The sequence below is a fragment of the Oncorhynchus masou genome, chromosome 32 (genome assembly GCF_036934945.1).
Source record: "Oncorhynchus masou masou isolate Uvic2021 chromosome 32, UVic_Omas_1.1, whole genome shotgun sequence".
Lineage (NCBI taxonomy): Eukaryota > Metazoa > Chordata > Actinopteri > Salmoniformes > Salmonidae > Oncorhynchus > Oncorhynchus masou.
The window spans coordinates 27,487,027-27,631,205 of NC_088243.1; the positions used below are offsets into that span (position 1 = coordinate 27,487,027).

Consider the following 144,179-nt stretch of genomic DNA (forward strand, 5'->3'; position numbering starts at 1 on the left):
TTAGGCGGGGCTTTACCTAGCAAAGACTTATAGATGACCTGGAGCCAGTGGGTTTGGCGACGAATATGAAGCGAGGGCCAGCCAACGAGAGCATACAGGTCACAGTGGTGGGTAGTATATGGGGCTTTGGTGACAAAACGGATGGCACTGTGATAGACTGCATCCAATTTGCTGAGTAGAGTGTTGGAGGCTATTTTGTAAATGACATCGCCGAAGTCAAAGATCGGAAGGATAGTCAGTTTTACGAGGGTATGTTTGGCAGCATGAGTGAAGGGTGCTTTGTTGTGAAATAGGAAGCCAATTCTAGATTTAATTTTGGATTGGATATGCTTAATGTAAGTCTGGAAGGAGAGTTTACAGTCTAACCAGACACCTAGGTATTTGTAGTTGTCCACATATTTTGAGTCAGAACCGTCCAGAGTAGTGATGCTGGACGTGTGGGTGTGGGCAGCGATCGGTTGAAGAGCATGCATTTAGTTTTACTTGCATTTAAGAGCAGTTGGAGGCCACGGAAGGAGAGTTGTATGGCATTGAAGCTCATCTGGAGGTTAGTTAACACAGGGTCCAAAGAAGGACCAGAAGTATACAGAATGGTGTCGTCTGCGTAGAGGTGGATCAGAGAATCGCCAGCAGCAAGAGAGACATCATTGATATATACAGAGAAAAGAGTCAGCCCGAGAATTGAACCCTGTGGCACCCCCACAGGTGTGCGAAGCGGAGAAGGTCGGTGGGATTCGAAATGGTCAGTAATCTGTTTGTTAACTTGGCTTTCAGAGACCTTAGAAAGGGCAGGGTAGGATAGATATAGGTCTATAGCAGTTTTAGTCTAGAGTGTCTCCCCCTTTGAAGAGGGGGATGACCGCAGTGGCTTTCCAATCTTTGGGGATCTCAGACGATACGAAAGAGAGGTCGCAAAGGCTAGTAATAGGGGTTGCATCAATATCAGCGGATCATTTTTGAAAGAAAGGGTCCAGATTATCTAGCCCGGCTGATTTGTAGGGGTCCAGATTTTGCAGCTCTTTCAGAACATCAACTATCTGGATTTGGGTGAAGGAGAAATGGTGAGGCTTGGGCAAGTTGCTGTGGGGAGTGGAGGGCTGTTGATCAGGGTAGGGGTAGGAAGGTGGAAAGCATGGCCAGCCGTAGAAAAATGCTTATTGAAATTCTCAATTATCATGGATTTATCGTGGTGACAGTGTTTCCTAGCCTCAATGCAGTGGGCAGCTGGGAGGAGGTGCCCTTATTCTCCATGGACTTTACAGTGTCCCAGAACCTTTTGTAGTTTGTGCTACAGGATGTAAATTTCTGTTTGAATAGCCTTTGCTTTCCTAACTGCCTGTGTATATTGGTTCCTAGCTTCCCTGAAAAGTTGCATATTGCGGGGGCTATTTGATGCTAATGCTAATGCCACAAGATGTTGTTGTGCTGGTCAAGGGCAGTCAGGTCTGGAGTGAACCAAGGGCTATATTCATTCCTGGTTCTACATTTATTGAACGGGGCATGCTTATTTAAAATGGTGAGGAAAGCACATTTAAAGAATAACCAGGCACCCTCTACTGACGGAATGAGGTCAATATTCTTCCAGGATACCCGGGCCAGGTCGATTAGAAAGGGTTGCTCGCCGAAGTGTTTTAGGGAGCGTTTGACAGTGATGAGGGGTGGTTGTTTTACCGCAGACCCATTACGAATGCAGAAAATGAGGCAGTGATCGCTGAGATCCTGGTTGAAGACAGCAGAGGTATATTTGGAGGGCATATTGGTTAGGATGATATCTATGAAGGTGGCCGTGTTAACGGATTTGGGGTTGTACCTGGTAGGTTCATTGATAATTTGCGTGAGATTGAGGGCATCAAGCTTAGATTGTAGGATGGCTGGGGTGTTAAGCATGTCCCAGTTTAGGTCACCTAACAGCACAAGCTCAGAAGATAGATGGGGGGGCAATCAATTCACATATGGCGTCCAGGACACAGCTGGGGGCAGAAGGTGGTCTATAGCAAGCAGCAATGGTGAGAGACTTGTTTCTGGAAAGGTGGATTTTTAAAAGTAGAAGCTCAAATTGTTTGGGCACAGACCTGGATAGTAAGACACAGCTCTGCAGTCTATCTCTGCAGTAGATTGCAACTCCGCCCCCCTTGGCAGTTCTATCTTGTAGGAAAATGTTATAGTTAGGGATGTAAATGTCAGGGTTTTTGGTGGTCTTCCTAAACCAGGATTCAGACATGGCTAGGACATCTGGGTTGGCAGAGTGCGCCAAAGCAGTGAATAAAACAAACTTAGGGAGGAGGCATCTAATGTTAATTCAAAACAACAGAAATCTCATAATTAAAATTCCTCAAACATACAAGTATTTTACAACATTTTAAAGATAAACTGGTTGTTAATCCCACCACAGTGTCTGACATCAAAAAGGCTTTACAATAAAAGCACACCAAACGATTATGTTGGGTCTGCACCTTGTCACAGAAAAACACAACCATTTTTCCAGCCAAAGAGAGGAGTCACAAAAAGCAGAAATAGAGATGAAATTCATCACTAACCTTTGATGATCTTCATCAGATGACACTCATAGGACTTCATGTTACACAATACATGTATGTTTTGTTCGATAAATTTCATATACAAAACCTCAGTTTACATTGTCGCATTGAGTAGTTACAAAACATCTGGTGATTTTGCAGAGAGCCACATCAATTTACAGAAATACTCATAATAAACATTGATAAAAGATAGAACAATTATGCATGGAATTATAGATTATACACTTCTCCCTAATGCAACCACTGTGTCAGATTTCAAAAAAGCTTTACTGAAAAAGCACACCATGCAATAATCTGAGTACAGCGCTCAGACAACAAATAAAGCCATACAGATATCCATCATGTTGTGGAGTCAACAGAAGTCAGAAATAACATTATAAATATTCACTTACCTTTCATGACCTTCATCAGAATGCACTCTCAGGAATCCCAGTTCCACAATAAATGTTTGATTTGTTCGATAAAGTCCATAATTTATGTTCGCGTGTTTAGCCCAGTAATCCAAATTTATGACGCGCAGGCCAGACAAAAAGTCAAAAAGTTTCGTTACAGTTCGTAGAAACATGTCAAACGAAGTATAGAAACAATCTTTAGGATGTTTTAAACATAAATCTTCAATAATGTTCCAACCGGAGAATTCCTTTGTCTCTCTTAAATGCAATGGAACACAAGCTAACTCTCACGTCAACGCACGTGACCAGCTCATGCCACTCTGACAGACCACTGACTCATTCAGCTGCCATTCCCCCCTCCTTCACAGTAGAAGCATCAAACAAGGTTTCTAAAGACTGTTGACATCTAGTGGAAGCCTTAGGAAGTGCAATTTGACCCCATAGACACTGTATATTCGATAGGCAAAGAGTTGAACAACTACAAACCTCAGATTTCCCACTTCCTGGTTGGATTTTTTCTCAGGTTTTTGCCTGCCATGAGTTATGTTATACCCACAGACATCATTCAAACAGTTTTAGAAAATACAGAGTGTTGTCTATCCAAATCTACTAATAATATGCATATATTTGCAACTGTGCCTGAGTAGCAGGCAGTGTACTCTGGGGACCTTATTCATCCAAACTACTCAATACTACCCCCAGCTTAACATGCATGAAACCAAGGCTTTTACGGTTACAGAAGTCAACAAATGAGAGCGCCTGGGGAATGGGAGTGGAGCTGGGCACTGCAGGGTGCCTGGATGAACCTCTACATCACCAGAGAAACAGAGGAGGAGTAGGATAAGGGTACGGCTAAAGGCTATAAGAACTGGTCGTCTAGAACGTTCGGAACAGAGAGTAAAAGTAACAGATTTTGCTGTGCAGTAACAGAGAGAACAGTCTATAACTTTTCAGCTTCCTGAGGGGGAAGAGGTGTTGTCATGACTTCTTCGTGACTGTGTTGGTGTGTGTGGACCATGATAATTCCTTAGTGATGTGGACACCGAGGAACTTGAAGCTCTCAACCCGCTCCACTACAGCACCAATAAAATGTGCATATGGGTGTGCTCGGCCCTCCGACTCCTGTAGTCCACGATCAGCTCCTTTGTCTTGCTGATGTTGAGGGATAGTTTGTTGTCACTGACCTCCTCCCTTATAAGTTGTCTCATCGTCGTTGATGATCAGGCCAACCACCGTCATGTCTTCATGCTTAGTCCCCTCACCATTGCTGCTTGCGGCAATGCAGTTGTGGTTGAACAGGGAGTACAGGAGGGGACTAAGCATGCACCCCTGAGGGGCCCCTGTGTTGAGGTTCAACATGGCAGATGTGTTATTGCCTGCCCTCACCACCTGGGGTAACCTGTACATGATATAAAGGAAACATAAACTAAAAAGACAAACGGTTTCAGTAGTTTCTGGGTTTGCTCTTAAGTAATTATAACAGATTCAAAGTAACTCCAGTTGCAGAGGGAGGTGTTCAATCCCAGGGTCCTGAGTTTAGTGATGAGCTTGGAGGGCACTATGATGTTGAACGCTGAGCTATAGTCAATGAACAGCATTCTCACATAGGTATTCGTCTTGTCCAGGTGGGAGAGGGCAGTGTGGATTACAAAAGAGATTGCATCATCTGTGGATCTGTTGGGGCAATATGCAAATTGGAGTGGGTCCAGGGTGTCTGAGATGATGGGTTTGATGTGAGCCTGAAGAAAGCACAGCGATGCCGAAACTTTGGTGATTAATCCAATAAATTCCTGGGAGTTTATATATAGTATGTGACTCTATTTTTATAGTTGATGTGAGCCATGACCAACCTTTCAAAGCATTTCATGGCTACAGATGCGAATGCTACAGGGCGAGTCATTAAGACAACATTTCATGTAAATTGTAATTCGTAACATACCATACGTCCTACAATTCCTATCATATTGTACGACTGCTATTACATTGGTAGACCAATGTAATGTAACCTAATGTAACATATATTAACTGGAGTTGCACTGATTTTAGTAACATACATTGTATAACACGTTTTGTTCTGAGACCAGGTTGGCCAATTGCCAATTTAGAGAGGAAAGTTGCGTAACAGTTTGGATGTGCATGCAGTCTTCTGTAAATAACAGAACACCGTTATCCACTGAGTCTAGTCCATGTTTACAGTGTCTCTCTCACGACCTCAGTGGACAAGCCAATGTTGTACTCTCCTTACCTGCTTGTCTCCATATAATTCTCCTCCTCTTTGCATATCTCCATGATCAGCACAGAGTGGAAATGGTTGATGCATACTAAAGGTCAATTACTTCTTCTAATTAGACAAATCTACTCTAAACACTCTGGAGGGGAAAACACTGGCTAGCCTGATGTCAATTAAATCTTTAATGTGATGTCTAGTCTACTTTCCTCACATCATTATCCATTCCTGTGGTAACTAAACATGATGGGGGAAAAATACTATGTATGGAGGGTAATAAATGAATGTTGATTTTAATTTATGGACCATGAATGAAGGTATGACTATTTACACAGCACATCAAACTCTATTGACTTTTCTATTGCAGTGGCAAAGGGGATATATTTTTGATGTGGTATTTAATTAATATTTCTAACACCCAATTTCAGACTCAATATTTCCTTCTTTGTATATATATAATCAAGTCAAAGTACCGCTGTTATATGCCTATATGACAAGCAATCTGCTCATTATAAGGTGGAGGCCAGAGGGGAGGGTTGGCATTTAAGGATCTACTGACTAGTGCAATATGAATTACAGAGCTCGCAGCCTCTCTGTCATGAGATAAGTTGGACAAGACCTGGCATTTAAGAACACTGTTGGCACCAAATCCAATTATTCAAGTTATTTTTGATGAAGAACAATTCAGTCAACAAGTATACTGCAGCAACGCAATGCATTCCGTCTTGTATGAAACAAAGATTTGCTGCTATCAAATGTGCACATCCAGAGAGGATTGCATTAAAGCTGATTACACATTGATGAGTACTGGCACGGCAGTAAAAATACCTTTTGAGATTCTGAAGTCTTAAGTGTTGGCATACATGTCTTCTCTAGATGGTTTGAGTTCTCCTGAGGGAGCTGTTTAGTGGTTTTGCTCCTCTATCCTCCACTCGTCTACCCCTGCATCGATTAACAGACAAGAAAGAAGCTCTACATCATCCACTTCCTGCCCTGCTTACTCAATTTGATTTCAGCAACCACAAAACACCTGCCAGTGCCACAACACCATCCTTCACATCCACACGCTCCATAGAGACAAACATCACACAGAATTCAGGTTAAGACTCTCTTGCTGTCTTTTGCTAATCAAGATAGATTGGTTGTTTACCTTATTACAGCATCATACAGTGTAGTCCACAGTGCAGACTATAGAAGGAAGTACTCATACCCACTAAAGACCTGTCATCTTGTGACCAGTCCTTCTTGTGACATACATGTTTAACCCCAATGGGGTAAAGGAAACATAAACTAAAAACACAAACGGTTTCAGGAGTTTCCGGGTTTGCTCTTAAGTAATTATAACAATTTCAAAGTAACTACTGATATTAAATATTGTTCAAAAGCATCAAAAACATGGTCCCTCGGTGTAATTATCTTAAACAAAGCTTTATACAGCACTGACTTGCTTGTCCTCATTTACTGCATTCTAGACTGTAGAGGTGTATTGCCATCTAGTGGCAGAGTTGATCATGTAAGAATAATCTGATTTACCCAAATACTGTATATTTATACTTGTGCATCAACACATGACAATTAGGGGGTTAAGTGGTTAGAGAATAAAATACTAAAAACACTATAATATGATGCAATATGTGTGAGGATATGATATTAACATAAATAACAAATTAATATAATGTTGATACTGAAGTAATTACAGCATTACTACATGTACAAGTGTCAAAATGTAAAGTGTTTATTAGTGATGCTGGAGTGTGGAAGTATGCAGGCTGGAGTGTGTTAAGTGGATGTGCCGTATGATAATGAGGGTGCTGGTGTAACACCCAGAGAGCAGGGCTGTCTGGGGGTCAGAGGGCAAGGGGGAGTCTTGTGCTGTCAACTCAGTGACCGATTGGCAACCAAGAAACAGGGAGGTTGTTGTGGTTACTACGCTGATTGTGGTGTGTGTGTGATTACAATCTGATCTGTCTAATAACAGCAACACAAAGTTACAAGAGTACCGGAAATAAGTGTTATTACACAAGGATAAGAGCAACAGTGTTATACAGTGATTGACTTTGAATTGATTAGTACTTCCTTTCCAGTCATATTTCTGATGAGGTTCAGCACTTCATTATTCTATAATCTACCCTGGGTCCCATACCACATCACATACAATCTGAAATGGCTTACAAACCTCTCTTCCATCCATCTTACTCAAACTGGCATGAGGACAGGGACACATAGTGGGATTTATTGTTTATTGGTGCCACTATACTTTCTCTCTCTCAGTCACTTCAAAAGCACAGGAGTAGGGCGACAGGGCAGGGAGGGGTGCACAATTGTTAATTGGCCCTTTGAGAGGAACAGAGAGGTGAATGAAGAAGAGATGGGGACAGTAGGGTCCTGTTGCTTCTCCAAGGGCCAACAGCCTGAGCAGTAGATGAGAGATCACCCCATCATACCAGGCACTGGACTAGTCAAGATACATTATGGAGGTTATACATCCTGAGAAGTCAGAAAATATGAATATGAAATGTTCTGCAGTCAGGGCTGATGGCAGCAGAGCGGTATTGTGGTTATGGTCATGCGGAAACGGTTGCCTCACATCTCATGCCACGCTGATGCAAGAGGTGGTTGTTCAATGGAACGATAGGTACTCTTTTTTTCTTCAATAAGGGGATGGACCTAAATTAGCATTTCACAGGTCCCCTTTTCCTCCTCTATTGCAACCTTGCTTTCCCCGGGGATTGTCCTGTTTTTGGCACTTGTTGCCGTTGGCAGGGTGACAGTATTCGAGTGTGCAAACTTGTGCTATTGTCCACGGGCCAGAAGGAGCCATGGAGACCCACTAATATGACACAGGAAAATGTTTACTGATGGCAATTCTATGGGCTTTGTCTAACTCTTTCTCCTTCATGACGACTCGATTTAAGTCTCTAAATGTTTGACTACAAATGCAGGAGTGCTATCCAGCTCCTTTCCTTTTGTCCCGCGAGGTTTGAATGAGTAATTCAGCTTTTGTGTCGCTCGATTGAGGGGGCAAATAGAAAGACAAGATTCTTGAGCGCTCAACCCCCCTTTCCATGGATATGTGCTCTTTAGATCCCCCTCCCCACTCCCACCAAATCCTACATCTGACAGCACTCTGGAGGGGGGAGGGCTAGATCACAACAGTTGAAATTGTCTCGCAGTGATGAAGCATACCCATACCATTAACAGCCTATGTCAGACTAATCATGCACGGTAGTTCTTGGGGCATATTTAGAAGTTTGGATAAACTATTGTAAGGGTGTTCCATGAGCGCGCGGAAGACCGGGCAGAAATATTGCATCTATTAGCCGCTTTTCTTGGAGGATCTCCGTGACAACAATTTGCGATGGCAAAGAATTCAATACCGGGGGCTCGGAGGCTGATTGGGGTGCATTGTGAGGGGACTGAGGTCGCTGATTGGTTCAAGGAAAGCACCAACACTACACGCAGTTTATATTCATTCAACTTGTTGAAGCACTCAGACTACTTCTGGGAGAGAGACAGAAATGAGAATCCTCAACAGGGGACATGGTAAGTTTTATTTGTGGTTATGAATGGATAACTTGCAACCTACGTGTTGTTAGGCTATGCGTAATTCCTGTTTTATTAGGCCCCGTGCGTAATTGTGTGATTATTGTGGTATTCCTTATGAACTACAAATAATGCGAGTATAAAGTTCTAAATATTTTTCTTAAATATTGATATCTTATGATGCTATTCATTTTTTTCAGATTTTAAAGATGAAGAAGAATATAATTTGCATGGACTTTTTTGGTGGTAGGCCTATGGATTAAAATATTTACACTGTAAAATGGCAAGTACAGACAGTGAGGTGAAAACGTTACTGAACTTTGTAAACTTGGCATCCAGTGACATCAAGGCGGCTCTGGACAAATCAGCCCCTTGCAGGCGCTCTGTGGACCACAGGAAATACCTGCAGAAACAGCTCAAGCGTTTTTCTCAGAAATACGCTCGGATGCCCAGATGCCACACACACAGGTCCACGGAGTCTAGCATCGCCAAAGATGTGGTGAACAAGTCCAGCGAGTATTCATTGGAAACAATTCACCCGAGCACGACGCGCATCAATGAAACAGGGGGTTCGGATGCGCGAGACGTAGAGAACGCAAGGATGGCTCAAACCCCAACTGTAGACAGTGATAACAGTAAGCAAGAACAGGTACCCATGAGGAAACGTCAACTCCCTGCATCGTTTTGGGAGGAGCCCCGATTAGCCCAAACCAACACAGACTATTTGCAGTATGGATGGAAAAAGAGCCAAGGTGTGATAGGAATCAACGATGTTGAAAAAATAAAAAAAGCTCACGAGGAACTAACACGGAGCTTGCTTCTCTCCAATAGACGTGGCTCTGTTGAGAAAGAACCGCTCAAACTGGACGTGGCCTCTCATAACGTCAATGTGTGCGGTTTCTGTCCGTTTCAGTACCACGGACACCACGTCTTTCAGAGTCACGTAGTTGTTCCACAATCGGCTGTGGGACTCTGGGGGAAAGCCACAGTGGCTGAAACGGAAACACCCGACATAACACACGGACATAAGAACTACACGCATGTCGTGGTCAAACCCATACCGACTAAACCCACGGTCCCGCCATCCATTTTCAACGTGTTTGGGTTCATTTAAACACAATTACAGACGTATAATCATATTTAATAATTGACTAAGCAATAATGAATATGTAAATATTAATTTGTTTAGTTCGATATGCCGTTTCTTTTTTATTTCAAACTTTGCATTTCTCTTTTTTTTAAGAGTAGTCATAAATAAGCACTTAAGTAGTCTTAAATTTCATACCAAACATTTCTGCTTGGAACACCTGCACCTTTACCACTTGGGTTCCATAACGTCTAAGGAATTTATTATAAAATCATAGCACCGTCTCAAACTGAAAAATGTAGACTACTTCATCTTTCTAATTTTTAAAATGGAAGGGAATTTATGTTGATATAGGAATGGAGTGACATTTGACGTTGTCCATTTTTTGATTCGTCGTGATAATCTATGCTAAAGGGGAGGTATACGGGTGTGTTGATTACCTCATGGTGTATATATCTCTTAAATACACTGGTTTAAAAATGAATTGATCAAAATTACTTGTAGTTCACTTGTGTTTGTCAACAAAAAGTAAAACACAGACTGACAGATAGTTCCCCACATTATTTCTTGATATTTTTTGTTTGTAAACAATACTTGTGAAATGGAGAAATTACATTTATTTTTTAAATAAACAGTAGATCTTTAGATTTCTTTCTTTGGTTCGAACACCTTTTTCAATAGCCTTTTAGCACTGACATTTACAATATGTTACAACAACAACTCAACTATAATATACACTCATTACACTAGGTTTGTTGAAAACACACTTTCAAAACATATTACAAAATCAGTGCTGAATATCAACAAGTAAATTCCATCCAAGCAAGCACACTTCATAAAGCCTTACATTGATTGTCTCCCTTTGTTCAACTCGGCCTAAACATCTGAAAGACAGGTATTTTAAAAGCTTACCTTGAGTTAATTTTAGCTCAGTTATGCTGCACTTCTTCAGGAGACTATCAACTGCTGTGCCTTTATCTATCATCATTCGTCAGCCCGTCCACACAGACCTGCAGCTCACATCCACTGTATGTGCACACGACACACATATTCCACGTGCACACGACACACATTCTCCATTACACACATTTTGCACAATCATCACTACCCCATAAATACAGTTTTAAAAATCCTGTAAACTGGTAACTTAATATACTATAAGGCACAACACACAGGAACACTGACAAGCCTTATTTGCCATCAGGGCAGAAGTCATCAAAGCTGTGTCTGGTCAGGCTGAGCTACTGCAGCAGTCTCTGGGAGGGGTAGGCTGTCCAGAGACCCGAGTCTGGACACAACCATCTGCTCATGGATCCTTAGCCTGCACAGGTGCATCAGTGGATGGGCTGCCACTGAGGAAACACTGTATTAGATTGTCCCAGCTGTTTGAGTGTGTGTGTGTCTGTGTTCATTGATGTACTCACAAGACTTGGTCTTGATGCTGGGCCATTCGTGCCATCCATCCAGGAGCTCGGTGAGTCTGGCACACAGTTGAACATCACCAACGTAGTCCTTCAGTAATTCTACGATGGGCCCTGCCCAGTTACACACAGTTGATGAGATCAACTCACAAAACTAAGGGATATAAGAATGAACAGAAAGAAAAGATAATGAGCATCGTGCCCCCCTCTCCCAAAAAGGCTATTTATCAAGTTCCCAGAATAACTATGATCACAATAGGAGCCTACTTTGCCTTACCTGTACTTTGCTGGCAACAAGTCATGTGCAGGTTAAAAGAGACATATCATTGGTAGGCAGTACATTGTTGATGTTGATGACTATGCTGTCCTGGCCTGGGTGTGGGCTGCAACCATATGTACATCTGAAGTAGGCCCAGATATCACAGCCATTGACCAAAAGCCACTTGAGAAGAGGTAGGTTATTCATACAGAGTATGATAGCACCAGGGAAGGCGGTAGGACCGAATGGAATGCTGGTGTTATCAGCCCCATGCTCCAGCAGTAAGGAGACAGTCCTGGCACAACCCCGTCTTACAGCTGCTAGTAGAATGGCAGCAATAGTGCTTCCATTGGAAATGAAAAGGAGAGTGCTGTGATGCAGTGATCCGAATACTGCAGGGAGCGATTGTGGGATAGTGTGGCGTTGATATCGGCACCTGTCTTGAGCAATATGGCTGTGGCCATCTCTCGGTTGTGCTCTGTAGCCAGGTGGAGGGGGCTGATCATGTCGTGGCGAACTCTGTCCCGACTGGTGACTGGGACAAGCATGTACACAATACTGGAACAAGGGGACATTAGTACTGTACATAAGAGTAATACAAGAGACACGACAGGAGAAACACAGTGCACTCGTACATACTCATGGTGTCCATATGGAGCAGCAACATAGAGGTAGGAGTCCTGTCTTGGTGGGTTTGTTGGCGTCTGTGTTGGGAGAGAATTGCAGCTCCACTATCTCCTTGTGGCAATTTTTACTGGCCTCATACGGTGCTGTAGCACCGTCACGTCTGCATGTTGATGTCAGCACCTGAGGAAAGAGTGACTTGAGAAAACTGAATGAGTCTAATAAGAATGAATGTATCACCTGTCTGTGTGACTACAGTAAAAAGCCATATGTACTATAAGGCCAACCATGTAATCTGTTACAGCATTACACACACTGTAACCTACCTTCTCTAATGAGTTATCGCATGGCCTCTACACGTCCTTGCTGGGCTGCTACAATGAGTGCTGTAGGTATTGGGAGGATTAATGATGGCTCCTGCCCTAACCAGCTATTTTTTTGTGTGTCCATGTATGCTGATGTTTCAACCATATACAGTGCCTTGCAAAAGTATTCATCCCCTTTGGCGTTTTTCCTATTTTGTTGCATTACAACCTGTAATTTAAATGGATTTTTATTTGGATTTCATGTAATGAACCTACTTAAAATAGTCCAAATTGGTGAACAAAAATTTATAAAAAACAAAAATAAAAAAAATAAATGCAAGTGGTGCATGCATATGTATTCACCCCCTTTGCTATGAAGCCCCTAAATAAGATCTGGTGCAACCAATTACCTTCAGAAGTCACATAATTAGCTAAATAAAGTCCACCTGTGTGCAATCTAAGTGTCACATGATCTAAGTATATATACACCTGTTCTGAAAGGCCCCAGAGTCTGTGACACCACCAAGCAAGCTGCACCATGAAGACCAATGAGCTCTCCAAACAGGTCAGGGACAAAGTTGTGGAGAAGTACAGATCAGGGTTGGGTTATAAATATTTAAAAAACTTTGAACATCCCATGGAGCACCATTAAACCCACCAAAACTCACACACCAGGCAAGGAAGGCATTAATCAGAGAGGCAACAAAGAGACCAAAATAAACCTGAAGGAGCTGCAAAGCTCCACAGCAGAGATTGGAGTATCTGTCCATAGGACCACTTTAAGCTGTACACTCCACAGAGCTTGGCTTTACGGAAGAGTGGCCAGAAAAAGCCATTGCTTATTGAAAGAAAGAAGCAAACAAGTTTGGTGTTCGCCAAACGGCGTGTGGGAAACTCCCCAAACATATGGAAGAAGGTACTCTGGTCAGATGAGACTAAAATTAATTTTTTTGGCCATCAAGGAAAATGCCATGTCTGGCGCAAACCTAACAAATCTCATCACCCCGAGAACCCTATCCCCACAGTGAAGCATGGTGGGGGCAGCATCATCATGCTGTGGGGATGTTTTTCATCAGCAGGGGCTGGGAAACTGGTCAGAATTGAAGGAATGATGGATGGCGCTAAATACAGGGATATTCTTGAGGGAAGCCTGTTTCAGTCTTCCAGAGATTTGAGACTGGGACGGAGGTTCACATTCCAGCAGGACAATGACCCTAAGCATACTGCTAAAGCAACACTCAAGTGGTTTATGGGAAAACATTAAAATGTATTGGAATGACCTAGTCAAAGCCCAGACCTCAATCCAATTGAGGATCTGTGGTATGACTAAAAGATTGCTGTACACCAGTGGAACCCATCCAACTTGAAGGAGCTGGAGCAGTTTTGTCTTGATGAATGGGCAAAAATCTCAGTGGCTAGATGTGCCAAGCTTACAGAGACATACCCCAAGAGACTTGCAGCTGTAATTGCTGCAAAAGGTGGCTCTACAAAGTATTGTCTTTGGGGAGGTGAATAGTTATGCACGCTCAAGTTTTCCATTAAAAAAAAAACGTATTTCTTGTTTGTTTCACAATAAAAAATATTTTGCATCTTCAAAGTGGTAGGCATGTTGTGTAAATCAAATGATACAAACCCCTAAAAATATATTTTAATTCCAGGTTGTAAGAAAACAAAGTAGGAAGGGGGTGAATACTTTCACAAGGCACTGTACACATCAGCAACCACAGCTAATGAAGTAACTGAAACACTTAAAGACTAGCAGTCTGTTTTGAAATGGGTTGACAGTAATATACTGATCCTGAACATCTCTAAAACTAAGAGCATTGTATTTGGTACAAATCATTCCTTAAGTTCTGGACCTCAGCTGAATCTGGTAATGAATGGTGTGTCTATTGAACAAGCTTAGAGGTTCAATTACTTGGCATTATCTTTGTAACCTGTCATGGTCAAAACATATAGATTAAATGGTTGTAAAGATGGGGAGATGTCTGTCCGTAATAAAGACTTGCTTTGCTTTTTTGACACCACACTCCAAACTACAAGTTCTCCAGGCTCTAATTTTGATTATTGTCCGGTCATGGTCCAGTGCTGCAAGGAAATACCTTGTTAGCTGCTGCTGGCCCAGAACAGAGTGTCACGTTTTGCTCTTCATTGTAATCAGAGGGCTGATATAAATACTATGCATGCCAGTCTCTCTTGGCTAAGAGTTGAGGAGAGAATGACTGCATCACTTCTTTTTATAAGAAACATTAATGTGTTGGAAATCCCAAATTGTTTGCAAAGTCAACTTACACACAGCTCTGACACACACACTTATCCCACCATACATGCCACCATGGGTATTTTCACAGTCCCCAAATCCAGAACAAATTCAAGAAAGCATACAGTATTATATAGAGCCCTTATTGCGTGGAACTTCCTTCCATCTCATATTGTTCAAATAAACAGCAAACCTGGTTTAAAAAAAGAAGATAAAGCAACACCTCACGGCACAACGCCTCTCCCCTATTTGAACTAGATAGTTTGTGCGTATGCATTGATATGTGGGCCTCCGTATGCATTTAAAACAAATGTATGTAGCTCTGTCCTTGAGCTGTTCTTGTCTATTGATGTTCTGTATTATGTCATGTTTTGTGTGGACCCCAGGAAGAGTAGCCGCTGCTTTTGCAACAGCTAATGGGGATCCTAATAAAATACCTAAAATACCAAATCTCTATGTTGTCCCTGCACACTGCCTCCAGGTTCCAGAGATCTGTCCAGCCCCGGTTACACTTCTGGTTCACTGTGGCACCGAATGACAGGGTGAGGCTCACCATTTTGGGCTCCTGAGTGGCGCAGTGGTCTAAGGCACTACATCTCAGTGCAAGAGGCGACACTACAGTCCCTGGTTTGAATCCAGGCTGAATCACATCTCACCGTGATTGGAAGTCCCATAGGGCGTAGCACAATTGGCCCAGCGTCGTCCTGGTGTTGCCGGGGTATGCCTGTGATTGTTAAGGTTAAATAAAGGTAAAATAAAAATACATTTAAAAAAATGTCCACGTTCTCCCACTCACACGCTAGAAGGCATCAGAGAACATTGGGTTAGACAGACTGGCAGAAGACACCATGCTTCAGTACTACATATTCCTCAAAGCCATTATCGTACATGCTATAGCCACGTAGGGTGCTGTACCTTTGTATCTCTTTGTTCTTGCTGCTGATGTCAGGATCTGGCCCTGCCTGTAGGAGGCATTGCACACATGACAGTTGTTGCACGGAAAATGACAGGAGGAGAGCAGCCTGTACTTAGAGGGTGCGCTTGTCAACTAATCCTGGTTGGGCTGTAGGGGAAATAATATACACATAAACAAAATGCTTTAACATCCAGTCTATAATTCAACCCCAATTTAATTGAGCCCCATTAACAAAGGCAAGGATTTGCATTTAAAGACTATAAAAATTAAGCTTTCAATGTGTACCTTTCAGCAGTGCCTTTATATATTCAGCTTGGCCACAATATGCAGCCTCATGCAAAGGTATTAATCCTTCTTTGTTCTCTTTCGTCAGGCTGAGTGGTGCAGTCACTGACAGCTCTTTCACAGCTGGAGCATCTCCTCTCTGGATGGCAAACACTGTTGGATCTACATCTCTACAATGAAGAGGGAAGGGAAATGACTTGGAGACAATGCAGAATGTAGGTTAATTGATGCAGGTTTGTGATACCGAGTTCTCTCATAAATCTAGTTGTTCATGTTTTTAAATAAAGAGTAAGCAAGTCCGTGATTTTATTTTCTAGTGTTTAGATATAATGGCAATAATGTAGGGTCCTTGTAAATCAATAAATATTATAATTAATGATATAAAATATACATGTTTAATAGACTGAAAAAGACCCCACTAATTCAGTCCACGGGGATTGCCCTGCGCTTCACAATTAACAAAATACTCACTCAGCTGACTCTGACATAAAGTCTTTCTGCCGTTGCCGATCAACGCATATTTATATTTAACCTTTATTTACCTAGGAAAGTCAGTTAACAACAAATTATTATTTACAATGACTGCCAACCGACCAAACCCTAGCCCGGACGACGTTGAGGCAATTGTGCGCAGCCCTATGGGACTCCAAATTACGGCCGGTTGTATTACGGCCGGTTGTAATTACAACCTGGAATCGAACCAGGGTCTAGTGACAAAATAGCACTGAGTGCATTGCCTTAAACCGCTGCGCCACTCGGGAACAACATTGTTGTATACTTTACCTAAAGACGGGTTGCTCTTGTTCCCATCATAAAAAAATTGCGATAGATACTCAGAATAAAAAAATCTCATCATTATTTTAGCGCATCCACACGCGTTGTAGAGGACACGCGGCAGAGCAGCGGTCGAGCAATGACAGCAGCGGGGGGAGGATAGCCAGGGCTCAGCGGTGCATTCTGAGATTATTTTAGGATCGTATTGACATGTGAAGGCACTCCAGCATCCTCCGCCCAAAAATAAAAGCAAATTGCATCAGGATACTTTGGGCATCTGTTCTCTATTACCCCGTTAGTTTTTATTATGACATTTGCAAACAGGCAGGTGTTTTTATATTTTGGTACATTAAAAATAGGTGTTATATTAATTTGACTGGAATTTTGAAATGTAAAAAATGGTCCTTGTTATTTGAACAAAATGATTAACCCAACTCCATTCGGAAAAAAGTCAAATTATTGCTTCTTTACCATATAGCATCTGTGCAAAAATGCTGAACAGCATGGAAATCATAACAATATGAGCATAAGTGCCTATTGCCTGTTACCACATGATGCTCTTCAGAGTTTGATGCCAATGGCTGCTGTATATCCCACCATATAGTGAGTGATAGGGGTTCAGGTATTTATTTATATTATCTTGGTTGAAACTATATTAAATAAAATTAAGTTAAACTAACTTGATCCTGCAGAATGTTGGAGATAGTAGAATAGACTCAATTAGACAAGAGAGGGAATAAGAATACATACAGGACATATCTTCTTTGTAAGGACTCACCTTAACATCTTGATGGATGAGGGGATTGTAGGCAGAGTCTGATGGTTAGATATGTCTGCGTTATCTTCAATATTTAGTCTCTGGCATAGTGTTATGGACAGGCTGTCTGGGAAGGTCACATTGGTGGTCACTATATTGCCCTAAACAACTAGGTTATTCAGCCCTTCCCTGTTGTCCTCATAGCCCAGTGTTGTTCCTGGAGTTGCAACACATGGACCTGGAAGGAAGTTGAAAGCATGAATGAATTCATCATAAAACAAAATATACCTCTCAGTCAAACATAGAATTAAGAATTTCCCTTTAAAATCCTGCAGTCATGAAATAAGAAGGGCGAAATGAGAGCACACAACAAAATTGAGCTGCATCACCTTGATTCATGAAAGAGGTGGCATGCAAAATCAAAGGCAGAAAATGTTAAATCCTGAAACAAATAATGTACACAGTCATAGGTTTTCCACATGTGGAGTAACCTAAGAGCCAGGCACTCCTGTTGGGAGAGAGAACAGCTATCTGTGCTGCCAGACTAGGAAGCAAGTAGCCCCAGCAGTGGTGATGCATGTTTAGCTTTGTTTGGTTCCACAAAAAGGCAATGTTAAAATGTATTGGGGAAGAAAAAAGCCTGCTCCAGTATATAAAACAATTTTTCAGACAAAGTCTAAAACATATTTGTAGATAAACATACGTATTATGATGTTAATGCTGCATTTCTCCATCTTTGAATTCCCAAAGCTCTCTCTGACAGTCTCAGAATAACATTCCTACTTCAGAGCACCCCAAATCATGTCTCCAATATCTGTTATTAGACAATAATACTGGTTAAGGCTGTGGGTTCATTGGTACTGATTGCTATTTCCTGTCTAACTGTCAAGTCTTCACAGTCTAGTAAATGTGTCTTGGTCTGGTCAAGATTCAATTTCATACCATTACATCTTAAAACATGACACCACCACTGTAACCAGCATAATGGTTACTTCTAATGAGTGAGGAAATCCTGGCTTTAAGTTCTAAATGTAATAATTACTGCCTTTCTGATGTATCAACAAATCTCCTTAAAACAGGTTTAGCAACTTGCTCAATTATATTTTCTGAAAATTGCAGAGCATCAGTTGTTGACAGACACTGTTGGAAATGGTTGCGGTGTAGATTATAAACTACCCCATTGCAAACAAAGGTGGTATTCAGTTGATACTTTGTTAAATTGAAACTGTAGCCTACTGACTTGGCTGTAAAAAAAAAATCATTTTTGGTGTCAAATTAACTCAGCCTGGTCTCACAGACTAGACTTAACACATTAAACATGAATCCCAAAACATACCTTTGGTATGGTTACATAAGACAGATAGTTACTTAAAGCAAAAATGAAAGAAGGGTGGTTGGTCGGGATGGATGGGTGTATAATGCGAATGTCCAGCAACCCAAAAGGTTGACAGTTTGAATCTCATCACGGACAACTTTAGCACTTTAGGTAATTAGCAACTTTTTGGGTTAGATGGGTGGGTATATAATGATAATGTCTAGCAACACAAAGGTTGCAAGTTTGAATCTCATCACTTACAACTTAGCATTTTAGGTAATTAGCAACTTTAACTACTTACTACTTTTTAGCTATTTTGCAACTACTTAGCATGTTAGCTAATCTAACCTTAACCCTTTTAGCTAACCCTTCCCCGAATCCTAACCTTAACCCCTAGCATAGCTAACGTTAGCCAGCTAGCTAACATTAGCCACCTAGCTAGAACTCGTAACATATTATACGTTTATCAAATTCGTAACATCTTGTACATAGAGTGTTGGACTAAAACCAAAAGGTTGCTGTATCAAATCCCAGAGCTGACAAGGTAAAAATCTGTCATTCTGCCCCTGAACAAGGCAGTTAACCCACTGTTCCTAGGCCATCATTGAAAATAAGAATTTGTTCTTAACTGACTTAAAGGTAAATTTAAATAAATATATATATATATATATAAATATATATACACACATACATATATATACACTGCTCAAAAAACACAACACAATGTAACTCCAAGTAAATCACACTTCTGTGAAATCAAACTGTCCACTTAGGAAGCATCACTGATTGACAATAAATTTCACATGCTGTTGTGCAAATGGAGTAGACAACAGGTGGAAATTATAGGCAATTAGCAAGACACTGCCAGAGCCCTGCAAAATGACCTCCAGCAGGCCACAAATGTGCATGTGTCTGCTCAAACGGTCAGAAACAGACTCCTTGAGGGTGGTATGAGGGCCCGACGTCCACAGGTGGGGGTTGTGCTTACAGCCCAACACCGTGCAGGACGTTTGGCATTTGCCAGAGAACATTAAGATTGGCAAATTCGTCACTGGCACCCTGTGTTCTTCACAGATGAAAGCAGGTTCACACTGAGCACGTGACAGACGTGACAGTCTGGAGACGCCGTGGAGAACGTTCTGCTGCCTGCAACATCCTCCAGCATGACCGGTTTGGCGGTGGGTCAGTCATGGTGTGGTGTGGCATTTCTTTTGGGGGCCGCACAGCCCTCCATGTGCTCGCCAGAGGTAGTCTGACTGCCATTAGGTACCGAGATGAGATCCTCAGACCCCTTGTGAGACCATATGCTGGTGCGGTTGGCCCTGGGTTCCTCCTAATGCAAGACAATGCTAGAACTCATGTGGCTGGAGTGTGTCAGCAGTTCCTGCAAGAGGAAGGCATTGATGCTATGGACTGGCCCGCCCGTTCCCCAGACCTGAATCCAATTGAGCACATCTGGAACATCATGTCTCACTCCATCCACCATGCCACGTTGCACCACAGACTGTCCAGGAGATGGCGGATGCTTTAGTCCAGGTCTGGGAGGAGATCCCTCAGGAGACCGCCACCTCATCAGGAGCATGCCCAGGCGTTGTAGGGAGGTCATACAGGCACGTGGAGGCCACACACACTACTGAGCCTCATTTTGACTTGTTTTAAGGACATTACATCAGTTGGATCAGTCTGTAGTGTGGTTTTCCACTTTAATTTTGAGTGTGACTCCAAATACAGACCTCCATGGGTTGATAAATTTGATTTCCATTGATAATTTGTGTGTGATTTTGTTGTCAGCGCATTCAACTATGTAAAGAAAATAGTATTTAATAATAATATTTCATTCATTCAGATCTAGGATGTGTTATTTTAGTGTTCCCAATATTTTTTTGAGCAGTGTATATATATATATAGAGCCATCACTAGCACATTAGAGGCTGCTGCCCTATATACATATACTGGAAATCACTGGCCACTTTAATAATGTTTACATAATTTGCATTACTCATCTCATATGTATATACTGTATTCTATACTATTCTACTGTATCTTAGTCTATGCCACTCTGACATTGCTCATCCAAAAATGTACATGTTCTTAATTCTATTATTTTACCTTAGATTATGTGTATTGTTACATATTCCTGCACTCTTGGACCTAGAAACACGCGCATTTCATTACACCCGCAATAACATCTGCTAAACATGTGTATGTAACAAATAACATTTGATTTGGCACATTTGTAACATATTGTACGTTTTGCAAATTCGTAACATATAATACGAAATGGGTAATGGACATCCACAAATTAATACATACCATACAAAATGTAACATATCATACTAAATGGAGTGTCTCGGATTTACATACAGAATAATATGAAGTGCTCTGAGGCTAGGTTGATGAACTAGATCCTGGTCTACTCATCTGGAAAACTATCTGAAGTCAATATAGAATCAAGAAAAATGCTGGCACCGATCAAATAGGCTGGATACCGTACAGTTATTGACCATGCATGCAGATATCTATATATAGTACCAGTCAAAAGTTTGGACACACCTACTAATTCCAGGGTTTTTCTTTATTTTTACTATTTTCTACACTGTAGAATAGTGAAGACATTAAAACGATGAAATAACACATATGGAATCATGTAGTAACCAGAAAGGTGTTACAAAAACCAAAATATATTTTATATTTGAGATTCTTTAAAGTAGCCACCCATTGCCTTGATGACAGCGAGCACACTCTTGGCATTATCTCAGCCAGCTTCATGAGGTAGTCACCTGGAATGCATTTCAATTAACAGGTGTGCCTTGTTAAAAGTTAATTTGTGGAATTTCTTTCCTTCTTAATGCGTTTGAGCCAATCAGTTGTGTTGTGACAAGGTAGCGGTGGTATACAGAAGATAGCCCTATTTGGTAAAACACCAAGTTCATATTATGGCAAGAACAAGCAAAGAGAAAAGACAGTCCAAGACAGTTTAAGACATGAAGGTCAGTCAATGCGGAAATGTCAAGAACTTTGAACGTTTCTTCAAGTGCAGTCACAAAAACCATCAAGCCCTATGATGAAATTGGCTCTCACGAGGACCGCTACAGGAAAGGAAGACCCAGAATTACCTCTGCTGCAGAGGATAAGTTCATTAGAGTGAACTGCACCTCACAGCGTTCAAGTAACAGACATATCCACTGTTCAGAGGAGACTGCATGAATCAGTCCTTCATGGTCAAATTGCTGCAAAGAAACCACTACTAAAGGACACCAATAAGAAGAAGAGACTTGCTTGGGCCATGAAACATGAGCAATGGACATTAGACCGTTGGAAATCTGTCCTTTGGTCTGATGAGTCCAACCGTCGTGTCTTTGTGAGACGCAGAGTAAGTAAACAGATTTCTGCATGTGTGGTTCCCACCTTGAAGCATGGAGGAGATTTTCTGGTGACACTGTCTGTGATTTATTTAGAATTCAAGACACATTTAACCAGCATGGCTATCACAGCATACTGCAGTGATATGCCATCCCATCTGGTTTTGGTTTGCACTTTAGTGGGACTATAAATGTTTTTTCAACAGGACAATGACCCAAAACAGACCTCGAGGATGTGTAAGGGCTATTTGACCAAGAAGGAGAGTGATGGAGTGCTGCATCAGATGACCTGGCCTCCACAATCACCCGACCCCAACCCAATTGAGATGGTTTGGGATGAGTTGGACCGCAGAGTGAAGGAAAAGCAGCCAACAAGTGCTCAGCACATGTGGGAACTCCTTCAAGACCGCTGGAAAAGCATTCCAGGTGAAGCTGGTTGAGGGAATGCCAAAAGTGTGCAAAGCTGTCATTAAGGCAAAGGGTGGCTGCTTTGAAGAATCTAAACTATGTTTTGATTTGTTCAACACTTTTTGGGTTACTACATATGTGTTATTTCATAGTTTTGATGTCTTCACTATTATTCTACAATGTAGAAAATAGTAAGAATAAAGAGAAACTGTTTAATGAGTAGGTCAATCAATCAAATCAATCACATTTATTTAAAGCCCTTCTTACATCAGCTAATGTCACAAAGTGCTGTACAGAAACCCAGCCTAAAACCCCAAAACAGAAAGCAATGCAGGTGTAGAAACACGATGGCCAGGAAAAACTCCATAGAAAGGCCTAGAGTAGGTGCATCCAAACTTTTGACAGGTACTGAATTTAAAATCTCATGTATAAGAATTATTCTATTTAGATTGAGACAAAGTTTATGATGTGTTCGCAATGTCAGGCTTAACAATTTATAAAGGCGACTGTCTTTTGTGGAGTACCTTTCAGTTGCTTTCCATCCGTGAATTAGAACGCCTCCCGGGCAGTTGCTATGTCAACCGGGAAACGATCCTCTCGCATTCCCTCTCCCCTCCCCCTGGTTCCTCGGCAACATGTAACACAAATTCAGGAGGACACCCAATCCGGTAGACTTTTGTTGCTCTCTTGTTCGTGTGCACGGAACAATTCTTTCAGGAACACAACAAATGCTGCGTTTTATAATCTTATTGGAGTTCTGTTCACTCTCAAGGATCACTTATTTTCTAAAATAAAAGTTGCAACGCCTAAAAATATGGAGACCCTTCCTTGTATAAATAAAGGTGATCCTCGTCTAAAGCTGAAAGTGGAGAATAGAATGAAAAACATTTTTGTAACGCAATTTGAGGAAACTAGGTATGTTACAATCAACTTTTATAATCGTATGTATTATGCACGATAATTATAGCCCACGTGTTCACCTTCAGTTTTGCTAATCCTTCTGGCCACAATTATTATGCCTTGATGAACTTGAATTGAATAATCATATTTTAGGTGCATGACAATTGGATGCATCATGATTTGCATTTTAATTATATTGCACAATTATGCAGCTCAAGTTTAGTTGTAATGGACGACCAATTTCAGCACTACATTGCCATTAAAAGTTTGGATTATATATTTCCCCTGACATAGACAAGAAGATGAAAATGTCAATCACATACCTGTTATAACAGAGGTAAGTAGTCCTAATTAGATTAGATTTGAACACAAAACATAGGCCAGTGTCTTGGTGTAGATATATTTGATGTTAAGTATTCTTGTGACTAGTGATTTCCCATGTAGACTGCTAGCAGAGTCCTGGAGACAGGAGTGAACACATTACAGAGAACCCTTGTCCTGAAGAAGCAGGTGGAGGTGGATGAAGTGGATAGGCAGCTGGCACAGAAACGACAGGAATTCAAAGGCCGCATGCAGGCCCTTACACAGAGGAAGGCAGAGCTAGAGCTGAAACAGCAGGCAGTGAGTTACATTTAAGGAATATGTCCCAAGAGGGTGTGGTATATGGCCAATATACCACGGCTAAGGGCTGTTCTTCTGCACGACAACGCAGAGTGCTAGGACACAGCCCATAGCTGTGATATATTGGCCATATATTACACTTCCCAGACAAACCTTATTGCTATTATTAACTGGTTACCAATGTACCAACGTAAGAGCAGTAAAAATAAAATGTTATCATACCTGTGGTATACCACGGCTTTCAGCCAATCAGCATTTAGGGCTCGAACCACCTAGTTTATAATACACAATTCATGATGAGCTAAGCCATTTCAAATCCATGGACAGGTGAAATGATACAGATACTGTATAGGCTTAACATAGAACCAAGATATACAGTATTGACCTGCTTATGTGTACGTCATCTCTTGACTCTTTCCTTTGGGTTTATGATTTCACCCAGACTAAAGACAGAGCTAAGAAATTTGAGAAGTTTGTTGAGGACAATGAGGTAAAGCGCCGTCGGGCCCTGAAGAAGTACCAGGCAGCAAGGAAGCAGAACGATCTGAAGCAGAACGAGAAAGAGGAGTTCACTGAACAGCTGGAAAAACTGCAGGCCAGGTGAATGGGAGCTGGTTTTTGGATTGGGAAATTTCTTGCACAAATACTTGTTGGTCCCTCTTCATCTGATATCTTTTTTCCCAATCCCTACAGGCAGCAGTATTTAAAGGACAGGGTGACCAAGTATAAAATGTACGAAGACTACATGATGAAAATGTTAGATTTTCTCCCGGAGAGTAAGTTCATGTTTTTTGTAGTTGAATATACTGTATTTTCTTAGTTGATTATTTTAGTTGAATCAATACCTAGATCTAAAAAAACTATTGGATTGGATTGTTGCCTCCAACAAATAAACATAAAATGACAGTGTTGGTTGTGAGGTACAATACAATAAGTATGTTTGTTTCTTAACCTGCCTGTGAATGCAGATTATCTGGAGTATGGGGCAGATTCCCTGGTGATGCCCATCATTCGGCGCCATGATACCCTGTCCCTCACTCATCAGGACCTGGTGGAGCGCCTGGGCCAGCTGGTGGAAGAGCTGGAGCAGGGCCAGCGCAGCCTGGACAGCCTGAAGCAGGAGCATAACACCAACAAGCTGGTCAGACATTCACGTACAGTACCAATCAAAAGTTTGGACACACCTTTTCATTCCAGGTTTTTATTTTATTTTATATATTTTTTTTGCATTTTCCAATTAAGAACATTCAAAACAAAAGTGAAAAGATATTAGACAACGATAGGACAAAGTGACAGTAACAGACGAGCATAACAACAACAAAAATAATAATAATAATTATATATACAAACATACAATAAGAAAAAAATAATAACGAGACATTGGATCACCAGCCGTAGGCTACATATTATACATTACGTGTGAAACATTATGTGAGGATTATATATAGATTCAATCAATGAGATGTAGGGGGAGATTCTCCATATAGTCAAAAGGTTGCCAAATTCTGTAAAATGTCTTTAACTTATTCCTCAAGCAGTAAGTGATTTTCTCCAAAGGGATACAACTATTAACTTCCGATAGCCACATTGCAACTGGCAGGGAGGAATCCAATTTCCATTTCAAGGCAATACATTTCTTGGCAATCGCTAGCAATATTTCTGTTAGCTTTATAGTATGGCTTTGCCTAAGATTGGTGTTAGTAAAGTTACCCAGTAGACAGACCTCCGGGTCTAAAGGGAATGCAACCCCATGAATTGAGGATATGGTATCGCATACCCCCTGCCAGAAACCGTGTAGTTTTGAACACTGCCAAGTGGAATGGAGGAATGTTCCTTCATCTGAGCCACATCTAAAACATAGGGAGGAGTTATCTGGGTTGAACTTGTGCAGTCTAGATGGGGTGATATAGAGCTGATGGAGGAAATTAAACTGAATCAGTCTGTATCTGGAGTTCAATGTGGATGTAACACCATCCCTGCATAGGTCACTCCATAGATCCTCATCAAGATCAATACCCAGATCTTTTTCCCATCTAAGTCTGGGTTTATCTAGCTCAGGCAGTGTTAGTCCTGACATAAGAGCATCGTATACATGGGAAATGGTCTTGAACAGTGGTTGGTCTGCGTGGCAGAGTTGTTCAATAGGTGACATCTTAGGTAGGTTCCATTGTCCCTTGAGAGTCACCCTAATAAGGTTTCATAGTTGTAGGTAGCTAAAGAAGTCCCTGTTAGGCAAGTGGTATTTCTGTTTCAGCTGATCAAAAGACATAAGAACTCCCTCCTCATAACAATGTTGTCCAGAAGAGTGATCCCCTTATCAGACCATGGTCTAAAGTTACTATTCTGGAAAAACATGGGGATCAATCTATTGTTCCATAAAGGGGCCAGGGATTTTCTTTATACTGTTTTCTACATTATAGACTAATAGTGAAGACATCAAAACTATGAAATAACATATATGGAATCATGTAGTCACCAAAAAAAGTGTTAAACAAATCCAAATATATTATATACTCCAGGCTGTGTAAGAGCTATTTGACCAAGAAGGAGACTGATGGAGGGCGGAATCAGGTGACCTGGCCTCCACAATCACCTGACCTCAACCAAATGGAGATGGTTTGGGATGAGTTGGACTACAGAGTGAAGGAAAAGCAGCCAACAAGTGCTCAGCATATGTGGGAACAAGACTGTTGGAAAATTCCTCATGAAGCTGGTTGAGAGAATGCCAAGAGTGTGCAAAGCTATCATCAAGGCAAAGGGTGGCTACTTTGAAGAATCTAAAATCTAAAATATAATTTGAATTGTTTAACACTTTTTGGGTTACTACATGTGTTACTTCATAGTTTATGTCTTCACTGATATTCTACAATGTAGAAAATAGTAAAAAATCTAATCCCTTGAATGAGTAGGTGTGTCCAAACTTGACTAGTACTGTACATGCTTACATGCTGACCAGACTGCTCGCATCAAATCAAATCAAAGTTTATTTGTCACGTGCGCAGAATACAATGAAATTAAATGCTTACTTACAGGCTCTAACCAATAGTGCAAAAAAGGTGTTAGGTGAACAATAGGTAAGTAAAGAAATAAAACAACAGTAAAAAGACAGGCTGTATACAGTAGCGAGGCTATACAAGTAGCGAGGCTACGTACAGACACCGGTTAATCAGGCTGATTGGGGTAGTATGTACATGTAGATATGGTTAAAGTGACATATGCATATATGATGAACAGAGAGTAGCAGTAGCGTAAAAGACTGTTGAGAAGCCTTTTTGTCCTAGACTTGGCACTCCGGTACCGCTTGCCATGCGGTAGTAGAGAGAACAGTCTATGACTGGGTTGGCTGGGGTCTTTGACAATTGTTGGGCCTTCCTCTGACACCGCCTGGTGTAGAGGTCCTGGATGGCAGGCAGCTTAGCCCTAGTGATGTACTGGGCCGTATGCACCACCCTCTGAAATGCCTTGCGGCCAGAGACCGAGCAATTGCCGTACCAGGCAGTGATGCAACCATGCTCTCGATGTTGCAGTTGTAGAACGTTTTGAGGATCTCAGGACCCATGCCAAATCTTTTTAGTTTCCTGAGGGGGAATAGGCTTTGTCATGCCCTCTTCATGACTGTTTTGGTGTGTTTGGACCATTCTAGTTAGTTGTTGATGTGGACACCAAGGCACTTGAAGCTCTCAACCTGCTCCACTACAGCCCTGTCGGTGAGAATGGGGGCGTGCTCGGCCCTCCTTTTCCTGTACTGCACAATCATCTCCTTAGTGTTGGTTACTTTGAGGGATAGGTTGTTATTCTGGCACCACCCAGCCAGGTTTCTGACCTCCTCCCTATAGGCTGTCTCTTCATTGTCGGTGATCAGGCCGGTTGTGTTGTATGCAAACTTAGTGATGGTGTTGGAGTCGTGCTTGGCCATGCAGTCGTGGGGGAACAGGGAGTACAGGAGGGGACTGAGCACGCACCCCAGTGTTGAGGATCAGTGTGGAAGATGTGTTGCTACTTACCCTCACCACCTGGGGTTCGGCTCGTCAGGAAGTCCAGGATCCAGTTGCAGAGGGAGGTGTTTAGTCCCAGGATTCTTTGCTTAGTGATGAGCTTTGAGGGTACTATGGTGTTGAACACTGAGCTGTAGTCAATGAATAGAATTCTCACATAAGTGTTCCTTTTGTCCAGGTGGGAAAGGGCAGTTTGGAGTGCAATAAAGATTGCATCACCTGTGGATCTGTTTGGGCGGTATGCAAATTGGAGTGAGTCTAGGGTTTCTGGGATAATGGTGTTGATGTGAGCCATTACCATCCTTTCAAGCACTTCATGGCTGCGGACATGAGTGCTATGGGTCTGTAGTCATTTTGGCAGGTTGCCTTTGTGTTCTTGGGCACAGGGACTATGGTGGTCTGCTTGAAACATGTTGGTATTACACTCAATCAGGGACATGTTGAAAATCAGTGAAGACACCTGCCAGTTGGTCAGCACATGCCCGGAGCACACATCCTGGTAATCCGTCTGGCCCCGCTGCCTTGTGTATGTTGACCCGTTTAAAGGTCTTACTCACATCGGCTACAGAGAGCGTGATCACACAGTCACCCGGAACAGCTGTTGCTCTCATGCATGCCTCAGTGTTGTGTGCCTCGAAGCGAGCACATAAGTGATTTAGCTTGTCTGGTAGGCTCTTGTCACTGGGCAGCTTGCAGCTGTGCTTCTCTTTATAGTCTGTAATAGTTTGCAAGCCCTGCCACATAAGACGAGCGTCGGAGCCAGTGTAGTATGATTCAATCTTAGCCCTGTATTGACACTTTGCCTGTTTGATGGTTCGTCGCAGGGGGTAGCAGGATTTATAGTAAGCTTCCGGGTTAGAGTCCCGCACCTTGAAAGCGGCTGCTCTACCCTTTAGCTCAGTGCGAATGTTGCCTGTAATCCATGGCTTCTGGTTGGGGTATGTACAGTGCCTTGCGAAAGTATTCGGCCCCCTTGAACTTTGCGACCTTTTGCCACATTTCAGGCTTCAAACATAAAGATATAAAACTGTATTTTTTGTGTGAAGAATCAACAACAAGTGGGACACAATCATGAAGTGGAACGTCATTTATTGGATATTTCAAACTTTTTTAACAAATCAAAAACTGAAAAATTGGGCGTGCAAAATTATTCAGCCCCCTTAGGTTAATACTTTGTAGCGCCACCTTTTGCTGCGATTACAGCTGTAAGTCGCTTGGGGTATGTCTCTATCAGTTTTGCACATCGAGAGACTGAATTTTTTCCCATTCCTCCTTGCAAAACAGCTCGAGCTCAGTAAGGTTGGATGGAGAGCATTTGTGAACAGCAGTTTTCAGTTCTTTCCACAGATTCTCGATTGGATTCAGGTCTGGACTTTGACTTGGCCATTCGAACACCTGGATATGTTTATTTTTGAACCATTCCATTGTAGATTTTGCTTTATGTTTTGGATCATTGTCTTGTTGGAAAACAAATCTCCGTCCCAGTCTCAGGTCTTTTGCAGACTCCATCAGGTTTTCTTCCAGAATGGTCCTGTATTTGGCTCCATCCATCTTCCCATCATGGTGCTTGCTTACGGAGCTGTGAGGGGAACGGCACCGCAGTACCTCCAGGCTCTGATCAGGCCCTACACCCAAACAAGGGCACTGCGTTCATCCACCTCTGGCCTGCTCGCCTCCCTACCACTGAGGAAGTACAGTTCCCGCTCAGCCCAGTCCAAACTGTTCGCTGCTCTGGCCCCCCAATGGTGGAACAAACTCCCTCACGACGCCAGGACAGCGGAGTCAATCACCACCTTCCGGAGACACCTGAAACCCCACCTCTTCAAGGAATACCTAGGATAGGACAAAGTAATCCTTCTCACCCCCCCCTTAAATGATTTAGATGCACTATTGTAAAGTGGCTGTTCCACTGGATGTCAGAAGGTGAATTCACCAATTTGTAAGTCGCTCTGGATAAGAGTGTCTGCTAAATGACTTAAATGTAATGTAAATGTAATTTTCCCATCAATCTTCCCTGTCCCTGCTGAAGAAAAGCAGGCCCAAACCATGATGCTGCCACCACCATGTTTGACAGTGGGGATGATGTGGTCAGGGTGATGAGCTGTGTTGCTTTTACGCCTAACATAACGTTTTGCATTGTTGCCAAAAAGTTCAATTTTAGTTTCATCTGACCAGAGCACCTTCTTCCACATGTTTGGTGTGTCTCCCAGGTGGCTTGTGGCAAACTTTAAACAACACTTTTTATGGATATCTTTAAGAAATGGCTTTCTTCTTGCCACCAGATTTGTTCAATATACGACTGATTGTTGTCCTATGGACAGAATCTTCCACCTATCGCTTGCACAGTGCTCCTTGGGATGTTTAAAGCTTGGGAAATCTTTTTGTATCCAAATCCGGCTTTAAACTTCTTCACAACAGTATCTTCGACCTGCCTGGTGTGTTCCTTGTTCTTCATGATGCTCTCTGCGCTTTTAACGGACCTCTGAGACTATCACAGTGCAGGTGCATTTATACGGAGACTTGATTACACACAGGTGGATTGTATTTATCATCATTAGTCATTTAGGTCAACATTGGATCATTCAGAGATCCTCACTGAACTTCTGGAGAGAGTTTGCTGCACTGAAAGTAAATGGGCTGAATAATTTTGCACGCCCAATTTTTCAGTTTTTGATTTGTTAAAAAAGTTTGAAATATCCAATAAATATCGTTCCACTTCATGATTGTGTCCCACTTGTTGTTGATTCTTCACAAAAAAATACAGTTTTATATCTTTATGTTTGAAGCCTGAAATGTGGCAAAAGGTCGCAAAGTTCAAGGGGGCCGAATACTTTCGCAAGGCTCTGTATATACTTATAAAAAAACAATGAGGAGATGGGAGAGGTGGGACTTGCTGCGCATCAAGCGTCACAAATAGAAATTAGTTCTATTTTAGCGCCTGACTACGCAGACACTCTTTGACACACGCGAGCAGTGTGGGTGCAATGATTGAATAACATGTAGGTGTACATTTATTTTGCAACTCTCGTGCACGCGATGTGAGTGGTGTGGTCAGCATGTTAGAAATACATGCACAGAGCCTTCAGAAAGTATTCATACCCCTTGACTATTTCCACATTTTGTTGTGTTACAAGCTCCCGAGTGGCGCAGCGGTCTAAGGCCCTGCATCTCAGTGCTAGAAGCGTCACTACAGACCCTGGTTCAATTCCAGGTTGTATCACAACCGGCCGTGATTGGGAGTCTCATAGGGCGGCGCACAATTGGCCCAGCGTCATCTGGGTTAGGGTTTGGCGGGAGTAGACCCTCAATTTAAATAAGAGTTGGTTCTTAACTGACTTGCCTCGTAAATAAATGGATTAAATTCAGATTGTGTCACACAATACCCAATATTGTCAAAGTTCAAATTAATTAGAAATGAAAAGCTGAAATGTCTTGAGTCAATAAGTACTCAACCTCTTTGTTATGGCAAGCGTAAATAAATTCAGGAGTAAACATTTGCTTAACAAATCAAATATTAAGTTGCATGGACTATAGTGTTTAACTAGTTAAATAAAGGTTAAATACAGAATAAAAATATTCCTAAAAGTGTATCCTGTTTGCAATAAGGCACTAAGTAAAACTGCAAAAATAAATGCACTTTATGTCCTGCATACAAAGAGTTATGTTTGCATCAAATCGCAGAGATTGAACAGTCGCTGAGATTATATACTGGAAATCAATACAAAATAGGCTACTTTGATGAATAACCTATATAGCCTATAGATCAGATCAAGGACCCAAGCGACCAAAAGTATGTGGACACTCGTTCGTTGAACATCTCATTACAAAATCATGGGAATTAATATGGAGTTGGTCCTCCCTTTGCTGCTATAACAGCCTCCACTCTTCTGGGAAGGCTTTCTAATAGATGTTGGAACATTGTTGCGGGGCTGTGCTTCCATCCACAAGAGCTTTAGTGAAGTTGGGCACTGATGTTGGGCGATTAGGCCTAGCTCGCAGGCAGCGTTCCAATTCATCCCAAAGGTGTTTGATGGGGTTGAGGTCATGGCTCTGTGCAGGCCTGTCAAGTTCTTCCACACCGATCTCGATAAACTGTTTCTGTATGGAACTCGCTTTGTGCAGTGGGGCGTTGTCAAGCTGAAACAGGAAAGGGCCTTCCCCAAACTGTTACCACAAAGTTGGAAGCACATAATCATCTAGAATGTCATTGTATGCTGTAGAGTTAAGATTTCCCTTCACTGGAACTAAGGAGCCTAGCCCAAACCATGAAAAACAGCCCCAGACCATTATTCATCCCCCACCAAACTTTACAGTTGGCAATATGCATTGGGGCAGGTAGCGATCTCATGGCATCTGACAAACCCAGATTCGTCTGTTGGACTACCAGATGGTGAAGCTTGATTCATCACTTCAGAGAAGGCATTTCCACTGATCCAAAGTCCAATGGCGGCAAGCTTTACTCCAGGCCTGCCGACGCATGGTGATCTTAGGCTTGTATGTGGCTGCTCGGCAATAGAAACACATTTCTTGAAGCTCCCGACTAATTGTTTGTGCTGACGTTGCTTCGTGAGGAAGTTTGGAACTCGGTAGTGAGTGGTGCAACTGCGCTTCAGCACTTGGTGGTTCCATTCTGTGAGCTTGTGTGGCCTACCACTTCGCAGCTGAGCCGTTGCTTCTCCTAGACGTTTCCACTTCACAATAACAGCACTTACTGGGGCAGCTCTAGCAGGGCATAAATTTGACGAACTGACTGGTGGCATCCTATGACAGTGCCACGTTGGAAGTCACTGAGCTCTTCAGTAAGGCCATTCTACTGCCAATGTTTGGCTATGGAGATTGCATGGCTGTGTGCTCGATTTTATACACCTGTCAGCAACTGGTGTGGCTGAAATAGCCGAATCCACTAATTTGAAGTGATGTCCTCAAACTTTTGTATATGTAGTATATGTTGAAAACACAAATGCAGATTTTTGAAGACTACGCTCTTATTTATTTTTCAAAGAGAGCTTGCTTTTTTTCTAAAATGAATAAATCACATTTTTTTCTCACCCATCGACACACAATACCCTATAATGACAAAGTAAAAACATGTTTTTTGAAATTTTAGCAAATTAATTGATGTCATTTATACAAGTATTCACACCCAAGTCAAGACTTTTTAGAAGCACCTTTGGCAGCGATTACAGCTGTGCGACTTGTTGCAGATTATGTGAGTAAAGCACATCTTTACTTCTGAATATATTTAGGCTTGCCATTACAAAGGGGTTGAATACTTGACTTAAGAAATTTCAGCTTTTCATTTTTTATTAATTTAAATTCAAAAGGCACTCACACACCTGAGCAATCTAATTTGCAGGTGCATGGCAACAATTGAACAAGATGAAGGAAAAAGGAAACCGTACACTGCTCTAGATAGTATCACTGATATTTAATAAGCTTACGTATCGACCTCACGGCTCTGACGAAGCCCGTGAGGTCGATACATAAGCTTATTAAATATCATTAATTTAAATTCTAAATTGTGTCAAAAAAAATCTAAATTAAATCCATTTTAAATTCAGCCTGTAACACACCAAAATGTAGAAAAAGTCAAGGGGTGTGAATACTTTTGGAAGGCACTAATTTACTATACACTGAGTATACCAGTGTATTGGAATGCCTTTCTAATATTGAGTTAGAACAGCCTCAATTTATCAGGGCATGGACTCTACATGGTGTTGAAAGCGTTCTACAGTTATGCTGGCCCATGTTGACTCTAATGCTTCCCACAGTTGTGTCAAGTTGACTGGATGTTCTTTGGGTGGTGGACCATTCTTGATACACACGGGAAACTGTTGAGCATGAAAAACCAAGCACTGTTGCAGTTGACACAAACCGCCTGGCGCCTACTACCATATCCGTTCAAAGGCACTTCAATCTTTTCTCTTGCCCATTCACCCTCTGAATGGCACACATACAGTACACCAATCCATGTCTCAATTGTCTCAAGGCTTAAAATCCTTCTTTAACCAGTCTCCTCTTCATATACACTGATTGAAGTGAATTTAACAAGTGGCATCAATAAGGGATCATAGCTTTCACCTGGATTTACCTGGTCAGTCTGTCATGGAAAGAGCAGGTGTTCTGAATGTTTTGTATAAGGCCTCTGGCATTGTTTAATGTATGCATTTAAAAAAACCTGTGTGCTTGGTTATTCACTTTTCTAAATACGCATTTCAAATGTATAATCCAACTTCCGTATATGTTTGTAAAATGTAAAAAGTACAAAAAAATACAATAATATTGTGTCTGCGTAGAGCTTGTAGTAAGCTTTAGACTGTGTGCTCTTCCCTCGTCGGAGGCAGATGATGAACAGGGATCTATCTGAACTGCAGACCCAATGGGACAGAGCCAAGGAGAAGAACAACCAGACTGAGATAAAACTGATGATGCACCAAGGCCAGTCCAGAGACCAGGTCTGAGCACCACCACCATTTTACACTAATAACCAATAATAATACCATAATAAACTCCACTCCACCTCTCTTGTCAGGTTGAGGAAGTGGGTTGCCTGCTGATAGCTGTGAAGAACCTTGCAGAGCAGTGCTACTTACAGCACTATGGGCCTCTGGAAGAGATAGACATCCTGACGATGATGGATATGGTAAAGGTAATGTCTAATTGCATTGTTATTAGTATTTACCTTGACATTAGTCCCCATTTGTTCTTACACTTAGTTTATATAGAATTTTTTATATATTTTTTCTTCTGAATTACAGATTTTGTATACTGTATTCATATCTTGTCTCCCCAATCAAGATTGCAACTACCAATTTATTATATTACTTACCATATTTCCAGGAATACATTCTGGAGAGGGCAGACATCGAGATGAGAGCAACACGACTGATAGACTCAGGCACCGTATTGACGAGTGCCACAGAGCACAGAAGATCATTGAAAAACATTAACAGTAAAACACAACTGAAGAGCACCAGCAAGACCAGTGGGAGGAGTGGACTGTCTAGTTGATCAATGCCGAATAGACATTTTGCAGGTTTGTGGAGAAGCACACAAATACAATCATGTAAGTGCACGCACGCACCTGCATACGGACACAGTAAAGGATGCGAGTGCAATAGAAGTTACTTTCAACTTGTTGTTGTAGTAGTGTTATAATTGTATAGTTCTTTGTGGTGATAAGTTAAAGTTGCTGATGAAGGAAATTGCTGTGGTTGTAGTCCCAAAGAAGTTGTACATGCATTTCTCATATAGTCTAATATAAGATTGATGATTGAAATTTGTTAGGATGAATTCAAATATTAATTTGTTTGCTTGATTTATTTCAGAATATTACAAGTTCTCTTTGATATTATGAATATAAACAGTTGAAGATGGGTTGTGGCTGTTGTTTTTTTGTGGAGTTAAATTGCAAAACATTTACCAAGTTGAGGGAAGTTCCTATGGTGGTTGTAATCCACCGAAGTTTGAAAATACTACAATAGTAGGCTGACAGACAAATCTAGGCCCATTTATGGACATTTCGGGGAGGTTCCTCAAACAAAAATAATCAATGTCCCAAAGATACTGGTAACGAATGTTAACCCTTTTGTCTGTCAATGTACTGTCCCTTTAAACACAAAGCACGTGGCAGTTCTAAATATCCGGTTGTTGTGGTTGGTACTGTTGCTCGAACATTTCATCTGTCTTTCGATGTTACATTTCATTCCACTTATTATTGCGTACAACAGTTGTATTTTGCCACGCGCTTAGCCTTGTGAGACAGAATGACAACTTGTGGAAATATGTGTTTCTACTTAGTTAGCCATGTTTATCTTAGTAGCATGCTAACCTGGTCTTTATGAAGGTGGACAGACAAAATTAAAAATCAAATCAAGTTTTATTGTTCACATACACATGGTTAGCAGATGTTAATGCGAGTGTAGCAATGCTTGTGCTTCTAGTTCCGACCATGCAGTAATAACTAACAAGTAAATCGAACAATTTCACAAGAACTACCTTATACACGCAAGTCTAAAGGAATTAATAAGAATATGTAGTTATGTAGCATACCACCCTGCATACCACTGCTGGCTTGCTTCTGAAGCTAAGCAGGGTTGGTCCTGGTCAGTCCCTGGATGGGAGACCAGATGCTGCTGGAAGTGGTGTTGGAGGGCCAGTAAGGAGGCACTATTTCCTCTGGTCTAAAAAAAAAATCCCAATGCCCCAGGACACTGCCATGTGTAGGATGCCTTCTTTTGGATGGGACGTTAAAGGGTGTCCTGACTTTCTGAGGTCATTAAAGAGCCTATGGCACGTATCGTAGGGGGGTTAACCCTGGTGTCCTGGCTAAATTACCAATCTGGCCCTCAAACCGTCACCTAATAATCCCCAGTTTACAATTGGCTCATTCATCTCCCCTGTGACTACTCCCCAGGTCGTTGCTGAGAATGTGTTCTCAGTCAACTTACCTGGTAAAATAACAGAAATGTAAACAAATATATACAGTGGGGGGAACAAGTATGATAACCTACAAAATCAGCAGTGTTTCCTACTTACAACGCATGTAGATGTCTGTAATTTTTATCATAGGTACACTTCAACTGTGAGAGACGGAATCTAAAACCAAAAATCACATTGTATGATTTAAGTAATTTGCATTTTATTGCATGACATAAGTTCTGCTTTTCTGATGTATCAAATACTTAATACACATTGCTCCAGCTCTAATGAGCAAACTGCCTTTGACAGTATGGCGCAATACCTACTTCTTCAGTCACTTTGTGGAGGCACCCAGTCTCAAGGTTTACTGCACTCAGGTAAGTATGAGTTGCGCTCAATACCATATTGCTATCGTCTCCTGTTTCGTTAATATGCTATGGAAGTATGCCTGGTGCTGCTGATTTTCTCCGTAGATAATTCTACCTTGTCCCAAGGAGTTTCTCGCCACTCAAAACTAGTTTCTGAAAGTGTTTTGCTGCTCTCTAGTGTTGGTGCAATAAATGAAAGTAAATGGGGTATTTAAGTAGGCAAGTCAGTTAAGAACAAATGCTTATTTACAATGACGGCCTACCCCAGCCAAACTCTAACTCGGACGATGCTGGGCCAATTGTGCGCCACCCTATGAGACTCCCAATCACAGTCGGTTGTGATACAGCCTGGAATCAAACCAGGGTCTGTAGTGACGCCTCTAGCACAGATGCAGTGCCTTAGACCGCTGTGCCACTCTGGAGCCAGGGACCACTCACTGACATTACTTTTTTGCTAACTGTAATTTGTGATCAAACCCATCATCATTTGTATTGACCATACATCATGTTTCTGCATGGATAGATACTTACATAATGTCCATTATTGACTTATCCAGGAAGTGGAAACCATGGCAATGGAGTGTGACCACATAGATATCCTGGCTCTGTCAGAGGCCTTAGCATCCACATTGCTTCCATTGAGGGGGAGACGGACAGCGTCTGGCCCACCACACCATTCCAGAGGGAACCCAGCCCTCCCTACACCTCCTCTATAAAACAGCCCACTACGACATTCTCTACCCACATCATTGCCATTGAGGGGCCTGATAAAGGACTCCACATATCTCAGGTTTACATGAAGTTTAGTGTTAATAATTTATTAAGAGTTTAAAAAAATATTTGTAAAAGTTTGTAGCATTGTTCTGTAATATCGTGCATTCGGAAAGTATTCAGACCCCTTGACTTTTTCCACTTTGTTACATTGCTTATTCTACAATTGATTCAATAATTTATCTACATACAGTACCCCATAATGACACAGTGAAACAGGTTGACATTTTTGCAAATATATAAAAATAAAATTACCTTATGTAAATAAGTATTCAGACACTTTGCAACGAAACTAATTTAAACTCAGGTGCATCCTGTTTCAATTGATCATCCTTGAGATGTTTCTACAACTTGGAGTTCACCGGTCATAAATTCAATTGATTGGACATGATTTGGAAAGGCACACACCTGTCTATAGAAGGTCCCACATTTGACAGTGCATGGCAGAGAACAAAACCAAGCCACGAGGTCATAGAAATTGTGCGTAGAGCGTCAAAACAGGATTGTGTCGAGGCACAGATCTGGGGAAGGGTACCAAAAAAAATGTCTGCAGCATTGAAGGTCCCCAAGAACACAGTGGCCTCCATCATTCTTAAATAGAAGACGTTTGGAACCACCAAGACTTCCTAGAGCTGGCCGCCCAGCCAAACTGAGCAATCGGGGGAAAAGGGTCTTGGTCAAGGAGGTGACCAGGAACCCGATGGTCACTTTGACAGAGCTCCTGAGTTCCTCTGTGGATGGAGAGAATGGGAGAACCTTCCAGAAGGACAACCATCTCGGCAACCAAATCAAGCCTTTATGGTAGTGGCCAAACAGGTGCCACTGCTCAGTAAAAGGCACGACAGCCCGCTTGGAGTTTGCCGAAAGGCACCTAAAGGACTGACCATGAGAAACAAGATTCTCTGGTCTGATGAAACCAAGATTGAACTCTTTGGCCTGAAAGCCAAGCATCACGTCTGGTGGAAACCTGGCATCATCCCTACCGTGAAGCATGGTGGTGGCAGCAACATGCTGTGGGGATGTTTTTCAGCGGCAGAGACTGGGAGACCAGTCAGGGTTGAGGGAAAGATTAATAGAGCAAAGTACAGAAATCTTTGATGAAAACCTGCTCCAGAGCGCTCAGGGCCTGACCTGGGAGAAGGACAACTACCCTCAGCACACAGCCAAGACAATGCAGGAGTGGCTTCAGGACAAGTGTCTGAATGTCCTTGAGTGGCCCAGACAAAGACCGGACTTTAACACCATCAAATATCTCTGGAGACCTGAAAATAGCTGTGCAGCAACGCTCCTTATCCAAACTGACAGAGCTTGAGGGGATCTGCAGAAAAGAATGCAAGAAACTCCTCAAATACAGGTGTGCCAAGCTTGTAGCATCATACCCCAAAAGACTAGATTCTGTAATCGGTGACAAAGGTGCTTCAACAAAGTACAGAGTAAAGGGTCTGAATACTAATGTTAATGGGATACGTTTTTTTAATACATTTGCAAACATTTCTAAAAACCTGTTTCTGCTTTATCACTGAGGCATTGTCTGTAGATTGACAGGGAAAAAAACCAATTTGATTAATTTTAGAATAAGGCTGTAACGTAACAAAATGTGGAGAAAGTCAAGGGGTCTGAATACGGTTGCGGTTACAAATGCGGTTAACTCCTCTCCACTTTCTTGAATGTTGCAAAAAAATAAAAACAAGACTGATATCTCTTAAAATCATTTTATGTGAAAATGTTACAATAATTGCACTGTATTTCCATTTATGAAAAGACATTCTAATTGAGACTACACATTAACTCGACTGCTGCTTTTTCTTTTGTTTCTGTCTTTTCTTCTGATTGGAGACACTGGTCAAGGCCGTTTCCAAACCATGTAGGGGCATGTTGGGCAGGGAGAGCTTACCCATCTGTGTGGGGTACTTGGTCTTCATCACATTCTTAAATACAGGCTGAGAAATCAGGTGTTTCAGGTGCTTCTTCATGCCCTTCACCATCTTCTGTTGCTGCCTGTCGTCCTCCTCGTCCTTCCTCCCCCCTGAAAAAATAAAAACTCACTTATCTATTGATGGAATGTCTGGATTTCTCATGAGCCAACCTCCCACTCCTAGATAATTAAATGAGTTATGTTCCTAGATAATTAAATGAGTTATGTAGTCTTACCAAGCAAAACATCATCATCAAGATCCACCTCCAGAGCTTCTGCTGCTTGCTTAAACCAAGAGTTGTGCTGCTTCTCTCTGCTGTTGTGGAACTCAATCTTCTCTATCTTCCTGGCCATGTTGACTCGCTCCTGTCAAGGCAGACAAAACATTGTACCATGTCATATTATGAAAGAGAAGTAAATATGTGCAGCTCCTAGCTCAGATTGATCATGTGATATATAGGTGCCTGGTTAGGTGTCTACCTTGATGGCAGCCATGCACTTGCTCTGTATGGGAAACATGGGAACCTCCTCATCCTTTCCCAGAGCTCTGTAAATTTTCTTGAAGTTCATCATGTCATCTGGCCCAACCAAGAGCAAACTGAGCCCCTCTTTGGTGGCTCGTGCTGTCCTACCACTGCGGTGGACATAAGTCTCTGATGTCCTTGGAACCTGAGGCACACACAATAATGTTCTTAATTTAAGGAATAACTGTCAGAGACAAAGCATGACAGGAAGCCACCAAAGGTGTCAAAATGCATACCTGGTAATGAATGACATGTTGAACATTTGGAATGTCCAGCCCTCTTGCAGCCACATCAGTTGTCAGGAGCACACAGCTGTAAACATCAATTTGTACTATAGTCAAAATAGTTTTTGGTAGAGACAAATTTGCTGACCCACTCAAGGCTAATCCAATCCATAACTAAACCGATATGGATAATAACTAGCCTGCAGCATATACATGTAATTTTCCTATGCCTTACCTCTCCCTCTCAGCGAACCTCTCAAGGTTCTTTAGGCGCTGCTTCTGGTGCATGTTGGCATGCAGTGGCAGTGGAGTACGGTCCAGGATGACCAGCAGAGAGTTAAGCCGCTTGATGCAGTCAATACTGTTGGCAAACACCATAGTCCGGCCTGGATACTGGAGCAGGAAGTAGTAAAGGAAGAAATCCTTCTCTTCCTTTTCACAGTGTATCCGTGTCTCAGTCAGGGTCTCGACTGTAGCCTCCTTCCGGGTCAGATCAATGACTTTAGGCTTGGACCTGATCCCAACTTTCTCCATAAGGACCTCCAGCTTGCTTCGCTGGTCCACCTTCTTGCCCTTCTTCTGCAGGACACGGGTGGGCAAGCTGTGGGCCATGGTCAGGGTGGCGGAGAACACAAATGTCTGCCTCTTTGGGTTGAACTGGACAGTGTTCAGCATCTCCAGCAGACTTTCCAGCTCAGCAAAATGGCCTCTTTCCACCATGCGGTCTGCTTCGTCAATGACTAGACACCTATGAAAAAATAAATTAAAATCATGACTGGTGTGAGGAAAAGAAATGTACTTTCCAGGCCAGATATGGACAAACATCTGCATTGAATATGCATTATACCAACTATTTAAACACACTACTGATTACATTGATGCTACCAAAACAAACTGCTTCATCCTGACCTCTTACTGTTTACTTGTATGTGCTGTGTAGGCAATTCACCCTTTAGTTGCCAAGTACGGACTACATGTAATGTCGTAAAACTACACATTTTGTATTTTATATACCTTAGCTGCCTTAGGTTGACCAGATGTGGATGCCTCTCTTTGATCATCTCCCACAGGCGTCCTGGAGTAGCAATGATGATCTCAGGTCTCCGTTTCAGCATCCTGATCTGTTTCTGCTGAGCCATTCCGCCGACCACAATCGCTGTTTTTATATCTGCACACAGGAACACATCAGTTGAATCTATTCATTTAAATAGCTTTGTGAAATCTCATACAAATCAGATTCTTGAAAGCCCACACCTACTTCATGAATAGGGTTATCACATTTTTTATGAATCAGTGGTTTCTCACTGCCTTTCGCACTCACCAGTAAACTTGGCCACAGCATCAATGTGATGTTTCACCTGTACAGCCAGCTCCCTGGTAGGGCACAGAACCAACCCTAACAATGGCTGTTTCTCACTGACTTTCAGAGTATCATCTTCTTCTGCTGTGTTGTCAAAGTCAAACTCCATATTCTCAATGACTTTGACGCACCCCATCTTTTCAGAGTCACTCTCATCCTCGTCCTCCTGATATATTTCTTCATCATCCTCCTCCTCCTCAATTGTTTTTTCGTCACCCTCCTCAATGATTTCTTTGTCATCAGCAGCATTGTCTTCCTCTGCTACATCTTCACTCCCCTGCTCTTGTGGATCTTCCTGCTCTGTGGTTTCCTCAGTGCAGGCCTCTTTAGACACAGCCCTGGTCTTTGGAGCTGGCTCAGTGACCTCGTTGCTGGTGTCCATGGAAATACTTGTCTCTACAGATTCTTCCACAGTCGGCAGGTACAAGCTTTCCACCTGTGTTCCTGGCTCAGTCTGGCCATCAGTCACCCCCTCACATTCATCTACTCCCTTCTTCCACTCCAGGATATGATGGATCATGGGGATGCCGAAAGACAGCGTCTTCCCACTTCCCGTCTCGGCGGCCCCAACAATGTCCATATGGTCTCTGATAGCAGGTGGCAATGCCAGAGCTTGAATGGCCGTGGGTGATCCGAACCCTAGACTGCTCAGTGCCTTCAACACTTGGTCAGGGACAAACAGATCCTTCCACGCTGTCACATCTGAGTTTTGGTCAGAACCAGAGCGCGCCGCATTGGTCCAATTCTTTGCTTTCTTTTTGGAGAGTTTAGACATTTTGCCTTGAGGGGGTAAGTCTGTCTGTGACTCCTGCGCTAGCTGTGACTCTGGGACTGTGTGCTTTTCTACCTTTCTTTTCTTTTTCCTCTTTTTCTTATTTTTGCCATCAGTCATTGTATTGTTTGATTGTGGCTGAGCATCCTCAGGACACGTAACAGCATCTTGGGAGACAGTTTCTTCAGGGCCTTTTTCCTTTTCCTCCTTGACCACAACGTTCTCTGAACCATTTTCAAGGTTTTGGACTTCGTCCCTCACCTCCTCACTTTTCACTTTACTGTCCACAGAAGTGTCATCCTGTGTGGTTGGATCATTTTGTTGGGCTGTTTTCTTTTTATTCTTCTTCCTAGCTGGTTTTTCAGACGTTTCATTTTTGTCACTACCTCCCTCACATACCTCCTCCTGTTTCCCTCCATCCTTATCTCCCTCACTAGCCTTTCTTTTCTTAGCTTTTTTCTTTTCTTTTCTTTCTTCTCTCTTCTTTTTATCTTTTTCTGCTTTAGCTTCTGCTTTAGCTTCTTCCTTGGCAGAGTCTATCAGGCGGTAGTCTGTCAGCTCCTCAAAACAGACTAGTCCCCCCATGCCCTCTTCTGAGAAGAGACTGGGGTCCAGTTCTACTGCTTTCCAGCTGCCCTTCACATGGATCCCCCGTTTGGCTGACTTCGGCCGAGAGAAAGGGCGCATATTTTTCATCTGGCTCCTGTTGGGCTTCATTTTCTATGAATAGATAACAGTTAAAAAGTTAATGATTAAGACTACATTCATGATCAACAGTAAAATGAACAATTCCGTTTATTCCAATTAGATATTTTGATCTTAGTACAGTACAAAGTGCCGGCTAGATTGTTACAAAAAGTGTCCTTATACCAAAGCGTGTAGCTGAAGTAGCTAGCCATTAGCAAACTAGCTAGCTACGATGACAACAAACGCATCAGTTGTAACTAGCAGCTACTGGTAGATAAAACCCCTTCAATTGCTGTATTCTAACTGGTACGTGCTATAGCTGGTGAAAACAAATATAATAAAGGGAAGTATTCACTATATAAGTAACTGAAAGGTGTAACCTAGCTAGCCAGTCTGACAGATAGAACATCAGCATGGTAGCTAGCTATTTTATAGCTGTCCACATGAAACACTCTGCACCACAAATTAATTAATATTCAATACAGTTTCACGAAATGTAGCTGCATAAACAGATTAAAAAATAAATAAACAACCTTTGACTGTTCACAGGAATTTCCTCCGATAAGGATAAATCACACAACTTGATTGGACTCACATATGACACGAGGACGCAGCCATGGCATTTGTAATCACGTGGTTTGAAAAACTTTATTAGTAACCTTTCAGCTTGAGCAGAGAGCAGTGTTGCTGGAATGTGTGTCTGAAGTGTGATGGAGAAGACATCATTGACAATGCAGATCAGACATACTACATATGAAAAGGTTTTCTATAATATAACATTAATTGGACTAACGTTGGTCATATTTGCTTAATTTTTTAGATATGTGATACCGGCCTTTAATTTAAGGACTCAGGCAGGGTTGAAATGTTCAGGTTACGGTCTTTATATTAGGAAGATCACCAAACCAGTTGAATATCTGTTCACCTTTTAATACATACAAACTGAACATATTACATGTACAACACCTCTCCAGACACCAAATACATAGTACTCTTTACAATCAGTTTTTGGTGGGGTCAATCACTCGGCCCATGAACAACAAGCTGTTAGTGGCCTCATGGTAAATAAAAAAGAAGAATGGTCGGTTGACGATGAAGGAAGAGGGTAAGGCATATCCAGTGATGGTGCCTTCTGTGGCAGCGGCTGCAGTGGTGCCTTTCTCATCCACCTCAATCACTGCCTTGTGCAACACCTGCAACCAAATTATCATTGCAATAATATGCTATTTGTTATTTATACACAGTGTGTAATTTAATTATATATTTCTCAATTGATATAGATGGAAATTGGTTAAGGCCTGTTAATTCAACTGACCTCTGACACCTTCAGGCCTGGGTCTTTGCTCAACCTAGTGAGGTTAGCGGTGTCATGGAAGATACTGGATATGCCCAAATCTGGAAGGATGCTGTGCATGGCATAAGATTGCTCCATCTTGAACTTGGGCAGTTGAACTTCCAGTTTCCTGTGAAATAACAGACAACTTTCATAAAACACAAAACACCGCTTACAAAACCAATGGAATTTTGCAATGTTTCATCACAAAATACACTTGACTTTTCTATTTACATTTTTTTCAGGTTTTTGATCCAGCTGAGGAATCTCTTAGTTGTGATCTCGTCATCGATTGTGGTATAATCCAGGCCTTTGTTGGGTAGCAGAATAAGCATTGAAACGCCCTCCCGGTAAGGTAGCTTCAGCACCTTGGCTTTCAGGGGAATGTCATCCATTGTGTAGAACTTATCCTCCATTCTAAACATCATGGGCACCTGGACAATGTTGTAGTTGTCAATAAAGAAGCGTCCATTTTCTGTGTGATTGGGGTTGAAGGGCATTTGCCATTCACCTAAATTCCAAATATGACAAAGCATATTTATTGGGAAGAAAATGTGTTATTGTGGTATTTTAGGGAATGCAATTCAACTTTGAAAATTAAATGTATTAAAACATGGTTCTACCATAATTGTATCCCATCAGTATATCTTTAAATAAGATATACTGATGGGATACAATTATGGTCGACCCAAGTCTAAACTAAACATACTAACCAGTAAAATGTTATGTTTTTTAAATGATATGGTGGAACTGCTTAAATCATTGAATGCATGACATAGCTGCTCACCCTGAAAGAAAATGGTGTTGATGAGCATGAGTTGGGTGAGTGGATCCAAGTTAGAGACCACCTCCTTGACTTTGTTACCAGTCTTTCTCGTTATGTAGTCATTGATCAGGGCAACGCTAGCTTTTCTATCTGCAAAGTCAACATTGGTGATGTCAGCGTTGAAGAATTTCTTGACCTGGTCACTGTAGTCTCTCTCTACCTCAAAAGTTAGGCGGACGAAGAGGGCGGTGCTCTGGTCAAATTTCAATGATCCATCTTGTGTGATGTTCCCTTGGAGGTGTTGGAAGAGTTCTGGAATTATGTCTGGCTGGTTCTCCCGATCTAGGTGGGCCAGGTTGAGCCCCTTCACTATCTGGTCTCGTGTGGGACCCTGCGCTGCCATGGAGAGGGTGGCAAAAGCTGTGGATATGCTCAGGGGTGAGAAAAATATGTTTTTATCATGGTAACCTGCAATCTTTCTGTAGAGATTCATGGCAAAGTCCATGTTCTTGTAGGTCAGGTCTGTAATGTTGGGGCTCCGCTCTTGAGTTTGGTAGACAGGGGTGAAGGTGCAGACATAGGTCAGGAGGAAAAGGAGTCCCACCTTCATCATCATAGTTCTTTGGTGACTTATTTGATCCAACCTGCAATAGTACTATGGGCAAATTGCAAGAGATAGGTTTGGAGTCAATAACTAATGCATTGTATCAGGATTCATACACAAAGAAAACTGAGACAGAAAAAAGTTCAAAGGAGTCATTTCAAAATAAATTTGTTTGCTAATTAGGGGTTTCAAAATCACAACCCCCAAATAAGAGTATCATTTCAACAATTAAAGCAACAATGTATATCTTATCTAATATACTTACATATACTATTACAAATAGTTATATACTGCTCAATAACAGACCTACCTTTCAGCTTGGGCATCAGCAAGATATGTCAAAACCCTCCATTTACTATTTGGGGAGACAAAGTGCAAGTGTGCCTTTAGGGTTATCTATTAACTATGGGCTAGGGTTACTCAAACTGGTCAAGTCTGTTATTTCGGTTTATTTAACAACTAAAGTATCCACTTTCAAAAGTGGAAATGATTAAACAATTTGCCATGGTTATAGATCAATGAAGCAAGATTCCATAGACTTCAGTAGGAGCAAATATAATTGTATTCCTGGAATGAAAAGTTTCAGATAGAGCAAAGGAATGAGCATGATGTAATAACATGGTGTTGTGGAGTATAACAAACATTTGATTGTTTAGTGCCTATTGAAGAATGTCAAGAAGTGAAAATTATGCAATCATAAAAAACATCACAACTGTAGTAAAAATGTTGTTCTCTAATAAATACGAGAACAATTCCAATAATAGATTGATATCAAGGAATTAGCAGAGAAGTCAACTTTGAGCACATCTCAAACTTTACATGGGATATTACTGTACTTCTATTTTAATGGGGGGGGGGGGTCATGTGTAATACATGCTTTGAACTGGCACATCCGAACTGGACAATTCCATGTAAACACAATAATTGTTAGCGAGATTGATCATTTTACTAAAAGTGTTTATCTACACTACTTCAAAAAAACAAATCAGTTTGTGAACCATGGGGTGGCCTGGGTGCTTAATAAAATAGCTGTGGCAAATCAGGTCAGCCCTTTAAAATAACCCACACTACATAATGCTGTTTATATAACATGTTTCTTTTCATGATGCACTAATACAGCTAATAATGAATTCACCTCACTACTGGGTACCAATCATTTATTTGTTTTTGTTAGGGAAATGGTGACCTCTTACAAGACCCAAGTGAAAGAAGACAAGAGACTGATGGTCTTTATCAAACCAATGGTGCCGTGTTGCACTCCCATACTGAAGGCTAGAGGATCATCTTAGGTAATTCCTGGTTTCCTGTCTGTAACACACCTCACCATTGTGCCCATCTACCACACACACCTCGGCACAGTAGGCTCCATTAAGACCCCTCCCAGAGGAAGATAACATGTGTAGGAATAAACCCCCCCCCCCACACAAATTAGACAAAGAAGGCGCTGTGGTAGAAAGGCCATCACTGGCTTCAAATAACTGCATCGTCCCTCTTCTCGGCCTCAGCGTCACTTGTGTTAGATGAGACTAGTGCTTTTTAATTTTTTTTTTTTTTTCTTCTCTACAACCTGTCAGCAAACTAGCCAAGAGAGCCGTGTCAACCTTCTGGCTGGCCATAATGTTCGCTCATGGGAAGAGTTTGAGGGGATGAGGTTTCAACGTGATGAGGGTATCAGCCAAGGCAGGTAGTAGTCAACGTAGCCTTCTGCTGGACCTCCCTCCACCTTACTGTCTGCATTTGGCTTGTGCATCCTCCTCTGTGTCACTCTTCCCGGATTCTGTAAAAGATGAGGGAAGGTAGCATTTGCTCTTTGAGTTTGAGTCTCAACCTATTAGCGCAATTCATAAGGAAGTACTCCAAATATTACTGTATGTACTCATTTCCCCCTTACCTGTGCTTTCTGTAAATTGTTTAGGTGAAGTGGGCTGAGCCAGCTGTTGGGACTGTCTACATGGTAAACAGAGTGGATTTACAGGTTAGTGTAACATAGTCTAGGTCTTTTTTATAACCACACACAGCCATGCACACAGACACAAACAGAATAATATTCCAAAGGTTACAGCACTCACCTGTCAAAGTAGGCTTGTCTCCTCCTTCGCAGTTCCTCGGCTGAGAGTTTCTCACTCTGAGGTGCTCCCCCTGCAATACTCCCTGGTGCCTGGTCTGACGATGTTGTCTAGGCAACAAGCCCCCTTTTCAACATTGACTTATCGCTCATTACTGGCCCGAGGCAGACAAAGACAAAATGACAGATATTAGTGTGGAGATACTTTTTTTAAATCACATTGTCATACATGATGCAAATTGCATAATGACTGTGTTAGCAGTCTGTTCATATATACAGGTCTAAATCAGGAAATGTATCATGAATCTATTTTGTGTGTGATATTCTGGGTGATTTTGTAACTGTTGCTTACCCAATATAGCCTTACCCTGCATGCTGAGCTGTATGGCCCTGCGTAGGTCAGCCTCTTCATCCTCCACCTCCATGTCTTGTGTACTCAGGGCCAGGGCCTTTCTCAGCTCCTCCTCATTCTCTTCCACCACCCCCTCTTCCACGCCAGGGCCTGTCTCCAGCACACTACCCTGCCCTGATGACCTGCTACTCAGAGTGAAAAGAATTGTGGGGGTTAATTCTCTCCCCTTAGCAAATACAAATTACTTGAGATGTTTTAGTTTGAGATGTTACAAAATCTGACAGTATGGGGGAATGGTGGTCATTTGTGATCTGGAGCATACTCTTTCTCTGTAGGCCTACTCTTTCTCTCTTACCCCATGCCACTAGTCGACTGAGCCTCATTCTCTCCAATCAGCTTTGGTCTCTCTTGCTGCTGCACCTTCATGATCCCCAGTATCTGCTCTGCGTCACACCCTGGGAGACTTCCACGGATCACAAATATGGAATACCCTCCAAGAAGACAGGCCTTCTTTGACCAACTAGCAAATCTGAGAAATCAATAGCACAAGAATATAAACAAGGAAAATCACATGTCAGGTTGTTTTACCTTCTTGCTGTAACTGTGCAAGGAAGAGGGCTAGGTATGAGTCTGATATCAGCTCTGCTCCAGTCAATAACGAATTCAGATTAAACCACTGCCATGACAGTTAAATCAGGAGGCTATATCATCTGTCCCAGATGTCTGAAGTGAAATCAATTATAAATGATAAAAGTGTATTTATTTTCATTTTTATCACAACTTATACCTATTGCCCAAGTTTTCATATTGTAAACCAGTGCTCCTTATAGTTGCATATAAATGCCTTTTCATTTCTGAAACATGAGGACATTAATTCAATTGATGTGCCAAGAGGATATAAACCAACCAATAAATTCATAAAATTTCAAGGTAGGAATTTGAAGATTTGTATCACATCCAGTGTGTTTTTACATTGGGTTTATCATAAGCCTCTGGTACTCTCGACTGTTGAAGAGAGTCAGCTCCAAACCGAACACTGATAACACATTGCTGATAACCTGATGGAGAAATCACAGAATAGTGTTATCATGAGATAATCTTGATATGCTGATTTTGAATAATTCCACTTTTTCATCCCTCAATCCCAAATATTATGATTGTGTGTTCATTGGTTGCACTAATTCCATTGTTTGGGGTGTGTTTAGTTCGGCTCAGTGTTTTCTATGTTGAGTGACAGTTTCTACTGAACTACACGTTTCCCCAAAACACAGTTCTTCAAAATCCTTGTGGTACATTTGCTCCAATTTGATGGGTGTGGCTTGATCAATATATATATATTTTATAAATTTGACCATATTTTACGAGGCAAGTCAGTTAAGAACAAATTGTTATTTACAATGATGGCCAAACCCGAACGATTTTTGAGCCAATTGTGTGCCGCAATATGGGCCTCCCAATCACAGCCAGATCAGATGTGATTCAGACTGGATTAGAACCAGGGACTGCAGTGTCACCTCAGGCACTGAGATGCAGTGCCTTAGACTGCTGCACCACTTGGGAGCCCAATATGGGTGTGAGATCCTTTTAAATTACAAAACCTGTGCAGAACACCATGCACAATCTTCCTCTGGGCCACCATAATCACACCTTTCTTCAACTGGTCATTCAGTACAGTACCGTTTCCGTTGAATTAAACGTTGAACACCACCCCCCTGGTTCAAGCATTCATCATGTAACCCCGGAGGCACTGCATGCAGAATTTTAAAATTTAACTAGGCAAGCCAGTTAAGAACAAATTCATATTTACAATGACGGCCTACCCTGGCCAAACCCGGACGACGCTGGGTCAATTGTGCGCTACCCTATGGGACTCCCAATCACAGCCGGATGTGATACAGCCTGGATATGATACAGCCTGGAAACGTTTGTGACTTTCTTTTTATATAATGTTACCATGAGGATCAGGATACATTCATTATCAGATAAATTGTTCATATATTTCAACTTATAATGCATCATAGTTGGCTTTGTTACTTACTTGTATAGAAAAGAAACCACTGTGATCCATGTTACCAGATGGTTGCTGCAAACACATACAAATAAAGAGCATTAGCTCACATTCTAAAAGCCACTAATAAACTGCTGTATGTATCATAAGTCCAAGAACCCTCCTTCACCTGTAAAAATGTTATGTACTCCTCACTACCTATACCACCCTCGGCCATCCTTATCCTTTCCTCCTCATCCAGTTGATGGACAATGGACGATAGGTCAACGGGGGTAAAATACTCGCCTTGCAGAAGGATGTTAAGGCAATGCTGAGCACACAGGGAGCCCTCTTGCTGTAAATAGGAATGAATGCATAAACCAAACCTGTACCAGGAACTGCAAGGAAATTAGTCAACAGCAGCTACTTAGCTGGCTAGTTAACGTACAACGTACAAATAATTCGCACATTATTACCAGTTCAAAGTAGATAACGTTATATAGATAGGTTACACGATCTTCACATTTGACGAAATATGTTAACTAGCTAGCCAGGTCTAGGAAAAGTTGAGACAAGTTGGAAACTGGGACAAAGATAACTTATCAGCTAGCTAGGTTAGCTATCAATAGCAAGCTGGGTGACGTTAGTAATATGGCAAATCCCTCCAGCTACTTCAGATGTACATTTGTGCAATTTAGCTAGCAAGCTACTTTAAAACGAGCGGAATGCACAGTGTGAACTTAAAAATAGGAAGAAAACAAACAAGCTTACTTTTTTATGAAAGATGGACTCCATGTTTAAATTTACTGCGAAACACCATACTCTGACCTTCGAGCATGCTGGGTTTAGGACGGAACAGCCAATCAGCTCGCAGTATTCGTTACACACGCTAGATCGATTTTTGTGATATATTTTTGTGAATATATAACAAGACACGTCTTAGTGTAAAATCAGATGAATTCATAACACCTGTGTATTATATATAGTTAGCATTTATTTTAATACAACAGTTTGAGGCGAGGTCAGAGATATTGGAGAAAGGCAATGACTGTTAAAACATAAGGCCCCATTCAGCAGACTGTCTTTCAATCGCGTTCACTTTGTCATGCTGCGTCACGAAATCCCGTCTCAAAGTCAGGCTATTAGTCAATAAACCTGCCGATTTTCTTCGAAATTATTTCATGTCACGATTCTAATGCTTTACGATATTACAGCGAACACGTTAATTATCTCGGGAAATATTTGTAATGTTGTACTTCTTGTTCATTAAATGAATGTTAAGGTTCGGTTTTTGAGCGAGCACCCAATTTATTTCCATTTACTCCTTGGAGGAGAGATCTCCTTGTCCCAGAATCGCCCAAAATGGACAACGCGACCCACTGACGGCGTATGGGCATTTCATATCTCCTCAAAAGTATTTATGTCTTGGTCGAGAACCGTCGCAAAAAGAACGCCAGAACGTCCCACCGGCAACAACAGTTTTACCGAATATGTCAGTAGGCGAACAAATAAAATAAAACTCAGTAAGGTATGGTATAGTTATGTGCTAAATGTAATTTGTATAGATTACACGCGTATTTAATTGACTCGTTCAATTTTATAATTTACCGAAGATATGGTTTCACTTGATATTTCAAATGTGTTTTACTTGGTGGACGCTCTACGCACCCCTCGCTAGCTAACTGCTGCAACATTTGCTAGTTAATAACTAACGTAAACTCGTACATCGCCTTGGTCCTTACAATTGCCCTTATTTTAGTGCCCCAAAAACGTAATACTTCCAGATCAACTGTAATGTCAATACCATGGTAAAGCACAATTTCTCCCCTTTCCAACAGAATCAATTACATGACCTAAACGCTGCCCATTTCGGCATAATTCATGCAGGCAATGAGCCCCGTTGGGTCTTTAAAAAAATGGCAGGTGGGGAAGCGAAACTAATGCGTGATAGTGAGAAGGAGAGATTTTGTTAGGGAAAATTGCTTTTTTTCACTCAATCAGTCCAACTTATCACCTTATCGCCTCTAAAATGTAAATAAAACACTATAAATAGGTTATATAATGTGTCATTACATACCTATTTGAATCGGGTTTTTAGGGCGGTGCTAAAGTGATCTTAGAAGTAAACGGCGGCTTACGGCCTTACGCCCGTCACTGTCCATTTCTTGTTATTAAAGGACGATAGAAGTGCTACACCTGGTGGAGAGAGATTGTAAGACAGATATAGTTGCTGTATGCGTGCTGTACATTACGACATTCAACTTTTCTCCAATACTATAGAGCCATTACCATGTCGATCAACTCTAGAATATAAACCGAGTTCACACCCCTGATTTTGACGACAACACAGTCACTACAGTCCCATTAGTTTTCTTTGTAGCCTCGTTTGAATGTTGCGGTTGAGCACATTTGTAGGGAATGAGGTGAGTTTATGTTAATGTTGCAAGAAAGCTATTTTGGTGGGCATCACATTAGCTAGGTAGTTAAGATACACTACATGATCAAAAGTATGTGGACACCGGCTTGTTGAACATCTCATTCCAAAATCATGGGCATTAATATAGATTTGGTCCCCCTTTTGCTGCTATAACAGCCTCCACTCTTTTGGGAAGGCTTTCCACTAGATGTTGGAACATTGCTGCGGGGATGTGCTTCCATTCAGCCACAAGAGCTATAGTGAAGTTGGGCACTGCGTTCCAATTCATCCCAAAGGTGTTAGGTTGAGGTCATGCTTCTGTGCAGGACAGTCAAGTTCTTCCACACCAATCTCAACAAACCATTTCTGTATGTACCTTGCTTTGTGCATGGGGACATTATCATGCTGAATCAGGAAAGGCCTTTCCCAAACTGTTGCCAAAAAGTTGGAAGCACAGAATGATCTAGAATTTCTTTGAATGCGGTAACATTAAGATTTCCCTTCACTGGAACTAAGGGGCCTAACCCCAACCATGAAAAACAGCCCCAGACCATTATTCATTCTCCATCAAACTTTACATTTTACACTATGCATTCGGGCAGGTAGTGTTCTCCTGGCATCCTCCAAACCCAGATTCGTCCATCAGCCAGATGGTGAAGCGTGATTCGTCACTCCAGAGAATGCATTTCCACTGCTCCAGAGTCCAATGGCTGCGAGCTTTACACCAGTCCAGCCGACGCTTAGCATTGCGCATGGTAATCTTAGGCTTGTGTGCGGTTTCTCAGCCATGGAAATCCATTTCAGGAAGCTTCTGATGAACAGTTCTTGTACTGACATTGCTTCCAGAGAGGGTTTGGAACTCGGTAGTGAGTGTTGCAACCGAGGACAAATTATTTTTATGTGCTTCAGCACTTGGCAGTCCCGTTCTGTGGGCTTGTGTGGCCTATCAATTTGCGGCTGAGCCGTTGTTGCTCCAAGATGTTCCCACTTCAAAATAGCAGCACTTAGAGTTGACCGGGGCCACTCTAGCAAGGTCGAAACATGACGAACTGACTTGTTGGAAAGGTGGCTTCCTATGACGGTGCCATGCTGAAAGTAAGGCCATTCTACTGCCAATGTTTGTCTATGGAGATTGCATGGCCACGTGCTCAATTTTATACACCTGTCAGCAACTGGTTTGGCTGAAATAGCCAAATCCACAAATTTGAAGGGGTTTCCACATACTTTTGTATGTATAGTTGTATGTCTGGTAATTGAATTGTGTTCACACAGCTAGCTAGTGAAGATGTTCTTGTTGCTAGTTATCTACGTTGTCACACAGCAATTGAGAATCTTGAGTGTTGTTTTGTGGGTGCATGTTGAGGTTTGCTTCTGCACCAATGTAACTTAGCTGGTGTGAGTCTCCCGGGGTGTGTTTGTGTGTGCCTGGTGAGCGTGAAATACATTGATTCCTTATTGATATCACTTGCTAAATCCACTTCAGTTAGTATAAATGAGGAGAGGGTTTAAATAAGGATTTTTAAGCCTTGAGACAACTGAGACACGGATTGTGTGTGTGTGTGCCATTCAGAGGGTGATTTTAAGTACCTTTGAACAGGGTATGGAAATAGGTGCCAAGCGCACTGGTTTGTGTCAAGAACTGCAACGCTGCTGGGTTTTTCAAGATCAACAGTTTCCTATGTGTATCAAGAATGGTCCACCACCCAAAGGACATCCAACCAACTTGACACGACTGGAGTCAACATGCATTTGGGAAGCATTTGGAGTCAACATGGGCCAGCGTCCCTTTGGAACGCTTTCGACACCTTGCCCCGATGAATTGAGGCACTTCAATATTAGGATGGTGTCCTTAATGTTTTGTACACTGTGTGTAAAATATATATTTTATGCTGCCTTAGGTGAAAATAGTCAGTATTGTGTGGTGTACCTACAGTTGAAGTCAGAAGTTTACATACACCTTAGCCAAATACATTTAAACTCAGTTTTTCACAATTCCTGACATTTAATCCTAGTAAAATTCCCTGTCTTAGGTCAGTTAGAATCACCACTTTATTTTAAGAATGTGGAATGTCAGAATAATAGGAGAGAATGATTTATTTCAGCTTATATTTATTTCATCACATTCCCAGTGGGTCAGAAGTTTACATACACTCAATAAGTATTTGGTAGTGTTCCCTTTAAATTGTTTAACTTGGGTAAAATGTTTCGGCTAGCCTTCCACAAGGTTCCCACAATAAGTTGGGTGAATTTTGGCCCATTCCTCCTGTCAGAGCTGGTGTAACTGAGTCAGGTTTGTAGGCATCCTTGCTCGCACATGCTATTTCAGTTCTGCCCACAAATTTTCTATAGGAATGTGGTCAGGGCTTTGTGATGGCCACTCCAATAACTTGAATTTGTTGTCCTTAAGCCATTTTGCCACAACTTTGGAAGTATGCTTGGGGTCATTGTCCATTTATGAAGAGCCATTTGCGACCAAGCTTTTAACTTCCTGACTGATGTCTTGAGATGTTGCTGCAATATATCCACATAATTTCCCCTCATGATGCCATCTATTTTGTGAATTGCACCACCCCCACAACATAATGCATGTTGTGCTTCACGGTTGGGATGTGGTTCATCGGCTTGCAAGCCTCCCCCTTTTTCCCCCAAACATAACGATGGTCATTATGGTCAAACAGTTCTCTTTTTGTTTCATCAGACCAGAGGACATTTCTTTGTCCCCATGTGCAGTTGTAAACCGCAGCCTGGCTTTTTAAGGCAGTTTTGGAGCAGTGGCTTCTTCCTTGCTGAGTGGCCTTTCAGGTTATGTCGATATAGGACTTGTTTTACTGTGGATATAGATACTTTTGTACCTGTTTCCTCCTGCATCTTCACAAGGTCCTTTGCTGTTCTGGGATTGATTTGCACTTTTTGCACCAAAGTACATTCATCTCTAGGAGACAGAACGCGTCTCCATCCTGAGCAGTATGACGGCTGCGTGGTCCCATGGTGTTTATACTGACGTACTATTGTTTGTACTGATGAACGTGGTACCTTCAGGCGTTTGGAAATTGCTCCCAAGGATGAACCAGATTTGCGGAGGTCTACAATGGTTTTCTTCGGAGGTCTTGGTTGATTTCTTTTGATTTTACCCTGATGTCAAGCAAAGAGGCATTGAGTTTGAAGGTAGGCCTTGAAATACATCCACAGGTACACCCCCAATTGACTCAAATGATGTCAAATAGCCTATCAGAAGCTTCTAAAGCCATGACATAATTTTCTGGAATTTTCCAAGCTGTTTGAAGGCAGTCAACTTAGTGTATGTAAACTTCTGACCCACTGGAATTGTGATATAGTGAATTATAAGTGAAATAATCTGTCTGTAAACAATTGTTGAAAAAAATTACTTGTGTCATGCACAAAGTAGATGTCCTAACTGACTTGCCAAAACTATAGTTTGTTAACTAGAAAATTGTGGAGTGTGTTGAAAAATGAGTTTTAATGACTCCAACCTAAGTGTATGTAAACTTCAGACTTCAACTGTATATGCTTAATTTAGAGGTATTAAGGTAACTTTAGTTCTACAAACGTTGGGCTATATGTTTAGATTTTCAATGCATTGTAAGGCTGCACGATGAGACTCTAATGATTTGAAAAAGTTTCTTGAAAGGCATGAGCTCTGCTTTGTTTTTTTCCACAGGGGTCGACCGATTAATCGGAATGGCCGATTTAATTTGGGCCGATTTTCAAGTTTTCATAAGAATCGGTAATCGTCATTTTTTTATCCTCAATTATGGTCGATTACATTGCACTCCACGAGGAGACTGCGTGGCAGGCTGACTACCTGTTACGCGAGTGCTGCAAGGAGCCAACGTAAGTTGCTAGCTAGCATTAAACTTATCTTATAAAAACCAATCAATCTTAACATAATCACTAGTTAACTACACATGGTTGATGATATTACTAGTTTATCTAGCTTGTCCTGTGTTGCATATAATCAACGTGTGTCTGTTACCAAATGGGTGATGATTTAACAAGCACATTCGTGAAAAAAGCTCTGTCCTTGCACCAATGTGTACCATAAACATCAATGCCTTACTTAAAATCAATAATCAAGTATATATTTTTAAACCTGCATATTTAGTTAATATTGCCTGTTAACATGAATTTCTTCAAACTAGGGAAATTGACAACACCATTCTGTACACATCTGGCCCTTCTTTGGACACTGTTAACAAACCACCAAACGAGCTTCAATGCCATACAACACTCCTTAAACTAAATGCATGATCTTCAACCGATCGCTGACCACACCCACCTGCCCGACAAGCATCACTACTCTGGACGGTTCTGACTTAGAATATGTGGACAACTAAAAATACCTCTGTGTCTGGCTAGACTGTAAACTCTCCTTCCAGACTCATATTATATTAAGCATCTCCAATCCAAAATTAAATCTAGAATCGGCTTCCTATTTCGCAACAAAGCCTCCTTCACTCACGCTGCCAAGTATACCCTCGTAAAACTGACCATCCTACCGATCCTCGACTTCGGCGGTGTCATTTACAAAATAGCCTTTTTGTTTGCTATCACAGTGCCATCCGCTTTGTCACCAAAACCCCATATATTACCCACCGCTGCGACCTGTATGCTCTCGTCGGTTGGCCCTCGCTACATATTCGTCGCCAGACCCACTGGCTCCAGGTAATCTATAAGTCTTTGCTAGGTAATGCTCCACCTTATCTCAGCTCACTGGTCACCCTAACACCCACCCGTAGCACGTGCTCCCAGCAAATATATCTCACTGGTCATCCCAAAAGCGAACACCACCTTTGGCCGCCTTTCCGTCCAGTTCACCTTCACATCTATTACTCTAGTGTTAATTTGCTAAATTGTAATTACTTCGCTACTATGGCCTATTTATTGCCTTACCTCCTTACTCCATTTGTACAAACTCTAGATTAGAGTAGATTTTTCTATTGTTATTGACTGTACTTTTGTTTATTCCATGTGTAACGCTGTTGTTTTTTTGTCGCACTGCTTTGCTTTATCTTGGCCAGGTCGCAGTTGTAAATGAGAACTTGTTCTCAACTGGCCTACCTGATATTAAATATAGGTGAAATTAAAAATAAATCATCAAACCCACAAATGCTGATGCTCCAGATACTAAACTAGTCTATAGAAGGCCCGTTTTATTGCTTCTTTAATCAGAAAAACAGTTTTCAGCTGTGCTAACATAATTGCAAAAGGGTTTTCTAATGATCAATTTGCCTTTTAAAATTATGAACTTGGATTAGCTAACACAACATGCCATTGGAACACAGGAGTGATGGTTGCTGATAATAGGCCTCTACACCTATGTAGATATTCCATTTAAAAAAATCAGCCGTTTCCAGCTACAATTGTTAATGTTGTAAATGACTATGTCTACACTGTATTTCTGATCAATTTGATCTTCTTTTAATGGACAAAAAATGTGCTTTCTTTCAAAAACAAGGACATTTCTAAGTGACCACAAACTTTTGAACAGAGTGTATGTATTAGCTGGTTGGTTTAAAGTGAATAAGTGTGTTGTCATGTTTCTTCCCCCTGTCCTGTAGCTGTGCCATGGAGCTAGGAGAGTTGTGTGTGGTAGGGGGGCCTCAAACAGGGCTCCACCCCGGCTGAGAGGGAGGTGCTGTCCTCCATCCTATGTCAGGAGGAGCAGGAGATCCAGACCTGCTCCCCAGCCATGGTGCAGACTGCCTGTGTTCAGAGGTCCACTGTGCTCACACATTCCCGGAGGAAGACTGGCCAACAAGGGTCAGTGTTTCTTTTCAGTCTCCTCTATTTGAGTGACACACAGTACTCTCTGACAACACTACTATCATCTCTGTTTTCATTACTGTTGAAAATAACACCCATAGTAACTTTTCAATATTATTTAAAGGCCCAGGGGCAGTCAAAAAATAGATTTTCCTTTGTTTATATGCATTTTCACTAAGGTTGGAATAATACTGTGAAGTTGTAAAAATGCTAATGCCCTTTTAATATAAGAGTTGTTTGAAACCGGCCGCGACCGGGAGGTCCACAATTGGCCTAGCGTCGTCCGGGTTAGGGAGGGCTTGGTCGGTAGGGATGTCCTTGTCTCATCGCGCACAAGCGACTCCTGTGACATCAACAGGTGGTATATTAGCTTATGGACCAATAAGAAAGAGAGTTCCAAAACACTGCCAATAACAGCTAGTTTTCAGTATTTCCCTCCCCACAGACTAATCCCAGACAGTCCTAATACAATTAATGCCTGAGAAACTGCTCTTTGCAAAGAAGCTATTTTTGTTTCTTTTTGACCATTTCAATTGGAAACAATCCCAGAAAGGTACTTCCATTGTTACACAAAAATTATTCTATAATGAGATGACGTCTGCATTGGACCTTGATAGGACCTGAGGTGTTAAAATATGTCCAGTTCGTATTCTTGTGTGTGACAGAGGCCTCATACCCCCTCTTCATGTTAGTCACCATCATCCTGGTTCAATTATATGAAAAGATAATGTATGTATAGATATACAAGCAATGTCTATACTGGTCAAATGCAAAAGTATATCATGAGAAGTTTCACTTTTTTACTGTGGTGCTTGTAATCGGAGTACTTTTGAACATTTGCCCTTGGTGCGCATAATACTTTTATTTTGGCTGAAATTCCCTATTTTGTCAACCTGATACAGTCATTAGATGCTGTCTGTACACATAACTAATCTAACAAGTAAATAAGAGGACATCACTACTACTACTACATTAGTGTGTTTAAGACAAGGATGTACATTTAATGGGAGGGTACATGAAAAAGACTCATCGCTATAATAATACAGTTGATATTTGTACATCAAACTTTTCAGGAAAATGACATTTTGTGCATATATTGTATGGTTTTATTTTTCCTAATTTGCGTTGCTTGACATTGTATGATAACAAGGCTGTCTGAATAAAGACGCTATTGTCTAGATGATGAGTTATTGTGCACTCTGTGTCTGACTGGGTATAAGACCAGAAATGCTGTGATTGTTCATCAGTTTATGCTTACTCTTCAGTGTCTGAAAGGAGAGTCAATCACAAAAAAAAAGATAATTACTTTCAATTTATATCTTATCAACACCATCACGTCGTATGTCAGGTCATTGACTTGCACAATGACATCAACTCCCATTTTCCTATTATGCAGTGCCCTTAACTCACGTTTCCTGCAAGAATGACCTACATGTATAATACCCACTTTACTACTAAGCTCTAATAACTACTCTTCCTGGCAGCACTTGACTGTTGTAAGTATTTATGCAGCAGCTATAATACTGTTGATTGTTGCTCAGCACCTGTGCTGTCTAATAAATCAGACTTGCTAATATGACTTTCCTCTCACTGTTTCATTCCACAGTGAGGGACCTGGCACAGAACCTATATAGTTCTGCTTAAAGACTGAAATAAGGTAGCCTCTTTCATACCTCATCCAAGATCGCATATTGTGTTGATTGGTAGTGTCGTATCTGTCATCTCTCAGTAGTTGAAACTGAGCCTTAAGTAGTCTGGTGTGGCTCTGGCTCTGTGCCCGTAATAGACTGTGTGTGTCCGCTGATTGATTGGAGGTGAGAGGTAAATGTGAAATCCCATTCAGACACAGATTAGGGGTAATCAGAGGCAGTGGGGGTCCTTAGCTCAATTCTGCTATTGCTTAGAAATCTCAATCTTGGTTGTCACTACTATGCATACAGACTTGCTGCGCAGGTTCATCACATGTCATGGAAAGAAAATATAGACATGGTGTTTTATTTTTTGAGTACAGTAGGAAAATGGCACCAGTGATATTTATTTTAAGTGCCAACACTTGTGTGCTTGGTCTTCACATTTCTCCTACAGAAGGTGTCTTTCCAGTCATTGTTTATTTTGTACTGAACAAAACCAACTAGCAACTATCAGCAAAATCTTGATAATTGTATATGTTCCAAAATGATTTTGTATTTATAAGCTTATTTACTCTTTCCCTTTTAGGATTTCCATCTGTAGGCAATGTCTATTCCACAAACCCCTCTAACTCGCATGCATCCTTCCCCTGTTGACATATTTGTAACATTTCTTGAAGGCTTGGTTATAATGAGTAAGACATGCTGAGTTGCATTGGTCTATAGCTGTAGAAAACTAGAGTGAATATTTGTAAAAGCCTAAATGGGTATTTTATCAAGACTCGGCACACATTTAATTGCCACGTTTTTCGACAAGCTTGTCCCAATACAGTGGGAAAAGGTCTGCATATTTTCATTTCGACCAATGTCCTTATCATTACATTCAGGCTGAGGCACATTTAAATGTAGTTAGGAACTTGAAGTGACTGACTGTTTGTTTTATTTTAATGTCTGTGCTATTTCAGATAACAAGTCTCTGGCTCTCTTGAAATAATTAAATGTTTGACCTAAATGTATTTCTGTAGGCAATTGTCAATGAAGGGTTCACAAGTTGAAGGCGGAATAACACAGTTTGGCTTTCACTCCTTTTTAAATGAATTTGATTATGGGTATATGAAAAGGTAACAAGGTGATGATGGCATAGAATCGAAGACGCATTGATTCTGTTTTATATGTTCTTGCTAAACAATCTCTGCTATCCATTTCCATGTTATCTATTATAATCGTGTTCTGTACCAATCTGCTATGGGTTGTCTCTTTTGCAAAAACATTTGCATACTGTCATATCACCTCACCCAATCCCCCTGTAATGGCAGTCCTCCCTTTTTACAACCATTGCTCGGTTTGCCACATTGTCCTATTCTGCCTCAATTCCATGTTTCTTTCAGGCAAGCTTTTATTGCCCGAGGCAGTTCCTGTTCTTTAGACAAACTTTTGATGTGTATTGCCTGGTCCCTCACCTTTTGAGGGCTCTGTGGAGTGGGCTATATAAGGTGTCTGAGCAGGTGTCAACTGGCCACAGGAATCTGTTTTGGGGGCAGGTTGTCTGGTCCATAGTAGGCTGTGGAGGGGACATCGATGTTGGGGTCGCCGTTGTTGGCTGTGTCAATCTGGTTGCACTTCCCCAAGCTCTTTATGATATTGAAGTTGGATCTGGCTGTCTCCACAAAGCTGTTCTCCAGGAGCCAGCCGTCGGACTCTGAGTCTGGGTCCCCCTGTCTCAGCACGTTCTCCAGGGATGTCTGGAGGTAACGCACCCCCGTCAGCACCGACAGCTACAACAACACACAAACATTACTGAGGAAATCCCTAGACCATGTAATATACTGATGACTGTAACTTTTGTTTATCATTTATAGTGGACCAGAGTAAAATATGTGGGTCCCAGAAGTAGCTGTAGGTTTGGGATGTGTATTTTGGGACAGCTCCATGTGACCCAGTAGAGGACAAAGGGTGAGTCCACACACAAAGCTGAGCATGGATAACCCAGAGCCAATGTCACAAAAGAGATTTGGTGTGGGATTAGGGAGCATGCAAAGTGAATGAACAATTATATCTATCACTCTAAGGGAGGATAACGTGCATGGGAGGTGGACCAGAAGCCCTGAACTGCAAGGACAAGGTGTCAGACAGAATACTGCAATGTAGATTGAGTTCCTTCTAATTAGTGGTTTGCTGAGTCTAAATAATGTGTTTGGTGTATGTCAGGTAAGTCTCAGGCGCCATGTTTTACTTATATTCAAACCACATCAGTCTGTTTGTAAGAACACACCTATGCCTACCTCAAACAGCCAGATGATGAGGACGGTGAGGCCAATGGACTGCATGATGTGTGTGTAGTACTCCAGCAGGGCCTGGCGGCAGCCCTTCTTCCACAAGTTGAGCTCCTCTGTCTGGTATTCATAGTTGAAGTGGGCTGAGCTGTTGGTGATCTGGTGCTGGATGCAGGGCCGTGGTGAGTTAATGTTACAGCAGCTGAAGGGAACCCCGTCCATCAGGTATTTCCCTTCCACGTTACTCCTCAGCCGGCTAGAGACGGGGAGAGGGGAAAAGGGAGAGACCGAGACAGACTGCATCACTTGGGGCATCTAGAGCCTCAAATTCAAGAACCTTAAGGTCATAGTATACATGGGCACGGAGCTGAGCTCTGTGTCTGATCTGGCAGGTAGGGTACCACTATTCTAGTCTGTACTTACGCCACAACCTCCCTGCAGGACATGTCCAGGTAGCGGTTGCTGATCCACTGGATCTGGAACCAGTCTCTGAAGCCGAAGTTGCCGCAGCACTGGAACTGAATCTGCAGCAGGTCCACAGTGCGCTTCAGGAAGCAGCGGCCTGGTGTGTCCGTGTCCTTATAATAGCGCATGGCGTCCCGCAGACCCAGGTCCAGAGCCTCCTCTAGCTCCCCGCGCATGCCGTAGCACATGAGTGCCCCCACCAGGATGCAGAAGGTGAAGAAGAAGGTGCAGATTACGTAGGGCAGCATCAGCAGCTTCCAGCGCAGGAACTTAGTGGTGTCCGCACAGTCGTAGCAGATCTTCCCGCCCAGGAAATTTATGCCACAGGCGATGAGGCCTGTGGCAATGAGCATGTTGGGGACGTAGTGGAGGTCCCTTTCTGCCATAAGCTCCCAGCGCTTGTTGATCTCCACCTTTAGGAAGAGCCCCAGGCTAAACAGAATCAACCCCGTCACCACAGAAACCCAGTTGAGGATCCACAGCACCTGGGCAAGCTTGTCCCTGTTGGTCTTGGTGAATTTCACTTTCAGCACGGCCATCTTAAATATGTTTGTTTAGTTTTATCCAATGTCCTGGTAGGATGCTGGATGGGGGAGAGGATAGAGGAAGGAGTAAGAGGCACAATGGGCTGTGGATGGATAAAGGGAGGGGCCTGGGTTGTAGATGGAAGGTTTCTGCACACCCTCACATAAGCAGCTTAGCTCAGTGATTTATATTACATTTCTTGACTAGGGGTCTCTTGTTTATACGTGTTGGCAGCCCTGCACCACACGGTATGATCAAACATAGTCATGAATATCTGAATCACTGCAGGAACATTTTCTCATACAGTAGCTGTTACACAAATATTAAAAATGACCAAATTGGATAATGCACACCTCTGGACTGCCACCTCTGCTGAACCCACTATTAACACAATACTTTGCGAAGAAATTAATCTGAAAAAATAGAATGGAATAAACTAGAAATAGAATCGACTATAAAATTTAACAAAAAATTATTAAACAGCAGCATTCAGTGGGACCTACCTTATCTCAACAGCATTCACAGTGTCCGTCTGATCTGGCTCCCATCTCTGTTTAAGGGTTTATTTTGTTCTTCACTGACAGGCATCCTACAACTTGGCCTGGAGAGAGGCGAGCCGTAGTGGCACAGAAGGAGTAGACAGACACCCGCCCGCAGCAGCATCAGAGTGAGTCCGCTGGCCAAGCCCCCTGACCCTCCTAATAATCCCCTCTAATCAGGCCTGTAGGATTTGGATGTACCTTCTGCCACCTGCACAAATCTGACTGCAGCACCACAAAGAGTTATTGGCCAAGGGTCGTGTGTATGTGTGTGCGTGTGTGCGTGCGTTTGACAGAGGGGCTGATATTGAATGAATGGACAAATATATTTATTTTCTCAAAGACTAAATTACTAAAGTATGAATAGCCTATTCCATTTACACTAAACTGTGCTCTGCTATTCTTTCTTTTAAATGGAAGCTTCACTGAAGCAAAGGAAACAAGGTCACTTGTAAACTCATATAGTGACAGAGATGAAACAAAGGTAAGAAAAGTAGGGGTTTACAGGGGTGTGTATGCCTGTATGTATGTGTGTGCTTCTAGTATTGTGTCCAGTGAGCCCTCTTCTGGGTCTGTGAGTCTCCATCCCTGCAACAGGTTGAGGCCAAGTACGGCAACACATAAGTTTGTGATGACAAGTGTTATTCCCACAATATCAAAGTGGACAATATTAAGCTCATAAGCAAACACTGAAAATGTGTCAGGTTGTTTGATAATATGCCTTAATGTGATCAGGTAACAACATTTCTGCTACCCACTAATCAGTGCTTTGGTGACACTATGTACGCTTCAGAGGGGAAAGGAAATGGGCCAAGAATCGCTTAACACTGACAATCAAAAGCTCCAAATACCTTAATACAATCTCCTTTATCCTCATGGTGTAATTGCATTTGCAACAAAGCATTTTTACCTACTCCTCCCCTCACACACACGCTCTCCTATTCCTGTCACTCTCTGTCTCTCACGCACACGTCCATACACATCCATGCAGCCAATCAGCCAATGCGATCTCGAGTGAGATTGAGATTACTTGATTATCATGGCCCAAAGGAGCTTGTGTAAGAGGAGAGTTCTACTGTGGACACACATTAGTCAAGTCAGCACATCCACAGGGAGAGGGATGGTCTGATCCCTGAGTGGAAGGGGAGCACGGATACTGTGGCAGGTAAGTGCTAGAGACTACAGCTTCTGATCACATATTAGTTATGTGGTAAATTGGGCTATTACTTCGCTGTGTCTATTGTACTTAGATCTGATGGTGGATATCATAGGCATGAATAGTAGCCCTCTAGGCTTTACGGCACTGCAAGTTAACTACGTTCTTAAAGCCATATCCATAACGTTGGTCTTCCGTTCTGTAAAGTGATTTATAAATGTACAGTACCAGTCCAAAGTTTGGACACACCTACTCATTCAAGAGTTTTTCTTTATTTTGACTATTTTCTACATTGTAGAATAATAGTGAAGCCATCAACTATGAAATAACACCAAAAAAGTGTGAAACAAATCAAAATATATTTTATATTGGAGATTCTTCAAAGTAGCTACCCTTTGCTTTGATGACAGATTTGCAGACGGGTGTAACAATATGGGGACACTACAAAGAGAGCTGTTTTCTGATTAATTGGTGGCTGTCTCTCCTCTGTGTATGTATAGGTTTGGTGATCCCATGTGTGGTCTGCAGGGTCGACTGTGGCTCCTCAGCAGTGAGGCAGGACTGCTGGAATCGGGAATGCAGAGCTCTGAAGCAACACACCTGGCTGGGTCGGCTGGTACAGTGGTGGGGCATCACCGGACTCCTGCCCAAGTACCCTGGTAAGGATGCATACACTAATCTTACACACACAGTCAAACTTTACAAACCGGTCACACTTTAAATCACAGAGTTGTTATTACTGTGTAACTATTCGTATAAGTACATTGTAACAAGAGTTGCATTGTTACGGTTAGGGTTATAGCTAGGGTTAGGAGTATTGATACGGTTAGGGTTGGCACTTCAGCTGTAAGTACAATCAATGTATTACCACTCAAGGGTTAGGGATAGTCTATAGTATTTATACGTACACTGACTATTCCTCTCAGATGCTCAAGAAATAATTCAGATCTCTCAGATATGGAGAGAGATGGATCAGAACCATCGCAGGGCTTGTCTCCACACTCCCGGGTAATCCTTAAATCACTGATAGGCGGTCACTCTCACTCTCTTTCTGTCTTCCTCCTTTACGAGGAGGACTGCACTGACCAGGGGTACCCACCCCCTAACCTGCAGGCTTTGCTGAAGCTGGTGCTGGTGCCTCGCATTGACAACATATCTGTTCAGGCCATTGTATCCAACCATGGAGAATCCATCAAATGTCCTCAAAGGTATGACTGTACTGTCATGTGAACTGAAGTGTATATACAGTATTCTTGATCATGTAAACTACACTTAACACAGCCTGTGCACAGCTCATGTACTTTTTTCTACAGTGTGAAAATGACCTCCTGCAGTCCTTTTGCCATGCCTTCACCATCCCTCCCAGCTTTTCCCAGCAGATCCGGGCCTTCTGGCTGCTCGACTGCTGTTGACCTTTGACTGGTATCACAGCACCACTTAGTCCATTGGTGTACAGTGAGTGAACAAAACTAAAATAACACGTTCCTAATATTGAGTTGAACCCCCCTTTTGTCCTCAGAACAGCCTCAATTCGTCGGGGCATGGAACATTGCAGTTCTTGACACAAACCGGTGCACCTCTGAATGGCACAATCCATGTCTCAGTTGTCTCAAAGTATAAAAATCCTTCTTTAATATATCTTCTCCCCTTCATATACACTAATTGAAGTGGATTTAACAGGTGACACAAATAAGGGATCATAGCTTTCACCTGGATTGACCTGGTCAGTCTGTCATGGAAAGAGCAGGTGTTCTTAATGCCTTCTAGCGGGATGCAATAGAGCCAAATGGGGGTTAGAGTGCCCTATGGCTACACTCTTAGAAAAAAGGGTTCCCAAAGGGTTCTTTGGCTTTCACCATTGAAGAAACCCATTTGGTTCCAGGTAGAACACTTGTTGTTGTTGTTACAGGTTCTATGTAGAAAGGGTTCTACATGGAACCAAAAATGTTTCTTCAAAGGGTTCTCCTATGGGGACATAACCGAAGCACTCTTTAAGGTTCTAGATAGAAAAAAAGGTGCTAAGAGTGTATGTCATTACATCTGTATAGGACGCAATGGAGCTGCTGCTGAGCCCCAGATCTGAACCACCCTGGTTCTCTTGGCAGCACCACTGCATCATCCACAGACTGCTGAGGAGAAAGCAGTTCTGCTTGGCGCTGACGTATCTATACTGGATCAGACCAGCCACAGACAGCCCCTACAACCTCAAGCTCTCTGTCGATGTACTCCTACTGAACAGGTATAGATATACAAGGATATACTATACTGTATGGACTACTGTATCAAATACTGTCTCTCTGAATATGAAAACTGAAAGCCATACAATCTAGCCTTTTCTGCCCCTCAGCCATATCTCAGATGCCTGGTTCCTCCTAAAGAAAGGCCACACAGGAAGTGATGACATGTCAGGTACTTCCTCAATGGATGTGAGAGGATTGGTCTGTGTGTGGAGGCTTCAGACTGCTTGGAAGCAGTATGGAAGGTGATCCCTTTTGTAACACATATCATAACAGATGTAAATACATATAGGCATATACAGTACATGCAGTGTGTTTATGTCAGTCATTTTCTTTTGAAAAACTATCTTTATTAGGATGTAGGCCATTGTACTAATCAGTCGGAAGAGACTGAGAGTCAGTGTGGAATAGACGGGCTTTCTCAGCGTTGGTGGACCACAGGGATCCCTATGGCAGTGAAAGAGCCAGGTACAGAACAGTGATTGTGACTGATACTGATTTCAGGAATATCATCATCACTATCAAGAATTTGGAAAGTCATTGAAATGTTGGGAATTGCAGGGGTTCCTATTCGTCTGTTCTCTGCCCTGCAGTATCAGTCTCAGAGCAGCAACACTCTCTCTCCAGAGGATTGGATCAGACTCCTCAGGGAATCTATGATTGAACTCAGACAACTCCAGCCAACAGTGAGGTACAGTCAATAACTGTACATTATGCAATGAATCTATTCTATCGCGCCCAGAAACCTGCTCCTTTTACTCTCTGTTCTGAACGTACTAGACAACCAGTTCTTATAGTCTTTAGCCGTACCCTTATCCTACTCCTCCTCTGTTCCTCTGGTGATGTAGAGGTTAATCCAGGCCCAGCAGTGCCTTGCTCCACTCCCGTTCCCCAGGCGCTCTCTTTGTTGACTTCTGTAACCGTAAAAGCCTTGCTTTCATGCATGTTAACATTAGAAGCCTCCGCCACAAGTTTGTTTTATTCACTGCCTTAGCACACTCTGCCAACCCGGATGTTCTAGCCGTGTCTGAGTCCTGGCTTAGGAAGACCACCAAAACCCCTTAAATTTCCATCCCTAACTATACCACTATATATACAGTGCCTTGCAAAAGTATTCGCCCCCTTGAACTTTGCGACCTTTTGCCAGATTTCAGGCTTCAAACATAAAGATATAAAACTGTATTTTTTTGTGAAGAATCAACAACAAGTGGGACACAATCATGAAGTGGAACGACATTTATTGGATATTTCAAACTTTTTTAACAAATCAAAAACTGAAAAATTGGGCGTGCAAAATTAATTCAGCCCCTTTACTTTCAGTGCAGCAAACTCTTTCCAGAAGTTCAGTGAGGATCTCTGAATGATCCAATGTTGACCTAAATGACTAATGATGATAAATACAATCCACCTGTGTGTAATCAAGTCTCCGTATAAATGCACCTGCACTGTGATAGTCTCAGAGGTCCGTTAAAAGCGCAGAGAGCATCATGAAGAACAAGGAACACACCAGGCAGGTCCGAGATACTGTTGTGAAGAAGTTTAAAGCCGGATTTGGATACAAAAAGATTTCCCAAGCTTTAAACATCCCAAGGAGCACTGTGCAAGTGATACTATTGAAATGGAAGGAGTATCAGACCACTGCAAATCTACCAAGACCTGGCCATCCCTCTAAACTTTCAGCTCATACAAGGAGAAGACTGATCAGAGATGCAGCCAAGAGGCCCATGATCACTTTGGATAAACTGCAGAGATCTACAGCTGAGGTGGAAGACTCTGTCCATAGGACAACAATCAGTCGTATATTGCACAAATCTGGCCTTTATGGAAGAGTGGCAAGACGAAAGCCATTTCTTAAAGATATCCATAAAAAGTGTCGTTTAAAGTTTGCCACAAGCTACCTGGGAGACACACCAAACATGTGGAAGAAGGTGCTCTGGTCAGATGAAACCAAAATTGAAATGTTTGGCAAGAATGCAAAACGTTATGTTTGGTGTAAAAGCAACACAGCTCATCACCCTGAACACACCATCCCCACTGTCAAACATATGGTGGTGGCAGCATCATGGTTTGGGCCTGCTTTTCTTCAGCAGGGACAGGGAAGATGGTTAAAATTGATGGGAAGATGGATGGAGCCAAATACAGGACCATTCTGGAAGAGTCTGCAAAAGACCTGAGACTGGGACGGAGATTTGTCTTCCAACAAGACAATGATCCAAAACATAAAGCAAAATCTACAATGGAATGGTTCAAAAATAAACATATCCAGGTGTTAGAATGGCCAAGTCAAAGTCCAGACCTGAATCCAATCGAGAATCTGTGGAAAGAACTGAAAACTGCTGTTCACAAATGCTCTCCATCCAACCTCACTGAGCTCAAGCTGTTTTGCAAGGAGGAATGGGAAAAAATGTCAGTCTCTCGATGTGCAAAACTGATAGAGACATACCCCAAGCGACTTACAGCTGTAATTGCAGCAAAATGTGGTGCTACAAAGTATTAACTTAAGGGGGCTGAATAATTTTGCACGCCCAATTTTTCAGTTTTTGATTTGTTAAAAAAGTTTGAAATATCCAATAAATGTCATTCCACTTCATGATTGTGTCCCACTTGTTGTTGATTCTTCACAAAAAATACAGTTTTAGATCTTTATGTTTGAAGCCTGAAATGTGGCAAAAGGTTGCAAAGTTCAAGGGGGCCGAATACTTTCGCAAGGCACTGTATATATATATATATATTTTTTTTTTTAAATTGTACCCCTTTTTCTCCCCAATTTCGTGGTATCCAATTGTTTAGTAGCTACTATCTTGTCTCAAGCCGCACTGCTTCTTAACACAGCGCGCATCCAACCCGGAAGCCAGGCACACCAATGTGTCGGAGGAAACACCGTGCACCTGGCAACCTTGGTTAGCGCGCACTGCTCCCGGCCCGCTACAGGAGTCGCTGGTGCGCGATGAGACAAGGATATCCCTACTGGCCAAACCCTCCCTAACCCAGACGACGCTAAGCCAATTGTGCGTCGCCCCACGGACCTCCCGGTTGCGGCCGGTTACGACAGAGCTTGGGCGCGAACCCAGAGTCTCTGGTGGCACAGCTGGCGCTGCAGTACAGCGCCCTTAACCACTGTGCCACCCGGGAGGCAACTATACCATTTTCAGACAAGATAGAACTGCCAAAGGGGGCGGAGTGGCAATCTACTGCAGAGATGGCTTACAGAGTTCTGTCATACTATCCAGGTCTGTGCCCAAACAATTCGAGCTTCTATTTCTAAAAATCCACCTTTCCAGAAACAAGTCTCTCACTGTTGCCGCTTGCTATAGACCACCCTCTGCCCCCAGCTGTGCCCTGGACACCATATGTGAATTGATTGCCCCCCATCTATCTTCAGAGCTCATGCTGCTAGGTGACCTAACCTGGGACATGCTTAACACCCTGGCCATCCTACAATCTAAGCTTGATGCCCTTAATCTCACACAAATTATCAATGAATTTACCAGGTACAACCCCAAATCCGTAAACTTGGGCACCCTCAAAGATATTATCCTAACCAACTTGCACTCTAAATACACCACTGGTGTCTTCAACCAGGATCTCAGCGATCACTTCCTCATTGCCTGCATTCGTAATGGGTCTGCGGTCAAACCACCACCCTTCATCACTGTCAAACGCTCCCTAAAACACTTCAGCAAGCAGGCCTTTCTAAATGACCTGGCCCGAGTATCCTGGAAGGATATCGACCTCATCCCATCAGTAGTGGCTGCCTGGGTATTCTTTTAAAGTGCCTTCCTCACCATCTTAAATAAGCATGCCCCATTCAAAAATGTAGAACCAGGAATAGATATAACCCTTGGTTTAGTCCAGACCTGACTGAACCAGCACAAAAACAACTTGTGGTGTACTGTATTAGCATCAAATAGCCCCCGTGATATGCAACTTTTTAGGGAATTTAGGAACCAATATACACAGGCAGTTAGGAAAGCAAATGCTAGCTTTTTCAAACATAAATTTGTATCCTGTAGCACAAACTCAAAGAAGTCCTGGGACACTGTAAAGTCCATGGAGAATAAGAGCACCTCCTCCCAGCTATCCACTGCATTGAGGCTAGAAAACCCAGTCACCACCGATAAATCCACGATAATTGAGAATATCAATAAGCATTTTTCTACGGCTGGCCATGCTTTCTACCTGGCTACTCCTACCCCGGTCACTGCCCTGCACCCCCCACAGCAACTCACCCAAGCTTCCCCCATTTCTCCTTCACCCAAATCCAGATAGCTGATGTTCTGAAAGAGCTGCAAAATCTGGACCCCTACAAATCAGCCAGGCTAGACAATCTGGACCGTCTCTTTCTAAAATGATCTGCCGAAATTGTTGCAACCCTTATACCTAGCCTGTTCAACCTCTATTTCATATTGTCTGAGATCCCCAAAGATTGGAAAGCTGCCGCGGTCATCCCCCTCTTCAAAGGGGGAGACACTCTAGACCCAAACTGCTACAGACCTATATCTATCATACCCTGCCTTTCTAAGGTCTTCGTAAGCCAAGTTAACAAACATATTACAGACCATTTTGAATCCCACCGTAACTTCTCCGCTTTGCAATCTGGCTTCCGAGCTGGTCATGCGTGCACCTCAGCCACGCTCAAGGTCCTAAACGATATCATAACTGCCATCGATAAGAGACGATACTGTGCAGCCATATTCATCGACCTGGCCAAGGCTTTTGACTCTGTCATTCACCACATTCTTGTCGGCAGACTCAACAGCCTTAGTTTCTCAAATGACGGCCTCGCCTGGTTCACCAACTACTTCTCAGACAGAATTCACTGTGTCAAATCTGAGGGCCTGTTGTCCGGACCTCTGGCAGTCTCTATGGGGGTGCCACAGGGTTCAATTCTCGGGCCGACTCTCTTCTCTGAATACATCAATGATGTTGCTCTTGCTGCTGGTGATTCTCTGATCCACCTCTACGCAGACAACACCCTTCTGTATACTTCTGGCCCTTCTTTGGACGCTGTGCTAACTAACCTCCAGACGAGCTTCAATGCTCTCATTCTGTGTCCTCCAACTGCTCTTAAATGCAAGTAAAACTAAATGCATGCTCTTCAACCGATCGCTGCTCGGACCTGCCCGCCCGTCCAGCATCACTAACCTGAACGGTTCTGACTTAGAATATGTGGACAACTACAAAATACCTAGGTGTCTGGTTAGACTGTAAACTCTCCTTCCAGACTCACATCAAGCATCTCCAATCCAAAATTAAATCTAGAATCGGCTTCCTATTTCGCAAACAAAGCATCCTTCACTCATGCTGCCAAACATACCCTCGTAAAACTAACCATCCTACCGATCCTCAACTTCGGCAAAGTTATTTACAAAATAGCCTCCAACACTCTACTCAGCAAATTGGATGCAGTCTATCACAGTGCCTTCCATTTTGTCACCAAAGCCCGATATACTACCCACCACTGCGACCTGTACGCTCTCGTTGGCTGGCCCTCGCTTCATATTCGTCGCCAAACCCACTGGCTCCAGGTCATCTACAAGTTTTTGCTAGGTAAAGCCCCGCCTTATCTCAGTTCACTGGTAACCATAGCATTTCCCACCCGCAACATGCACTCCAGCAGGTATATTTCACTGTTCACCCCCAAAACCAATTCCTCCTTTGGCCGCCTTTCCTTCCAGTTCTCTGCTGCCAACGACTGGAGCGAACTGCAAAAATCACTGAAGCTGGAGACTTTTTCTCTCCCTCACTAACATCAAGCATCAGCTGTCAGAGCAGCTCACAGATCATTGGACCTGTAAATAGCCCATCCAACTACCTCATCCCCATACGGTATTTATTTATTTATTTTTGCCCCTTTGCACCCCAGTATCTTTACTTGCACATTCATCTTCTGCACATCTATCACTCCAGTGTTTAATTGCTATATCGTATTTACCTCGCCACTATGGCCTATTTTATTGTCTTACCTCCCGTATTTTACCTCATTTGCACACACTGTATATATACTTTTTTTCTACTGTATTATTGACGGTATGTTTGTTTATTCCATGTGTAAGTCTGTTGTTGTTTGTGTTGCACTGATTTGCTTTATCTTGGCCAGTTCGCAGTTGTAAATGAGAACTTTTTCTCAACTAGCCTACTTGGATAGATCAAGGTGAATTAAAAAATAAAAATAAAACATGACCCCACAAATGTTGTTATAAAGCAATACCCAATATCACTGTATGGTTGGTATATCTGCTGGCCCAGTGAGGAGGCGGCATGGCCTACCAACAAGAGAGGAAAAGGAGCTGTCGGAAGCTGAGTCTGACCACCCAGGCCCTGAGGCACCTCCTCCCTAGCCCCTCCCCAGTGGATATGATGACTGACAGGCTGGGAGAGCAGGGAGACACAGAGCCACCCAATGACGATCCGCCTCTTATAGCTGAGGTACTTTACTACTGTGGCTCTGTCTGAGAGTGAGCGTGCTGCGGTATAATACTTGGGCAATGATGGTTATTAAAATAATGATTTTCTTTGGCTCAATGCAGGAGAAACACTGGACTCCGGCACAATCCCCATCCAAGGAGAGCTCTGAATCTATGTTCTCTTTCAGCGCTGCCTCCTCTCTGCTCCCGCTGAGATGGAGCATCCCTTATGTGTATGGAAGCACAGTGATGCTGCAGCAGATCTCCTCCCTGGAGGATGGTGTCACAGCAGGCAGGATGACAGCCCATCCCTCCCAGGAGACATACTCCACCCAGGCTGCCCTGACCTGCCTCTGACACTAGAGGGCGCCACAGACCCTGTCTCCTTCAACAGCCTGTGTAAAGACACCAGGAATGTTTTTTTTTCACCTTTATTTAACCAGGTAGGCTAGTTGAGAACAAGGTCTCATTTGCAACTGCGACCTGGCCAAGAGAAAGCATAGCAATTCAACACATACACCAACACAGAGTTACACATGGAATAAACAAAACAGAGTCAATAATACAGCAGAACAAAAGAAAACAAAAAGTCTATGTACAGTGAGTGCAAATGAGGTAAGATAAGGGAGTTAAGGCAATAAATTGGCCATGGTGGCGAAGTAATTACAATATAGAAATTAAACATTGGAATGGTAGATGTGCAGACGATGAATGTGCAAGTAGAGATACTGGGGTGCAAAGGAGCAAGATAAATACTGTATGGGGATGAGGTAGGTAGATAGATGGGCTGTTTACAGATGGGCTATATACAGGTGCAGTGATCTGTGAGCTGCTATGACAGCTGGTGCTTAAAGCTAGTGAGGGAGATATGAGTCTCCAGCTTCAGAGATTTTTGCAGTTTGTTCCAGTCATTGGCAGCAGAGAAATGGAAGGAAAGACGACCAAAGGAGGAATTGGCTTTGGGGGTGACCAGTGAGATATACCTGCTGGAGCGCATGCTACGAGTGGGTGCTGCTATGGTGACCAGTGAGCTGAGATAAGGCGGGGCTTTACCTAGCAGAGACTTGTAGATAACCTGTAGCCAGTGGGTTTGGCGACGAGTATGAAGCGAGGGCCAGGCAACGAGAGCGTATAGGTCGCAATGGTGGGTAGTATATGGGGCTTTGGTGACAAAACGGATGGCACTGTGATAGACTGCATCCAATTTGTTGAGTAGGGTGTTGGAGGCTATTTTATAGATGACATCGCCGAAGTCGAGGATCGGTAGGATGGTCAGTTTTACGAGGGTATGTTTGGCAGCATGAGTGAAGGATGCTTTGTTGCGAAATAGGAATTCGATTCTAGATTTAATTTTGGATTGGAGATGCTTAATGGGAGTCTGGAAGGAGAGTTTACAGTCTAACCAGACACCTAGGTATTTGTAGTTGTCCACATATTCTAGGTCAGAGCCGTCCAGAGTAGTGATGCTGGATGGGCGAGCAGGTGCGGGCAGTGATCGGTTGAATAGCATGCATTTAGTTTTACTTGCGTTTAAGAGCAGTTGGAGGCCACGGAAGGAGAGTTGTAATGGCATTCTCTACTGAGTGTGAGTTCAGATGCACTGACTGGAGCTGTATGATACTCAAGATTTAAGTTGTCAGCTCTTTTTGAAATAAAGTTCTTGAATATTACCCCAACAACATTTTCTGGTTTTCTGAGTTCTTGAAAGTGTGTGTTTTTTGTTTCTTTTGTAAAGTTTCCATTGGGGGGAGTAGAGGAGATCATGACCTGTGATACCAGGAAACAACCTCGTAATTGTGGAAGAGCAGGCAGTTCCCCCTGTAGATGTAACATTAGACAGAAGGTGACCCCTCTCAATCCTTACATTTACACAATGGCTATGTTTACTTTATAATTTCAACAGACTGATTAGTCCAATGTTGCACTATTTTCTGTGGCCAGCATTGTGTTATAAAGTACAGTAAGATAAGGATGTGTTCTTTATGTGATCATTTGTTTGTCAGACATAGTCTGAGCAGACTAAACCTCCATCCTCAGTTGTATAGTAATGAGGACAACCAATCAGTGCCCTCTGTTTCTGCCATCCAAGTGGAGAGTCACAACTTCCTGACACCTGACTATGGTGTGTTTCAAATGTTACTACACTCTCAGTGTTGTGGCTGTGTTTTCACTATATCTGCTGGATGACTTAACTGAGAGATATTTAACTGAATTACTTTAACTGAATTACTTTTGTTCATGATAATCCAGATCACTACTACAAGGAAGTGACTGAGGAAATCATTCATGTGACTGACGTGTGGAGCGTCATACCTGGAGGGGACAAATCAGAGAACCTCCTCCCCCAGACCTCCCCCTTCTCTGGGGCTGCTGTTGCTTCATCTCTCTGCTCCCTGGAGCTGGAGCCCTTACAGGTGACAGACCTCTACTGTCCAATTACATAAATACTGTACATACTATGCAGACCACCTACAGTGTTGGCCAGCTGGGTTTCTGTGTTTGTTCAGAGGGTGTCTGACCCTCCACAGCTTGAGGAAGCAATAGAATGTTTCTGCCAGAACTCCCAGGATGCAGTGGACCAACCAGAGATCCTGACATCCTGTGCCCTCACTGAGACCACCCAGGAGCTGTTAAGTGCAGGGCCCAGTGGCCCAAGTACAGAGAGAGGCTCTACCCTGGAGGGGGAACTGGACAGTGGGGGGCTCTGGGAGGAATATCCAACCCTTCTCTCTCCAGGACTCCTCCCTGCTCATCCCCCGTCGGAGGTCCGTACGCTCCAGACAGCTACAGGTCCCTGGAGTCCCTCTGTCCCGCAGGAACAACTCCAGCCGCAATCCCCCAGTTCAGCACCTCCTCAGCCCCAGAGACAGGTTACCTGAAGGGGAGAAGGCCTTGCACAAGGAGGAGACAGCATGCTTCAGATGCACCCCAGAGGATAGGCTGCGTCACTGTAAGCTGGGCAGCTGGTGGAAACAAGCCCTGGAGACCCAAAGGGCATCATCTGGCATACTACCTGCCATAGAGCAGGTATCCACCATCTCAAAGGTTAGTGTGTTTTTTTACTGTATGTTTATATGCAAATCAATAATTTTGTGTGCTTCATAGTGACACATTCTGCAGACTCCACATATGCACTATTTTATCTTACGTTTATCTTATGATTATATTAAAATAGACTAGCTTGTTATTTATATCCATCTTAAATTTAGAAAACCTATTTAGTGCCACAGTTACCAAAGGTCTAATAATTAATAGTTTGTCATTTTGCACAGATTTTCCAATTTTATAAAAATTGTAATTATTTATTGATATACATGCAGGTGGTGTGTTTTTGTGTATGAGTTTGTATTGAAGAATAAATGCCTCTAGTAACATCTTCCTTTGTCATTGTGATGGGTAACATTAAGAGAGTTGCCCTTTGGAACATTAGATTGATGGAGCATTAGAAACAGCAGCAGCCCTGGAAGGAAACTAGTGTTGTTTCTCACGTCTGGCTGGAGACTGTAAAGTGAATGCCTCCCTTCAGAGTAAATGTGTATGTGTGTACATGCATGTGTGTGTGTGCACGTGAGTGCATGTAATGCGTGGTTGTTTGTGTGTGTGTGTGTGTGTGGCCATTGCTGGCCTGTTGCTGTCACTCAGTGGGGAGTTTGTGCCCGGAGTGGGACTCAAGTGCATGTACTGGTGGGCAGGGGGTCTCCACTGCTGGGAGAGGGGTGATGAAGGATGAAGTGCAGAGAGGAGATGGTGGATTGTAATGTCAGACCAGGACTCTCTCAACCTTGTCATAGTTACTCATCCGTGACCCCCACCCCTTGCTCTCCCTGGTAGGGGCCACTGGTGTTACCCAGAGCAGATGGAGCTCTGCTGGGCCTTGCTGATCACCGCTGGGCCTGGGGCAGTGAAGGCTGCTGAGGGGAGGATGGCTCATAATAATGGCCAGAACAGAGCGAAGGGAATGGCATAAATGCATGGAAAACATGTGTTTGATGTATTTGATACCATTCCATTCCAGCCATTACCCATTAGGGCGGCAGGTGGCTTAGTGGTTAGCACGTTGGCCCAGTAATCGAAAGGTTGCTAGCTGACAAGATAAAAATCTGTCGTTCTGCCCCTGAACAAGGCAGCAACCATGGCCCCACTCACCACACTGATACCCTGCCACATCCCTGGGACCTGGGCTTAAGAGACCAACACACAGCAGGGGCCAAATGTGGCATTTAATCAAAGCTCAGTTTGTAAAAAAAAATGAAAAACTGATTGTTTCAGATGTCCATTATTTACCCCTTGTGTCTCACGGAATGACTTTTATTCATCCACAGAAAAGAGGGTCTCCCTCTTCCCTGGGCGACCCTACTCCAACAGTCTGGTCAGCATCCAGGAGTCTCCATTCAAGCAGAGAGGAGACAAGCAGGAGGTCAAATATGTAGAGTTCATCTCTATGTGGTCACTGGGCTTACATGGAGGGTGTCAGTATGGAGGGAAATATGCTCCGGTTGGCCAATGGAGGGCGCTGTTGTCCAAGTTTGTAGGTTTTTATTTTGTCTCTGATTTGAATAATCTCATACCCCCCCCCCCCACGAGGCCATTCCAGCGTGTAACCTTTCCACTTTCTCCTCCCTTGCCCCTGTCACAACCAACTCATATTTCCTCATATAGAATCAGTAGTGTCATCTGAACATGGTGGAATTATATTTTGGCTTACATTTTTTAAAGATGTTATATTTAATTGGTAATGAATAGAGATAATGAACTTATCTTACATGATTTAAATACTGAAGTCAACCTCACCACTTTGATGGTGCAGGTACTACATTTACTTTGTGTTACTCTGACAAAAGTTGCAGACTGCTTTCTTGGCTCTGTCTAATCTCTTTGTCTAATGCATTGAGGGAGCTCACAGTTGATGCGTTTGACCCCATGACATCATGATGTCAGCAGTGGATGTACAGCATGTGTACTGTAATGTTGCTACACTGATAAAATTAGACAGTTGTTCAACTGAGATTGAATTAGGTAAATGTTTAATTGGGATGTAATGATCTTACTGTTTGGTGGGAGTCATGTGAACCATATGGAGCCTGGCAGGAAAAATGTTATTACATAAATGTAATTCATGATGACATAGACAATGATTATACCTTTGGAATATTGACTGGTGAATGGACTGTCTGTGTGAATGGTTGATTGCTGATATTGTACAATTCTAAATTCGTACCCATCATAAAAGGGCAGGTAACCTAGTGGTTAGAGCATTAGGCCAGTAACCGAAAGGTTGCTGGATCGAATCAAATCGGTCGTTTTGTCCCTGAACAAGGCAATTAACCTGTTGTTCCCCGGGAGACCGTCTTTGTAAACAAGAATTTGTTCTTAATTAACTGACTTGCCTAGTTAAATAAAGGGAAGAAAAAAATATGAAATTCTGACTTCTAATACATTACCAAAAAAACTGCTTAGATTGATATTATAAATATATTATCACCTGGATGTTTTATTCCATGTTGTACTCAATGTTCCCTCTCTGTATGGCCACAAATCTGTATTCCAGTCTGGTGTGGTGAGTTGATCATCAATCTAGGCCCTGGCTCCACCTGTGGTAGACAGGGAGAACAAAAGTGTTTGAGGTTTGATAAATTAGCAGATTGGGAGATATTGATGACTAATGTGAAAATATAAACGTGTCTACACAAGTCATACTAAGTAGCATATTATCGAACCATCTTCCGTTAAAACAGCAGCAGCTATGGATAATCAGAGTGCACGATGACCATAAACATGTGGTCGTTAATGTAAAACATACATTCGGAATATTAATGCCCTTTATAACGTCATGATCAGATTGGTTATGCTGAAACGAGATTGGGATGCTCATGAATGGGATGCTCATCAACAAATGAGTAATCTAAAAGTATGTTTGTCATTTATTGTACAGATCCAAAGACATCACTGTAAGATTTTCGCTTGTTGTTCAACTTGTGTGCATCATTATGAAAACCTTGATGTCTCTATGGAGAGAGGCAGGCTGAACAAAGATAGTTATCTGTGTGGTGGTGACACATGGAGGAGTTTTACAGGGAGATGAATGGCCTCTATTAGAAACATTTAATCAGTCCCTGTCCTTGTGGTTTCAGTCACCCTCATCGCCCGAGGAAAGATTAATGGCCACAGGATATTTCATCACCCCTCCATTCCCCAACTCAGGATATTTATGTTTATTTCACCTTTATTTAACCAGGTTGGCCAGTTGAGAACAAGTTCTCATTTACAACTGCGACCTGGCCAAGATAAAGCAAAGCAGTGCGACAAAAATAACGACACAGAGTTACACATAAACAAATGTACAGTCAATAACACAATAGAAAAATCTATGTACAGTGTGTGCAAATGTAGAAGAGTAGTAAGGCAATAAATAGGCCATAGAGCCAAAATATTTACAATTCAGCATTAACACCGGAGTCATAGATGTACAGATGATGATGTGTAAGTAGAGATACTGGGGTGCAAAAGAGCAAGAAGATTTAAAAAAAAACAATATGGGGATGAGGTAGTTGGGTGTGCTATTTACAGATTGGCTGTGTGCAGGTAAGCTGCTCTGACAGCTGTTATGAGGGCCTGATTGTGTCTGTTTGTTGTGGTTCTGTTGTTAGCAGAGAAAGTGGAGCCTGTGGGTCAGAGGGGTTCTGGGAAGTTGCCCCACCAGCGGGCGGAGCAGGGTGTGGCAGGCCAACGGGGAGCCAGGGTGAAAAACATCTATTCTGTAGAGTGACAAACAATCAGTGTTTCTGTAAGATCTAAATTGTCCAAATACTGTATAGTGCTACTGTTGTTCTAAACTTCAAACCACTGTAAATCTACAGACTGCAGACTGTTATTAACATTGTTTTCTTTGGCAGATACACATTTTAAAAAATCACTGAAATGGTTTTGTTGATTTGTCACAGTAATGGCTTCACATTATGCATGGACAAGTAAATGAAACGGTGTGGTTGCATCTACACACATGTTGTTAGCTCTAAAAGATTACAATCTGAGCACGGTGATGATCGTCACCATGTCTGCCATGGATGGCCTCTGGTCCAGTGACCCTGCTATACCACATAACCTCTACTGTCACGTCTCATCATCACCTCTCCATCTGACTTGTCAGATTTGTCGTGACAGGTCCTGATTCCTTTGGAGACCTCTTCCCTCCTATAGCCTGCTGGTCGAATCTCTTGACCCCCTCCTCTTTATGCAGTTATACTACACACACCAGAAACAGCTCATCAATAGTCAATCTCTCAGTAATTATTTATAAGGGTTCAATGATTGAAAAGCCTACTTCTTGAACCCAGTGGATTCTGTGTCATGCACTGTCTGTATTGTCTCAATGATCTGACTAGATACAAGGTCGCTTGGACTGACTAAGAATAAAGATAAATGCTGTTATAACTATTTCTAAAAGCACCAAATGGTGTCCTTGGATATCAGTTAACTGTTGACAGTTTTCCCCCTTTTTTAAAAAGGATGTTTGCCTTGCTGCTATTCGGACTCATGAAAAATGGATGACCTCCCAATGCTAGCTGCTGCTGCCTTCTCTCCTCATATTTGCACAGTACCCTGGGATTGCATTTAGGTTAGCATCCCTCCCCCATCTCTCGATTTGGGAGGTGGAGGGGGTTGAATAACTTAACACACATTTCAACTTGACACACTTCTGCTTGGGCTCTCCCTTGGGTCTCCCGTCCACAAGCAGGGCCCACACACACACTGCATTATTCAGAGAGGTGTGTGTGTGTTACCTTCTGGAGTTGTTGGGCCTCCCAGCATGACCTCACCAGGTGTGACAACTCTGATACCCAGTTGGTGGATGGGCCGGAGGGACAGGACCAGCTGGTGTTTTGGATGCTTTAGCTTACACCTCAGCAATCATGACTAGGCTTGTCTGCTCTGTTGAGTGTTTTTGAAAATAACAAAAACCTTTCATATATTAAAATATCTTAATCCATTTTACAGTGCAAATAAAAAAAAGCATTGTATAGAAATTCATGATATGAGCACAAATAAAGTGGAAATATTCAAGGAACAAAAACCTTTCTGGAAATAATGATGCTCAAAAAGATATCAGGACACGCAGTCTGGGAATGAAATCCATTTTCTGACCACACACATCCAATAACTCACACTAATCTGAAAACTGATAACAATCGTGGAAACCTGGGCTCTGCACAGCAACAAAATGACACATAAATCATGTGCATCGCAGACGAGACTAAAAAGCCCAACCAAACATGATAGATACAAATGTCTGCCTGATGTTTGTAAACCGTTCTTATAAAGACGTGTTTGTGTGCGACTGGAGGCTCTGGAAAATACAGGACGATTAATACTTACTAAGGGAACATTTCTCCATGTGAGTCCTCTTTCGGAACAGTATTATGTACTTTTCATTGCTACTTTATCTCTGTCCTCATCATCTTCAAAATGAGCGTCCTTAACCTTCTTCCAGTTTAGATTAATTTACACTGCTCAAAAAAATAAAGGGAACACTAAAATAACACATCCTAGATCTGAATGAATGAAATATTCTTATTAAATACTTTTTTCTTTACGTAGTTGAATGTGCTGACAACAAAATCACACAAAAATGATCAATGGAAATCAAATGTATCAACCCATGGAGGTCTGGATTTGGAGTCACACTCAAAATTAAAGTGGAAAACCACACTACAGGCTGATCCAACTTTGATGTAATGTCCTTAAAACAAGTCAAAATGAGGCTCAGTAGTGTGTGTGGCCTCCACATGCCTGTATGACCTCCCTACAACGCCTGGGCATGCTCCTGATGAGGTGGCGGATGGTCTCCTGAGGGATCTCCTCCCAGACCTGGACTAAAGCATCCGCCAACTCCTGGACAGTCTGTGATGCAACGTGGCGTTGGTGGATGGAGCGAGACATGATGTCCCAGATATGCTCAATTGGATTCAGGTCTGGGGAACGGGCAGGCCAGTCCATAGCAACAATGCCTTCCTCTTGCAGGAACTGCTGACACACTCCAGCCACATGAGGTCTAGCATTGTCTTGCATTAGAAGGAACCCAGGGCCAACCGCACCAGCATATGGTCTCACAAGGGGTCTGAGGATCTCATCTCTGTACCTAATGGCAGTCAGGCTACCTCTGGCGAGCACATGGAGGGCTGTGCGGCCCCCCAAAGAAATGCCACACCACACCATGACTGACCCACTGCCAAACCGGTCATGCTGGAGGATGTTGCAGGCAGCAGAACGTTCTCCACGGCGTCTTCAGACTCTGTCACGTCTGTCACATGTGCTCAGTGTGAACCTGCTTTCATCTGTGAAGAACACAGGGCGCCAGTGGTGAATTTGCAAATCTTGGTGTTCTCTGGCAAATGCCAAACGTCCTGCATGGTGTAGGGCTGTAAGCACAACCCCCACCTGTGGACGTTGGGCCCTCATACCACCCTCATGGAGTCTGATTCTGACCGTTTGAGCAGACACATGCACATTTGTGGCCTGCTGGATGTTATTTCGCAGGGCTCTGGCAGTGCTCCTCCTGCTCCTCCTTGCACAAAGGCGGAGGTAGCGGTCCTGCTGCTGGGTTGTTGCCCTCCTACGGCCTCCTCCACGTCTCCTGATGTACTGGCTTTTCTCCTGGTAGCGCCTCCATGCTCTGGACACTATGCTGACAGACACAGCAAACCTTTTTGCCACAGCTCACATTGATGTGCCATCCTGGATGAGCTGCACTACCTGAGCCTCTTGTGTGGGTTGTAGACTCCGTCTCATGCTAACAGTGAAAGCACTGCCCGCATTCAAAAGTGACCAAAACATCAGCCAGGAAGCATAGGAACTGAGAAGTGGTCTGTGGTCACCACCTGCAGAACCACTCCTTTATTGGGAGTGTCTTGATAATTGCCTATAATTTCCACCTGTTGTCTATTCCATTTGCACAACAGCATGTGAAATGTATTGTCAATCAGTGTTGCTTCCTAAGTGGACAGTTTGATTTCACAGAAGTGTGATTGACTTGGAGTTACATTGTGTTGTTTAAGTGTTCCATTTATTTTTTTGAGCAGTGTACATTAGGTGGCTGCTAAAGAATATTCCACTGATTTAGCACAATAATGAAAAATGACCTCATATACAGATAACGGCTGCTACTTTCCATAATATGGAAATATACACTGTTGCACCCCCTAATATTGTTATCTGTAATTAAGGGCCTGATGTTGAATGGGAGTGGGGGAAAGGCAAGACGGTAGTTAAGACCAGAGAGCAGGCAGATCATCAGATACCATGCCCACTGGAGGGCAGTGTCTCGGCCAGGGACATGGAGCTGGGTGGCTGATAAGGAGAGATGGAGTGAATGGAAGGGAGAAGTACCTGGGTTTACTGTACACCAGATGGCTTCACTGTAGCATGGCCAATGAGTCTGACAGTTACCTACGTCTCCTTGAAGGCTGTCACCCCGTATCAGGAAACCATCATGTGTGTGTGTGTCCATGCGTGTGTGTGTGTGTGTCCATGCGTGTGTGTGTGTGTGTCCATGCGTGTGTGTGTGTGTGTCCATGCGTGTGTGTGTGTGTGTCCATGCGTGTGTGTGTGTCCATGCATGCATGTGTGGGTACACATGAGTGTGAATGTACATGTGCAGCGTGCACTGTTCCCTTGACTGCAAAGCTACTTTGACCAAACCAAACCACATGACAAATGGCACTTTCTTAGGTTGAATATGTTATTAGAGGTCCAGTCGTCTAGGAAACCATGCATGCCAAATGAATGCAAATTGACTTGTACAGGGCCTTATATGGCATTTTTGTAGGCGAGGCCTACTTTCAAAAAACAGTATTATTATTATTAAAGCGATAATTATCAAGTGAATTAACATTGGTGATGAGTAGGCTATTTGGGGGAATTCTGACCCAAGCTAAGCGCACGTAAATGGAAAGTAATTCCTTTTGTATGCACTTGTCTCTCTATGCGTATTCTGACCTTTAATTTAAGCATGAGAATAACATGCTATTCACCCGCTATTTGTTTGGGGTGGAGATCTATTAAATGAAGGTGTTTCTACAGACACTCCGTATTCGGACCTTGACTTATTTCCCTCATAATTCCACCACCTTTACACAAGGTTATTTACAAATTGATAAGAGCTATTGATTTGGATAAGGGGATTGTAAATATAAATTACAATTGTTTTAGATCAATTTTACCTTATGATCGCTGGAGACAAACGTGAAACCACTCATATGGCAGCAAACTGAAGCATATCAACATGTCACCTTTTCCACAGTGACGATTATGAAATGCTGACCTTAGCTGACCAAGCAAAAGGCATCTGTAGCAATGCGCAAATGATAGTATAGCACCTAACCTAACGAGTTAATTTATGATTTCTAGAATATTTTGAATTAATTAATTAATTAACTAAATTTTATTTTCGTGTCAAATCGCCAATTGGCAATCCCTTATGGGATTAATTGACACTGTGGCGTACAGCATGTCAGCCACCAGGGGGAGACTCGTCGAGGCCTGGTGACAGATGGAGTATACAGCTCGAGGCGATGGCTCCATCTGCTGGACGTGCCAGGTCTCGACGGGCTCTCCGGCAAGGACTATTTGGGGCTGATTGGGGATTGGTGAGTAATCAAGGGCTGATTGCTCACCAGCTGTAGAAGTCCCATAAACCTGCCAGAAGGGCAGCACACAGGGAAGAGACTGGGGGAGGAAAGGACTCTTGTATAGTTGGGGATGGTACCAGAGGTAACAGGAGGGAGTTCAGTTTTGATCCCCACAGGATACAGCAAGACCCGGAGCCCAGAAGACGGTATCCCAGAGAGGGTCTCTCTTTTGGACTATTATTTTAATAAACACCTTTGAAACTGAGCTAATCCTACTCTGTCTGTGTCTGATCTGTGTAAACGTTTAGATCCAACGCCCTGGTCTGCCACAAGCGATGGAGAATGCGGGCACTCTGACAATGTGGTCAGATTAGGGTTGACGTTTACGCAACATTAGCATGGACGAGTTGATAGCTCAGTCCATCCGAGCCCAACACGCGGTTCAGGAACGAACGCTGGAGGAACAGCGGCTACAAAACGTCCACCTCATTGAGGAAATCAGGAAGCTACAAGGAGGAGCGTCTACTGAATCACATCCAAACCAGTTTTTAACCAAGCTAACAGAAGATGACAACATCGAAACCTACCTCTGTATGTTTGAACGGACAGCAGTACGTTCCTCTCTGGGAATGCCCAAAAGGTGTATTGGGACCTGAACGATGAACAGGCGACTAACTACGATGGACTCAAATGGGAGATACTCAGCCGCTACGGGTACAGCCTGGCCTATCGGGCTCAACTCTTCCACAACTGGATGTTCGTAGCCAATGCATCCCCCGAGCACAGATGAGCAACCTACTGCTCGTCACCAGGGGATGGCTCCTGACCGACGTACCCACCCGCTCCATCCTAGACAAAGTGGTCCTGGATCGCTTCCTACGGGCACTACCCCACGACATGAAGAGGGCAGCGAGTCTATGCGCACCCCAGACCTTGGAGACTCATCAGAACACTCAGGCCCTGCTGAGTGGGAGCCGTTCCGAGTCGGCAACCCATTCAAGGAGTCGGAAGGACAGCCCCACTGTGGGGTACCCCGAACCGACAGTCGGCAGGGCCAAAGGACCGCAAACCCATGAAGAATAGGCTGGAGTAGGGCTGACCCGCCACCGATGACCCCAGGTAGATGGAGACCAAAGGAGGTGTTTTGAGTGTGGCGCCAGGGGGCACATGGCCTGGAAATACCCGGATCGAGAGGAGTCGATGCCATCAGCCAGCCCCGGAAGCGAGGTGGGTCACTCAGTGAACTGTTGGGCACACCACAAATCAACTGCACCCATGGTCCCGGTGAAGGTTGACAGACATGACACGGAAGCTCTATTAGACTCCGGAAGTATGGTTACCCTCGTAACCATGAGCCTGCTGAACCAGAAGACCAAACGTGGTAGGGCGATGTCCATTTCCCGTGTTCACGGGGACACAAAGCGGTATCCAACCGTATGGGCCAATATCGTGAAGCCACAAGGGAACTGCCAGATGATGGTGGGTGTAGTACCAGAGTTGCCGGTACCTTTCCTAGTGGGACGATATTGTCCACTGTTCACGGCCCTGTGGGGGCACAAGCTGAGGAAGAAGGTACGAGCCGTCCGAAGACGAGAGAGAGAGGACGACCCATTGCCTGAGCGGCCCGGAAGCAAACGGTTGACCAATCTGTATCTACGGGTCCAGAGTCGGTGCCACCCATGCTCCCCTGGTCTGGATGGCCAGGCGAAGGGACACAAATTATCGGGTCACCAGGTGGTTCTTGTCCCTTCAACACTTCTCTTTTTCTGTTGTGCACAGGTCAGGGGCGAAGCATGGAAACGCGGATGACCTATCGAGAAGGGAGACAGCAGGTCCGCAGGTCAGCCACCAGGTGGAGGCTCGTCGAGGCCTGGTGACAGACGGAGTATACATCACGAGGCGATGGCTCCATCTGCTGGACGTGTCAGGTCTCGATGGGCTCTCCGGCCAGGACTAACTGGGGCTGATTGGTGAGTAATCAAGGGCTGATTGCTCATCAGCTGTACAAGTCCCATAAAGCTGCCAGAAGGGCAGCACACAGGGAAGAGACTGGGGGAGGAAAGGACTCCCGTATAGTTGGGAACGGTAACAGAAGGGAGTTCAGTTTTGATCCCCACAGGATACAGCAAGACCCGGAGCCCAGAAGACGGCATCCCAGAGAGGGTCTCTCTTTTGGACTATTATTTTAATAAACACCTTTTGAAACTGAGCTAATCCTACTCTGTCTGTGTCTGATCTGTGTAAACGTTTTGACCCAACCCCTGGTCAGCCACAACACATAAACAAACATTACAGTAATTCACTATGGCAATTAAATGATCATTTTTCTTCCGGTGTTCTCTGTATTGTGCATCGCATAAAGAGTTTTAAAAAATCCATACATAATAATAAATAAGGTTATCCAAACAATAATTATATCCCTAGAGCAGTACAATAATATATATACATACATACAGTTGAAGTCAGTCGTTTACATACACCTTTGCCAAATACATTTAAACTCAGGTGTTCACAATTCCTGACATTTAATCCGAGTAAAAATCCCCTGTCTTGGGTCAGTTAGGAACACCACTTTATTTTAAGAATGTGAAATGTCAGAATAATAGTAGATAATGGTTTTATTTCTTTCATCACATTCCCAGTGGGTCAGAAGTTTACATACACTCAATTAGTATTCTGTAGCATTGCCTTTAAACTGTTTAACTTGGGTCAAGCGTTTTGGGTAGCCATCCACAAGCTTCCCACAATATTTTGGGTGAATTTTGGCCCATTCCTCCTTACAGAGCTGGTGTAACTGAGTCAGGTTTGTAGGGCTCCTTGCTCACACACGCTTTTTCAGTTCTGCCCACAAATGTTCTATAGGATTGAGGTCAGGGCTTTGTGATGGCCACTCCAATACCTTGACTTTGTTGTCCTTAAGCCATCTTGCCACAAATTTGGAAGTATGCTTGGGGTCATTGTCCATTTGGAAGACTCATTTGCGACCAAGCTTTAACTTCCTGACTGATGTTGCTTCAATATATCCGTATAATATCCCCCTCATGATGCCATCTATTTTGTGAAGTGTACCAGTCCCTCCTGCAGCAAAGCACCCCCACCACATGATGCTGCCAACCCCATGCTTCACGGTTGTGAGGGTGTTCTTCGGCTTGCAAGCCTCCCCCTTTTCCCTCTAAACATAATGGTCATTATGGCCAAACAGTTCTATTTTTGTTTCATCACACCAGAGGACATTTCTCCAAAAAGTACGATCTTTGTCCCCATGTGCAGTTGCAAACCATAGTCTGGCTTTTTTATAGCAGTTTTGGAGCAGTGGCTTCTTCCTTGCTGAGCAGCCTTTCAGGTTATGTCGATATAGGACTCATTTTTACTGTGGATATAGATACTTTTGTACCGGTTTCCTCCAGCATCTTCACAGGGTACTTTGCTGTTGTTCTGGGATTGATTTGCACTTTTCGCACCAAAGTAAGTTCATCTCTAGGAGACAGAACGCGTCTCCTTCCTGAGCGGTATGACGGCTGCGTGGTCCCATGGCGTATTATTGTTTGTACAGATGAACGTGGTACCTTCAGGCGTTTGGAAATTGCTCCCAAGTATGAACCAGACTTGTGGAGGTCTACAATTTTTTTTCCAAGGTCTTGGCTGATTTATTTTGATTTTCCTATGATGTCAAGCAAAGTGGCATTGAGTTTGAAGGTAGGCCTTGAAATACATCCACAGGTACACCTCCAATTGACTCAAATTATGTCAAATAGCCTATCAGAGGCTTCTAAAGCCATGACATTTTCTGGAATTTTACAAGCTGTTTAAAGGCAGTCAACTTAGTGTATGTAAACTTCTGACCCACTGGAATTGTGATACAGTGAATTATAAGGTAATTAATTTGTCTGTAAACAATTGTTGGAAAAATTACTTGTGCCATGCACAAAGTAGATGCCCTAACCGACTTGCCAAAACTATAGTTTCTTAAGTAATTTGTGGAGTAGTTGAAAAAGCGAGTTTTAATGACTTCAACCTAAGTGTATGTAATCTTCCGACTTCCGATCATACATATACAGACAAATAAATACAGAAAAAAAGAATCAGAAGTCAGAACCCAGTCTGGCACAAAGAGAAGATTCATATGGGAGACAAGCCTATACAGAATCTATATACACAAGTGCCATTTACCACATAGACGCTAAATATTTTTACTATTTAATTATTGTTAGCCCTTTTTTCAGGCTTTATCTAAATATTCTGCTAACGGAAATACACAATGGACAAAAACATTTCAGTTTCTCGTCATCAATCAGCCACACAATGCCAGGGTATATCTGATGTGGTTTCTTGAATAAGAGGAAGTGTATATCTTGGTACGAGGTCACAATAGTTACTTAGTCTTTCCTCTTCCATTTCACCACAATTACCGACCTGTTTAAATACGCAGAGGCAATATCCCTGATCTTACCTGTGCACATCACGATCTCATGCTTTCAGGTAGGTTATACATAATACATCTCTCACACACGAATTCACCCTTAATCAAACAAAAGGTTCTCAATTTGGGTTTATGATTACTATTGCATCAACAGTTGTTTTAATTATTTGCCCAGACTTTTCGCTGTATGTTTTTAAACAATTTGTATTGTGTTAAATATTAGCCACTATTGGTAGCCACTGTTGGTTATACCCACATACATTTATAACTGTCACTTTAGTGTTAGTTTCCTTACATTTTGCATCATTCTATTTACCTTTCTTTCCAATGTCATGTGAGTGTGGTTGTCCCTGAGGATTGCTATTTAGGGGAAAAATAATAAAGAAGGAAAATATATGAAAAATAATAATATATAGTATATATTTACAAAAAGATAAATGAGGGATTGTAAATAGAAGACAGGTTGTGGCTTCTATCTACAATATTAAAGTTTTATTTTTTATTTGTGCTATTTTCTACATTGTAGAATAGGTGAAGACATCAAAACTATGAAATAACAAATATGGAATCATTGGTTAACCAAAAACGTGTAAGAAAAATCTAAATATATTTTATATTAGAGATTCTTCATAGTAGCCACCCTTTGCCTTGATGACAGCTTTGCGCACTCTTGGCATTCTCTCAACCAGCTTCATGAGGTAGTCACCTGGAATGCATTTCAATTAACAGGTGTGCCTTGAGGATGAAAATGGTGCCCGACAGAGATGGTCACCTCATTTCAGGTCCTTAGAAAACTATGCAGTTGTTTGTTTATTTATGTATTATTTCTTACATTGTTAGCACAGAAAGTCTCAAGTGTTATTACATACAGCCGGGAAAAAGTATTGGATATAAAAGCGATGTGAACTTACCATCATTACGACCAGGAATACGTCTTTCCTGAAGTGGATCCTTTGTTCGGACCTCCACCCCGGACATGGGGTCTTATCCCAGAGGCCGACCCAAAACAACGCGGTCGCCGCAGGAGAGGCAGACGGAACGGCTTACTGGTCAGACTCAGAAGGCGAGCACACCATCCACTGCTTCCGAGCATATTACTCGCCAATGTCCAATCTCTAGATAACAAGGTGTAACATTCTCTGTTTCATGGAAACATGGCTCACTCGGATATGTTGTCAGAGTCGGTGCAGCCACCCGGTTTCTTCACGCATCGCGCCGACAGAAACAAACATCTCTCTGGTAAGAAGAAGGGCGGGGATGTATGCCTGATGATTAACGACTCATGGTGAAATCACAACAACATACAGGAACTCAAGTCCTTTTGTTCACCTGATCGAGAATTCCTTACAATCAAATGCCGACCGCATTATCTTCCAAGAGAATTCTCTTCAGTTATAGTCACAGCCGTGTATATCCCCACAAGCAGATCCCTCGTCGGCCCTGAAAGAACATCACTGGGCTCTATGTAAACTGGAAACCATACATCCTGAGGCTGTATTTATTGTAGCTGGAGATTTTAACAAAGCTAACCTAAGATCAATACTTCCTAAATTCTATCAGCATGTCGAATGCGCGACACAAGCTGGTAGTATTCTGGATCATTGCTACTAGAACTTCTGTGATGTATACAAAGCCCTCCCCCGTCCTGCCTTTGGCAAGTCTGACCATGACTCCATTTTGTTGCTCCCAGCATATAGACAGAAACTAAAACAGGAAATGCCCGTGCTCAGATCAATATAACACTGGTCTGACCAATCGGATTCCACGCTTCAAGATTGCTTTAATCACGTGGATGGGATATGTTCCAGATAGCCTCAGACAACAACATTGATGTATACGCTGACTCGGTGAGTGAGTTCATTAGCAAGTGCATTGGAGATGTCTTACCCTCTGTGACTATTAAAACCTTCTCTAACCAGAAACCGTGGATTGATGGCAGCATTCGTGCAAAACTGAAAGCGCGAACCCCCGTTTTAATCATGGCAATGTGACTGGAAACATGACCGAATACAAACAGTGCTGCTATTCCCTTCGCAAGGCAATCAAACAAGCAAGGCGTCAGTATAGAGACAAAGTAGAGTCGCAATCCAAGGGCTCAAACACGAGACGTATGTGGCAGGGTCTACAGTCAATCACGCATTACAAAGAGAAAACCAGCTCCGTCGCGGACATCAACGTCTTGCTCCCAGACAAATTAAACAACTTCTTTGCTCGCTTTGAAAACAATACAGAACCACTGACACAGCCCTCTACCAAAGCCTGTGGGCTCTCCTTCTTTGTGGCCAACGTGAGTAAAACATTTATACGTGTTAACCCTCGTAAGGCTGCCGGCCCAGATGGCATCCCCAGCCGCGTCCTCAGAGCATGCACAGACCAGCTGGCTGGTGTGTTTACAGACTTTTTCAAGCAATCCCTATCTCAGTCTGTTGTTCCCACATGCTTCAAGATGGCCACCATTATTCCTGTTCCAAAGAAAGCTAAGGTATCTGAACTAAATTAATATCGCCCCATTGACCTCACTTCTGTCATCATGAAGTGCTTTGAGAGACTAGTCAAGGATCATATCAAATCCACCATACCTGACACCCTAGACCCACTCCAATTTGCTCACCGCCCAAATAGGTCCACTGACGACGCAATCGCCATCACACTGCATACTGCACATATCTGGACAAGAGGAATACCTTTGTAAGAATGCAGTTCATTGGCTACAGCTCAACATTTAACACCATAGTACCCTCCAAACTCATAATTAAGCTCGAGACCCTGGGTCTCGACTCCGCCCTGTGCAACTGGGTCAACGCCCCGTGCAACTAGGACTTTCTGACGGGCCGTCTCCAGGTGGTGAAGGTAGGAAACAACATCTCCACTTCGCTAATCCTCAACACTGGAGCCCCACAAGGGTGTGTTCTCATCAGACTGTTAAACAGCCATAACTAACATAGAGAGGCTGCTGCCAACATACAGACTCAAATCTCTGGCCTCTTAAATAAACAGACTTAATAAAGGTATAACTAGTCACTTTAAATAACGCCACTTTAATAATGTTTACATATCCTACATTACGCATCTCATATGTATATACTGTATTGTACTGCATCTTGCCTATGCCGCACGCCATCGCTCACCCATGTATTTATTAATCCCTTTACACTTGTGTGTATAAGGTAGTTGTTGTGAATTTGTTAGATTACTTGTTGGATATTCTACTACGTGAAATCTTTCAGAAATGCAGCGTTAGAAAGGATTACCTACACATACTGACCAGCTCATATTATAGACAAAAGCGTGCTACATGGCAGACCAATCCGAACTCATCTCTCGGCATGTCCAGCCCATCCATTATCACAGCCACTCATGGCTAGCGGGAAGGTTCCTTCCTTTGACCATGGCTAAACCAACTAGGCTTGTAATTTAACAATTTTATTTGCATGTACAGATGGCCTACAAGTTTCTTATTAAGGCACATCAAATTCCACATGTTCCAGAAGGCATTTCTGCCAAACAATGCATTTTGATAAAACATTTAAGTTGACCTTCAAATGGCTCTCCTGTGAAGTAGTGAAGCACGACATACGCCTAGTTTCCCGATACGAATCACATATAACCTATTTGAATCATTATGGAACGCTGACCATATAGTAGCATTTTAAACCTGGAGCCTGGCGCACGGTTCACTCCAGCTGGACCACTACAAGGAGCCACCTCTTTTATGATAAGAAACGATATTGCAACACTGCGCTACGCTCTGTCGGCCCAGTCTACATATTCTCTGCAGATAGAGAGAATGCCTTTAGAGATTTTTATGCATGCCTCGGAGCATCAAATGTAGCATCACTAGAGCCTCTCGTCAGAGATAGCATTTATTTTGGGAGATTGCAAAATATTACCTTTCATTCAAGACAGGAGAAACATATTGTTTCAGGTGATAATAAATCATGTTTTGTTAAGTTACTTTTCCCTAATCTTGTTTCTCTAACTTTGTAGCACGTCAAGCTTGCTTGCAGAGCAGCCAGCTAGCTAAAAGCTAGGCTAGGTTGAAGATACCGCATTGTAGCTAGTGACTTCCACCTAATAGTTACCATCAAAAACAAATGTCATTACCATCACAATTAACATATACTGGAGGCAACAGTCATTTAATATAATTAGCTTAACACCCAATGTGTATTAACGTTATTTAACATTACTTGTACTCACTTATAGCAATGGATAATTGCTTAGAACTTGCTAGCTATCCCATAAAGCCATCTTCTTCTGTGATTTTGGTAACCTGTTTTTGCCAGACTCCGGCTGCATCCATTTACCTTTGCTTTATGCCCTTGGGAGAATCCCCGCGGGCATCTTTGTCGTTGGTCCAAATTATTAGCCAAGCAAGGGAAGTTGACAATGTAAGCCCATCAGCCCTCGTTTTTGCGAGTGTACAATTATGTTCACTCTGGGGCCTGAAACACCCCATTATTTAATTTGCGATGATTGTACATGTGCTAAGAAAAGTCAGCCAAAACTTAAAACCGACATTAATATGGAGAAGTCAACATACACGTGTAAGTAAAAACGAATGTAAATAAGTTAGACATTGTGCCAGTAATGCACAGGATGGCTCAAACACGTATCAGAAGTAATGTTTTTGTTTGGTTATCTTTTGGAAACATTAGCTTGTGCACACTACTTTCCCTAACATCACACGTATACATTGTAATTTTCGATATAACGTTAGTAGGATGGCTAACATACGATGTCTGTGGATGCGTTGTCTTTTAGACAAAATATGAAATGCAATCATAATTAACTGTAGTGAATATAAGGCACACACAGCAGTTCCATGATGACTGAAAACACAAATCAAATCAAATGTATTTATATAGCCCTTCGTACATCAGCTAATATCTCAAAGTGCTGTACAGAAACCCAGCCTAAAACCCCAAACAGCAAGCAATGCAGGTGTAGAAGCACGGTGGCTAGGAAAAACTCCCTAGAAAGGCCAAAACCTAGGAAGGAACCTAGAGAGGAACCAGGCTATGTGGGGTGGCCAGTCCTCTTCTGGCTGTGCCGGGTGGAGATTATAACAGAACATGTCCAAGATGTTCAAATGTTCATAAATGACCAGCATGGTCGAATAATAATAAGGCAGAGCAGTTGAAACTGGAGCAGCAGCACGGTCAGGTGGACTGACAAGTGGGATGAACCTGTAGTGATACATTTCTGGGCAAGAGTGGTCCATTTAAAATGAATAAATTCTTCCCTCGCCCCTTGCCCTGCAAGTATCAACTCGTCAGACATCATGATAGGTCATCAGAAGTGTCCACTTACATTGAGGGCTGAGGGGAGAGGGTGTGTCTTTTAAGTGTATGGAAAGCAGCCTCTGGCTGGACTGAAGACCACACAAAGTTTGGAAAAATATCAAGTATGCGTCTCGCAACAGAGCCTTCAACCGCAAGGGGGCGTTGCGATTCCACTCAATTGTCGGCGTCCATATTGAAATGAATGACAACCGGTGCAATGTAAAGGGGGAGTGCTTATGGTTAATGTGAACGAGGCTTTGTCTGAATCGGTCCCATTGAGCCTGCTGCTCCAGCACGAATGATGCTGATGCTGCGCCCACGCTCAAATGTCTCTACTGCGCAGTCGCCGATGCAACGAACGCAGTAAGAGAAAGGAGACGCAATAATGGCCCTTGATAATTTAATTTTCGCCCAATGCATCCTCTATTTTTTGGCGTTTGTGTTTGGTTTTATTGCCGTAGTGCCTCTCTCTGAAAACACGGAGGATTTTCATGGAAAATGCTTGCTTTTCACGCGTGGTATGTGGCAGAATGAGAACATCACAGTCTCAAAGCAGCGCTTTATCGTTGAGGAGTGGGGACCAGAGTCTTCCTGCAGTTTCATCACTTTTGTCGGGATAGCATCTCTCATCCTGTCCGCAGTGCAGTCATGGAGACTGCTGTTGTTTCTTTTCAAAGGCCACGACGAGTGAGTGTCAAAATCACTTGTGGTTCTTGTGTTTTGATTTGCAGGTTTTCTTTGTGTTTATTCTATCTGAATTATTTAAATAGAGAAAATAGATGGGATGTGTTTCAAGTAGCCCATGCCCACCCACTCCCACACCCGAATGATCAGTGATCCTTCTTGATTAATTACAGCCTTTACGTTCAATTGCTTTTTCTGAGGTCTACAGATCTAGCCCTCAAAAAATGTTAACGTATGTTTTTGCTATGGCAAAATCTGCCCATCTTGCTGCTTTGCTCCGTAATCAATATGTTCAATCAGCCCGAAGGAAGACATGCCATTTTCTGCCTTTCAACAGAGGTGCAATTACAAAAACTGCATTGATTAATAGGCCTTATATAATGATAAGACGCTTGCAATCTTTATAATAACCGTTTTGCTACTGTGCAATGCAGAGGTTTTCATTAGTCTGACATAGGGTGGATAGGGTAATCTATCCATCCACTTAAAAAACATGTATCTAAAACGAATAATTAATTAATTATTGGCATACAGGTACACCACCCATCTCTTTCTATAGGTCATTATCGTCCATTAGAACGCAACATAGTCACAGTTAAATTAATTATCATCTAATCAAGTCCAATACATACAACATTAGGCAAATGAGCCAGGGATGGTAATGATAGAACAATTACATTATTGAACCTGTCTTACATTCTATCTCTCACTTTCTCTCTTGCTCTTTCACTCTGTCTCTGTGAGTGCAGTTCCCTGTTCAATGCCTTCCTGAATCTGTTGATCAGCTCCTTGATGGTGTTCACAGTGTTCCTCTCCAGCACCATCATTAGTGTGGGCTTCAACTTGTGGTGTGACGCCATCACAGAGGGCGGGGGCATGCCCAGCAGGTGAGGCTCATGACCCCATCTTATGGCTCTTGGACAGTCCGGAGAGTTATTTTCCTAAGCTAACTTTGTCTTGTATCTCAGCTGTGAGGACATGCAGGACACCGATCTGGAGTTAGGATTGGACAACTCCTCGTTCTATGACCAGTTTGCCATTGCCCAGGTAAGGGTCAGACGGATGTATATTGTCATACACTGTGTTGATCTCTTATTAAAACATGTGCAATGAACTTGGAAACCCAGAGCCCTTGTTTAAATCTGTGAGGCTATGTAATGTCTGTTAAACGACCCCCCTGCCTCCATGTCTCTGCTGTGCAGTTTGGTCTGTGGGCAGCGTGGCTGACGTGGCTGGGCATCACGGTCATGGCCTTCCTCAAGGTCTACCACAACTACCGCCAGGAGGACCTTCTGGACAGTCTGATCCACGAGAAGGAGCTGCTGCTTGGACACTCGTCCCACCGGGGCTCCGATGCCAACCAGTTGAAGAGCGGCATGATCTAACACCCAGAGGGCACGTGCACATTACTGACACATATCCTCCTCCAACTGCCAGCCCCTGTCAATCTACACTGAGTGTACAAAAGATTAGGAACACCTTCCTAATATTGAGTTTCACCCCTTTTTGCCCTTAGTCAGCCTCAATTGGTTGGGGCATGGACTCTATAAGGTGTCGAAAGCGTTCCACATGGATGCTGGCCCATGTTACCCATGTTATTAAGTTGGTTGGATGTCCATTTGATGGTGTACCATTCTTGATACACACAAGAAACTGTTGAGTGTGAAAAACCCAGCGGCGTTGCAGTTCTTGATACAAACCGGTGCGCCTGAGACCTACTACCATACTGCACTTAAATCTTTTGTCTTGTCCATTCACCCTCCCTCTGAATGGCACACAAACACAATCCATGTTTTTATTTTACCTTTATTTTACTAGGCAAGTCAGTTAAGAACAAATTCTTATTTTCAATGACGGCCTAGGAACAGTGGGTTAACTGCCTTTTAAGGGGCAGAACGACAGATTTGTACCTTGTCAGCTCGGGGGTTTGAACTTGCAACCTTTCGGTTACGAGTCCAACGCTCTAACCACTAGGCTACCCTGCCACCCCAAATGTCTCAGTAGTCTCAAAGCTTAAAAATCATTTTTAACCTATATCCCCCCTTTCATCTACACTGATTGAAGTGGATTTAACAGGTGACATCAATCAATAAGGGATCATAGCTTTCACCTGGATTCACCTGATAAGAACAGGTGTTCTTAATGTTTTGTACACTCAGTGCATTTTCAATCAAGTGAAATCCATTAACTGTTTTTAGAGGGCATAATAATGATGTCTTGCTTGGACATACTCCTCCTTATATGTTTCCTGATTTTCCCCTTGAAAATGCTGCTGTTGACTGTAAAGCACTGTAGGGTAAAGAGATTCCGGCTGTATTATGGAGCTGATTCAATCCATTTGTCCACTTGCTATATTTGTATTTGATAATCAGTTACTGCTGACATGTCTTCCCCTTCAGGGCACACACTGGAGCGTAAATGAGCTCAGAAAATCAAGGTCATTTAATGAGGATAGAAATGGTGCATTGAGACTCGTTTTTACCGTGATTTCCATTTAGCTGCACATAGATGGTGACTCACACAAGGTGGTTAAAGAATGGTTCAAATGGATCATATTTTCTTTGTTTTCATTTTTTGCATGTACTGTGTGAATATAGACAGTGTGAGCAGGCTGACATTTTTTTTGTGTTGGGCAATATATTATTTTGTAACAGTCGAATACATTCATGATAGGCTTTCAGTAATGTGTGAATTCTTTGCATGCATGCAGCAACAGAGTATGATGTATGATTTTCAGTCTATTATTCAGTATCTACAATTACCAAACAGTATTTTAAAAAAAATGAAAAGTGTACTTTGTAAGAACTTTATCAGTGAACTTAAACTGACTGCAACAGATCTCAGGATGAAATGCCTGAAAATCACATAAGTAGCTAAATCAGTCAATCTTTTCATCCTGATAATCATAAAAGCTCAGGTTGGCCCCTCCTTTGTTATTTGACACAATCTTGACGCAAAAAAAATGTTTTGACAGTGAGTGAGAAGCCTGTAACATAGACGGGATGACACATTATCCAAGGCTAGTTCTGTGTTGTTGTGCGTGAGGAAATGTAGCCCGCGGCGTGGAAAGATGGATCATCATTTTATTGCACACATGCATGCTCTCGCTCTCACGCCAACGCACACACGTGAACACACACACACACACACACACACACACACACACACACACACACACACACACACACACACACACACACACACACACACACACACACACACACACACACACACACACACACACACACACACACACACAAATTCAAAGCATGTTAGACTTGTTAGACCACCCTCACTGACTTTGGTATGCAATGACAGTTTTATTTAAAATTATTCAATTAAATAAAAAAAGATAGAAACTAAGAAATCCTTCTAAAAGGCACCACATACAGATTGTCAGCAGTGAAATGCAGCTACAAACCAAAATGTGCAGATACAGGCCATGTTTACTTGCTAGGTATTTGTGCTGCTAATGACAGTAGCTCTGCTTGAGAGTGCAGAGAAAACCTTCAGTCTCAGTATCTCTTCCATTCAGACATTGGTTGCATCGTATTGCTCAGATTTTTTCCAACACTGACTCTTTCCTATAGTTGTGTTCCCTGAAAGCTGTATAAAGAATATGTATTATTGGAAACAATGTCTTGTGTTTTATTGCTCAGATTGACATGTATTTGATAAGCATCACTTTGCCCTTTTCAAGCTCAACACCTGTAAAGAAGAGACTCAATTTCTAAATGCTCTATATTTGAATGGTGCCAGTTAATGAAGGTCCCACAGTGATGCTTCAATTAGTGTCACAATGTTGCTGCATCTTACCCTAGATCATTGGACCATACAGTTAATGTACATACCTTTTATTTACTTTGCATCATAAACATTTGCTCTAATTTAAAGTATGTTTCAATCCCCAAATAATCCACAGCTTTTAAAGCATTTGACATGAAGATTAAAACCTGAATATCGGATCAATCAAAAAATAGAAATGCAACAAAAGCCCTTTCAAAATGTACTGTAAAGAAAACAAAAGTATTGGATATTTGAGTAGATGCAGATATGCAGTATATAAGAAATAAATAACATTTAGAGGATAGAGGATATTACTTGTGGCATTTTAGCATTTACCAAGAGGTACACTGTCATAATCACTCATTGAATTTGAGTACATTCCCAGGAAAGAGAGGATTCATATTATTGTGCTGAAGTCGTCATCTTTGTCCAACTGGGATCACAACATTTATCTGACCTAAAAATGGTCAGACTACAGTTCTTATGCTGTAAAAGAAAGATGGCTTTGTCAATCAATTTGCTAGATCAACCTGGCACTGTGAATTGAAGCGGTCCTGTGTCTGGTTCAGAAATCCCTTTTAAAAGGTGTTCACATTGTGCTTGACTCAATCCATAATCCTTATTTTAGACAGTAAGGGTGTTTTTTAGCCAATTTAAAGCAGTTTTCACATTTTCTACATTCAATTATGTGCAATAACAAGGCGTAATATTGTGATAATCCTTACTATACGGTATATAGACATTCATATCTGTAGTAATCTTTTAAGTACACAAAATTATGTACTGTAATAAAATAAATACAATTGATTTTGCAATCCATTAAACATTTACTCACATACAATAGATTTTGTCAAGAATGGAAAATGTAAATGATTGTAGCAATTAAGTGAGCATAATCAGTGAGCGTCAACATTGCTGATGTGCAAAACGTCTTATCGATAAAACAAACATGGCTGCATACCCACCACCAGTGTACAGGCCTGGAGGATACGTACTGTATCTCTGAGATGACACATTTCTCCATATATGGGTGTGAGCGTAGCAGTAGGGGTGCACATCTCAACACCATAGATAGATAGTCAGTGTGTATGACTGAGGTGTGCTCGTGGACCAAGCTGGGTAAGGACACCTTAAGGGACATGTAGTGAGGAAGAGAGTGAATTCACTGCTCCACGTCTCCCCCTTCGGTGGCTCCCAGTCACTGCATGGTTAGCCAGATCCAGCAGCCCCACAGCAGCTGTTTCATGTGTATCAGATAGACAGCCAGCGAGGCCTCCAGCTCCTCACACACACGCTGTGGGCGCCGGCGGTCCGTGCTGTACATGACCACGCCCAGCAGTGACATCAGCAGGAACAAGCAGGTGAACAGGGCCAGGTGGGGGCGTGGCGGTGACGTGTCATAGGCTGTGAACCAAAAGAGACCAACAACAAACTGTTGAATGATTCATCCAGTCCGCCCGCTCAGGTGTGAAGGGCATGGCATCTTCCTGATTCCAAAATTCATTTTCTCCACCCATTGTAGCTAGAGGCCTGCTTTTTTTGTGTTTTTGGTTATGGCTCTTTGTTAACTGTATAACATGTTCCATACACCAGATACTGGACTGGAATATGCAATATCAACAGTGGAAACAAATGGGCCAGTTCATTTTGCATGGCCCGGGGGGCCCGGGGAGTGAAGATTTCACTTAATCTGCAAATTCCTCCCACCTGGGGCAACGGGCCATGCAAAACGAACTCACTGGAGGGAGGAAAACCCATGCATCACAGTACAATATTAAAATGTCTATGATGGCATATTTTGACATGAGTCACCACACAACAGTATTCCATAAACGGGTTTACTATAACAAGTCAGTAATGACCAGTCAGTAAGGATGACACTTGCTTCATGCTCTTAGTAAGTTAATAATTGGGACCACTCTCAGACAGACTTACCAACTAAACAGTCATAGTATGCGAAACCGATAGATAATAAACAAGTAAATAACAGCTTCACATTGCACCTAGACATCTCGCTGCAGCCACAGTACACACATGCCTGGTGGCGTACAGCTACAATGGATGGCTGCACGTAATTAGCTATCTCTGTGTCACAGATTGTATGCTGACTCATTTGCATGCATAATTCATCATGAAGTGTAAATCACTTGAACATGTTTGTTCTTTTTCTAAATCCAGCATTGCATTAAATACTACAGTATCCTCAAGGGACAGTGTTTTACGATCTAATCACAGGATTTTACTGTATCTTGTTCATTTTCTTTTACAGCTACGCCATAACAATCAGACCCCTTTGTGAGGTACATTGCCCCATAGAGAATGAGGAGAACAGTAGATTTAGCAGTATATCTCACCAATGTATTACTAAGAATTGCTTTATACATTTTGATATAGTGAGTGTTTAACTCCCCAAACCCAGTGGAATAGAGCTGAGTCAGTCCAATGATGAATGTGTTTCTTGTTTCTGCAGACCAGGGCCTCCGAGTGCAGTAAAGAAGTCAGAGTGATTGGGTAGAGGTGAGAATGCACCAGAAGGTAACCCTCTCCATCAGCTATAGTCTGACACACACTCTTTATCTCTCCTCGGCTCGTTACATGCACTGAATGGGCCCAGACTTTTAAAGCTAGGACAGGTCTTGTCCTCATGACCTCCCTATGTTTGGTATTTGATCTCTTATCCTTCTGTGTCTCTCTCACCATGCACAGTGGTCTCAGGCTCCCGGAACCGGACCCGTCGCTCGCCTTTCCATCTGTGGCTGGGCTCCGAGTCTGATCCTGAGCCAGACCTCTTCAGTATGGACGTAGGGATTTTACCGTTGGTGACCTGAGGAGAGGGTGAGATATCATTAGAAGTGAGGACACAATGGACACCAGTTTTAAGTACATTGACTGGGGAAAAAAAGGTATTCTTAACAAAAGAGTGTCACCTTCGGTTTTGGTGTGTCATCCTGTGGACTGGGGTCTTTCCCGTGCCAGACCTCGGAGTGTTTCTCCCGATGGGAATGGGAGTGGGAATGGGGAAGATCGTTGTTGAGTTTGTCTCTGAAGGACTCGGCAGCAGCAAACCTCTTGGACAGCACTGACACACACTGGTCCAGGGAGTCTAAGGAGTTAACCATGAGTAAACATTAGTCTCTAACTGTCAATGGAACCTGGAGTCAAGGTACAAGTAAACATGCAGACAAATACTGGGTAGATAGATCTGAAGATGAAAGTTCAAAATACAAAACAAACATTTCTGTGTTGACTCCATCATGGCCATGTACACAGTTATAAAGCAATACACTAGCAATGTGTTATGATAGCTGTGCAATAGAATGAATAAGCAACATGTAGACGGCCCAACTATCAATAAAGGAATTTATAGGAGGCGTGCAGCACACACCCAAAATGCCAACTCCATGACAGCGATTTTAAGTCACAGAGAAATCACACTTTGTGTATGAAACTAAGTTAAGGTTACACAGAGAGAAAACAGAGTCATTTGAATGAAACGTGTACCCTTACAGTGACCTGGATTACATTGCAAAGACAAACTGTGTTCTTGCTTCAGCTGTTCTCTGTATTTATTTACAAATCTATTTTACCTAGGATATGGCCAAGAAGGTCAACTGGAATTAATGACAACGTACAATGTGAACTGTTGTCTTAGCAAGCCAGGTTCTACATAACCTGCTTTACTGAGCACCCTAATCTGTGAAAGCTGACTCAACAGTTGATCTTAACATCTAGGGCACATTTTACCCAATGCAGACCAAGCATCCCTAAAAATGTCAACTTTGGGAAATAATAGAAAATGCATTTTCCTCTTCATGCAAGCGAAGCATGAGCACAACATTACAGCGGCCTCAAACTGTCAAAGTATTTTATGTTCAGCTCTATATAAAACCATTTTGATGTCCAACAGCACAGTAAGTGTGTTATTTAATTGAACATTTCCTTGAGCTGACATCGTAGAGTATGAAGGTTAATTGTAATTCTGTATGCCACTTACAGTGCGGTGTGTGAGCTGAGGCAAGGTGGTTGTTCTTGGGTTTGTCATGCCACTGGAGTGTGCTTTGTGTTAACGTGGTGACAAGGTCTACACTACATCACCTCTCAGTGTACAGTGTGCATTTTTAACCACTAACTATCAAATATAAAACTCTTCGTCTGCCTGCGTGCTGTAAGGAAGGCTTGTCTGTCATACTGACACGACAGTACATGCTGTCACACTCAGCCACACTCATGACCATTTCAATAAGTCTATGGCTATTTTATGTCTTTACTCAGCATGTCTATGGCTTTTACCTGAGTATTCTGTCTTGCCGATCTCTGCGTAGACGGTGGCCAGCAGCTCCAGACTCCTGTCTGTGATGGGGTGGTCGTTGCCAAAGGCCCTCTGATGGATCTTAGTGGCTTTCCCACTGTACTCTAAAGCAAGATGAGGTCTGAAAGACAAAGGACAGGAACACATAGATAAGTAACATTTTATGGATTATTTTTGTATCAGTAGTAGTTTGTATCAGTAGATTATTTTTGTATCAGTATGCTCATAACACTTGAACTAGAAAAAGCAGTTCATGTCATTCCAAAGAATCAACCTGGGCTTGGATTCGGGCTGGAATATATATTGTCTGGCACCCTTGGTTAATTTAATCCCATAAATAAATCCTTTCATGGAGCACAACAATGGCTGACCTTAATCAAGCTTAGTGGGACGTGCTGCATTGTCAGGTGTGAGGATCGATGTCGGTGTTTGAAGCAGAGCAGCATGACAAATCCAAACACACGTGGGCTGAGCTGTGATTAGATTTGGAGCAACGAGGCTGGGCCGATTGGGCTGTGGGCTCAGGGCCAGAGACCCAACCTTATGAAGCCAGTGGAAACGTCCAGGGCCTGCCAACTGCCAAGCTGCTGCCCTCGTCCTGGTTCCAGTGTGAATTACAAATGCCATGGCCCCCACAGGTTGGTTTACTCTGCACCCTTCCATGGCTATCCCCCTCTGGAACAGAGTTAGGTGGGCATAGCATGGCATTACAGATTCCAACTCTGCTGCGCTCTCTGTATCTGTATCTGCCCGTGGGTAACACCAAGCAAGGTCATTCATCACCCTCATGTGTGGCCATAGATGAGAGAAAGTCCCGTTTAGTGTGGCAGATTTCAGGATTGCTGTTCCACAACCATTATTCCCTTCAATTAGTAATGTCCAGGTGTCCTTTTGCACTGTTTAGAATGTCCTTTGAGGACATCCTATCGCCAAAGTACAGAGAAGCCCTTCAATGGCCGAAGGACTTCCTGCCACAGCGTTGAAAGATTCAGGAAGCACCACAAGAGAAGATGGGGGCTGGCGACTACAACAGCCTGTTATATTAGTCCAAAAGAAGTTCCTGTCCATATCTTCCAGTTATCTCTTATTAGATCACACATTCTAGCTAGGTGGCTAGGTGGCTGACTTTAGCTAGTCTAGGGGTTAGGGGTTAGGGTTGAAGTTAGGGTTAAGTTTAGGAGTTAGGTTAAAGGGTTAAGTTTAGGTTTAAGGGTAGGATGAATTGCGTGCCCATAGTAAACAGAAAAAACATCTGTCCAAAATTGCTAATATATGCATATAATAATAATTATTGAATAGAAAACACTCTAAAGCTTCTAAAACCGTTCAAATTATGTCTGTATGTAAAGCAGAACTCACAGGGCAGCCAATCTCCCAAACTATTTCTCTCATCAGGAAAGTTGGGACAACTTTGACGTCATCGCCCCCACCCTTCCCAACCAGCTATGGATCTGGGATCAGTTTCTGTGTCTTCCGAGAGATGTCTTCTTCCAGGGACCCTGGCGCACCACCGCTAACTAGCTAGGCATTTCACATTGGCTACATTAAGTAACAAGTACTTGCAGCATAGCTAAAAAGTAGTAAGAACTAAAACCGTTACTAATTAGCTAAAATGCTAAAATTGTCCCTGATGAGATTCGAACTCGCAACCTTTGGGTTATACGCTGACCAATCCACCCACTTTAGTTTTTGCCTTCAGTAACCATCTGTCTTATGTAACCATACCAATCAAAACATATATTTTAATTTACATTTACTATGTTACGTCTAGTCTATGAGACCATTGTGCTGGAAACCCAAAACCAAAAGTATTGTACAAGAATGAGGTCAAACAGCAGAAACCAACTAGTGCTTGTCATTGTTTGCCCAGAAACCCAAGACCCTGGATACAGCCATAAACAATCTCTACAATCTCATTCAAAATGAACCAGCTTCCTCACCTTATCCAACCATCACACCCCTCTCCCTATGCACCTGTTCCCCCCTTCCACCCTCTCAAGACAATCAGGCTTAATGCTTTAATCTTCCAACCAATGACAACATGGACAAATAAATGTTGATGTTACTGTCTTTGTGGCCTAACAGAGTACCCCTGCATCAAGGACCAGATCCCTGTGTTCTGGTAACATTAGAGATGGTGGCCCTTTTCTCCAACTCCTCAAGTGAAATCAACCAGGTGGTTTTTGCATGGGGACCACGGATGCAAACACTTATTCCTGCACTTGTTTATTGGATGAGGAAATATCCATCCTGATGACATATGTTCAAAGCACTATAAAGATATAATCCGTCTTTCACTAACAATCAGGGGGAGGGGCAATGTGTTACTGAGTTCAATCAACTGAAGATGTGAGACAATCTATGGTTTAAATACGGTACATTTCTGTTAGAAATAAAAAAAGAAAAGCTAACCATTTTGGAGACAGTTCCACCACATAGACAGTTCAGAAATGTTCTATTTAAACAATGCAAACAATGTCTCTGTGAGATATCACTGTTAATCACCTTTTAAAGATATCGTACTCTCATATACAGCCTTTGCAAAGTAAAAATAGCTAGACTGAGTATCAAAATACACAGCATAAATATAACTACAGCCTTTTTTTGCCTCTATACCCATCAAACTCAACTTTGGACCCTGAAGCCAGTTCCACTGCATTTATTTATTGCTCCAACTGCATGTTTCCATTGTTCCCCTCTAATCAGGGACTGATTTAGACCTGGGACACCAGGTGGGTGCAATTATCAGGTATAACAGGAAACCAGCAGGTTCCTGATCTAGTAATAGTTGAATACCCCTGGTCAATACTGTATATTATACCATCTATACTGAGTGGACAAAACAGAAGCACCTTCCTAATATTGAGTTGCACCCTCTTTTGCCCTCAGAACAGCCTCAATTTGTCTGGGCATTGACACTGCAAGGTGTCCAAAGCGCTCCACAGGGATGCTGGCCCATATTGACTCCAATGCTTCCCAAGTTGGCTTAATTTCCTTTGGATGGTGGACACACGGGAAACGGTTGAGCGTGAACATCCCAGCAGCAACCATTCTTGACAGACTCAAACCGGTGCGCCTGGCACCTATTACCATACCCTATTGAAAAGCACTTAAATCACCCTCTGAATGGCACACACATACAATACATGTCTCAGTTGATTCAGGGCTTAACAATCCTTCTTGAACCTGTCTCATCCCCTTCATCAACTTTGATTAAGTGGATTTAATAGATGACATCAATAAGGGATTATAGCTTTCACCTGGTTAGTGTATGTGATGGAAAGAGCAGGTGTTGTTAATGTTTTGTACACTCAGTTTATACCAGTGGTGTAAAGTACTTAATCATAAATACTTGAAAGTACTACTTAAGTGGTTTTTTGGGGTATCTGTACTTCACTTTACTATTTGTATTTTTGACAACTTTTACTTTGCGTTCACTACAATCCTAAAGAAAATAATGTACTTTTTACTCCATATGTTTTTTCCTGAAACCCAAATGTACTCATTACGTTTTGAATGCATAGCAGGACAGAAAGGGTCCAATTCACACACTTATCAAGAGAACATCCCTGGTCATCCGTATTGCCTATGGTCTGGCGGACTCACTAAACACAAATGCTTAGTTTTTAAATGATATCTGAGTGTTGGCGTGTGCCCCTGGCTATCCGTAAATTTAAAAAACAAGAAAATTGTTCAGTCTAGTTCGCTTAATATAATATTTATTTTATTATTCATACTTTTACTCTTACTTTTGATACTTAAGTATATTTAAAACCAAATACTTTTAGACTTTTACTCAAGTATTATTTTACTGGGTGACTTTTACTTAAGTCATTTTCTATTAAGGTATCTTTACTTTTACTCAAGTATGTCACATGGGTACTTTTCCACCACTGGTGTATACTAATATATGCAGAATTGGACAATTATTCATATTCACAATTACATTATTGATATTAAAAATGTAATTAGCGATATCAAAAATAAAAACAATTACATTAAAGATTGAATTATCAATATAAAAAATGCAGTTCCTAATGTTTTGTACACTCAGTGTGTAACAGGCATTTTAACAAGATAATTCTCTACTTGTTCATCTCGTCCTTACTTGAAACCCAGTATAGACCAACAAAAGTACAGAAAGGTCAGCAGAACAGAAACAGCTACAAATCTTTTTTAATGAGAGGAAAACCAACAGTACTAAGCAACACTGTCCTTATTGCAAGTGAGGACATTTTGTGTTCTACTTGTTCACTGGGCCCAGAGAGCCTTTAGACACACAGAACACATAATAAATTAGCCTATTTTTAATTACATACAGTATTGTAACACACAGCGGAAACAGCCTTTCACGTTATTCATCTCTACGCACCTTTTACTCACGATGCAGAGCTGGGCTAGCTGCTCCAGGTGCTGTGCATGGGAGGCCTGATCCGATAGCTCCTCTGAGGACGCCCATCCTGTCCCTGCCGAGCCCAGCAAAGCCTCCTCCTGGGGGCCTGTTACACACACACAGGTCATGTAATCAGACGCAGTCAGCTGCCCGCTAATGTCTGTCTCTATCCTTCTCTTTCTCACGCTCTATCCCTCTCTATCTTTCTATCCCCCTAACTCCCTCTCGCTCTGTCTCTGCCTCTCTCCACAGCAAGTAAACAGAATCCAAAAGGCTGGCGACGTGGTCTCTGGCAGGGCTGGCAGTGTGGAGATGAGAATGGAGTTTGAACAGCAGGGTACAGTGGAGCCAACAGGATAATGAGCAGAGGAGCAGAGGTAAGAGGGCAGGGAGAAGATACTGTGAGTCAAAACAAAACACTCACCACGCCCACAAGAGCAGTGACACAGCTACCAGCTTACACAGGCAAATACACAACTGACCTAACCCTGTTGGAAGTGGAGATTAGCCTACATAGAAACGTTTACAGCCTAATGTTACAGAGAGATAAAAGGAAAAGTAAAGTGGTTCAGAAATGGCAATAGGCAGACTGAAACGTTGAACAGGATGAGGTAAAAGAAAGAATAGGAAAGAGGGTAGGTCCAATATCTTTGACGGAGAATGAGAGAATTTGGAAATGGGCAAAGGTTTGAACAGGAGATTGAAGAGAGAGAGAGACAGAAGGTTGGTGGAGTGATTGTGATGCCAGAAGCAGAGAGCAGGCACAGTGCTGAATCAGGGGCCTCAGTATTCCATGGCGCCACACAACTCTTTATGAGATAATGCCTAGCATGGCCATTAGTCTTCCCTGTCTATCTCCTGCTACCTCCGGCCCACGCAACACTGAGCTGCTGCAGCATCAGCAGCCTCCCGGCAGACAGACAGCAGCCTCCCAGCAGACAGACAGAGAGCAGCTTCCCGGCAGACAGACAGCAGCCTCCTGGGCACACAGACAGATAGCAGCCTCCCGGCAGACAGACAGAGAACAGCCTCTAGGCAGACAAACTAAGAGCAGCCTCCTGTCAGACAGACAGAGAAAGAGAGACAGAGAGTAGCCTCCCGGCAGACAGACAGAGAGACAGACAGAAAGACAGAGATGAATGCAGACGTCTGCAGAGGAGAGGCAGCAGGTGACCGATGACTGGACACTTTAGGTGAACACTGTCTCAGAGCTATGCTATGTTAACAGCAAATAAAGATGGACCGGGGTTAAATGAATCACATGGTGCTTGTTGGGCTGTAAGGAATACGCCAGGCTCTCTGGTGGAGGTTTGTTTCTCTATTGTACAGAATCACACATTGCTCACTGGTATCAATTCAGATTTGTATATAACAAAAAGCATTTGGGTACCATTACGACTCTCCCTAATCACCAAGTTTGAGTGATAATACCCCCTTAATGCTCCCATGGTATAGATCTAGATGTACTTGCCTGTGCTCCCCTGAACAGCAGTGAGCTCGATCAGAGCAACCTCATAGAACATCTTCTCAGCTTGAATGAACTGCAGGGCCTTGCCGTCTGTTTATATAGGTGAAGGATCAGTTGTCTCAGGGATTAAGTCAGTTGTTGAAGTCAGAAACAGTGCTGTCGCCAGGCTCAACTACAATGTGTTGTTGTTTTTAATGGTTCCTGAACATGACCTCAGCAAGTAACAAGCTCATCACCAATATTCTAAACAGACAAGCAACTGTAATCATAGATTCCAACATTCTAAACAGACAAGCAACTGTAATCATAGATTCCAACATTCTAAACAGACAAGCAACTGTAATCATAGATTCCAACATTCTAAACAGGCAAGAGACTGTAATCATAGATTCCAACATTCTAAACAGACAAGCAACTGTAATCATAGATTCCAACATTCTAAACAGACAAGCAACTGTAATCATAGATTCCAACATTCTAAACAGGCAAGAGACTGTAATCATAGATTCCAACATTCTAAACAGGCAAGAGACTGTAATCACAGATTCCAAGATTCTCTGTGAAGGCCTGAACTATAATAATCTGGACAGTCTCTTGTTTGTCCATGCTGATGTGCCAGAGTCTCTTGTATCTGATTCCATAATAACACACTAAATATGTGTTTTCCCTAAATATAGACTCAGGAGCCGAGTTTGTTCACTTTGTCAAAGGCATTCTGCATACTGAAATAAATACATCCCTTTGTAAGTCAACACCATTTACACTTGGCAAGGAAAATGTGCCTAAAATAAACCCAGACATAAACGGCCTACTTAAAAGTAGCAGCTCTCTGTTGCACGTGAGACCAGCCTTTGCTTGGTTCTATTTCTGAATTGTTCTGTGTGACCTATTGACTTCTGTTAAAGTAGCACAGATACAAATGAAAGCTTTTTTTAAGTATGTGTCGTATACAGTGAATACAGGCCACCAGAATGTTGGTAAAAGCTTTCTACCTCTGTCAGAGCTAAAAAACAAACCAATGATTTGACCTGGATCTGAAAAACACAGCAGCTGGTCTCGCTCATGGTGTCACTAAGAAAGAGTCCTCTGCCTGCACCACTCCCTTGAGCCCAGTTTTAAGGGCACATGTAAGCCTGCTCTTTCGAAAACATAACAAAATGGTAGCCTATGAAGACAGCAGCCTATAAATCCTGAACATAACTGTCCATGTGAAAGGAAAGAGGCTAACTTTTATGACTACACAGTAAAATCGCAAGAGTTAGTTAAACTCGTATGGAGTCAAATGTAATGGAGTTTATATGGTCCCACACCCATTTTGTGTTAAAACTACTCTGGTCATGGTGTTGATATTTTTGGGGTTAAAACTTCACTAAATGGAGTAAAATCCAACTCAGAGATTCCAACTCAATTGCCATTTTAGACTTTTCGTGTTGTTTTGAATAAACAGTCAACTCCAGAAGAGTACATTTCTCTTTCAGTTTACTTCCTTTGAGTTATAATTGTCTAAAGCCTATTGCTAAATTGTGTCACAGTATGGTGCTTTGCAACGTGATCTCCTCCCCTTCGTCTCTAGACTGATTGAAGTGGACTTTAACAAGTGACATCAATAAGGGATCATAGGTTTCACCTGGATTCAGCTGGTCAGTCTGTCATGGAAAGTTCCTAATGTTTTGTACACTCAGTGTATATGTGTATTTGAACCCATAATGTTTGAATTGAAGTTGTTTAAAAACTCCACGCAACAAAATATATATTTTGGTATTTGTTTCATTATGTCAGTAATCAAGTCTAAGATATATAACTTTCAAAATATAGAAATACAGTTGGTATGATGCATTTTGCAACTCGTTTCGTGGCTTAATACTGCATGATGTTGTTTCAAGTTCTGTCTTTGCATTGTCATCAACTCCAATTCAGCTGGGGGCACAGAATATACTCATCCTAGACCATTGTGGATTGATACTACAGTTTATGAAATGTCATAGGCTACAGTCATAACTAATAGAACAGTAAAAGAAACATCAAAGCTGTGTTCGAATACTCATACTAACTGCACTTACGGTGCTATTTATGACAGAAATTGAGTATCTAGGATGTTTATTGGTCATAGTATAGATATTGTTAGTATGCCAAAAGTTTGGGGTCACTTAGTAATGTCCTTGTTTTCCATGAAAACATACATGAAATGATTGGAAAATTAATAGGAAATATAGTCAAGACGTTGACAAGGTTATAAATAATGATTTTTAATTGAAATAATAATTGTGTCCTTCAAGCTTTGCTTTTGTCAAAGAATCCTCCATTTGCAGTAATTACAGCCTTGCAGACCTTTGGCATTCTAGTTGTCAATTTGTTGAGGTAATCTGAAGAGATTTCACCCCATGCTTCCTGAAGCACCTCCCACAAATTGGATTAGCTTGATGGGCACTTCTTACGTACCATACGGTGAAGCTGCTCCCAACACAGCTCAATAGATACTGTGACTGTGATGGCCATTCCATTATAGACAGAATACCAGCTGACTGCTTCTTCTCTAAATAGTTATTGCATAGTTTGGAGCTGTGCTTTGGGTCATTGTCCTGTTGTAGGAGGAAATTGGCTCCAAATAAGCGCCGTCCACAGGGTATAACATGGCGTTACAAAATGGAGTGATAGCCTTCCTTCTTCAAGATCCCTTTTATCCTGTACAAATCTTCCACTTTAGTAGTACACAGCGTTGTACGAGATCTTCAGTTTCTTGGCAATTTCTCGCATGGAATAGTCTTAATTTCTCAGAACAAGAACAGACTGACAAGTTTCAGATGAAAGGTCTTTGTTTCTCGCCATTTTGAGCCTGTAATCGAAACCCATAAATGCTGATGCTCCAGATACTCAACTAGTCAAAAGAAGGACAGTTTTATTGCTTCTTTAATCAGACAACAGTTTTCAGATGGATTAGCTAACTAATCCAACAGTTTGCTTTGGATTAGCTAATGTGCCATTGGAACACAGGAGAGATGGCTGCTGATAATGGGCCTCTGTATGCCTAAATAATCTGCAGTTTCCAGGTACAATAGTCATTTACAACATTAACAATGTCCACACTGTATTTTTGATCAATTTGATGTTATTTTAATGGTCAAAAAAATACTTTCTTTCAAATACAAAGACATTTCTACGTGACCCCAAACTTTTGAACGGCAGTGTATGATGTATACAAGCATTGGACACTATTTCTGTGCTTTTAGGGCCCATAATGCAATTCTTCTGAAAATGAGCGCGACTTCCCAACATTTTCATATTTGAAGTAAATGGCGGAAATATGCAGCCGAAGTCCGACGAGAGCGGATACAAATTCATTATTTTAACTTATTATGACAAATGTTAAGAAAATGTTAAGCAATGTAATAAAGTAATAACTTTTCAAATAAGTTACATTGGCCGACAATTTGTTAGCTACGCTATCCTTATCATCAAATCAAATTTATTTATACAGACCTTCGTACATCAGCTGACATCTCAAAGTGCTGTACAGAAACCCAGCCTAAAATCCCAAACAGCAAGCAATGCAGGTGTAGAAGCACGGTGGCTAGGAAAAACGGCATAGCATTGCATTATGCTACCGGTATGCAATATGTACCGGTATGTTAGCTAGCTACCTAAACTAACGTTAGTTTGTTACTAACACATTGAACGTGCCATTGTATTATCTATATGCTATCTAACTAACTACCCAATGTTTATTGACTTGATTATTCACGTCATTCTTAATTTAGCTAAGTGGTATAGTCGTTGTGCGTTCTCAATGGACATTGTTAATTCGCTCTGGCTATCTACTCCGATTTCAGAACACTCCCGTCTGAGTGTGCCAGAGCGCAGAATAACTGTTGAATTTATGAACGCTCAACACCATTGAATATAACCCGCTTGACTGCCGTTGTGAGGTCAGAATGCTTGGATCAACCCTACACCTCCGCCAAAGCATCCAGTGTGCATCCAGTGTGAACGCTCCGAGAGCGGCGAATGCCCAGAGCGCGCTCTGGCCCTTCAGATTGAATTTACGAACACACCCGAAATCGTATGATGTCTAGATAGTAATTTGTTACGCTAACAAGCTAGCAAGAGGTTGCATAGCGACAGCATCAACTGCCGGTAGACAGGTGAAGTGCTAGTATGCTCAACTGAAAGGATACTGTTCATTTAAAGTATATTACAATTAACCAATAGTATAAAGTATGTAGTATATACTCATTAAGTATGTAGTATACAGTATGTTAGTATGGGTATTCGAACACAGCTCCAGTGTTTTGACAGTCAACATAGATGAAATTGGTTTCAATGAGTATAGGCCGAAATATCTTTACGCATCACACTTCTCCTCAAACAAAAAATACTAGGCTCCCACAAATTGTTTTGTATGTGTGAGGCACGTTCTCAATAAGCAAGATATAGCATAGGCCTACTGTTGACATGGCATTATAGGACTGACATTTTTTAATAGCCTACGTTTGGAGGACCATATCTTTGGTGACTGGACAAGAGGCATGGGTATCCGAATGGAGTATGCACTGCAGGTAGACCTACAGTACCAGTCAAAGGTTTGGACACACCTACTCACAAATGCTAAGAGTGTACAAAGCTGTCATCAAGGCAAAGGGTGGCTACTTTGAAGAATCTAAAATCTATTTTGATTTGTTTAACCCTTTTTTGGTTATAATGTGTTATTTCATAGTTTTGATGTCTTTACTATTATTCTACAATGTATAAAATAGTAAAAATAAAGAAAACCCCTTGAATGAGCAGGTGTGTCCAAACTTTGACTGGTGCTGTATGTGAATTGTGAATAATGCAAAAGCACGAAGGCAAAGTTTGTTAATGAAATGAAATGGAAAACAAGCAGTTGTTACAGGAAAAGAACAACAACACAATCTAAATAGGAGTGTCACCAGATTATCTAATCTCTCATTCCATGATGGACATTTAACTGCCAAGCTTGATCTTTTAATAAAACATTGGTGATTAAGATTTATTTCTAAATGTCTCATGAGCCAAACACTTTATCGATAGTCTTAACTACTTGATGAATGCATTGGGCATGACAGAAAAACAGCCTTCATTGCTGTGCTTGGTTTTTAATCAAATTAAACTAAATGGGCAAAAACATTTGTTTTTTATGTACCTCAATACAAGGTTTACGGGCACGAAAAGCACATCCCTCTTGTTCCATGTCCATATGGCCACTGTGCGTCCTGATTGGATAGGCTGCCCTTCCGTTGTCAAAATCAATGCCATAACCAACCCAGTTACCACTTCAACCAGCTTTCGGTTGCTCTTAAATATCCTCACCAGTGCATACTGAAATTGGCACTTTGGTGCACATTTCTAAGGACACACCTCTGATATTGCCACCCTTCCCAGCTCAGTGCAAGCAAGGTCATATTAGACAGGTAAATTACTAATCCTGGCTCTAGTATTTGAAAATAATTGCTCTCGCTCAATGGCAGCCGAAAATGAAGCCCTATAGCTCGTATATAAAAGCCCGGCTGAGGTAGACATATTGGGCTGATGACAGACAGTTGTGGGTTAACTCCAGGGTTTACTGGGCCACTGATGTAATGACTGTTGATGGTCATTACAGACACAGCGCTTTTCACAGGCCAATAAATCAGATGTCTGGAGATGCGTTCACAACTAATACATTCAGTATGGATTACCAAACAGATAGAACTGCATTGTATTTCCTGGCATATTAACTGTACCCACTCAATCCATCTCTTTACGTTTTCATGAAAAAACATTCAATACCACGTGATGCCTCAAGCAAGTTACAGAAATTAGCCCAAAGTGAAATGTGCAATCTGAAATTAACGTGCTTTGAAATTTCTTTAAATCCGGGCCAGGGGCTCTTTAATTAGGTCAGGTGGAAATGTCCGACAGATCTCCACTCATTAAAAGGAGGAAAATCGCCATCGGCAGATCTCATTGCTTTCTCTTCCTTAACTCCATCTAATCCAGGCATTCTGTGCCTGCATGAATCCACACTTCCCAGTAAATATACCACTTTATGGTTAAAGGAATTCCTGCCTCAGTCTCATTCATTCCTCTGTCACCTGACACGTGATCTGTTCACCTTCACTGCCAGTCATCCTACCCATCCAGCTACCCACACAGATTCCACAAATCTTTCAAAATCATTTGAGAGTGAAATTGAATTGACAGATGAGTATACTTTCCATGGAAGAAATGTCAATAAACAAAATGGAGCCAAGATGGATTTTGGCCAGAGGGACAGAGGTCACTTCTGAATTCTGGCAGCTCTGAGAAGAATTTCAGCAACAGGGAGTTATTATTCTGGCATTTGATGCTATGGAGTCTGTGCTTGTGAATCTATGAGTTTCCATCAGTCAGCTAGATTAGTCTGACTCTTCACCTCCCTCAATCCCATGAGAACCTCCACAAATACAGTTGAAGTCAGAAGTTTACATACACCTTAGCCAAATACATTTAAACTCAGTTTTTCACAAATCCTGACATTGAATCCGAGTAAAAATTCCCTGTCTTAGGTCAGTTAGGATCACCACTTTATTTTAAGAATGTGAAATGTCAGAATAAAAGTAGAGAGAAGGATTTATTTCAGCTTTTATTTCTTTCATCACATTCCCAGTGGGACAGAAGTTTACATACACTCAAATAGTATTTGGTAGCATTGCCTTTAAACTGTTTAACTTGGGTCAAACGTTTCAGGTAGCCTTCCACAAGCTTGAATTTTGGCCCATTCCTCCTTACAGAGCTGGTGTAACTGAATCAGGTTTGTAGGCCTCCTTGCTCACACACGCTTTTTCAGTTCTGCCCACACATTTTCTATAGGATTGAGGTCAGGGCTTTGTGATGGCCACTCCAATACCTGGACTTTGTTGTCCTTAGGCCATTTTGCCTCAACTTTTGAAGTATGCTTGGGTCATTGTCCATTTGGAAGACCCATTTGCGACCAAGCTTTAACTTCCTGACTGATGTCTTGAGATGTTGCTTCAATATATCCATGTAATTTCCCTCCCTCATGATGCCATCTATTTTGTGAAGTGCACCAGTCCCTCCTCCAGCAAAGCACCCCCACAACATGATGCTGCTACCCCATACTTCATGGTTGGGATGGTGTTCTTCAGTTTGCAAGCCTCCCCCTTTTTCCTCTAACATAACGATGGTCATTATGGCCAAACAGTTATATTTTTGTTTCATAAGACCAGAGGACCAGAGGACAAAAGGTATTGGAGCAGTGGCTTCTTACTTGCTGAGCGGCCTTTCAGGTTATGTCGATATAGGACTCATTCTTACTGTGGATATAGATAATTTTGTACCTGTTTCCTCCAGCAAGATCCTTTGCTGTTGTTCTGGGATTGATTTGCACTTTTCGCACCAAAGTGCATTCATCTATAGCAGACAGAAGGCGTCTCCTTCCTGAGCGGTATGACGGATGCTTGGTCCCATGGTGTTTATACCTGCGTACTATTGTTTGTACAGATGAACATGGTACCTTCAGGCGTTTGGAAATTGCTCCCAAGGATGAACCAGACTTGTAGAGGTCTACAATTCTTTTTCTGAGGTCTTGGCTGATTTCTTTTGATTTTCCCATGATGTCAAGCAAAGAGGCACTGAGTTTGAAGGTAGGCCTTGAAATACATCCACAGGTACACCTCCAATTGACTCAAATGATGTCAATTTGCCTATCAGAAGCTTCTAAAGCCATGACATCATTTTCTGGAATTTTCCAAGCTGTTTACAGGCACAGTCAACTTAGTGTATGTAAACTTCTGACCCACTGGAATTGTGATACTGTGAATTATAAGTGAAATAATCTGTCTAAACAATTGTTGGAAAAGTTTCTTGTGTCATGCACAAAGTAGATGACCTAACTGACTTGCCAAACTATAGTTTGTTAACAAGAAATTTGTGGAGTGGTTGAAAAATTAGTTTTAATGACTCCAACCTAAGTGTATGTAAACTTCCGACTTCAACTGTACAACCCAGTGAGCATTGTTCAACTCTGGCTCTGCCCAGCCACATGACTATCCTGTTTAATTTGTCTTCAGGGACCAGGGACTCTAACTGACTCTGTCATGTATCCAACTATTCTGGCCTGTTCTCTGTGTCTGTCACACCCTGACCATAGTTTGCTTTGTATGTTTCTATGTTTTGGTTGGTCAGGGTGTGATCTGAGTGGGCATTCTATGTTGGATGTCTTGTTTGTCTATTTCTATGTCTTGCCTGATATGGTTCTCAATCAGAGGCAGGTGTTAGTCATTGTCTCTGATTGGTAACCATATTTAGGTAGCCTGGGTTTCACTGTGTGTTTGTGGGTGATTGTTCCTGTCTCTGTGTTTTCACCAGATAGGACTGTTTAGGTTGTCACACATTTATTGTTTTATTTTGTTAGCTATTTCATGTCGAGTTCCTTTATTAAAGAACATGAATAACTACCACGCTGCATTTTGGTCCGCTTCTCTTTCACCAGAGGAAAACCCTTACAGTGTCGACAAAAATACATGTCTGGATCATACTGAGTTTCACATAAAGTTTCATAAGAACAACTCAAATTACTTTGTGAATGAATAAAAATATTTACTTTAAATCATTACAGTGTTAATGATATACTTGCTGTAGTCAGAGTAGCTCACATGGAGACGCAACCCATGACCTCTGCCTATAAAGTTTATATAATGTTACTGTTAACAAATCTGCCATAATTATTCATGATCCTATGTGTCTGGTTCATGTCCAAAGACAATCCTGCCATGACCGATGAGCCTCTTAACTAGATGAGTTCTGAGGACATGAGCAGACTATGAATAGCTCTATTGATGAAGTCAGCCCAGTAAATCAACCTATTTTGGGAGATGGGTTGTGAAGAGCTGGGTCTTGCTGAGGCAGTTAAGTTGACCTGGTGTGTAAAGTGTTTCAGTGTCTCAGTAACAGATAGGAGTGCCATGGTAAGAGGTTATAGATCCTGCAACACTACACCCATCTTATCTGAGCACTATACTGCACTGGCCTATAGTGGATAATGGCGGTGGTGGTGACACACAGCCACTGCAGAATACAGGTTAATTCATTTTCTCATACTCTGTGTTGTGGGGAGATAAGCACTTACAAATCCTCTTAGGAGAAAGACACAGGGTTTGAGCCCTATTCAAAATCTTGAGCATTCTGGGACAAAGCCGTGATTATATTCTGGCCCAAGGACACTCTTTCTACAGTGCATTCTCTGTACAGTCAAATCACATTTTGTGCTGGAATTCACCATGCCTGCTGCCACCAAAAAGGGAAACAATCTTCTGTTCCCCATTATACTCACAGGTGTAGGCTTTTCATGCAAAGATAGTACTAATAGTTCTCTGGAAGTGGGGGTCAGATAAGGGCTAGGGGTTTGGTTTCACAAGGCCTCTGTTGGTGTGTAAAGGATACAATTATTTTCGGAGATGAAGAGTTCAGCAATCTGTAATCACAGAGGAAAACACATATCAGGATTGTATGATATGAATACGCTACACAATGAATTTACTATCTGCATTCTACTCACATCTCCATGTATGAGCCTTCTCAGTCCACTATTCTCATATCAGCTACTATATTGTGGTGAGGAATGGACAACTCCTCTCTGTCAGAACTGTAGGTAATTCCATACTGACATACTGTATTATACACCATACATGGACCAGTTCAAACACTCTTATTCTTGCAGAGCAGATTACATATTTACAAGTTTGGCGTTATGGCATATTACTTACATTCAAAAGAGCCATTTGACATTTTTCTGTCTGTTCTTGTGCTAGACAGACAGATAGACTCCTTCTCTCCACCGTGCACCGTGTACCGTGCACTGTGTACCGTGTACCGTGCACCGTGCACTGTCAACAGGCAACATGCTGATCCTGTGCTGTGAGTGGCAACATGACGTTTCACATTGGTGAAGGTTGTATTGGTATGTATGGTGTGACTTGTGTCTGTATAGTATATGGTAATGTACAGTATGAGTAACAGGATGCATTTGCGAATCAGTGAAAGTGTCAGTACTGTATGTTACAGTATGTATGGTATCAGTATTGTGGTGAGTGTGTTTTGTGTCTGTGTGCTCATATGTATGTACACCACAAGTGTGTGCATTTGTCTGTTGACCCTGGATGTTTGTGTGCGCAAACATGCATCTACCGTATGCCTTTCTGTATTTTTGTGCGTGTATGTGCATGTATACATGTGTGTTGGAGAGAGAGTGATCATCTAGACATCAAGGTCGTTGGCTCACCTGATGCAGGCAGTTGGGCAGCGAGGTAAAGCTCTGCACATGCCTCAACCCCAGCAGAGAGCTGAGGAAGCAGTGTAGGGCGGCCTGGTACTCCCCCTGCTGCTGGAGCTGCTGTCCCAGCTGAAACAGGCCCTCCCTCCCCCCGTTCAGCATCCCCTGTCCCAGCCAGAGGCAGAGCTGCCTCCCATTGGAGCTCTGCCACCCAGGGACAAATGCTCCACTCCACCCAACTCCACTACAGCCCCAGAGCAGAGAGGATAAAAAAATTATGAAAACAGCCCTGAGATAAAAAATACAGCAGAGATAGGGTTTAGAAGAGCCAGACTACAGAACGGCTTCCACTCAGTCTCATCTATCCACAGGAACTCAAGGGCAGGTGACGAGCTGAGCTAAAGAGCAAGCGGAGGCAGGCTGAGAGAGGCTCAGTGGCTGAGAGAAGGCAGATCCACGCCCCTCCCTCTCCTCCCACGCTGCATCAGGAAAGGAGGAGAGGAAGTCAGAGGGGATTTGTTCACTGACTGGCAGAGCCCATGACCAATCACTGTTTTACTCACGTACAGTAGCCCAGCCAGCGTGTGTGAGCAGTCTCAGCAAGTAGGAAACGGAGCTGTCGACTGAGCACTGTGGCTGGCTTTCCCTCACTCCTTATGAAACCAAACTGCAGGGCTTTAAGCTTCTGCAAGGATTCACTACTGTGCACACTTAATGTATTAGATTTGTTCATTTCATATAATTTCTGGATACACTGACCTAATTTGTCTAGTGCACTCAATTTTGTGCAAGTGTGAAAACATGTCTTGGGGGGAAGGAATTAAATCAAGAAATCTTAATGCTTTACTTATGGTTTATAAATGAGAAGCCTGTGAAAATGTGCAATGTCCATACACAGACTTGAGAATGTGCTTGAGAAAGAAATTCAATATGTCTACATGTTTCCCTGAGTAGCATAAAGCACATGGACGTTTTAACATATATTCATAACATTTTTATATTGATATATATATATATATTTGTTTATAGCAATAATTACATATTTGATATCAATAATTAAACCATTTTTATATCAACAATTTTTGGGGATGTTAATGCACTTCATGAAGGCGGGATTGCATGTGCATGCTTCTACATACAGCCGCTAGTCTACACACCCCTTGTACAATCTTCACATTTTGCTGCCTTAAAATGTAATCTAAAAAGAGCCGTGCAAGGCTAGATTTATTTCCTATAGATCTACACATTTTGCTCCTCTTTTTCAAAGTCAAATAAAAATTATAGAACATTTTACAAATGAATACAAAAATAAGAAATTAAAATGTTGATAGTACCCATCCCGGATCCGGGATCGTGAATATAGCCTCAAGCTCATTACCATAATGCAACGTTAACTATTTATGAAAATCGCAAATGAAATGAAATAAATATGCTAGCTCTCAAGCTTAGCCTTTTCTTAACAACACTGTCATCTCAGATTTTCAAAATATGCTTTTCAACCATAGCAAAACAAGCATTTGTGTAAGAGTATTGATAGCTAGCGTAGCATTTAGCGTAGCATTTAGCGGGCAACATTTTCACAAAAACCAGAAAAGCATTCAAATAAAATCATTTACCTTTGAAGAACTTTGGATGTTTTCAATAAGGAGACTCTCAGCTAGATAGCAAATGTTCAGTTGTTCCTGAAAGATTGTTTGTGTAGGAGAAATCGCTCCGTTTTGTACATCACGTTTGGCTAACAAAAAAACCCCGAAAATTCAATCACCAAAACGCCAAACTTTTTTCCAAATTAACTCCATAATACCGACTGAAACATGGCAAACGTTGTTTAGAATCAATCCTCAAGGTGTTTTTCACATATTTCTTCATTGATATATCATTCGTGGAAGTCTGCTTTCTCCTCTGAATTACATGGAAAAATACTTGCAGCTGAAGTTTACGCACCAATTTCGACGCAGGACACCGGGCGGACACCTGGTGAATGTGGTTTCTTATGGTCAATCTTCCAATGATATGCCTACAAATACGTCACAATGCTGCAGACACCTTGGGGAAACGGCAGAAATTGTAGGCTCATTCCTGGCGCATTCACAGCCATATAAGGAGACATTGGAAAACAGCGCTTCAAAATTTTTGCTCATTTCCTGTTTGAAGTTTCATCTTGGTTTCGCCTGTAGCATCAGCTCTGTGGCACTCACAGATAATATCTTTGCAGTTTTGGAAACGTCAGAGTGTTTTCTTTCCAAAGCTGTCAATTATATGCATAGTCAAGCATCTTTTTGTGACAAAATATCTTGTTTAAAACGGGAACGTTTTTTTAATCCAAAAATGAAATACTGCCCCTAGAGTTCCACACCCCATAGTTAATATGTGGTGTCACGCCTTCTGCTGAAGTCGGTTCCTCTCCTTGTTTGTGCGGTGTTCGGCGGTCGACGTCACCGGTCTTCTAGCCATCGCCGATCCATTTTTCATTTTCTATTTGTTTTGTCTTGTTTTCCCACACACCTGATTTTCATTTCCCTCATTACTTGTTGTGTATTTAACCCTCTGTTCCCCCCATGTCTTTGTGTGGTATTGTTTGTTTGTAAGTGCTTGTGCGCATGTTGACTGGTGGGTGTCGGGGTTTGTACCCATGTTGTTATTTTCTTGATGCCGTTGGTTTTGGTATTAAACTGCTCCGGCTATTACCTAGTTCTGCTCTCTTGTGTCTGACTTCCCTGCACCAGTTACACACCCCTTACATGTGGTGGAAGCAACTTTGGCAGCCATTACAGCTGTGAATCATTTTGAAAAAGATTCTTCTAGCCTTGCATGACTTTAATGGCAACATATCCATTGCTTTTGTCAAAAATACTCAAGCTCAGTAAATTTGATTGGGATTCATTAATGGACAACAATATTCAATTCTTGTCACTGATTTACAAGCAGATTTAGGTCAGGACTGGGACTACAAGATCCATTCATGAACACTCAACACCTCTTGGAAAGCTATTCTGGTGTCTCTTTGGCATTAGAATTTGTGTAATTGTTACACTGAAACATATAACTATCCAGGGTTAGCTTTTCAGTAGACTATGGCTTGTTTTCCTCTAACTTCTTACCTATCCTTTGCTCCTTTCATTTTTCTTTTGATCGTAACATACTCCCCAGCCGGCACCAAGTGTACTCATAACATGATGCTTCCACCACAAAACTCATCTTATTCAAAATGATTCACACTTGTAATGGTATTCCCCTATTCTCTGTTACCCTTTCCTCTTCACGCTGTATACAAACGACTACGTGGTTAAGTTCTCGGACGACACCGATGTCCTAGGGCTCTTAAACAAAGGCTTTGACACCAACGGGTACAAGGCAGAGTTTGAAGGATTCACCAGACGGCATAATGAACATCACCTACAACTGAATGTGAAAAAAACTGAGGAGATGATCATTGACCCTAAGTCCGTTGGGGGCCACAGCCCCATTGTGGTACACAGAGAGAACATTGAGCAGGTGAACTCTTACAAGTACCTGGAGGTCCACATTGACAGTGGGCTGTGCTGGTGCACCGATGTAGAGAGCGAGTGCTCACACATCCAACACTCTTGCACTTCCTGTGTTGCCTCAGGGTCTATGGAGTTAACCAGATCATGCTCCTCTTTTATAGATCCATCAATGCATCAATCCTACGCTACGGAAGATTATTGGCATGAAACTTCCATCCTCTCTCCAGGACATTTTCGAGGAGACCATCAGCAGCCAATAGCCTCAAGGTCATATCGGACCCCACACATGCACAGAACACAGGGTTCTAGCTGGGTGCCTACAGTGCATTCGGAAAGTATTCAGACCCCTTGACTTTTTACACGTTTTGTTACGTCACAGCCTTATTTTAAAATGGATTGAAATATTATTTTTCCTCATTCCTACATTAATCTACACACAGTACCCCAGGATGCATGTTTATTAAAAACAGATATAACTCATTAACATAAGTATTCAGACCCTTTGCAATGAGACTCGGAATTGAACTCAGGTGCACCCGGTTTCAATTGATCATCCTTGAGATGTTTCTAAAACTTTATTGGAGTCCACCTGTGGTAAATTCAATTGATTGGACATGATTTGGAAAGGCACACACCTGTCTATATATGGTCCCACAGATGACAGTGCATGGCAGAGCAAAAATCAAGCCATGAGGTGGAAGGAAATGTCTATAGAGCTCCAAGACTTGATTGTGTCGAGGCACAGATCTGGGGAAGGGTACCAAAACATTTCTGCAGCATTGAAGGTCCCCAAGAACATAATGGCCTCCATCATTCTAAAATGGAAGAAGTTTGGAACCACCAAGACACTTCCTAGAGCTGGCCGTCTGGTCAAACTGAGCAATCGGAGGAGAATGGCCTTGGTCAGGGAGGTGGCCAAAAACCCGATGGTCACTGACAGAGCTCGAGAGTTCCTCTGTGGAGATGGGAGAACCTTCCAGAAGGATAACCACCTTTGCAGCACTTCACCAATCAAGCCTTTATGGTCGAGTGGCCATACAAAGCCATTGTTCATTAAAAGGCACATGACAGCCCGCTTGGAGTTTGCCAAAAGGCACCTAAACACTCTCAGACCATGAGAAACAAGATTCTCTGGTCTGATGGAACCAAAATTTAACTATCTTGCCTGAATGCCAAGCGTTACGTCTGGAGGAAACCTGGCACCATTCCTACAATAAAGCTTAGTGGTGGCAGCATCATGCTGTGGAAATGTTTTTCAGTTGCAAGGACTGGGAGACTAGTCAGGATCGAAGGAAAGATGAAAGGAGCAAAGTATGGAGAGATCCTTGATGAAAACCTGCTCCAGAGCTCTCAGGACCGCAGACTGGGGGCGAAGGTTCACCTTCCAACAGGACAATGACCCTAAGCACACAGCCAAGACAATGCAGGAGTGGCTTCGGGACAAGTCTCTGAATGTCATTGAGTGGCCAAGCCAGAGCCTGGACTTGAACCCCATCGAACAGCTCAAAAGTAATACTGCAAAAAAAAAATTGGCAAACCAATTCACTTCTTATGCTGAACAACAGGTGTTGATGTAAATCTACTTGAAAAGCTATGGCAAGACCTGAAAATGGATGTCTAGCGATGACAACAACCAATTTGACAGAGCTTGAAGAAATGTTTCAAGAATAATGGGCAAATGTTGCACAATGCAGGTGTGGACTCACAGCTGTAATTGCTGCCAAAAGGGTTTCTACAAAGTATTGACTCAGGGGTGTGAATCAGATAAATTAGATATTTCTGTATTTGATTTTAATTTTTAATCTAAAAACATGTTTTCACTTTGTCATTATGGGCTGTTCTGTGTACTGTAGATGGGTGAGAAAAAACATCAAGTTTGAATTCCGACTGTAACAGAACAAAATGTGGAATACTGTAAGTCAAGCGGTATTAGTACTTTCTGAAGGCACTGTATGAACATTTTGTGTGGGTGGGGAGGGCGGTGTACGATGCTGTGTTCATTGTAGTATTGATATAAAATAATATATATATATTGATATAACAAATTCAATGAAAATATGTAAAAATGTCTTTCCATACATACACTCATGTGTTTAGTAATGCGTGACAGACAGTGAGTGTAAACACTGAGCCATTAGTAACACCCGCTGTATGTGCAGTTAGAGAGCACTCCACTGTCCAAAGAAGGATGACTAATATTTTTCCACCGGCCGGCCTGCCTCAGAAGTTTGCACTTCCTTCACACTCTGCTAATCAACATTAAACCAGGGACAATCTGTCCAGGGAGAGGGTGTGATCTGCCCACAACACTTGACATGATCTAGGTGAATATGAATGGGTCATAACGTCCAGACCTGACCTCTTCTATGACGGCAGTGCCCTGCAGAGCCATGGTGGCTCTCAAACCAAATGAAAGGGGAAACACAAACCAAATGGCCAGAGTCGGTCTCCATTTACGTCTGATGCACCTTGCTTCACAGGATAGGATTTTAATGGCTGTGAATGCCAAGTCGCAGGAAGATCAGAGAGCATTAAAGCTGCATGGGCAGATCAGGCTGAGGGAGGGAGCGCCACGCCATGGAGCACTACGTCTCAGCTAATAGCATCAAGAGGACTGATGGGAGTTGATTATGCTAATTTCCGCACTATTCATTCTCTTTCACTTCTCTTCAGTTTCACTACATGGTATGATTCAGTCTGCTGGCAGAGCAGGAGCCCATGATGTGACGGAGCAGCTCTCCGACTCTCATTGTTCAGGCCATTTTGTCCAAATTGAAACAGAACAGGATCCATCTGTACATTAGAGTCCAACCAAGCTGAAACTACACCTGCCTGATTTGATAAGGCCTTGGATGTTCCTCTGTCCATGTTATCAGGCTTCAAGCCATGCCATGGTAAACCCAACCAGCATTACATGCTTTCACCTACCACAACAACACCCTTCTGTAATTATCCCGCAGAAAAGGTTCAAAGTTATACTAGGTGACTACATGCCATTGTCTTCTGAGAAGGTTACAGTGGGATGCAACCATAGCGAATATATCATATTATTGCAACCTCATTTATACTGTCATTCTAGTCACGTTTTGATAGGTTGAGTTGGCATATCACTCGATTGAAATAGCTACAGCTACATTTTACAGTAAATAACAAAGTAGTTGTTCTGAACACATTCCTTCACTTATGTAATAAAACATTTAATTAACCCAAGATGTCTTTTCTAATATCCCTAGGGTGACCACTCCTTGCTGACTGCAAGGGCCTATTCTGAAAAGAAAGAAAGTCTACATTCACACATATGCGTTGACTCAAATATACTTTGTTAATGTTTCTTATGCAGTATAATGGCTATTCTAAATACCATGCTTTAGATTTGCAAGTCTTGCAGTGTTCCAGACCCTACCTTGTACCTGTGGTGCAACTTGTTTTGACAACCATATTGATTGATGTTCAACGGTTCAACGGCCCTAGAATCTACCTGCAATTGGAATATTGATTGCCTGACCTGCAAGCTTCCCGGACAAATACTCTACTTCAGTGTGATCAGTAGACACTGTCTAAGGCCCCTGTCTTCAGACAGGCCCATACACCATACTTTTATATATATATAGTTTATAATATATATCGTTTATATATACATTAATAATATATAGTTCAGATGTAACCTTACAAAGTTTTTGCACCGTAAGGTGTTGAGCCTTTATGAACTCAGTCCTCAGTGAATAGTGTGTCTAGTGTTAGCTACATGGTATAATAAGTACTGACTTAAACACTAGTAATCCAAATGAACATTTGCCATCTTCGGATGTGCCATGTTATCCCCAAAGGACCCCCTGTCTGAACCAACCTGACCAGAGCTGATTCATACAGTATAACATTTGTTGGAGAAGTCAATTTTGCATAGTCCAGCAAGTTCAGAAAAGGAATTTGCTTCTCTTGTGTCCTTGTGTTGTTGGACATCACTGCGCATGGCCCTACATCAGCACATACTATTTATATTTACTGCACCATACAGATATACACTACACTACAGTATGCAGTCCTCTCTCAACCAATGGTCTTGTGCTGTGGAAAATGTTACATTCAGCGAAATGTCAGTGAATATGTCCCTAGTTACAATAATGTCAACTGACTTGAGGACATGTAAGATACACCTCAATCTTCCATGGATATTCTATAGACGTTGTTTTCCCTATAGAAGTTTACTTTCTCCAGTGATCCGAGAAGACCCGAGAAGGTACAGGGAAGGAGGACCCTATGAAATCATTAAGAAGAACATTTCTTCTTAATCAATCTAGATATGCAGTGGTAGACTGTCTCCTCTGTACAGCAGCCTGGTGAGTCCCAGGCTGCAGAAGAATTCCCTTCAGGATTCAAGCTCTGGGTGTTTTTATGTACTTGGCCTGGTCATCCCCTCTCCTAGTGAAGATACTTTTATGACCTCCATGTAATCAGCAGTAAACGCTGCCACCATCTGTCTCTTTTTACTCAATTATCTGATCCAATGACTTTTACTGACAAACACTGGCCCAGTAAGTACTGTAAGGCAAACTCCAGCTATGTCTATGTCTATGTCACGTTCATAAATCATCCAGCATTCACTTTTTGGTCAATTCTCAGAGCCAGTCAACTTTTCTAGTAAACACTGTCCTTGAGCATAGTGCAGGAGGCCATTTACTGTTGTTCATCATAGATCAAGTACAGTTTTGGCTTCAGGCTAATTGTTCCTTTCACACTCATTACACTTGTCACGTTATAACGGCTTGTACACACCAGAGGTCCTCCCCAATGTCTCTGTAAATGTTCACATTGAGTACAACAAAATGATTGTGTTTATAATGATGGTCATTATTATTACACTGTAAATACCATTCCCATTAATTTGCTTGGAATTGATTAACTGTGGCCTGTACTTGCGCTGAAGTGAGAATTGTATATTTTGCTCCATTCTAGTGCCCCCCAGTGGATAAAGGAGAAACATCTACCAGCTTCAATAGGATTTGCATGTCTACCGCAGATAACCGACCCTCTAGTAACTACACACAGAGGCAGTGCTTTAAAGCAACTGAAATGTGTTTTACTTTTGGAGATTTCATAATGGATATTTCCGTGCTGTACAATAATAATATCTGCTACTCTCAGCTCTTTATTTCCAACGACGAGCCACGTACAGAGCCAGGAGAAGAGTGCAGATTGACATTAGAAGAGCATACTGCGTGGGATTACTGTTGCTGTGTGGAGAGCTAATTGGGAGACACTATGAAGTGTTCTGGAATGGCATTTACCTCCCACTGTGGAAGTAATCAGTCTCACACAATGACATAATACAACTGGTGAAAGCCTATCTGATCTGCTTGCTGGGTGCTTCTGACAGCATCAAGCTCAGGGCAATTAACGGTACTTCTCCTCTCTCCCACTCTAGATCTCAGATGCCTCCCCTCAGTAGTACTGCATCTATTCGCCTCTCCTCTCTCTGCCAATCATACCCTGCTCTCTCTTGTCTTTTACCCTCAGCTGTGTTGTCACAGCAGCTCGTATTGCCCTACTATGAGTCTGGTAGGGAACCGTGGACAAAGTACACCACAGGTGTTCTTCAGCCTGTTGGGCCCGAGGGTGGAGCATGTCAGCATAATTGTCATCCTCACAGGGTTAGAGATCTCATTGATTGTATTGCAAGCAGCATCATTAACAGCAAGCCCCTTTGCCTTTTGTTTGCCATTTGTGCTGCAGTTCTTCACACACACTAATTCATGGCCATGATGATGTGAGCTCCTTGACTCAAGTGGAGAAAATGATGTGAGAACCAGGGGGAAAGGTAATTCTATTAACGTAGAATCACGACATTCCAGTGCCAGCTGACCTGCATTTACAACCCTACTCAGTACAGTCCCATGACAACCAACCAGTTCTACCTTCAGAATAAGGAAATACAGAAGGGGAAACCATAATCCAAGTAAGACGAAACAAACATGGCCATTTTATCTGTCAGACAAATGATTCGCATCTTTGACTGTTGACATGTCTGTGCTGTACCTCTTAGCTCATGTATCAGTCTTTACCTGAGAGTGTGTCAATGGCTCTCTCTTAAAAGTGTCCTCCCCTAGGCTACCCATATCTGTGGGGCCATGTTCACATTAGATATGCTGGCTGATGGTCCTCTTTGTATCTAAAGAAGGGGAGCAGGAGCCGTTGCCTGATGGCATGTGTGGTGTGACAGGTTACTGCTTTGCCTTCTGGGAGATGACCACACAGCACCAGACAATCACAGCCAAACACTAACAAGACACACCTGCAGGTTATGGATGTCTTAATCCTTTCATGGTCCTCCTCCCTCCTTCGTTCCCCCTCTCTCTGCATCATGGTACAGGTGTGGGCCACATGGCCACCCCATCCAAGCTGCTGGATTTGGTCGATTTCCCCCAGTTAGTGTGACCGAGTGGAAAAATAGTGATGGGATCTGGGAGTCTTTTATTAGGAAAGCGAAGGCCCCTGGTTCGTGCAATATGAGCTGATCAGGGCTGAATATAATGGATTCAGTCAGCAGAGTCTGCCAGGACTGAAAGGAGAATCTCAATCACCACTCAAATCAAACAACAATGGAATCACAACACTGTCTCCTCATCAACTCCAATTCATCTCCCCTCAATTAGTTTAAACTGTGGCACACAAGCCTATGTGATACCTTGAACAGAAAGCAGTTGGTCCAATGCTAACATCCTGTGCCAGGGGTATGATGTTCGATGTAACCCACAGTTTCTGTTTTTGCTCATCAGAACAGACTGTAGTCACATTACTGTTGAATTTATTCATGCTCTCTTGACGACAACCATCCTCCTAACCAGAAGTGTTGTATTTTAATGAGTCAAACTGATTATATCAAACCCTCTTTTTCACCGAAGTGCATACCGTTTGTTAAATGACTTTTAGATAGGAGTTGTCAAATTAAAAAACATGGTTATGATGAATCTGCTTCTACACCTTTCATGCATGTTAGTGGATTTCGATTGCAGTGGGAATTAGGCCTCGTAGCAATCGCTCTCAAATAAATGGGTCTGTTTAACGAGAAAGTCCCTGCGCTCCAGCACAGGGATGTGCTAATTCAATCTAGCTTTCATTTTAGACGTACAGTACGCTGTCAAATTCTCATTTGTTAAATCAACCAAAATATGTTTTTCATTATTATTCTTTTCCACAGTGCAATGAATCCATTCATTTTATGAATACACAGAGCACATGATCCATTTCACTTTACGGCTTCTAATTTACTTAAATATGTTTTCATATATTTAAAATCTCTTTTGTGTTTGTTGTGAGATATTGATAGCGGACTTTAATTGAACTAAAGGGTGATAATGTTTATTTCCCCCTGTCCTGTTCTCTCCATTTCAGCTGTGAGTTAAAATCACCATGGTAACAATAACACTCATACAGTAGGTCAGCCAGTCACTGAGACTCTATTTGACACAGACATCAGAAAATGCTTGGTGCGCTGCTGATAGGGCAGTACTGTTGCAGATATTACATTACTCACATCACTATATTCATAAGAGGCCTAATATCCTGGCTACGACATTGAGGAAAGTATACCTCCTCTCCGTTGGGTCAAACATCAACTTTTCATAAGAGCTACTGTAGCCTGAGCCCAAACAGGTACAGCCACCCTGCCAGATACAGAGAAGAAGACACGTGGTATAAAGGTAATGCCTCACCACCAGCTCAGATGACATGGACCATGACCATGTATTGCTGTTGCCTCAGGAACTATATGTCCTTCAGAAAGTATTCACTTGACTTTTTCCACACTTTGCTGTGTTACAGCTTGAATTTAAAATGTATTAAATGTTGTGTCATGTTGTGTCACTGGCGTACACACAATACCCAGTAATGTCAAAGTTTGTCAATTTTTTATCAAATTCATAAAACATGAAAAGCTCTCCCGAGTGGCGCAGCGGTCTAAGGCACAGCATTGCAGTGCTTGAGGCGTCACTACAGACCCGGGTTCGATCCCAGGCTGTGTTGCACGGCCGCGACCGGGAGACCCATGAGGCGGTGCACAATTGGCCCAGCGTCGTCCGGGTTAGGGGAGGGTTTGGCCGTCACATTGCGCTCTAGCGACTCCTTATGGCGGGCCGGGCGCATGCACGCTGACTTTGGTCGCCAGTACGGTTTTTCCTCCAACACATTGGTGTGGCTGGCTTCCAGGTTACGCAAGCAGTGTGTCAAGAAGCAGTGCGGCTTGGCAGGGTCGTGTTTCGGAGGACGCATGGCTCTCGATCTTCGCCTCTTCCGAGTCCATACCGGAGTTGCAGCAATGGGACAAGACTGAAACTAGCAAATGGATATCACAAAAAGGGGTAAAAATTACATTTCAAAAAAGTATGAAGATCTGAAATGTCTTGAGTCAATAAGAATTCAACCCCTTTGTTATGGCAAGCCTAAATACGATCAGGAGTAAAAATGTCCTTAACAAGTCACATAATAACTCACATGTTTTCACTCTGTGTGCAATAATAGTGTTTAACATGATTTTTGAATGACTACCTCATCTCTGTACCCCACACATACAATTATCAATATTGAATCAGTATTTAAGATACTCTTTGATGGTTTCAGGGTTCTTTCAGAAAATGGGCAGGGACTCTGATGTCCTAGCTTCAGGGGGGAAGCTGGTTCCACCATTGTGATGCCAGGACAGAGAAGAGCTTGGACTGGACTGAGTGGGAGCTGCCCTCCCATAGGGGTGGGAAGGCGAAAGAGACTAGAGTTTGGGGAGTATGGTATGCAAGCTTCAAATGGAAGCCAGTGGAGTGTTTCGGGGGAGCAGGGTGACAGGAGAACTTGGAAAGGTTGAGAACCAGGCGAGCTGCAGCATTATGGATAAGTTGCAGGGGTTTGAAAGCACAAGCTGGGAGCCCAGCCAACCGCGAGTTGTAGTAATCCAGGCAGGAGATGACAAGTGCCTGGATTAGAATCTGCGCCGCTTCCAGTGTGAGGTAGTGTTGTACTTTATGGATGTTGTAGAGAATGAACCTGCAGGAGCAAGCCACTGTTTTGATGTTTTCAGAGAACGACAGGGTGTTGCCCAGGGTCACGCCATGGTTCTTTGCACTCTGGGAGGGCGACACTGGAGTTGTCAACAGTGATGAAGAGGTCTTTGAACGGGCAGTCTTTTCACTGAAAGATGAGCAGCTCTCTCTTGTTAATGTTGATCTTGAGGTGGTGGGCCAACATCCAAGTTGAGATATCTGCCAGTCGAGCAGAGATGAGTGTCACCACCTGGGTGTCAGAAGAGGGGAAGGAGAAAAGTAGTTGAGTATCCTCCGCATAGCAATGATAGGAGGGACCATGTGATGATACTGTATAACGGATCTGAGTGACTTGGTGTACAACGATATCATAACCTCCATCGACAACAATACTGTGCAGCTGTATTCACCAACCTGGCCAAGGCTTTAAACTCTGTCAATCACCACATTCTTATCGGCAGACTCAACAGCCTTAGTTTCTCAAATGACTGCCTCGCCTGGTTCACCAACTACTTCTCAGACAGAGTCCAGTGTGTCAAATCGGAGGGCCTGTTGTTTGGACCTCTGGCAGTCTCTATGGGGGTGCCACAGGGTTCAATTCTCTGGCCGACTCTTTTCTCTGTATATATCAATGATGTCGCTCTTGCTGCTGGTGATTCTCTGATCCACCTCTACGCAGACGACTCCATTCTGTATACTTCTGGCCCTTCTTTGGACACTGTGTTAACTAACCTCCAGATGAGCTTCAATGCCACACAACACTCATCCTGTGGCCTCCAACTGCTCTTAAATGCAAGTAAAACTAAATCCATGCTCTTCAACCGATCACTGCCCGCACCTGCCCGCCTGTCCAGCATCACTACTCTGGACGGTTCTGACCTAGAATATGTGGACAACTACAAAATCTAAGTGTCTGGTTAGACTGTAAACTCTCCTTCCAGAATCACATTAAGAATCTCCAATCCAAAATGAAATCTAGAATTGGCTTCCTATTTCGCAACAAAGGATCCTTCACTCATGCTGCCAAACATACCCTCGTAAAACTGACCATCCTACTGATCCTTGACTTCGGCGATGTAATTGACAAAATAGCCTCCAAAACTCTTCTCAGCAAATTGGATGCAGTCTATCACAGTGCCATCTGTTTTGTCACCAAAGCTACATATACTACCCACCACTATGACCTGTATGCTCTCTGGAGCAGTCTGCTTTCCACCAGACACTGAGAGATTAATCACAATTTCAGCAGGACAATAACCCAAAACACGAGGCCAAAAGTGGAGTTGCTTACCAAAAACACAATGAATGTTCCTGAGTGTTACAGTTTTGACTTAAATCTGCTTGAAAATCTAAGGCAAGACCTGAAAATGCGATGATCAACATTTCATTTGACAGCGCTTGAAGAATTTTGATAAGAATAATGGCCAAATGTGGCACAGTCCAGGTGTGGAAAGCTCTTAGAAACATATCAAGAAAGATGACCAGCTGTAATCTCTGCCAAAGGTGCTTCTACAAAGTATTGACTCAGGGGTGTGATATTTCTGTTTTTTATTTTCAATAAATGTGCAAAAATGTTTAAAAACATGTTTTCTCTTTGTCATTATGGGGTACTGTGTGTAGATGGGTGAGAGAATAAAAACAATTTAATCAAGTTAGAATTCAGGCTGTAACACAACAAAATGTGGAATAAGTCAAGGGGTATGAATCTATTCTGAAGGCCCTGTATGGTCAGCGTCACGGTCAATCAACCACTGATACAGGATTTAGAGAGAAACCTGCCTGGCTTTATGGTAACTCAATAACGAGGAGATTATTAAAGGCTATACAGATGGCTAGTGGCTAGACGAGACACCACGCAGTAAATGTTTATGTGTTACTCATCCTCAAAGCTCTCCTCTTTCCCCAAACCCCTGCTTCTCTAAGTCCATCATAACAGGTTTTTTCTTCCTCTTCCTCAATCCTGGGATGAAGGGCAGTTAAATTTAATCGTCTAGAAAATTTGGTCAGGTTTTTTTGAATGGTTGCAACTGTAACCTACTTAACACTCCTTGAAACTTTCTGCTATTCTACATGTGAGTGGTTTAGAGAGTAAGCGAGATTGGCTCATCGTTCGATAGAGCTGTGAGGATTCTGCTGATGACATTTCCATTAACAACCGCACATAATATGTTTATTGATCCCGTTAACTTGGGCCTTTAAGTTCTCCCTTCCTCACACGGGTTCATACAGGCATGGAGGCGTTGGGGGGAGGTGTTTATAGATTGCCTATACTGTGTATGCATTGGGTCAGTAAGTTGCGCTGACAACGCATGGGATGGAGGCAGATCTGAACAGCAACATGACAACATTTCACAGTGAATTACAAAGACAATACTTTGGATCATTACTTTGTGATAATACAGTATGTTGTAGAGCATCATCATAAAGAAGAGGGCTACACAGTCAATCATTGAGGTTTTATAACATAGGCTAATAATCCTATTGCTCTGCTGTACATTCTCTGACTGTTGTAGATGGATGCATGGATATTAACACGTTCACTGTTGGAGCTGTCCGGTCATAGAGCTTGCATGCAATGAGTCCATTGCATCAACTAAATGTCACACACAGCCAATCATCATGAACCCAGACATGAATGAATCCAAGAACAATGCAAGAGCACCTTCCATATTTCCTGTGATTGTGCACATTCAGCTGGTCTGGTATTAACAGATAGACAACTCAAATCAAATTTTATTAGTCACATGCGCTGAATTCAACAGGTGTAGACATTACAGTGAAATGCTTACTTACGAGCCCCTAACCAACAATGCAATTAAAAAAATAGGAAAATAATAAGAAATAAAAGTTACAAGTAATTAAAGAGAAGCAGCAAAATAACAATAGCAAGACTATATACAGGGGGGTACCGGTACAGAGTCAATGTGCGGGGGCACCGGTTAGTTGAGGTAATATGTACATGTAGGTAGAGTTATTAAGGTGACTATGTGTAGATGATAACAACAGAGAGTAACAGGGGTGTAAAAGAGGGGGGGGGGGCAATGCAAATAGTCTGGGTAGCCATTTGATTATATATCCTTCCTGTTTGGCCCTGTCCGGGGTGTCCTCGGATGGGGCCACAGTGTCTCCTGACCCCTCCTGTCTCAGCCTCCAGTATTTATGCTGCAGTAGTTTATGTGTCGGGGGGCTGGGGTCAGTTTGTTATATCTGGAGTACTTCTCCTGTCCAATTCGGTGTCCTGTGTGAATCTAAGTGTGCGTTCTCTAATTCTCTCCTTCTGTTTTCTCTTTCTCTCTCTCGGAGGACCTGAGCCCTAGGACCATGCCCCAGGACTACCTGACATGATGACTCCTTGCTGTCCCCAGTCCACCTGGCCATGCTGCTGCTCCAGTTTCAACTGTTCTGCCTTATTATTATTCGACCATGCTGGTAATTTATGAACATTTGAACATCTTGGCCATGTTCTGTTATAATCTCTACCCGGCACAGCCAGAAGAGGACTGGCCACCCCACATAGCCTGGTTCCTCTCTCGGTTTCTTCCTAGGTTTTGGCCTTTCTAGGGAGTTTTTCCTAACCACCGTGCTTCTACACCTGCACCTTTGGGGTTTTAGGCTGGGTTTCTGTACAGCACTTAGAGACAGCGGCTGATGCACGAAGGGCTATATAAATAAATTTGATTTGATTTGATTTGATTAGGTGTTCAGGAGTCTTATGGCTTGGGCGCTAGAAGATGTTTGCAAGCCTCTTGGACCTAGACTTGGTGCTCCGGTACCGCTTGCCATGCGGTAGCAAAGTGAACAGTCTATGACTAGGATGGCTGGAGTTTTTTGACAATTTTTAGGGACTTCCTCTGACACCGCCTGGTATAGAGATCCTGGATGGCAGGAAGCTTGTCCCCAATGATGTACTGGGCCATACGCACTTCCATCTGTAGCGTCTTGTGGTCGGAGGCCGAGCAGTTGCCATACCAGGCAGTGATGCAACCAGTCAGGATGCTCTCAATGGTGCAGCTGTAGAGCCCTTTGAGGATCTGAGGATCTATGCCAAATCTTTTCAGTCTCCTGATGGGGAATAGGTTTTGTCGTGCCCTCTTCATGACTGTCTTGGTGTGCTTGGACCATGTTCGTTTTTTGGAGATGTGGACACCAAGGAACTTGAAGCTCTCAACCTGCTCCACTGCAGCCGCGTCGATGAGAATGAGGGCATGCTTGGTCCTCTTTTTCCTGTAGTCTACTATCATCTCCTTTGTCTTGATCAAGTTGAGGGAGAGGTTGTTGTCCTGGCACCACACGGCCAGGTCTCTAACCTCCTCCCTATAGGCTGTCTTGTCGTTGTTGGTGATCAAGTCTGCAAACTTAACCTCGCTAGAGGGTGTGGGAAATACACATTATAAAAATTCATGAAACATACAAGTGTTGTTTGGTTTTCATCCAAAATCCCAAATTCCGAATGCTGCCCGCTACTTTAGTGAAGTTAATGATGGTGTTGGAGTTGTGCCTGGCCATGCAGTCATGAGTGAACATGGAGTACAGGAGGGGACTGAGCACACACCCCTGAGGGGCCCCTGTGTTGAGGACCAGTGTGGCGGATGTGTTGTTACCTACCCTTATCACCTGGGGGAAGCCCGTCAGGAAGTCCAGGATCCAGTTGCAGAGGGAGGTGTTTAGTCCCAGGGTCCTTAGCTTAGTGATGAGCTTTGAGGGCACTATAGTGTTGAACTCTGAGCTGTAGTCAATGAATAGCATTCTCACATAGGTGTTCCTTTTGTCCAGGTGGGAAAGGGTAGTGTGGAGTGCAACAGAGGTTGCATCATCTGTGGATCTGTTGGGGCGGTATGCAAATTGGAGAGGGTCTAGGGTTTCTGGGATAATGGTGTTGATGTGAGCCATGACCAGCCTTTCGAAGCACTTCATGGCTACAGAGTGCTATGGGTCGGTAGTCGTTTAGGCAGGTTACCTTAGTGTTCTTGGGCACAGTCTGCTTAAAACATGTTGGTATTACAGACTCGGACAGGGAGAGGTTTAAAATGTCAGTGCATGCTCACAGTACACGTCCTGGTAATCCATCTGGCCCTGCGGCCTTGTAAATGTTGACCTGTCTAAAGGTCTTACTCACATTGGCTGCGGAGAGTGTGATCACACAGTCTTCCAGAACAGCTGGTGCTCTGATGCATGTTTCAGTGTTATTTGCCTTGAAGCAAGCATAGAAGTAGTTTAGCTCGTCTGGTAGGCTTATTTCCCTGCGCAGCTCTCGGCTGTACTTCCCTTTGTAGTCTGTAATGGTTTGCAAGCCCTGCCACATCCGACGAGCGTCAGAGCTGGTGTAGTACAATTCGATCTTAGTCCTGTACTGATGCTTTGCCTGTTTGATGGTTCGTCGGAGGGCATAGCAGAATTTTTTCTAAGCTTCCTGTTTAGAGTCCCTCTCCTTGAAAGCGGCAGCTCTAGCCTTTAGCTCAGTGTGGATGTTGCCTGTAATCCATAGCTTCTGGTTGGGGTATGTATGTACGGTCACTGTGGGGACGAGGTTATCGATGCAGTTATTGATGAAGCCAATGGCTGATGTATTGTACTCCTCAATGCCATCGGAGGAACATATTCCAGTGTGTGCTAGAAAAACAGTCCTGTAGCTTAGCATCTGCTTTATCTGACCACATTTTTATTGATCTAGTCTCTGATGCTTCCTGCTTAAATGTTTTGCTTCTAAGCAGGAATAAGGAGGATAGAATTATGGTCCGATTTTCCAAATGGAGGGTGAAGGAGAGCTTTGTATGCATCTCTCTGTGTGAAGTAAAGGTGGTCCAGAGTTCTTTCCCTCTGTTATCACATTTAACATGCTGATAGAAATTTGGTAAAATGGATTTAAGTTTCCCTTCATTAAAGTCCCCGGCTACTAGGAGCACTGCCTCTGGGTGAGCGTTTTCTTGTTTACTTATGGCGGAATACAGCTCATTCAATGCTGTCTTAGTGCCAGCCTCTAACTGTGGTGGTATGTAAACAGCTATGAAAAATACAGATGAAAACTCTCTAGGTAGGTAGTTTGATCTACAGTTTATCATGAGATACTCTACCTCGGGCGAGCGATAGCTTGAGACTTCCTTAGATATCGTGCACCAGCTGTTATTTACAAAAATACATAGTCTGCCTAATGTCATGTCTGTTAATTGGTGGTGAATTAGATAAAATTGTGAAATTGTATATGACCAGGTCTGCTGATTAACTCTAATCAGGTTAGCCATGGTGAAAAAGGCATCACAGACCTAGGATATGGTTAGTGAAAGGGTTCCTATCTGTGGGACAGGAGTGCAGCAAGTGGAATAGCTACAGAAAATGAGTTGGTTGCATTAGCACAGGCGGAACAGAGATGTCCAGGAAACACAAGCAGCCAAGGATTTGGTCCATAAATATCAGTCTATCTCTAGACCAGAGAGAACATGGACAAGGTCATCCAGCACCAGAGGAAGAGGATAACTCTTCACTCTTTCCACAGGGTCTGTAGATATTCCAACCAAATCAGGACATACTAGGCGATGTCAAAGATGGAGTCCGTTAGGAAAACATCTGAGTGTTAATGCATTTTCACTTGGCAAATAGACAATGCAGCAAGTCCTATCCCATTGCTATAGCATCTGACTGCAAATGTGGCAGCTGGGGCAGACCTTTGATTACACAGTAATAATTGCGATGGTCACAGAGGGTGGGTGGGTTCTACTGCTGCTGGTGGCTCCATGGACGGGTTATTTACGAAGTCATCAAACTCTGGACAATTTCATCATGGGAAATAAACAACCTGGGTCACATCCTTCACTGGTGAAATATGTCATGTTGTCTGTGAGCCACCCCGTTAGTAAAACACCCAGACAGAAATACTTACAAATCCAGCAGGAAATGCAGAGTAAACAACTTAATTTAACTTCGTGCTTGGATGCTAAACTTCTAACCAATAAGTGTGCAGGTTTTCCTTCCAACTTTGTATCTATCTTCCTAGATAAAATCCCAAATTATATGAATGACAAATGATTTAAGTCATTTAGCAGACACTCTTATTCAGAGCGACTTAGGGGAGCAATTAGGGTTAAGTGTCTTGCTCAAGGGCACAGACAGATCTTTCACCTAGTTAACTCAGGGATTCAAACCAGTGACCTTTCGGTTACTGGCCCAATGCTGTTAACTGCTAGGTTACCTGCCGCCCAACGTTAATTTTATGCTCTTGGGAGGTACAAAATGCACAGTGGTGAGGCCTTGTTCGGATTTAAAATAGCAACTATTGAAATTAGCTCAAATATTTAATTCAGTTCATAGATTCAAAAGAAAAGTACATTTGATACAAATGCTGTATTTAAATAACGACAAGATTATATATTTTTATCCATAGGCACTAGAGTTTAATCATGTCCACACTCACCTTCAGCAGCTACTTTCTGGATAGGACTCCACTCTGTCACATCAGATTCACACACATGATTATTCCATAATTGTCACGTTCTGACCATAGTTATTGTGTGTTTTCCTTGTTTTAGTGTTGGTCAGGAAGTGAGCTGGGTGGGCATTCTATGTTGTGTGTCTAGTTTGTCTATTTCTATGTTTGGCCTGATATAGTTCTCAATCAGAGGCAGGTGTTAGTCATTGTCTCTGATTGGGAACCATATTTAGGTAGCCTGTTTTTGTGTTGGGATTTTGTGGGTGGTTGTTTCCTGTTTTTGTGTTCTCTGCACAAGATAGGACTGTTTCGGTTTTGCCACATTTGTTATTTTGTATTTGTGTTCATGTTAATTCTCTTATTAAAAAGACAGGAACTCTAACCACGCTGCATTTTGGTCCTCTTCTCCTTCCCAGGATGAAAGCCGTTACAATAATCAATCACAGGCTCACAGAATTTAGATGCTGCTTTGAAAAACAGATTCCTCTCCCCTATACTTGCTGATGCAGGGTTGATGAATGAATCAGGAGATGGATTAATGTAACATTTGACCATAATAGTTTTCCTGTGAAATGAATCACACCAGGTAATTCAACAGAATGAAGTACATGATCGACATGGCGATATATGGGATGTCCTCTCATTCTGCGCTAATAATTTAGCTGTCTGAGACCAAACACCCTCCCCCTCGCACACACACAGATTTAAAAACAATTGTGATTTAATTGTTTTTATCTGGCACAGCCGCCCATAAAGCATGTCCACTAAGGACACGGCAAGAGGGCCAGGAGGTCTCCTGGGAAATCTAACAGTTTGTTTGGCGGGAAACAGGAGACGTAAACAAATGGAAGCCCAGGCTGGATTTACTGCTTCCTGATCCATACATCTCTCTGGTCAGACAATCCCCCAATCTCAGCCATTGCTCATCCTGACAGGACATACCACAATGGGAATCAGAGAGACTAACCTGGAGGATCACCATCACCTCTACTGGGGCTGCTCTATTCTCTGTCATGGAGAATGGAGATGCGATATGGTTACACTAACTCTATTTATTTAGTGATAATTACGATATTGTGTAGGCTATGTCCACCACAGTGCTTCATGACGGCTGACGATATCTGATTTTTAATCAGAAACAGATGAGACACTGTTTACTTTTGTGACCTATTGTGTTTAAACTGTCGTACAATACCAGGCCTAAAGACAAGCAAGGATTGTACAGTCCCTCTGTGGTTCAATCATACCCCCCCGCCCCTCGGCTCATCTGTTGTTGTTTAGGGAATGAGAGATGTTTGGTTATATTCCCACATGCCTTGTCCTCTTCAGGGAGGACCCCTACACCACCTCAGCGGTTTAAAAACACAGAGATTTATTGATCTACGCAATTATTTCTTACATCACCCATCTGGATCTACTGAGATGTGGACTCTCTACCACACATGACTCTGGGTATCATGTCACAATGTGAGATATAGATCGTCTTTGGGAGCCAGTCCCCTCCCCAAAGACCCAACAAGGGAGTCCTTCATATTTATTTTTTAAGGGGTAGATCAGCTTTAATATTGCAGATTGAAGCTTCCATAAATGTAATTGTCTGCATAATTTCCAATCCTCCATATATATTTTTGTAAATATATACAGTTGAAATCAGAAGTTTACATGCACTTAGGTTGGAGTCATTAAAACTTGTTTTTAAACCACTCCACATATTTCTTGTTAACAAACTATAGTTTTGGCAAGTCAGTTAGGACATCTACTTTGTGCATGACACAAGTCATTTTTTCAACAAATGTTTACAAAGTATTTCACTTATAATTCACTGTATCACAATTCCAGTGGGTCAGAAGTTTACATACACTAAGTTGACTATGCCTTTAAACAGCTTGGAAAATTCCAGAAAATGATTTCATGGCTTTAGAAGTTTCTGATACGCTAATTGACATCATTTGAGTCAATTGGAGGTGTACCTGTGGATGTATTTCAAGGCCGACCTTCAACCTCAGTGCCTCTTTGCTTGACATCAGCCAAGACCTCAGAAAAAAATTGTACACCTCCACAAGTCTGGTTCATCCTTTGGAGCAATTTCCAAATGACTGAAGGTACCATGTTCATCTGTACAAACAATAGTATGCAAGTATAAACACAATGGGACCACGCAGCCATCATACTGCTTAGGAAGGAGACGTGTTCTGTCTCCTAGAGATTATCGTACTTTGGTGCGAAAAGCGCAAAAAATCCCAGAACAACAGCAAAGGACCTTGTGAAGATGCTGGAGGAAACAGGTACAAAAGTATCTATATCCACAGTAAAACGAGTCCTATATCGATGTAACCTGAAAGGCCGCTCAGCAAGAAAGAAGCCACTGCTCCAAAACCGCCATAAAAAAGCCAGACGACAGCTTGCAACTGCACATGGGGACAAAGATGGTACTTTTTGGAGAAATGTCCTCTGATCTGATGAAACGAAAAAATAACTGTTTGGCCATAATGACCATTGTTATGTTTGGAGGAAAAATGGGTAGGTTTGCAAGCCGAAGAAGACCATCCCAACCGTGAAGCACGGGGGTGGCAGCATCATGTGGTGGGGGTGCTTTGCTGCAGGAGGGACTGGTGCACTTCACAAAATAGATGCCATCATGAGGAGGGGAAATGATTATTAAACATGACTCCGTTACACCAGCTCTGTCAGGAGTAATGGGCCAAAATTCACCCAACTTATTGTGGGAAGTTTGTGGAAGTCTACCCGAAACGTTTGACCTAAGTTAAACAATTTAAAAGCAATGCTACCAAATACTAATTGAGTGTATGTAAACTTCTGACCCACTGGGAATGTGATGAAAGAAATAAAAGCTGAAATAAATCCTTCTCTCTACTATTATTCTGACATTTCACATTCTTAAAATAAAGTGGTTATCCTAACTGTGTAACGGTTTTCATGCGGTGAAGGAGAGTCAGACCAAAATGCAGCATGTAGATTGCGATCCATGTTTAATGAACAAACGTAAACAGGAATCAATACAAATACTACAAAACAAAAGAACGTAACGAAAACCGAAACAGCCTATACTAGTGTAAACTAACACAGATACAGGAACAAGGACACTAAGGACAATCACCCACAAAACACACAAAGAATATGGCTGCCTAAATATGGTTCCCAATCAGAGACAATGATAATCACCTGACTCTGATTGAGAACCGCCTCAGGCAGCCATAGACTAACGCTAGACATCCCACAAAACCCCAAGACAAAAACACACCACAATAACCCATGTCACACCCTGGCCTGACCGAATAAATGAATAATAAACATAATATATATCGACCAGGGCGTGACAAACTGACCTATAACAGGAGATTGTTACTAGGATTAAATGTCAGGAATTGTGAAAAACTGAGTTTAAATGTATTTGGCTAAGGTGTATGTAAACTTCCGACTTCAACTGTATATGTACATATATACAGTACCAGTCAAAAGTTTGGACACACCTACTCATTCCAGGGTCTCTTTATTCTTACTATTTTCTACATTGTACAATACTAGTGAAGACATCAAAACTAAGAAATAACACATACGAAATCATATAGTAACCGAAAAAGTGTTAATAATTTAAATATATTTTACATTTCAGACTCTTCAAAGTAGCCACTGTTTGCATTGATGACAGCTTTGCACACACTTGGCATTCTCTCAACCAGCTTTATGAGGTAGTCAACTGGAATGCATTTCAATTAACAGGTGTGGCTTGTTAAAAGTTAATTTGTGGAATTTCTTTCCTTATTAACACCACCCACATTAGATTTATATTTGTCATATTCTTCAACTCAGCTGTGAGGATTCACAAATGTTCTGAACCTTTATATTCTCATAGTTTTAACAGATTGTAAATTACAGATAAATATTGTATAAAGTATTGTATAAATATACTGTATAAAGTCATAACTCATAGAACCAGACACTGTCACTCTGGGCCCTTGTCTGAATAATAAGTACTCAATATTGGGGCCCGGGCTATGTGTAATCATGAATCAGATTGATGTAGCTCTGATATTAACCCTCGCATATTCTCACTGAACCCCAGAGTCAATCTGATTCAGAACGCAGTCAAAGGGGAATAGGGATTCATTTGTGTTTGGTGTGATGGGAGTCTGACTGTATGCTTGTGAAAGGAACATTTGAGGGGAGCAGCGCTTGTGTCCGTTTCATCTGTTAGAAACAATCTCTTTCTGACTTGACAGCCATTTACAGTCTCTTATTGTACGCTGATGTATGATGATGTCACCCTATAAATGCAATCATGAAGGTGTGTGTGTTGAGTGCTGCTCTCCAGCTGGCTGAACGCAGGCCGACAGTACAGTGCTGTTCAGTAGGACATTAGGTCTGCGATAATTGCATCCATTCTCTGAGGTCACCTGAGGCCGCTGAGTATTAGGATGGAT

General features: G+C 42.4%; 8 protein-coding genes and 2 pseudogenes across 36 annotated transcripts; 4 read left to right on the top strand and 6 right to left on the bottom strand.

Moving 5' to 3' along the window:
- The first annotated feature begins 8,645 nt into the window (after positions 1-8,645).
- LOC135526954 (protein FAM181A-like) lies at positions 8,646-10,431 on the top strand. Its single transcript, XM_064955621.1, has 2 exons — positions 8,646-8,699; positions 8,900-10,431. Exon 2 carries the CDS (start codon positions 8,980-8,982, stop codon positions 9,811-9,813), a length of 834 nt encoding a protein of 277 aa, XP_064811693.1. The 5' UTR covers positions 8,646-8,699; positions 8,900-8,979; the 3' UTR covers positions 9,814-10,431.
- Positions 10,374-16,712, bottom strand: LOC135527177 (ankyrin repeat and SOCS box protein 2-like; annotated as a pseudogene).
- A 6,429-nt stretch (positions 16,713-23,141) lies between these two features.
- Positions 23,142-35,365, top strand: si:ch1073-416d2.4 (coiled-coil domain-containing protein 42 homolog). The gene is made up of 9 exons (XM_064955624.1): positions 23,142-23,387; positions 23,667-23,709; positions 23,817-23,993; positions 24,436-24,593; positions 24,687-24,769; positions 24,962-25,134; positions 34,333-34,443; positions 34,521-34,637; positions 34,829-35,365. Exons 1-9 carry the CDS (start codon positions 23,287-23,289, stop codon positions 34,997-34,999), a joined length of 1,134 nt encoding a protein of 377 aa, XP_064811696.1. The 5' UTR covers positions 23,142-23,286; the 3' UTR covers positions 35,000-35,365.
- A 483-nt stretch (positions 35,366-35,848) lies between these two features.
- On the bottom strand, positions 35,849-43,801 carry ddx24 (DEAD (Asp-Glu-Ala-Asp) box helicase 24). 2 transcript variants are annotated; one of them, XM_064953727.1, is made up of 8 exons: positions 43,626-43,801; positions 41,533-43,063; positions 41,226-41,379; positions 40,447-40,959; positions 40,224-40,299; positions 39,944-40,132; positions 39,700-39,829; positions 35,849-39,574 (listed from the first exon to the last, which is right to left on the bottom strand). In XM_064953727.1, the coding sequence occupies exons 2-8, from the start codon at positions 43,058-43,060 to the stop codon at positions 39,333-39,335; spliced, it is 2,832 nt and encodes a 943-aa protein (XP_064809799.1). In that variant the 5' UTR covers positions 43,061-43,063; positions 43,626-43,801; the 3' UTR covers positions 35,849-39,332. The 2 variants fall into 2 exon arrangements, with proteins under 2 accessions (XP_064809799.1, XP_064809798.1); XM_064953726.1 differs by having other exon boundaries at positions 43,564-43,801.
- Positions 43,802-43,944: 143 nt separating this feature from the next.
- LOC135525828 (protein Z-dependent protease inhibitor-like) lies at positions 43,945-46,147 on the bottom strand. The gene is made up of 5 exons (XM_064953728.1): positions 46,044-46,147; positions 45,151-45,784; positions 44,598-44,874; positions 44,346-44,493; positions 43,945-44,223 (listed from the first exon to the last, which is right to left on the bottom strand). The coding sequence occupies exons 2-5, from the start codon at positions 45,743-45,745 to the stop codon at positions 44,032-44,034; spliced, it is 1,212 nt and encodes a 403-aa protein (XP_064809800.1). The 5' UTR covers positions 45,746-45,784; positions 46,044-46,147; the 3' UTR covers positions 43,945-44,031.
- On the top strand, positions 45,441-80,480 carry LOC135525829 (uncharacterized). Of its 28 annotated transcripts, none has more exons than XM_064953729.1 (19): positions 45,441-45,567; positions 46,908-47,022; positions 47,649-47,708; positions 58,133-62,928; positions 63,813-63,895; positions 64,188-64,251; positions 65,424-66,131; positions 66,237-66,378; positions 66,972-67,162; positions 67,271-67,405; positions 67,517-67,628; positions 67,754-67,851; positions 72,839-72,989; positions 73,410-73,589; positions 73,691-75,410; positions 75,605-75,689; positions 75,818-75,981; positions 76,075-76,612; positions 77,890-80,480. In XM_064953729.1, the coding sequence occupies exons 15-18, from the start codon at positions 75,330-75,332 to the stop codon at positions 76,444-76,446; spliced, it is 702 nt and encodes a 233-aa protein (XP_064809801.1). In that variant the 5' UTR covers positions 45,441-45,567; positions 46,908-47,022; positions 47,649-47,708; positions 58,133-62,928; positions 63,813-63,895; positions 64,188-64,251; positions 65,424-66,131; positions 66,237-66,378; positions 66,972-67,162; positions 67,271-67,405; positions 67,517-67,628; positions 67,754-67,851; positions 72,839-72,989; positions 73,410-73,589; positions 73,691-75,329; the 3' UTR covers positions 76,447-76,612; positions 77,890-80,480. The 28 variants fall into 28 exon arrangements, with proteins under 28 accessions (XP_064809801.1, XP_064809810.1, XP_064809804.1 ...); XM_064953738.1 differs by lacking the exon at positions 64,188-64,251 and having other exon boundaries at positions 77,890-78,095; positions 80,215-80,480; XM_064953732.1 differs by lacking the exon at positions 64,188-64,251 and having other exon boundaries at positions 73,691-73,966; positions 75,303-75,410.
- Positions 47,451-51,054, bottom strand: LOC135525833 (ataxin-3-like; annotated as a pseudogene).
- Positions 61,474-63,245, bottom strand: LOC135525832 (photoreceptor outer segment membrane glycoprotein 2-like). The gene is made up of 3 exons (XM_064953759.1): positions 62,662-63,245; positions 62,248-62,494; positions 61,474-61,740 (listed from the first exon to the last, which is right to left on the bottom strand). Exons 1-3 carry the CDS (start codon positions 63,240-63,242, stop codon positions 61,474-61,476), a joined length of 1,095 nt encoding a protein of 364 aa, XP_064809831.1. The 5' UTR covers positions 63,243-63,245.
- A 14,725-nt stretch (positions 80,481-95,205) lies between the features above and the next one.
- On the top strand, positions 95,206-99,217 carry LOC135525835 (transmembrane protein 179-like). Its single transcript, XM_064953760.1, has 4 exons — positions 95,206-95,583; positions 96,330-96,467; positions 96,549-96,627; positions 96,783-99,217. Exons 1-4 carry the CDS (start codon positions 95,282-95,284, stop codon positions 96,963-96,965), a joined length of 702 nt encoding a protein of 233 aa, XP_064809832.1. The 5' UTR covers positions 95,206-95,281; the 3' UTR covers positions 96,966-99,217.
- Positions 98,881-131,556, bottom strand: LOC135527178 (uncharacterized). The gene is made up of 10 exons (XM_064955805.1): positions 131,392-131,556; positions 130,879-130,952; positions 119,813-120,047; positions 118,975-119,005; positions 109,540-109,626; positions 108,048-108,174; positions 103,657-103,796; positions 102,294-102,469; positions 102,064-102,190; positions 98,881-100,770 (listed from the first exon to the last, which is right to left on the bottom strand). Exons 1-10 carry the CDS (start codon positions 131,554-131,556, stop codon positions 100,565-100,567), a joined length of 1,368 nt encoding a protein of 455 aa, XP_064811877.1. The 3' UTR covers positions 98,881-100,564.
- Between the last annotated feature and the right edge of the window lie 12,623 nt (positions 131,557-144,179).

Excerpts from the sequence above, each read along its gene's own strand:
- LOC135525828 (XM_064953728.1), bottom strand. The coding sequence starts at position 45,745 with ATGATGATGAAGGTGGGACTCCTTTTCCTCCTGACCTATGTCTGCACC. Across the intron at positions 44,494-44,597 it reads ATCAAAAACCTGAAAAAAAT|GAAACTGGAAGTTCAACTGC; the intron begins GTAAATAGAAAA and ends GTTATTTCACAG. Across the intron at positions 44,224-44,345 it reads CAGGCCTGAAGGTGTCAGAG|GTGTTGCACAAGGCAGTGAT; the intron begins GTCAGTTGAATT and ends ATTTGGTTGCAG.
- LOC135525835 (XM_064953760.1), top strand. The coding sequence starts at position 95,282 with ATGGCCCTTGATAATTTAATTTTCGCCCAATGCATCCTCTATTTTTTG. Across the intron at positions 95,584-96,329 it reads CTTTTCAAAGGCCACGACGA|TTCCCTGTTCAATGCCTTCC; the intron begins GTGAGTGTCAAA and ends CTGTGAGTGCAG. Across the intron at positions 96,468-96,548 it reads GGCGGGGGCATGCCCAGCAG|CTGTGAGGACATGCAGGACA; the intron begins GTGAGGCTCATG and ends CTTGTATCTCAG.
- si:ch1073-416d2.4 (XM_064955624.1), top strand. The coding sequence starts at position 23,287 with ATGGAGACCCTTCCTTGTATAAATAAAGGTGATCCTCGTCTAAAGCTG. Across the intron at positions 23,710-23,816 it reads ACATACCTGTTATAACAGAG|ACTGCTAGCAGAGTCCTGGA; the intron begins GTAAGTAGTCCT and ends TTTCCCATGTAG. Across the intron at positions 24,770-24,961 it reads GTTAGATTTTCTCCCGGAGA|ATTATCTGGAGTATGGGGCA; the intron begins GTAAGTTCATGT and ends CTGTGAATGCAG.
- LOC135525832 (XM_064953759.1), bottom strand. The coding sequence starts at position 63,242 with ATGGCCGTGCTGAAAGTGAAATTCACCAAGACCAACAGGGACAAGCTT. Across the intron at positions 62,495-62,661 it reads TCCTGCAGGGAGGTTGTGGC|CCGGCTGAGGAGTAACGTGG; the intron begins GTAAGTACAGAC and ends CCCCGTCTCTAG. Across the intron at positions 61,741-62,247 it reads TCATCATCTGGCTGTTTGAG|CTGTCGGTGCTGACGGGGGT; the intron begins GTAGGCATAGGT and ends GTGTTGTTGTAG.
- ddx24 (XM_064953727.1), bottom strand. The coding sequence starts at position 43,060 with ATGAAGCCCAACAGGAGCCAGATGAAAAATATGCGCCCTTTCTCTCGG. Across the intron at positions 41,380-41,532 it reads TGCTGTGGCCAAGTTTACTG|ATATAAAAACAGCGATTGTG; the intron begins GTGAGTGCGAAA and ends TCCTGTGTGCAG. Across the intron at positions 39,575-39,699 it reads TGATGATGATGTTTTGCTTG|GGGGGAGGAAGGACGAGGAG; the intron begins GTAAGACTACAT and ends TTATTTTTTCAG.
- LOC135525829 (XM_064953729.1), top strand. The coding sequence starts at position 75,330 with ATGACCTGTGATACCAGGAAACAACCTCGTAATTGTGGAAGAGCAGGC. Across the intron at positions 75,690-75,817 it reads CTTCCTGACACCTGACTATG|ATCACTACTACAAGGAAGTG; the intron begins GTGTGTTTCAAA and ends ATGATAATCCAG. Across the intron at positions 75,982-76,074 it reads TGGAGCTGGAGCCCTTACAG|AGGGTGTCTGACCCTCCACA; the intron begins GTGACAGACCTC and ends GTGTTTGTTCAG.
- LOC135527178 (XM_064955805.1), bottom strand. The coding sequence starts at position 131,556 with ATGCGTCCTCCGAAACACGACCCTGCCAAGCCGCACTGCTTCTTGACA. Across the intron at positions 130,953-131,391 it reads AGGAGTCGCTAGAGCGCAAT|GGTGGCTGTACCTGTTTGGG; the intron begins GTGACGGCCAAA and ends TGTATCTGGCAG. Across the intron at positions 102,470-103,656 it reads CGGCAAGACAGAATACTCAG|ACTCCCTGGACCAGTGTGTG; the intron begins GTAAAAGCCATA and ends TTAACTCCTTAG.
- LOC135526954 (XM_064955621.1), top strand. The coding sequence starts at position 8,980 with ATGGCAAGTACAGACAGTGAGGTGAAAACGTTACTGAACTTTGTAAAC.